The 123,080-nt window shown below is 39.9% G+C and overlaps 1 protein-coding gene across 1 annotated transcript; it reads right to left on the bottom strand.

The window, feature by feature from the left end:
• Positions 1-2,131: 2,131 nt before the first annotated feature.
• Positions 2,132-61,781, bottom strand: TGFBR2 (transforming growth factor beta receptor 2). Its single transcript, XM_027639346.1, has 7 exons — positions 61,470-61,781; positions 33,693-33,864; positions 31,817-32,007; positions 18,076-18,875; positions 16,569-16,710; positions 8,808-8,935; positions 2,132-4,469 (listed from the first exon to the last, which is right to left on the bottom strand). The coding sequence occupies exons 1-7, from the start codon at positions 61,561-61,563 to the stop codon at positions 4,290-4,292; spliced, it is 1,707 nt and encodes a 568-aa protein (XP_027495147.1). The 5' UTR covers positions 61,564-61,781; the 3' UTR covers positions 2,132-4,289.
• Between the last annotated feature and the right edge of the window lie 61,299 nt (positions 61,782-123,080).

The raw sequence follows: 123,080 nt of genomic DNA, 5'->3' as shown, positions 1-123,080 counted from the left end.
AAAGAAAAAGAAAAAGCAAGCAGGAGAGAGAGAAAGAGCTAAGGATCAGGAAATAAATTAATCAATGTTCCTCTGGAAGGAAAGAAAGCCCTTTGGCCCCAACACAGCTGGCTTTACAAGAGGACAATATTGCAGGTGCTCTACATGTGGCCCAGTTTGTTTCCAGGAGCATGCAGAATAACAGTGTCTTAATGCCTTTCTATTTCTTTTTTTTTTTCTCTCCTCAGCAGCTGGGTCATAATTTTTTTTTCTTTTACCATTCGTGTCTATTTCAGTAGAATAAGGGGGTGAATGTCCCATTGTGCTGGAAATTACATGAACCGGTAACACAGAGGCAGGCTGCACTGGGAAACTTCGCTATCCAGTATAGACCACTGCATGGTTCAGTAGTAAATCCAAGGACTGTCTTCTGCATTGCACAACTGAGTCTCCTTGCTGTGAACCCTGGTGATAAAATGCTGACTGACATGCTAATTAAGAGCTGCTTACAGTAGGATGTTGAATACAATATTTAGGATAAGAAAGGTAGGCAAAAGCCTTAATTGAAAAAAAATTGTTAGAAGTATATAGTGTACTTAATTTCAAGGATATTGTGTACTTCAAGTCTAAAAGATCTGTGGAGTTTGCCTGCTGCATTTTTAAAATTCATTTTATACTTGGTTTTGAAACACTTGCTGTGTTATGCCAAAAGGACTCAGACTTTCGGCCGGTGTAAACAGGACATCAGGGCTTGAATCTCTGCCAATACATGGCCAGCGGTGGGCACATGCTGGGGCCAACCACAATGATGCTGGGCTTGCCTAGACCTCAGCAAGGTGCTGTTGGAAACACAGAGGTGTGACTAGTGAGGCTTTGCATACCTGCAGGGAAACTGAGAGCTGTTTCGTACCTGACAGAGGGTAGCTAACTTGAAGAAAGAGCTGGTCACCTGCAACTGTCTGTGTGAGGGGCACCGAGTAAAGGCCTTCTTCACAAAGGCCCCATTTTGACAATTATAGATTAAATGTGGCCGCTGTGCTTTGCACCACACCTGACATTGGCTACGTGTTGCTCTGTTCAGAGCACCAGGTGCCCAGAGAGACTGTGAAATCATTAGCACTGAACATGCTCAAAATTCCACAAAGTCTTGAGTAACCTGATTCAAGCTTCATATTTTGGTTATGACCCTGGACCACAGGACCGGCAAGGACAGTAACTGAGCTGGATATCCCTGTCAGCCTCAGTTATTCTGTGATTTTGCTTGAACAAAGGCATGTGGGTGCCTGTTTAAGGCAGCTTCACTTGAAGGTTCAAAAGAAGGTATTCAGTGCAGCCAAGCATGAATGCTAGAGGAGGTTTTGGCACCAAAATACAATCTGTGAAAAAAATGGCGTTGTCCAGAGTATACCAGATGCACACTGGTGGACTGCACTCTATGTAAAGGCTTAGATTCAACCTAAGTCACACTCAAGGCAATTTGAAGAGGGCAGAGGGAGGTATCTTGCTCTTTGTTTACGTGGTGCTCGTGTTCAGCACGTCTTCCATGGGAGGGGTAATAGCTTAGAAGGGTAAAAGCTCTGAGTGGAGAGCAGAAGCTGTAAGGCACAAACACATTAATCATACACTGCTCAGTGACACAGATATAGTGGGCTGTCTTCTGGCTCATTTTAACATTAACATCAAAATGACTGAGGTCTAACTGCTGCCCTATCACAGAACCACAGAATTCATTGGGTTGTAAAAGACCTTTAAGATCATGGAGTCCAACTGTTAACCCAAAACTGCCAAGTCCACCACTAAACCATGTCCCTAAGTGCCACATCCACACTGAGAATTGAGCGATCTGCAAGTAGGAGAGCATCAGCTGTAAACACTTTTCTCCCTCCCCTCCTTTGAGACTAGTGAAGGGATAGCAGTGCAGGGGCTAAGGGGCAGCAAGATTGGGTATCTGCTACTGCTGTTCTGCTGAAGGGCAATATGGTCACTTGGAGAAGGAGTCATTAGCAAAGCAGGACATATGCACGTTGGACACACTTAAGCATGACATTCAGGCCACTGGTAGGAAGGAATAGACTTCAATCATTTTAGGATAGGGTTCATTTTAGGAAGAACCCTCTCCCTATTCTGGATGCTTCAGAGATGAAAGACAAGCTTGACTTGGTGTTATTTTATTTGCTCCAATAAACGTTTGATTTATACAAAACAAAACAAGACAGAAGAACCCCTCAAACAGTTTACAAATCAAGTTAAGTGTTTGAAACTTTTGATATACAAGAGTATATATTGCTCACATTCCTATTTCATACATGATGTACAGGTGAAATATTCCTTAAAAGAATAAAAATTTCCCTTTACATGTAGTGTTAAAAAACCCCATAAAAATGTCAGTATTGTCAGGAACTACCACATGCCATTCCTTGACTTTCGGTATGGATGGAGGAAGAGAAATGGGCCCTGACATTCCACCTGCCTGGATATGCCCCTACCTGCAGCCCCCACCTTTGCCTGTGGCCCTGTGAGTTTACAAGAACATTTCCCCCCTATAAAATTTGATATAGTATCCTCTGAATTCCACCGTAGATGTGGATATTTTGCCCTGCACTGCTTAAATACTTCTGAGTAGTTTTGTTAAAATGAAAAAAAAAAAAAGCAGTTACAAAACCATTTCAAATAAAATAAAATATTTTCCATCATAAATCTTAACTCCTATTTGAATACATGATTCCTATTGAGTTGCATGGCAACATGTTCTAGTGACATATTGATGTTTATCTGTCAAATGTATTTAAAAAAATCACACCAGATACATCTGTCCAGGACTGGTCTGTGCTGGCTGAATTTCTAACTTCCAAGGCCTGCTGACATCCCATGGGGAAAAGTGGATAAATTACTGCAAAACACCTAAAGACAAAATTTTTAGCACTTATTAAAAACATTGCTGTCATTTATATAGGCCCAATGTGATGTCAACTGCCTTAAACATTTTGGGGAACTGAAAGAATGTAAGCAATGTTTCTTTCTTGGTTTTTGGTTGTGGTTTGGTTTTTTTCTTTTCTTCTTCTGTGAATTGCTGACTTGCTGAGACAGCCCTAAATGCTGTGGGCAGGATATGCCATTAACCTATTGCTACAGAGCTTTCCCTCACCTCCAAGGTCTTTTTGCAAAAATAAAGGCACCAGCTGTTGTCTCTTACTTTGGGAAGTATGGAACACAGTCAGACTGTGGTGTATCAAGCAATTAGACATGCTGTACAGGGAAAAAAGAAGTTTGATCTTACAGCAACACAACCAAGGTAAAAGTAAGGGAAAAAAAATAGTACTGCCCACACTCAGAATGCACAGCAAATATAAAACATCTGCTTGGATTGTTGCTGGCTCTTGCGTTCTGTATGGTTTGGGCATGGGGATGGGAGGAGGGGAAAACTCATCCTGCTCATATTTTGCAACCTGCTTGCGAACAGCATGAATTCAAAGCAAAACAAAAAAAACCACAACATTAACGACCTCTGTATCAAAACACACATGTGGGAAACCTCCTCACACTCCTGTTCTGGGACACTGTGAGGACATTGGGGTTAAGGTGAGAGAAAATAGGCATCCTAGAACTTTCCACAATGTGCTGCAGACAGGACCATGTAGGTACAATTGCAAAGTCAAATTGGACTGTCTGCTGTGAGACTGCTCCTGCAATTGTGAACTGCAGGGCCCCAGCCAGGTGATCACAGCACATGCTTTGAAAGTCATCTTTTTATTGCATGTTATTCCTATCTTTTTGGCAGAGCGCTTAGTGCACAATTGCTGGTGTGGTGCTACACCAGTCTCCCCAGGCTCCTTCCCTAAGGGGAGGGATTTCTAATGCACTGGTCATTTCCTGGAAGCACTTTTTTCTTTCAGAGCATGAATGTTTATAGACATATAGATAGATATATATATATACATACACACACATTACTATATATATATGTATATATATATATATATATAAAAATAGCAATTTCGTAGTTATATACAGGCATTAATAAAGTGCATAATGTTATTGGCTATTTTCAAATCTCATTTCCTGAGGAAGTGCTAATATACATAGCTCCTCCTATGACATGATGCTGGCTGCCAATGCTAGGGTAGGACAGCTACTCCCCAGCTTTTAATTCACAGAATACATCTCCCTGTCCAGAGTTGCAGCCTAAAGGGAGTAGTGACAGCCTCAGTCCTCCAGGAAGCAAGTCAAGGCACTGATCAAGACTTCTTCCTTTGCCAAGGCGAACACGTCTAGGAGTGACTTCCCTCCATTTTTGAGCTCTCAGGTACATACTACTTTGCAGTGGTCACAGAGCCATCTTCAGGGATCTTCTCCTCCGAACAGCTCCTTCCCGAGAGCCTGTCGTGGTGCTTGAGCTCGCTGAAGCGCTCTGCAACGCACTGTGCTGTCAGCCGGGCCTCGGGGTCATGGTCCCAGCACTCAATAAGAGTTTCACACACCATCTGGATGCCCTGCAGGGAGCACAGAGAGAACAGCCATGATGGGGCCAGTCACCACTAAAACCCACGTGTGAGAGCTGCTTTAGTGCCTTCAGAAGTTCAGGGGGTTACTCATGTGTGTCCTGGACGTTCTTTATGGTCTCTGCTGTGTCTGTCATGGGGGTATTGTTTTCTTTTTTTTTCCAAACAGAAACCCTACTACAATATTTTCAGCACTTTAGTTGGCACTGTCATTTCTGGGCATGTGTTCTGATACATTATAACAAGAACAATGATGCTTTGGACTAGTGCTATAGAATCAAGTAGGGGGTTTTCTTAATAAATATGATCAAAATTCTTCGATAACATGACTTACTGCTTAACCCATGCCTTTGAGTGCCTGAATTCTGTTTGGGTTTTTCATACAAAATTCTGATTGCCAGCAATATCAGACCATACATCAGCTTTTTAGGAATTCCTTGTGGACTATCTAAATCTGTGTGCAAATATGGGCCACAGTCCCAGAAACACTTAAACACGTCACTCACGGTTATAACTATTTAACCTTCATTTCAATTCTGATTCACATGTTTACAGGAGCAAAAAACCAGTTGCATCTCTGTAATGCATTTTATAAACATGAGGTATTTGTCAGGAAACTGTGTGTTTTGTTTTATGACACTAAAAGCCCATTAAGTAGGATTTATCTTAAACTTCTCATTTAAAAAACCCCAAAACATTTCACAACACTGCATTAATTGCATAATTTACCTAATTGGTGATGTTGACTGATGTCAATGTTAATAGCAGAATGTTATTGTCTGTATACAAATAACATTAGTTTTATGCTGTCATTGAAACTACTAGCAGTAAATTAAATTAAATATTAAACATTAACTTGAAATCAATAGTGCAGCAAATCTCATTAGGGGAGGGGTGGGGGTAATTGTAATATGCAAAGCCATTCCAGAATTTTATCACGATGAATAATGAGTTCATTACAAAAACAAGACTGTAGAGGAAGGAAATGAATATGGAAGAGCTACTACAGTAAGAGCAACTTCTGTGGAGTTCAAAGCAGATCCTCAGCTGCTGCAAACTGTCACAGCCCTGAGGAAACTGATGCATCACTGCACTTTAGATAGCACAATGTGAAACACTGATGGGATTCAGGCAAAGGGAATTAAATCCACCTTCATTAAATGTCCTCTGCATGTGTTATCAGGCATCCACTCCCTGCATTCAGCTCTTAGCTGAACTCCTTTGGAGCCAGCTGTACCCACCTTGGTGACACACAAGCATAGGCTGATGTGATGCCTTGTACTGGGGGCAGACTAAGGTCTATCTTTTATACAGGGAAGAAATCTGTGAAGTCGAATGCAGGATACCTATGTCCAAATCCATGATCTTTTTACTAGTTATATAAACCCCGAGGTGGTGAAATTCACAGTGTATTTTAGCGCTCTCCTCCAGTACCTTGAGCTGCAGCCCTCCACACACACAGCCTTGTTGCCATGAGAGCAGCAACGAGCCTGCCCTATGCCTGAGCACCATGGGATCCTGAGCCCAGTGTTTCTCTAGCTGAGTGCCCTGGGTATGCTGGTACACGTGAGCCTGCCATTACAGCTGGTTGTGCATGCAGTGAGCTCCTGGACACTTCTCTCCAAGGCCTAGCCAGCAAAGCAGTATTGCCTGGCTGTACTGCTGCGAAGTGCAATGCCCTGCAGTGCCTGCAGGAGTAGCCCTGTCCCCAGTCTAGACAAGTCTCTGAGCCACCTAACACTGCCCCAGGCCTGCTTTAGGTTCCAACGACTTTTAGGAGCCTTCCTCACCTTCTATTAGACGTGCATCATCAGACTCTTACCAAACACAGAACAGAAATATTTGCTGACCACTTCTGCCCTTGCACTAGCATATTCAATATCTCTCTTTTATATCCAGCAGCATATCAGTACTAAGTTAGATTTTTTTGCTTTTGAGAAAACTCTGATTTTCCTCAAGATTGCTGACCACAGATCTTCCTGTTGTTCTTCTGTTTCCTTAGCAGTTCTTTAACCCTCTTTACTTTCATTTTTTTCACAGGTGAGACCATGTCTTTTAAATATCCTTAGAAATATCTCACACTGTTCCTAATTTTAAGGATTTTCTAATATTTAACTTTTTTACTCCCAAATGAAAAGCTCAGTTAATTGCTTTGTTAATTGAGCTCTTCTAAAGTACTATATATGTATTATCAGTTTGGACTTTGTTTTGCCTTTATGGAAAAAAACCAACTGCAGTCAGCTCATGATCCCTTTTACTAGCTTATTGACAATTTTGATAAAATTTCTGCAAAAAGTTATTTTTTCTGAAGATGAACAAGAGTATAATCTCTCCTTCCCAGCTAAGCTGGTAATTTAGAAGATGGTTGTACCTATGGCTTCTAAAAATGTCAAGGGCTTTTAGTACTGGTAGTATCAGATATCCAGGTGTTCCTCAAAATATAGTTTACTCTGTCATTAAAATCCTCTCCTCAATAACCTTACTCTTCACAGCTGAGTACATAAGGAACAAGACCCTGGAGTCCAGGAAGGGGTCGCACTCTGCCATAGTCATCAGGTGGCAGGTGTTCATGGTTGGAAAGATAACTGATTTTGGCCACTCACTTGGCTTTTTTTAAGTAGATGTTAGACTATGATTTTAAGTTCCCAACCGGAATGAAGAAGGGAGTGTTACATGGCTCCTGATGGAAATACTAGATGATCTTGCTTGCCCGGGCTTTTATAAATGTTTGTAATACTTTTGTTTTGTCTGTAAAGAACACTCAGCATATTTTATCGACAAGTGGAATGACCAAGCATCATTTCCCTGATATGATTCACATTTTATCTCTACTGATAAAACTGGTGAGAGCAAAGGTGAAGAAATGCATGCCTTTGGCTTGTTTCCATTCCATTTCATCTACTGAGAAATCTACTATTGCCTGGTGCTTGTGAATGGAGAAGGCTGACAAAGTGCTTCATGATACACAAGGGAAATGGACTGCTAATGCATAACCTGAAATAAAAAATCAGACTGGCTTGCTGAAGACTAATTTCCTATTTTCTTAAACCTGTCAACAGTTGGAATGCAACTATGATTGGACTCCATGATAATGTTATCTCTGCAATAGGGCACTGTTCAAGTTGTTTTACTCCATTCCAGGCAGAGCATCCTGCTACAGACCCTTCAGCAAAGTTACCAGTGGTGAATGGAGAAGGGGGTCACGCTGCTCTTGGTGTTGAATAATGTTGAAACCAGTCTGACTCAAAGTCAAACATTCTGATAGTGAGATGAAGGTGTGGTAGACCTGGTAAAATACCCAATAAAGGAACAAACAAGTGATGCTACTAATAACTTATCTAAAGCTGCTGAGCTGACACAGCTGGCTTTGAAACACCTGACTGACAGTCAATCACTTTATAATATAAAAGCCCAGTACCACTTTTTAATGGCAGAGTCTTCTGACATACCCCTTCTTGGAGTGTATGTGGAGATACCTTCCCTTGAGTAGCCATTCGTCAAGGTTACTCCTCGAGGCTGAGTGGAAGACATTTGCCTACAGTTGTTGGTATGGGTGGGTGACATCAGTCTCTATTTAATTGTTTTTGATAGATATAATATAATTGCTTCAATGTAATTGCTTCAATATTGCTTCATAATGCTGCATACTATACTAGTACTTCTATTCTGTGTAATAAATAATTCTAGGATCTTTTTGTCTAGTCTTATCATAATAAATAGTTTACATTTATATAAATATACCTGGTTTGCAATCCTTGATCCTGTGGAACAAAGTTGTACAGTGGTTCAATTACACCTACATAATCCTTTAAACAATCCTGTTGACAAAATCTGGGGCTAAGATTGGATCCAGCCACACTTACACTCCTCTCTGAGGAGTTTGGAAAGCAAGGGGGTCCTTTCTGCTCCCCATGACTCAAGAGGAGGGCTTCTCTAATAAATTTTGTCTGAAGCTCCCATTCTGCCCACAACAGAGGCCCATGTATGAAGTTGTTCTCTTTGACCTTTTAGAGCCTACGCAGTGCGCTTTAAGGGTTTAATTATCCTGTGGCTCTCTGGATGCTGTATTTCAGGCTTCCAATGTTTCTCTTTTGATCACTTTTAGATTACACTGGTGGGCAGCAGGAATCCCAGGGCTTTGGGGTAGGCATGGTGCAGAGCACTGTGGTGTCTGAACCACGGCAGCACCTGTGTCACCATGTGACAGAGCTCTACCCCATGCAAAAGAGAGGTCCAGACTTTGGGCAGGACACTGAGTTAAGGCTCAGGCTTCAGACAGCAGCTAAATGTATAGTGCAGCTCCCAGTCACTCACATGTGGTGCTCTTACCTGATGGTTCAGCCAGGAGCTGGGGATCTCAGGTCGCCCTCTGTCTCTTAGGACGTTGTCCTTCATGCTTTCTACACAAGGGTGTTCTCGCACTTTGGAGCCGAATGGGGGCTCGTATTCTTTCACTTCTGACAAGAGAAAAAGAAAGCACAAGGGTATTCAGCTGGGCTGTGCTGCTGCCAAGAGTGAAGGGAGCTGGCTGTTCTCTGGAGGAGTAGGAGCTACTGATTAGCTGCTCAGTGCCACTGTTCTGCTTGACCAGCTCCAAACAAAGCAAAGCCAGTTGGCATTTTAAAAAATGTTTCAAATGTGTTTCTCTCACACTCCCCCTCCCTCCTCTTTTGTTTCCTAGCCAACAAAACAATTTTCATTTAAACCCTTTAGCACATAATCATATTAGCAACAGTTCAAGCAGAAGAGTAACCTATAATGGTTTGTGAGCCTTTCAATCTCTGCTGAAGTAAAACACACAGGATTTGTAAGGTGAGTTTTGCTTGAGCCAGGATTGCAAGAACTGGTCACCTTTAGGTTTCCTGGAGTCCACACACACTTACCAGGTGAAATATAAACGGAAATCTTTCTAGGTAATGATAGATGTGAATGTGCAGATTGCTAGGATGAAATAGTTGCTTGAAAAGGACAAAGATACAGTAAGGAGCAATGCTGGAAGCTGGCATACTACCCTTGTTTATTCCTGAGCCACATTCCTCTGTAAAAAGTAGTAGTCTGCTCTTATTTTAGACCTCTTTCCCAAAATGGGTCAGTTTTGGCTCATGATGCAGGGGCCACATCTTCCTGAAGGCGCTGATGCCATTCTAGTTTTTGTTTGCATGTTGCATATTTTCTTTGCTTTTCTTTGGAGAGAGAAAGGAAGAGGAGACATATGGGACCTTTGGAGAAAACTCAAGAAATCTCTGAGAGCGGAAATATTATAGTAGATGCTGACACAGTGTAGAAAATGCTGTGGTTTCTTTGGGAACAGATGGAGACTTTACTCCCAGGCCTAATGACTTGCTGGTATTAGATAAAGATTTATGAAGCTGGCCTGTTCTGCTGCCTCTTATTTCTTTCTAGGAATTAATTGAGGGTAAGAAAAACTGAAGTGTAATCTACAAAGCAGTCTGGAGAATGCAAGTGAGTGCCTAGATGATGTGTGAAGAGAGATGAACGAGTTGGGAGACACAGTACCGTTGCATAATGTTACAACCAAAGTTCAACTGTAGTGTCCAGTGTTGCTCACTCCTCTCAAGGTGTAAAAAGAAGCTCCGAGAAAGGTGGTAATGATTAAAGGCCCAGAAGAAATGGAAAGAACCTCTAAAGCTTGGCTTTGTTTACTTTGAAGAGAAAGGTAAGGATGGGATCATATAAAACACTACTGAAAATAACTAATGATCAGATAACACAGGTCAGATCCTTCTGTCATGTCCATGATAAAAGCAAGGTTGTACTGAAGATAACTAACTTCGGACTTTTCTCCAAATGCCTAGAGCCAAGTTACAATAACAAACATTTTGGAAAGGATATTAAACCTTGTGCTTCAAATGTTCCACGTTTAGACATTCAGCTGCAAATAACTGTGTATGCAGTGCAGCAGATCACTCCACAGATGCCTCCTGCAGAGCTCTCCTTCTTTCTCCCTAACTATCTGGTGCTGACCACTGTCCACACAATGCTCTGGAGAATGGTTGTAGTCTCCTATCTTCTCATACATAAATCACTTTCTTTAAGACTCAAGGGCCAAAGTCTGCTTTGCTTTCTTTCCTGCACAGGAAGGCATACCAGTTTCACCCACATTAATCTGAGTTTGAGATTACTCGGCCAAAGTAAATTTACAAGACTTTAGCCCTAGAAGTGAATTGGGAAGTTGCCATCTTGCTGGTCAGACCTGGGTTACTACGCAGTGGATGCACAACGATTACAGTGCAGATACCTCTACTTTCAGAGCTAACCAAAATATTAACGTTTGCTGGGAAAATTTAAATAGCATGACCTAGATGGCCATTCCCTACGCCATCTCCATCAGTCGTGGTTTAGTTGTAGTAGCGGTCATGGACACCAGCCAAGGCTCTGAGATCTTGCAATGTAAAAAGTCAGAGGATTCTGTATGTCCAACAGAGGGAAGCTGGTGCTGTGGTGCTGACTGGTGCCCTCTCATTGACTTAAATCTGAAGGTTCATGAGATGGTTCAAGTGGGGGAAGGGAAAGCCTTTCCTGGGAATTGACAGGTTCATAATACATTTTCCCTGCTTGAGAAATTGTTTATATATTATGAACATTCCTCTTCCAAATACAAAGATTGAATAGGTTTTTCACATTTGGGCTTTCTGTTTTGTTGTTGCTTTGTTTTTGTTTTTGGTAAATAAAGAGAAATTTAGGCCAGATGCCAATTTACTGTAATGATGTTCTACTAATACAGTTCTGCCCTCCTTCAGTTTGAAAAGCATGCAGTATCTTCTTGCTATTTATTACTTCTTCTTTCCCTTGGAAAGAAAAAAAAAGCCCACTGAATCCTCACACAGTAAGTCATCCTTATGTTGTGGAACCTCAGATGTCAGACACATTTTGCAGTAATAGCTTGGAGTTGTTCATGGATCATATTTACGTGCTACAGTAGATATAATAGATGTCAGTTTGAGGTAGGTTAAGATGTTTGGGCCTAGCTGCCTATGAGTGGCTGTATAGAGATGCTGATTCTATTTTTCATGTGTATGTTTCTTTTGATTGGTTTTAGATCAGCTGGGCACTAAAAATGGCAACTGGATGAAGTACTGTAAATACGTCAGGTACCATGAACTACAGCACCTTTAGCATTCAATAATGGCAGAGGTCCTTCAACCTTAACTTCCAGCATTTAATCTTTATGGTTGAGAGCTGCCATGCACTACTAACTGCTATATCTCTAGTTTCCTTTGACATTGGCCTGGCCAAAACTTTCAGAAAGGCTGGGACGGGATTTTTAGCCCCAGAGACATTACTGAAAATCTATCTGTTTTGCATGATGAACGTTTGGAAAGTTTGGCTCTCTCATGTGGTCTTTTTCTACTCCAAGCTTTCTGCAGTGAAATTCTCTTTCTTTGGGTCAGAAGAGCATACCCACAAACACTGTTGATGCTCCCTCATGTGATCTGTCTTACTGATTTCTAAGGGACAACTTCTCATGCTGGATGATGAAGAATCAAAGCAGGAGCGAGGTAAAAGGCCAGCAAAAATCAACTGTGAGGCACAGCCCACAGTAGTGAGCTTTTGTTCAGGAACTTCACATCCCTTTGAAATGCCCCTCCCTTTAGAGTTAAGAGGGGACAGCTACAGAAGGGATAAATTAGTCGATGGCAGAGCTACTGGTGACAGCTCATGCACACACACAGGTTGTGTCCTTCAGATAGTGTCTTTCTTCATATTAGAGTAATTTGGGTGTTGGATCTACTAGCTTGCACTAGTTGCACAAAGGGAAAATAATGCCTAAAGCAGAGGCTCAAAAACTGTTTCAAGGCCAAGTTTAAGGAGCTGTCAAATGCTTACTTCACAAATTTCTCTAGGTTTCCCTCTTGAGGTGAAGGATGTATTGGGATGGGTGAACTCATTGTCCTGTTTCCCTCCCACAGACATGTTTTAAGTGACTTCATATCTGATGATCAAAGACACAGGTACCCTTCTAAAGGTTTGGGAGTGCATGAGCTCTGCCACCAGTGTAGGGTTACAGGCTGCTTAGTGTGTTGAATCCTGAGGTGGGAAATTAGTGGAACACAGAGCACATCAGTGCTCGACACAGACTGTAGTAACCTTATCTACTGCTACATGGGCTTGTTGAAGGATAGCACTTGCTACCTTACACATAGTACTGTGCTGACACTTTGAGAATTTCTAGGACATAGGTGACTGTCATGAGGTGAGGCTGTACTGTGTGGATCTACAACTAGGGTTATATGCCACCAGAAGCCAGGGCAGTGCAGATATGCTCTAACTGGGCTCCACTTCACAGAAGGAGAAATTTAAATCAGACCCCAGCTGCAGCGACCTCAGGGCCCACTGTGCAGGCACAGCCCTACTGTACTGGCTATCTAATTGCTCCCTGCTGCCAGAAATGTCACCTCTCCACATTGATATGATGAAAGCTAAACATTTCATGAGGTACAGGGTGCACAAGTGTTTAGATGCCAAACTGTGGCTCTTGGTTGACTCTCACTGAATAAGCATAATATTAATCCTGGTTTTATTCACATGAAACACAGCTCTGGTAAAGCAAGGCTGCCATTTCAAAAAAAGCCCTGCTACTATACTGAAGCCAGCCAGCACTCCAGGCAGTACAGTATTGCACAAGCAACATCACCATTTTCTAAAGGGTTTCTCTTCTCCCTCTTCACCAAACCTGTGTATCCAGAAGTTCCCTTTCCTCTCTTTCTCCCTTGCCACCCCCAACAGTCCCTCACCCATAGCAGTTGAGATACAAACCAGATGGTTTTCTTTTCTTTCTAGGAGGCTGTCAGAGAAATTACACTTGTCTCAGTCACCAAAGCTGTGTCACTCTGAAAGCAAGTGGTTGAGATGAAAATTATATTTCTTGCAACGTGCAGCATCTGGTGCACAGCTGTTGTGCTGAATGAAATACCAAGTTAACAGCAGCGTGTAGCAATCGAAGTTCTCCCCAAAGCAGTATTTCTGAGTTTCTAAATATGCCTCTTAAATTATACTCTGGTGAAAAATCAGTCAAACTCGATCTTTGCCTGTCTCCCTTTCCCTTGTGCCCCATTTCTGCTTCTCCATATTTAGCACAACAAAGTAACAATGAACAGCATGGCCTTTCTCAAAAGCTGATCCCCACCTGCTTATTTACTACAGCAGCTTCACAGTATGGATTGTGCTGCTGGGTATTTTTGTTTAAATGTCTGCTGACTGAAAAGCCCTGGCATTGCTTGGAGACTGTGTTTGACAAAGCTGCTATAGTGAAAGGACTTGCTCCATCACCTCCTACACTCACTGAACACCTGCATGCTGACAAATGAATCCCAAGAGCTCCCTTTGTAAAAGAAATAAGTCACTGTACCTTTACCTGGCTGAATGGCAATTAGCCTCCCTTCCTTGCATGCTTCCCTCCCTAACTAAAGTTGCTAATGCTGCTGCCTCTGCTTAGACTGCCACTCTTGCCCTCTAAATTGCAGCCAAGCCTGCCCTGCAAAGATGGTGCCTAGGTCTTTTGGGCTCCTTTGAAAAGGCTGTCTGCAATCAGGTCAGCCTACTCCAGTGTGTATGTGAAGTCATTTCTCTCATAGCCCAATAGTTTAGGAATTAAAGAGGGGTGTGTGTGAGCAGAGGCAGCTCCTTGGGAAGGCTGCGAGGAGAGGAGGGAGTCTCATAAGTGACAGATGGGAGAGAGAAAGCAGAGGGGGAGCTGCAGTCATGAATCACTGTAAGGGTATTTCACCAGCTGGCTGCAAAGATAGCCAGGCTCCATGAACCAGGGGAAAATCTAAGAAGGAAATGAGAGTAATGGTGCAATGCTGTTGCAGCTCAGTAATAGTGACAAGTCAAGGGAGCTACACCCTGGGAGTTGTATGTAACTGCTCTAGACGGAGATGCTAAGCCCGAGTTCTACCCCCTACAGATCTGTCCAAGTACTCCTCCTGGGGTTTTGCTGGGGACCTCACTTCTGAAAAGACTACTGAAATAGGGAAAAAAAATTCAAGAAATTTAATTCTGGAGATGAGAATTACTGAGGGATGAAATGAATAGGGGAAAATCAGGATGTGGGTGAGGGTTAACTATCACCTTGAAAGCAAAGGGGATGCTGGGTTAGAGAAATCTTTACTTTTCCTGAAATAACTTCAGCTTTTCTTCCTAAGGTTAAAGTGGGTCAGTCTCTTCTAGCTAAACATGCTGGTGATTTTCCTTCCTTATGAAACTCCCTTTATATCCTCTTTTAGGCAGTTGCCTTCTGAGAACAGCAGCAATAAGGTTTGTTTTTGCCACAATCTCCATTTCACCATACTCAGCAAATATGAACAGGAAGGGACTCAGGTATCATCAAAGATAAAAGATTCACAGCGAACAGCTCATATTTATATTAATAAGGTGAGTTTCTAAATGCAAGAAACAGAGAGAGCTCAAGAGACAGAGCAAAGATTTTTTTTTTCTCAGGTTTTAAATCTCCTCAGCCACATTTACAAAGTGCTAATGAAAGGCTGAGGCTGTGCCAATGCTCTTAGAAACAGGCACGATCACGACTGTTAAATATGGATAGGTTTGCCTTGGAATATGTCAGACTGAGGTTCAGTTCCCGAAACACCACATGTTTTTTCACTGAAATGTTTGACTAGAAAAGATCTTTTTTTTCCCCATGCTTTTAGGCTAGCACTTTCTGCACACATACTCGCTTTGTAGCTTTCCTGGCAGGGTGCAAACAGGGGCAAATCTGTTGCCCACAATACAGCCCACCCAGCAAGACCAAACGTTGGTCAGGCATAGCGGGAGACTGAGATGGATGCATTCCTTCCTCCTGGCACATGGACATCGTGGTGCAGCCACACAGTCATTGTGCAGAGTGGCTTCAGAGACCTCCCTTGTGGTATCCCACAGATGTTGGTAGAGAAACAAGGAACAGCTATGCACTTCCCAACATCCCTTGGGATATTGGTTTCCCTCCTGTACACTATGTTCCTCACAACATACTGCTCTAGTGTTCAAGATTGTCCAGTCTCTGTCTATGGTAGCCCTTCAAGGTGGAACCGAGCAGAGCCCGATGAAAAGGGAGTCTTTGTGGTTTTGGAAGATCGCTAACAAATCTAATAAGAGTTGCATATCTTCTATAATATCCACATTAGTTTTATCTTTAACAGCCCCACTCCTTAGACTGCCTGTGTGAGCTCTGGATTGTGCAGCAATTTTTTAGAATGAATGTTAGACAATTCCAGCAGGCTGAAGAATTTTATATGTAACAGTCTTATTTTAGTTCCTGAAGTAAGGTGAAAATCTTCGAACATAACATATGTAATGCAGATATCTCAACAGCAACTCTTCTGATTTCTAGTACATACAACACTGGGAATTCTAGGGCAGCTTTAGGCAAAGGAGAAATTGAGATTTTGTTTTAGTGAACAAACTCTGAATATGAACAAGCATAGCAGCTTTTCCTGAAGCTGTTCTGATAGTCAGTTCCAATAATTTTTATTTTGTTACTACACTTAATACAGCAAACATCCCTTGATTTCTCATATGGGTGATCTCTTGTGACATCACAAAGCAGCAGCTGGTGATTTTGGGAAAGCAGGGAAGTTTCTATATCACTATGATGGCTCTTACTGAAATTATCAATTAGTAATTGTAACACTTAACTGGCCCTTACTACATTTGAGAATTAACATTCGATGAAAGTAAATGTGAGGCAGTTATCGCTTCTTGGTTTAAATATTTCCTATTGACTTATGTTTCAAATAATTTTGGATGAGATTAACTAGACTGAATCAATCCATGACTACTCAGGATGTCAGAGGAAAACCAGACTTTAATAATCCTTAAAAGTGATTTACCTAATAGCAGATTTATCTTTACAGCAATTGAGGAGTAATTTTCTTGTGTGCTCAGGTGCTTGGCCTTCAAGCCTGCTCATGCACATGTACATCTCATGCTGCTGAAGGATTGTTTATTTGCAGCATCCAGATACACTAGAAAAACTGGTGAGATTTAAAAAGAATCACCCTCTGCCAGACAACCACAAGAGCATGTCTGTCTCAACATACTTTTAGAGATAAGAAAACAGATGGCACTTACCTCCGACAGCATTACAGCGAGATGTCATTTCCCAGAGGACCAAAGCCATGGAGTACACATCTGTTTGCTTGAAGGACTCCATGTTTTCCAGGTTCATCCTGGACTCCAAAACCTCAGGGGCCATATACCTTGCTGTGCCAACCTACAGAAGAAGAGATCAAGGAGAGCTTATGAGCTGAAATTGTAGTTCATGTTTTGGATTCTGCTGTGATTTAACTTCAGCTTTCAGGAAAATGGTGCCATTTGACATGTATCCAAAAATTCAGGCCGTAGTTGGCACAGGCCATATTTTCTGCTGCCAGGGGAATCTGGCATTGTCCTGACTACCAACTTACTTGCACCTCTCTTGGTAAGGAAAAACAGAAAGTAGCCCTTTTTAGTTCCTTAATCAAATAATTTTGACACTGACAAGTTTTCTCACTCTTTGGCTATATACAGATAAACTCTGCCCTTAGGGGCTGAAGCAATTGCTGCAGACCAAGTGTCTTTCAGATGAGCAATAAACATTTTGTTTTGCACTGCGTATTATAGTGTTAGCTGTTTCTTTTCATGGTAGGCTTAAAAGGAAAGTATATGCAGGCCTGGGAGAAGAAACACACAGATACTGAATGCAGAAGCTTGTTTCGATTTGAATCGAAACCAGACTGAAGAGTTGCCCCTGAAAATGTTATAAACCAAAATATTAGTTCAATATGAGGCAAAAGTCAGTGTAAATGAACAGGCTTTTATGTGACTTATGTATAAAAATATGAATACAAAAATACACATATAAATACATGTATACTTAAATAATAAGGAATGAATTAAGTTAACAAATGGTCTGAATTTATACTATAGAAGTTTTCATTAGAAGAGAGAATATTTAGAGATATACTTGAAATATGTAGTCTTGTAAGCATTCATAAACATCCCCCTGGTATCCCTGTGAGTATTATCCATGCTATTCAGTTGAAAAAACACAACAGGGCAACTATTTTCATTTGACATTCTTACATTTGCTTGCATGTAGAGAATGCACCATAATCTTAAAGAGGTTTTTTTTTTATACTTTTAAAACTATTATCTATTGCTACTTATCTGCTTAGACCTTTTGAGGATAGAAGACTGACTTCACATATACTGGGGTACACCAAGGGTGGGTCTATTCACAAAAAAGTATAATGCCATCACACATGAAAACTGTGTCAAAACCTCACAACGTGAAGCAGATCCTGAGTGTGTGTGTGTACGTGCACTGCAGCAGTACCATGAACAGTTACTAACAAGTTCACATGTGCTCACTGTAAGTGAGAGGATGGCTGCATCATATGCATATGCAGCTCTCTAATCATAACAAAACCTACAATGCACTTCTCTCAGTGTTGCTTTAATGTTTAGAGCCTCTTTGTTTATAAACCTGTTCGCATTAATTTTTAATGATTTTAAATAAAAGCTGCCATAGCATCTTATGGTTTTTTTCATCTTTTCAGCCCGGGAACCCTTCCACCCGTTCAAACTTCTAACTTACCTGCCCACTGTTAGCCAGGTCATCCACAGACAGAGAAGGGTCCAGCCTCAGGGATAACCCAAAGTCACAGAGACAGCAGGTTAAATCATTTTTCACCAGGATGTTGGAACTCTTTAGGTCTCTGTGTACAATAGGGGTTTTGGGACGACCACAGGGTGTGTGATCACTATGCAGATGGGCAATCCCTCGGGCCAAGGACCCACCCAGTTTCCAGAGGTCCTCCCAGCTGATAATGTGCCGTGTGAGATATTCCTGCAAGTTTCCTTTAGCATGGAAGGCAGTGATCAACCAATACTGTTTACCAAGATCTGTCTTACGCTCCTCTGCTGTCAAGAACTGGAGGATGTTCTCATGCTTGAGGTTTACATCTGAAAAAATGTCTTTCTCAGTTTTCCAGGAGGCATATTCTTCATAGGGGAAAATCTTGACTGCCACGGTTTCATACTGTTCTGATGTGTTTTGCTTCAATTTGGCTTTATACACTTCAGCAAACCTGCCTTTACCAACAACAATGTCCAACTCAATGGGCAGCAACTCTGTGTTGTGGTTGATGTTGTTGGCACAGGTAGAGCTGATGTCTGAGCGGTCATCATCTAACATAATGGCACAAACATCACTGCAGTCCTTATGTTTCCTGGGCTTAACATTTTTTTCCCATGCCTTGTTGAGTTTCCTCTTCTTATGAGTGCGGTAGGCATAAAAGATAACAATGACAGCAACAGAAATCACCAGTAATGGGACAAGACTTATGATTGTGACTTTGGAAATTTCGTCTTTCTCCTGTGGCTTTTGAGGGTCGTCTGTAAAGAACATAAGAAATACATTAAATTATACCATAGGTTTATATATAGAGGTGGCTGACAATAATTATAATTTTTATCCAGAATGCAATATATTATCTTCTCCACTAACAGTAAGTAATAAAAATTATTACTGCCTTCTTGCTTCAAAATGTTATTTTGTATATAGGCCTCTGCTTATCAGGACTTCCCTGTCTGCTTATTTTATAAAAAGCCAGAACTGAATGAGAAAGAACCTAATGTAATTTAGTAACTTTGTTCTTCTCTCAGGCTTTAATGCATTATGGATGAAACCTCTTCTTTCCTGAATACAATAGACAAAGTTTCTTGCACTTACTCTGTCAACGTGTTCCTGAAAGATCTGCTCATTTAACCAGTCATTATTAGAATACACTAATTTTTCCAAGATAAATAAATAGAAAACACAATCTGTGAACTCCCACTTTCCCAGTTATCACTCCAGATCTAGTACATTTTAACATATTTTAGTAGTAAAGTTATCTTCAGGAAGCCTGTTCACACAAAACTTGCCAATATATATGGCAATATTCAGGCACAATATGTATGCCTGCATACTTATCTGAAAAGAAAAAGCTCATTCTCATACTTTGATGTATGTGAAAGACTGTGGCTAGAACAAATTCAAACACCTGCATATAAACAGGTATGTCCAGAACTGTCACCCCACCCCATGTACTTTTGCATGGATTTATGTATCTGAACACTTCCTCTGTTTGTCACTTGTTGACTGTACACTTGCTGTCCTGCTGTAAAGCAGTAGCTGGTTCACTCCAAATTCCATGCCTGGTGCAGTGCACACACTAACACATTCTGGGGTATAACATATAGGAAAGAGAAGAACAACAGGGACCTATTCTAGAATAGGGAGATATTCCAGGAAAAGTATGGATCATTATCCTAGAGATGGGAACTGCCCTGTCACCTCTAAAATTTACCTTCTAGTTCAGTATTTCTTAGGGAAGATAAACAGTTTAAAAGGGAACAGTTTTATTCCAAAAATAGATTAAAAGTGGGTCAGAGTTTATCTGAACCTGATTTGATCGAACACATGGAAATGTCTCAGTCTATTTCTTCCTTTTGAGTGGGATAAAATGTACTATATTGTCTTTGCATGAGGGAGAAGATTGATTGGAAGAAGTCCTGGGAGTCAAACCTGAATGGACTAAAACAACTGAAGCTGCAACTGCAGTAGAGCAAGTGGCTTTTGTTGGCAGCACGATGCTCTAGTGGATACACACAGCCATGTCACTGACTCAGGTTCTGTGCATCAGGCCAAATAAGTCAATATGAAAAGGAAAAGTTCAATAAGCTCTGAAGGGAAGCTGTCACTAACTACATCAGCCACAGGCCTCTATTTCCCCTACTCGGTGCCTCTCAAAACGAAGGTAAGCAATGCTAAAAGGGATGGGAGAAAAGAGTTTACAATTAGAACAAGGGGTACCTCTGACCCTCCAATTTCACTTGTAATCACTTTTCTGTTTAAACCCAGTTGGCAAGCAGCAGGAAACATGAGCTATTCAAAGGCAGGTGACAGGACATCTGAAGAGTGTATTCTTTTTTTATTTGGAAAAAAGCTGAATCCTGAACCAGGATGTGCTTCCTCTGTTTAAAAGGTTCTCCAACCAGATGTAGATCGAATAATTAAATCCTAACCTCTCTCATAGGATTCCAGGGAAGAGGAAGTGCCTTTCTAGCACTGGCATTCCCTAGCACAGGTCAATGGCATGCACTAGCAGCATCTACAAATAAAGAATATATTTCCTCCATTTAAGCAAAAGATTATTTTAAGTCAATCTCTCCTTCCAGATCTATACAAACCACAAATCCTTGTTCTCCAGTGATTTCTCTTGGCAACAAGATGTTAGTAAATGTAAAAATTCTTAAATTTAAAATTAAAAAAAACCTCCCACACCTAAAAGTTCATCACAAGTTATAGGCACCACTTCTGCTTTTCAACTTGTTACAGAGCGGAAAAAAACCCTCAGTTTTTTTATGGCCCTTACAGGAGGAATATATTTAGAAAGTCCAGTGTCACTGTCAGTAAACAGAAGATTTGCGTTGCTTATTCCCATGTGCATTCTTTGCTTTCAGAAAATCTGCTTTATAAATAACTTGGAAAACACCTCGGTGGAGTAGTACAGACTGCTTTGTGGGACAGCAGTTTTGGAGTTTTGGCTGCAAGTAGGCCACAACTGAATGACACAACTGATCTGTAACAATGAGAGAAAATGATTTTATTGAACATTCAGGGTTCTATTTTGTTGGGTTTGGTTTGTTTTTGGTTTTTATTGGCCACAGAAAAACATTCTTGAAGTTTGGGCTCTGCCCTTGGAACAGAGTAATATGTCATCTATATCATGTGGTATACTCTTTTACAGAGATGAACATATCTTTTTAGGGCCTTTTAAGCCATTTTTCTTTGCCACAGGGCTGCAATATGTAGACCAGATATTTGAAATACAAATGTCTTTCTAAATGAGTGAAAACCCCCCCAAGACGTATTAGTTCTCTTTCAGATTTCTCCCCATGAGTCCAAGCAGTTGGAGGTAGCTGGAAGCATTTTCAGATTTGAGAAATAACTCACCCAAAGCCCTCACTCCTTGATTGTTCTGGCTACCTGCATGAGGATTTCTGATTGTTCCTATAAGGCCCTAGAGCAGGGTGTGTTATTTTGGCCTACATCTGAGAACTCTCCAGCAGACTTCACAGCCTCTTCAGCTATTTCTCTTTTTGCACAAGAGAAAGCTCTGCTTGTGGTGCAGGGGGATTTCTGGGTGGAAGGGAAAAAATGTTGATGCTGCAAATTTACTTGAAAAAGAATGAGAAAAAAATTTAATCAAAGCAGAAGCTGAGCAGTTTGGCCACTTCCCCTGAGCACTGTATCATGCTGCACCCCTGCTGCAAAGTGACACATCCGCTTTGGCACGGTCCCTTAGAGGAAGCAGGGGGTGAAAAGCATACAGCCACACATCCCCACCTAAAGCAGCAGGGATGAAGGCTCTGCTAATTTTCTGCATTTAAGACACCAGGCAAGTCCCACTCAAGGTTTGGGAAGTGCAAGAACGAGCACCCATCAGGGTGTCAGGACTGACAAGGCTGAAGTCTGAGCTTAGGAAGGGATTGAGCTTCCTGATAGCAGAATTAAAGGAGGTAGCAGGAGCAAAGAGCTGGTGGCACTGAGGTGTGGCCTGAGCAAGACACTTCTGGAACTGCCTTTGATTTTGACTGATGATATGAGAAGAATCAAATCAGCCATTCCAGTGCAAGCTAAGGATGGGATACTTCTCTGTTGAATCTGTGTACAAAATCAGGACAGGATCAAAATTCAGAGCATAGCTGTATGTTTTCATAGTGGCTAGCCAACATTTTCTGGCTTGACTACAGGAATCTAAGAATAAATACGTTCATTTGCTTATAAATAAATACACATGACTCAAACTCCATAATTTAAAAAATGGGTGTGCAGCTTCCTCTTTCTGAGCATAGAGTGAGCAAAACCCAGCTGCACAGGCAGGCAAGGAAATGGTTAAATGAAGAAGCCTTTCATGTTTTGCAAACATGCTCCTAAATAACTTTCCCCACCCAGAACTATTATTTAGTCAGATCAGTCCTTTCTTAAGCTTCAAAAGAGCCTATTAATATAGCATAACAATAGAGAAGTTGAGCTAAAAGAAAGCTTCCTGTATGCAGTTTAAACTAAGCAGGAGCCATCTGCACAACCCTTAATGTTACCTAAGCCTCGAGGGAACAGAACTCAAGTGCCAAGGAAAATGAAAACACTGTACAGCTCCTATTCAGTCATGAAGCTTCAAAGCACAAGAGCCTGCAAATTCTTTAGGTTGGATTAGGTGCCTTTGATTGAGCTTTAGTGTCACTGAACTTTGGAAACAAGAAATAAAACAATGGCAATGAAATGAGGACACACACTTGAATGCGCAGGGCAGCAGAATGCCCTGCCAGTACTGACAGAACTACTTCCTTGCTGTCTGCTGCTTTTCTGAGTTCTAAAGTTGCTTTTTATTGAACTGCTAGTGAAAGCCACAGAGCAGGGCAAGAATATATTTCATATTAGCAGAATTCAGGTTATACATATCGATAGTGATGTATTGCAAGCTTTTCCAGTGTCTTAAAAATCCCCAGAAGCACAAAGTCACAAAACTTGGTTCCAGACTCAGGACTGTGATCTAGTTATTTCGCAAGCTCCCAAGACACAAAGCAGCCCTTTGAGCTGACTGGAGGACAACTCCATTTTGTAGCAATTCTGAGGTTTCAAAGTTTGGTTTGAATTCCACACTAGAATAAAAACTAACACTTTTTGAATGTTTTTGCTTAAACAGAATTTCTGTTCAAATGTTGCAGTTTGGCAAGAGGTGTATGTGAGTGCTGAATCCCCTCCAGTGAGAGAACTGCTATGGACTACGGGAGCTTCAAGTTCAAGACCTGCTCTTTTTGGTTCAGGAGAGAGCTTTGCATCTCTGCGTACTCTGAATTAGAAAAAAATGTGAGTTTGAACCTTACGTGTGTACTGATTTCTGAGCAAGGCACAAAGCAATAAAATATGGAAAAGCCTGCCCATCCCTTTAGTGCTTCTGGATGAAAGCTAGTTCCACAAAATGCCTCATTTTCAGTGAAATGAAATTTCCTCTGAGCAGCTGTTTAGGGTAACTTAATTTATCTCTATTGAAGAATCCTTAAGTGAAAATGAAATTCTGTAGCTGTATCTCCTGTACCTTCCTGATTTTGGTCTTTTTAGAATTAAAATTGCTTGTAAATCTTCAGCAAAGCATTTTTTGACGGAAAGCGTTGATTTTTAAAAGAGAAACTCTGCTTCTGACATTCCTATACTTTTCCCTGAAACCCTTATCTTGATGAAGAAAGTGGTCTGAAAGTTGATCTAACTTTTAAAAACTTCTGCTAGTTTTACAGGCATCATTTTGGAGGTTTTGTGAATGGGGATGGGGAGTTTTATAGGGGGTTGGGAGGGTGTTTCCTTAGGAAAATTGTTGATCCTGACTTAAAATACTTGACAATAATCAAACTCAAATGCTGCACCTCAAACTAACCTGTAATTCTTCATCTTGATAGTTTCTTGGAAATATTTTAATTTTCTATACTTGCTGGAGCTGAAGATATTGTTTTTTAATTTAACAGGAAATCAGTTCCACCCCTCACTCAGCTCTATGCTGAACCAACTGATGGCAGAAGACAGAGATTACTAAATTTGAAAATTACTAAATTGGGGTTCTGTCTTGCTATCCAATGGAATATAAACCCTGACATTTCTTGTAGTCTTTCTTGAAAGTTAAATTCCTTCAGCAAATTCCTGAATTTTAAAAGAGCTTTTTTTGGATTAAGTAAACCAAGTCTGTCAAGGCCAGTAACTTGTGCTTGAGCTGTATATCTTCATTTTTTAGTCTAAAAGGAATATTACCAGGTTATCCAAAACAGTATCTTGTCTCCTGGAGAGGCACTACCTCCGGTAATTGATAGGTCTGCATGGCCTGCTACAGAATCATAGAATTGTTTAGATTGGAAAAGACCTCTAAGATCATTGAGTCCAAGTGTTAAACCAGCACTGCCAAGTCCATCACTAAACCACGTCCCTAACTGCCACATCTGCACATCTTTGAATATCTCCAGATATGGTCACTCAACCACTTCCACAAGCAACCTGTTCAAATGTTTAACAACCCTTTTGGCAAGAATTTTTCCCAACTATCCAATCTAAACCTCCACTGCTGCAACTTGTTCTATTCCTTCTTAACTGGGAGAAGAGGCTGATCCCCACCTCACTACAACCTCCTTTCAGATAGTTGTAGAGAGCGATAAGGTCACCCCTGAGCCTCCTTTTCCCCAGGATAAACTACCCCAGTTTCCTCAGCTACTCTTCATCACACCTGTGCTCCACACCCTTCACCAGCTCCTCGCCCTTCTCTGGACACACTGCAGCACCTCAATGTCTTTCTTGTCATGAAATAACAGAAAACAGGACTCAAAGTGCAGCCTCACCAGTGCTGAGCACAGAGGGACAATCCTTTCCCCCAGGCAGCTCTCCAGCCACTCATCCCCAAGCTTGTAGCACTGCATGGGGCTGCTGTGATCCAAGTGCAGGACCTGGCACTTCACTTTGTTGAACATCATACAATTGGCCTCAGCCTGTTCAGATCCCCCTGTAGAGTCTTCCTACCCTCCAGCAGTTCAACACTCCCACCCAACTTGGTGTCATCTGCAGACTGGCTGAGGGTGCACTCAATCCCCTTGTCCAGGTCATTGATAGAGATATTAAACAGGACTGTCCCCAATACTGAGCGCTGGGGAACACAACTTGTGACTGGCCACCAGCTGGATGTAACTCCATTCACCCACACATTTTGGGCTAGACCATCCAGACAGTTTTCTACCCAGCAAAGAGTCCACTTGTCCAAATCATGAGCAGCTAGTTTCTCCAGCAGAAATCATGTGAAAAATTTTCTAGAGTCTAGGTAGACAATATGTATAGCCTTTCCCCCAAAGACAGTAGAAGCAGCAAGGTAAAGCAATCTCTAGAGCCTGTTTCTAAAGCTATCTTTCTAAAATACTGTCATCCACATGGTTCAGAATTTTTGCCCTAAGGATGTTTACTCAAAGGTATGGGAACTCTTCACTTGATCTTTTGGGTATTTGGCCACCTGAATGTTGCTCTGCAGTCAATAAATGGCTGGCAAACCAGACCCAGCTCTCAGAGCACTTAATGCATATCCTTGCCCGGTGCCACCACTAACCTCTTTTCCTGAGAAGTAGTAAAGCAAAAGCATGAGCAGTTTTGGAGACCTGTAGAGCACTCACTGCTGCTCTCCCCTGCAGGTCAGCAGTTTTGCCCTCAGCACGTGACTACCCAGGGTATCAGGACACAAGACTTCTCTGTAATACCCAGGGAAAATCCCCAGTTACATGACCCAGTCATATGTGTTACATGTTGGAAGAATCATGCATATACATCTGTCACCTGATGGGAATGGCTGCATCTTAGTCACAGGGGTGGGAGGCAGGCAACTTGATTGCCTCTGGGTGTCTTACTTCAGCGAAAAGGCTGGGCAGCAATGATGTAATGGATATTTCATCTATTGTAAGCAGAAGTTCGTTTTTCAACTGATTGCCAAGCATGCTATTCAGCACCCAGGAGGTTTAAGAAACTCTTAAGCTCTAAGACAGAACAAATAGTTTGTTGCTGTTTTTATTCCCTCACTGCTGGCTAGAAAGTGTAATTCCTTGATTTGCTGGCACAGCACTCCTTTGCTTAAAATCTCCTACCCCCAGATGCATTCCCTTCTTATCTCTCCCATTCTAACAGATCATTTCACTGTGTCTACATGGCATCTCTCACACATTTTGACTTTTGTAGCTGAGCTTTCCTACTCAGTGATATGAGAGCTGACATATTCTAAATTTACATGATGTGACTGTTTTTCTGTGATACATGGCTAAGTTATACAGCTTGGGTGTCTGCTGCTGTTTGCTGTTGGTTTTCTGGAACAAATCAATCTCTCCAGTTTCAATATGTTCCAACAGATGCCACACATTAACCACTATTTTTATTCTCAGCCTGAGTTTCACCCCTCCAACCTTTCCCAAAATATTATGTTGCCAGTGTTAGTTACAGTTTGTTTCTGTCTGTAATTATTAAAGTCTCTTCCATGACAACCTGATAAAAGGTTGGCCACATTCCCACACTTATTAAGCTCTCAAGTGATGCAAATTGTAACAAATATGCCAACCAGACTGGAAGAGTGCTGCCTAGTTTGTTTTTATACAAATTTGTAACCAAGCTGGAATGGTTATTTTCCTAGGAAGCAAACAATATAAATAATACAGAGCAAACCAAAATTTTGGCTTCTTTAGCCTCTTTCCATTTTATTTCCTTTCTATCCCACTAAGTGATTCAGACATTCAGCATTAGACAGCCTCTCCTTTGGTTACACACAGCTGCAGGCACTGGGTGGGACTCTTGTGCCTGCAAATACCTAAGAGGAAACATAGAGAACAAAGCCAATATACAAGCAGTGAGAGGCTGTGTGACACGTTATGTAATGCTACTGACCTCTTTTATGGGGCAGCTGGAAGACAGTTACCTTCTGAACATGTTAGTTGGATAACAGAAAAAGAGATTAATGAAAGCCTTTGTTAAAATCCACTTGGAAGCAGTCCAGCTGTAATCATCTCCCTTCTGTTTTTCCTTGAGCACCGGACAACTCATCACATAAGTATTTACGGTCTCATGACTGTGCACAGATCTTAAGTCTGCTCTTAAGTTTGAGATCCTTCTATGTAGTCAAGTAAAATCACTAACACTTTGACTCTAGTAAGGAGAGGAAGAGGAGAGAAAGAAAGGAAAAGACAGGGGTAACATGTTAGAGACAAGTGAGAGATATCAAGTTAAGGAAACTCTAAAACATCATCCATATCTCCTGTGATCTGGGCACAGGACAAGGCATTGCACAGGCATGCTTGCAGTGCTTCAGGCATCAGAACAATACTAGCTCTCCCAGGTAACAACCATACACAGTGAGCAATCACAGCACTTGACACACTGCAAATCCATAGACTGTAATTCGTTCGGGCAAATGACTCACCCACAATTGATTAATCAAATACTTACATCTCTTACACTCTCAATTAGCCAACGTTGTGAAACCATGATAAATGTGAAGATTGTTAGCAGCACAACGCTCTCCCTTCCTTGGCACACTTCCCCAGTTAGCTTCATTATTCTCATAAACTCTTGTTGACCTGCCGTTCATGTCTATCACTGAAGTTTTGATACTACAAGGCAACTATCTGGATGATTCAGAATTTGTACACATTGTTGCTGCTACAGATTTCTCCCATATTTGGGTGAGGTGGGAATGCCCAAAATAATGACCTCATCTTGCAGGACATGAGCAATAAACATAGTCTACCTGAACAATCCCACAGACACCTTGGTTTCAAGCTGCATGAAGATCTGCATACCATGGCAAGACAGGTGATGATAAAATATTACCGCCATGTAAGTTATTAGAATGAAACAACTGTAAACCAAATAGAGCTGTGTTAAAATCCTGTTTCCAGATTTTGAGTTCTCTGCATTGTTGCTTGGATTTGAATTTGATGCCCAGGATAACAACTACATATATACTGACAACAGTACTTAAAGCATTTGTTTTCCTGTTTGCACTCTCCAGTGCTGGGTCACCCTTTTGCACATCACTGAATGAAAGTGCCTGAATGAGCTGCATAAAAGGAAGAAGTTGCATGGCATAGCAGGTAGGTCACGCACTTTGTAGCCAAGGAAATGAGATTCCTGCATATTACTAAGATTGCCTAGTCATCTCTGCCTGTGGAAAATGGGTGAGATGTGGGACTGGAAAGGGCCCTGTCCTGCTTGGTCCTTTTGGGTAAACAAGCCTTGACCTCAGTCAAGGAACTCAGGATTGTTAATAAAAACCAACTTTGTTAGACAGTTGTGCTTGCACTGGCTGATGAATAGAGGCTGGAAGATGGTGTGGCAAAGGGGAGGCTGAGGAACAGAGCTTCCCAAACATCAAAGGAGGACTGAGACTGTGCAAACAACTACAGATAGACCTGGTTCAGCACAGTAGATCAAAGCATCAGAAGGTAAAGCAAGATGTAGAAGATCCACTAGACACAACCAGACATCAGGAAGGAAAAAACCCTGGTAGTCTAGCGCTCATTTTTTCCATGACAGTAGGGCCAGGCCTCTGTCTGCTGCCTAGTCAACCTCTAGCCACCCAGGGCCTTTTCACCCTGATTTTAGTTAATCTTTTCCAGTGGTTTTGCTCCCTGGCTTTGCCTTCGGGTAACACTGACATTAAACTTTTGAATAAATAATAATTACAACACACTGGCATTGAGTTTTGCTGTGAGAAGCATTTTTCCACCACAGGGCTGTAAGCTGCTTGCCAGTGATTCACAATTTTGTTTGGCAAAAAGGGGATGTATTAACAAACAAATACACAGTAGTCAGATTTACAATGGTTACCTGTCTCCTTTATATTATTTCTCCAAGAACTATAGAACATTTTTTGGAGTGATTCTGCACATAGTATTTTCGATGAGGTGCCTGTGGCCTGAACCACCAGGGATCTGAATCGAGGTCAGCTCCCTGATACAGCACAACTACAGGCATGTTTAGGTGCATATCGGACCGCGTCTTTCTTATTTTGCAGACTGGCCATTTAAATGAAAGTCCATACAACAAACAGGCATTTGGTTTGGATGTAACTATTTCAAACATTTCTAAAGCCACACTTGGGTGAGTCACAACACCTCCCAGTACCCAAAACCTTTAGGTGTTTGTGTCTAAAAATGGAGTCATGAGATTTGCCCTTCACATTCAAGACTGATATGAGCCAACAGTGTTATAAACCAATTCTTCCATAAGCAATAACAGCCCAGCTGTGAATCACTAAAACATAGTGACTAACCTCAGGTGGAAATTAGAACTCGTTGCCTTACCCATAATTTTCTTTCTTACCTCACAAAAACCAGAAACAAATTAAATCAGGTCTGTCTCAAGTGTGTATGCAGGAAGAAGAGGTAGAAAACTAATCATTTATAGCAACAGCTTGAAAGGCTGTGATTAACAGGTGAAAAATTACAATCTTTTTTATCATCTCAATTTCTGCTAATAAATGAGTAAAATCACTGTTTGATCAGGCTTTTTTAGAGTAGCTTTTGTCTGCTCTCTAAAACTAAAGAATATGCAAAACCACTGCAAAAAATTCTTGCTCTGGTGGACAAGAAATGTAGAGTAAAAAAAAAAAAAAAGGCAAGAACAATGTATGGAATAGATTTGGATGACAGTCATTCCAAAGGCAAAATTATTACAGGCTATTATCTAGTTGTCTGGAGGAGCCATGGACCAGCTGGCTGTGATGTTCTGCTCAAAGTTAAACACAGACAGGAAACCGCATGTCTGATACTGTAAAAATCGTTTGTCTTCCTGCCATGGCTAACCAGGCAAGCAACCCAATGGGGCTGTTTTCATTTAAAAGAAACACTAATCCACAACAATAAAAAAAGGAATGACAAAGCCTCAATTCTCCCCCCTTCTGACTGGAGTTAATGCCTGTGTTTGTGAATGAACTGGAAATGTTACGAAGTGAAGTTTTACATTATTTTAATTTTTGTCTGTAGTTATTCACTTAATACATACGAATGCAGCACATGGTTTTCATGAGTCACCTAGAGTGCTTACAGCACATGACCTAGAAGGAAAAGCTCCACTCAGAGGAGTGAAAGGAATTAGGGTAAAAAGACTGGGTTTAAATTTATACTACTCCTTTTAGGCTACTCTGGAAATGTGAGTGGGGCTGCAGAGTTGCTGGGAATTAAGGCACTTGGTGTTGAATTTCTAGAACAGTTTTCATAAACATACACACTGAAGACACACATTTATCACGGTGATTGCCTTCAGCTATACAGCTCCAGGAGAAACAGCTATAAGATGACTAATTCATAACAAATTAGCCAAAATCCACAAGGGTGTGGTTCATGCTGTACAAAAACACTAGACAGCTAACACAGAGTAAGATCTATTCACTGGGAGCACATTCTCTTAAAAAAAATCATGGCAATCTGTTAGAATTAGGTCCTGGATCTACCCCCTGTGCTCACATCAATACCAGTATATACTCCAAACTCTTTAAAGCTCACGCATGTAAGGGCTGGTCACACAACCACAGATCAGCAATCAGGTTGTCTGGTTTCAAATCAGGCTTGGGGAGGGAATAAGGAGGGAATAAGGGAATATGGGACCAGATATGGATAGACTGGGCCAAGGGAAAAAAAGACTTGCTAGCTTTCTCTTGGCTAATTTGTTGTGGTTTTGTGACCTAAACTAGTTTGCCTTCTTGGAGGACTGGGAAGTGAGAGCTAGAAGTCACTCACACAGTTGTCCACCTCAGTGCAGTCACACACCATGTTTTCCAGGAGTAGAAAAAGTGTCCCAACCCTCTGTTATCTCAGGTAACGAGGATCTAATTATATCCTGTTCTGAGGAACTTACAGGCAATGAGGATGCGTTCTGTGTACTGCAACCCTTTAGAAGTGGGTGCACACAAATTTCTCCACAGAAGGCCTCAAAATTGCCTGCAAGAGACCTGACTTTGTCTCAGTAAAAGCATCACTATGGGATCCAGCAGGTAGGAGAAAATAAAGCAAGGTGTGTGCGTGCGGACCCATGCACATCCGTGTGTGCAGCATGAGGTCCACCAGCCCCGTACACACCTGCACTGCCTTTACTATATTTGCAGTGGGCTGAAGTAGAATGGGGACAGGTTGTGATTTGGTCTATAGTCTGATTTCCCTGGTTTAACTGAACCCACATATACTTCCTTTTGCTATAGTAAGAGCGAGGTAACATATCCCCCTGAGAAGGAACCTTCTAGCTACTTCATGCCCACCACAGAACAAGGGCAGATGGTCAGTTACAACAGAGAATCTGACTTAAATTTCACATTCTATCAAGTTATCAGTAGCATTTATATATGCAGATGACACACTATGGCAATACAGCCTTTTAGAAGAGGCAAGACCTTAAATACAGCATTTGCCTCTAGTTTAGGTATTATAATGTTATTAGTATATGTTGCATTTTGGTCTGTCAACAGAACAAATGTAAACGTCTTGCTTTCCTCTTTAATCAGCTTCAAGTGCAATGTCTTGGGCTGACTATCAGACTTATTTCAAAACGAGGACAGCCCGGCAGAAAGAAATATCCTCTGAACACACAAAAGGAAGGTTGAGATTTTGAAGATTCAAAAGAGACCAAAATAGCTCCTGCCACTAGAAGTTTTCCTCCACAAAATGCAAGTCCAAAGTACATTGGTATTACACAGTTGCAAGGAATGTAGGAATGCAAGGTAAATTATTAAACCTACCTGATGTAAAAATGAGTATATCATTGCATTCTTCACTTGTACAGGAACACATGAACATCAATCCTCCATCTTCCTTCTTTTCCCTCATCAAACACTTCTTTGAGTTGTAGTCATCCAAAACGTGACCATAAAGTGTTTTTTGGGGATCATGGCAAATTGTTTCTAAGGTCACATTTTCATCATTCTGTCTCCTGAAAATGAAAAGGAGAAAATTGAAATCAAAGAAGGAATATTTTACAAAGGGGGCAGATAGGACTGCACCTGCCCAAAATTTGCCTCTTTTGAAAACATAAATAGCATTTAAAGAGTATCATGTATTCTTTTCTGTCTTTCCTGAATGGGGCAGATTTGGCTATGTCTGGACTCCTACATTTGTACAATGGCACAGCTATTCCTGTATCATATTACCACAAAACTCGGAAGAGTGCCTTTGGAAATTTCATCCAGAATTATTCAAGTTAGTGTTCAATGAACTGCTGTGAACTTTGGAACATACTTTTGGTTTTTGTGGTCACTGAGCAGACAGTAAAAATCTGTGTGAAATTATGATAAAAAGAGAATTATTTCCTCAAAATCTGAGGAATTTCTATTGAGTTGGCCTTTTATTTATTTTTTAAGCCTACTATCAGCACAATTTCTGCACTGCACTGAAGGAGTTATCTTTATGTTTTAAAAAAACCTAAACAAATAGAAAAGAAACCCCACCTCAATACCAATAATAAAACTGATGCAAGCTAGAGTTGCCTCACTATCAGCTGACAATCTGAAACATATTCCTGTATTCTGTCCTGGTCCATAGATATCATTTCATTGACAAAAGACTGAAAGGCAAAGAATCCTTTAAATACAGTTCTCAACTCATTTGCCTTTTGAATAAATGACCACGAAAACCCCGGAACATATCTTAAATTGCACTACAGTCCCTTTTTATGGCAATACTACACACTGATCACTTATTAAAGAAGCACAGGACAAATATAGAACAGCACACTGGAACTGCAAATCAAATGTCTACTTCCAATTACGCTGAACATCTCTTCAAGTCAATGGACACAACTAATCCCTCAATAAGTGAATTAATTATGTCTCTGGGTAAGGGCTTCTAATTATTCTCCTAAATCAGCAGCAATGCTGCAAACACACAGTTCTGTTCCTTTTGTCCAGTTATGAATTCATTAAGAGTGTTTCTTGTTTTCCTTGGCAGGACTGGATTCCCATTTATGGAAGGGCAGAACCTCAGTTTTTAGACTGGAACACAAGTTTAGAGTCAAGAAATCCTAAACAACTCATTTTCATAAACTCTTGATTTCTTTGAATCAAGACATAGGCTGTATAAAAGGCATCATGCCTACATCAAATACACAGAATTTTGTAACTAAATACACAGAATTTTGTTTAACATCAAGAGAAAGTATTTCTACCTGGCAATTTACACGGCAATAAGCCTCCTGTTCCACCTACATAAGAACCTCCTCCTATCTACATAATTTAGTTCACTTTGAAATCTATGAGAGAATTGTCTTTCTTCAGCAAATGTCACCACAATACTCTCTTGAGTCTCAAATCTGCTTCTACTCTGAGTGCTGTGGGTGGATGCAGCTTACTGGTTTGAGCAAAACCATGCCTCTTTTCCAATAACAGCATAAGCTGCAACAGAACTGTTTTAGAAGAAAAAAGTCCCCAGAACATTTCATATCAAAATTGTTAACCTCAAACAACTCTCAGTATGCTGACCACAGATATGAGTGGGAAAGGAGAGAGCAAAGCCTGGTGAGGGAACAGGAACATTCTGAATATCAGAGCAATTAAGGAAAGTACTAAGTAATGGTGAATTAGGGTGTGCTCCCATCCCCACCTGTACGACGAAATAACTTACCATATAGCAACACAGACTTCACTCGTTTTCTCACAGATAGAAGTGATGTTGCAGTTGCTCTTGCACTGATGTTGATTTGAGCAGGTTGTTACTTTAATGTCACAAAATTTGCATAGGTTTGGCATTTTCAATCCACTTTCCTTATTTCTGTCTACAGGTGACATAAATTCCGCTTAAGAAAAAAAAAAAAAAGAGAAGGAAACTCAATAACAGTAAATTATCAGGTTGCATTATTGCTTATTAAAAAGATAAGGTTTTCAGCAGCAGCTAACATTTCCTCCCACCTTAAATTAGAAAATTTTTGATCTTTCACAGCTACCAATTTTCTTTACAACAAGGTAAGTGCCACAGTGTCAAGACCAGGTTAATTAAAGTGAATTTGAAAAGCGAAATAAGCTTCTATTGACTTCAGAGGGAGTAAAAGTTGCTTTGTAATTTGCAGAATCAACTTTTTCCAAGACCAGTTTGCACTGAAATAGTTCTGTGCTGGCATTATTCACAGGCAGCATATCTCCATGTATAAAATTGGTAAATTTTATATAATTTGGCACTGTGTGCCAAAGTAACTGTGGATATCTTAGTGAGAATGCACATTAGATGTGTGATGAATTTTGCAAGTTTGTCTTTACTAACCTAAGGCATAACATAGGTGTCATCCCTGGTCTGAGTACTGTTCACACAGAAAAACACAGAACTGGAACTGCCTTTTCAGCTTAAGGTAGATGGTCGCAGGTGAAACTCAAGCCAGATATGCAACAGGGCATCTCTGCCTCTCATATAATCTACTACACGAGTCCTACTGGGCTAACTCAAGGGGACTTGAACTCAGACTAACTTGCAATGACAGCCTGTCTTGTAGAAGTCTACTTTGACCCAACAGCTACATTTCTGCACCCAGGCATTGAATAATTACTTGTTTACTGATTCTGAGTCTTAGTACTCACCATGTGCTTCAGTGTGGCAGCAGTAAGGAAGGAGGTATTTTTTGTACCACTGTATGAATTCCAGGAAATGTACTTTTAGCTCAAAACCATTTTGAAAAGCCAGTGTGACTATAAGGAAGAGAAAATGCTGACACAAACTTCTTTCTAAAGCTAAAATGAACATGCAACTATCTGAAGTGGAGCAGACAATCAACAACAGTTTCAGTCTGACTCATTTTTTAATATAATTTGAAAAGTAGGTTGGATGACTTTAGGAGATACTGGGCTTCATACAGCACAGGCCTTCTCTTGTAGCCACCTGCGTGTTAAAACTATGTTCATACTGCTTTCTGTGGCCAAATGTTGCTAGTCAACCAGTAACAGGCAACCGGGGATTTGTAATTTCCCCCTCTCTCCTCAATTAGCTGAGAAATCATTTTTTTCCTTCTAGAACTTCACTCTTTACTACCATTAGAATATTTTATTACAGGAAATAAATATACTTGATTTTTCCAGAATGAAATAAAAAGGCCTCTTGCTAACATTTTCAATGGATTTCTGAGCCATTGTGAGGGACTGAAAGAAAAGTTTTCCCCCTCCATCCAATCACACATCTTTCTCATCACTAGCATGCTCTGGTACTGATCTAAAGTCTCTGCCATTGGAATCAATGGCAAAACTCCCAATTATTTTAATGGTATAGAAGAAGGTCCTATGCAGAAGGGATGGTTAGGGTGAGCTCACTGGGTGTGGCAGTGCACTTTCCCCCGCCCCCCAACTCTGTTTTTGGCTTAAGCAATAGCTAACAGCAGTGGCTGTGATGGCTGCACCTGGCTTAAGCTGGACTCTCAGAAGACAGATAATAACACAATAGCTAAGGGCCATAAAACTTACTCAACAGCAGAGGGCTAGTTGAGCATGCGCCAACCAAAATACAGCTGGTATGCAAGTATTATTGCAACTATTATTGTAAGTCAATCATCTTACTCCATAAATAGGGAACAGCCTAGGGTCTGCTGAGCTCTCCTGTGTGGCAGTGGGCTGAACACCAGGATCTCCCCTTGAATAGGGAAGCCCCTCAAGGTTACTCTCTGAGGTTGAGGGAATCCTTATTGCATTAAATACTCGGTAAGTGAATTGGGAATAAGCACACTGAAACTTTGAAATCTTAGCTAAGTGAGATAAAGTATTGCTTGTGCACATATAATCCTTTAGACATAAACCACTGACGAAGCCTGGAACTAGGTGTCTGGATTCAGCCGCACATAGAAACCTCTCAGAAAGGGGTTTAAAATACAAGGAGGTCCTTTATGAACCTCATGACTCAACTGGAGGGTCTCTCTGACAGTTTTGTCTCACCTTGCCCTCTGTGCAGTAAATAATCAAGTGTACTTTGCCATCGAAGTTTGTTAAAGCACTGTCACATTTACTATCAAACCTTGTTAAAACTCTGGTTTATGTCAATAAACATTGCTACCTCTTACAAGGGAGGTGTGTCACTCCATTCATGACACTGGGAGCACTCAGATGGGTGGAGAATGCTGGTACTATATTATGGTCTCACAGAATTTTAAGCCCCAGGTAAACATTTCTTGTTCTTAATTATATGTGTTGCAACAACTCTCAGAAGCTATGCAGAGGAACAAAGCCTCACTGAAGTAGGTGTGGTAGGATCTCAAAAGGTCTTGAATCTAGCGCTCTATGAAATATGTGTTAACATAATCATCATTATGGCAAACTGGTCATCTCTTCTGGATGGTACCTCTTATTCAGCACAAGCTGAAGAGAAACTAATAGCTGTATCAAAGTTATCTAGGCTACAGTAATGATTGAAACAACCTGATAGTGAAGGACTATCCCTCTGCCCAGAAGAAACAAATCTATGGTCCTAAAAGCCTGGATGAACAATACAGAGCAAAATTGAGGGAGAGATGAAGTGACTCACCCAAATTTACACAGAAAACCTGTGGCAGGATGCCAAGTATCTCACTACTGGCATAGGGGAATGCCATCTGCTGCTCAAACTGCAAAGACTTTTGCTGCATTTACACTGCTTTCAGCTCTGAGCTCACATGGTTCTGTACTTCACTGGGCAGCTGTGTCGTGATGGATGCCTCTGCCACAACCATGACTCAGTTCTCTCTAGTGCCTGCAGCACTGGAGCCGAAAGTCACATGAAGGTGGGTCCTTAGGTGAATTGGTTCAAGTACATCGTATTTGTTGAGAGGCAGGGCTTGTCACTATGCTGTTTCTGGCTATGCCAAGACTCACCCACTGGAACAAATGGATGAAAAGATGTTTGTACCTCTTCCAAGGAGGAAAAAAAAAAGCCCCCCAGAAATCAGCAATTTACTGTGAGGTCACAAACCTCTCAAACCTTAAGTTTGTACCTTAGTGTGGTAGGCCTTAATTTAATCACTAGCAACAGTAGCAAAACCTGGGCACTTAGGGCAAAGTAATTTCTGATCAGGTTAAATTACTGGCAAAAGTTAATGAGGTTCTGGGACTTCCAGAACTGACTACACCCATATTTTCCCCCCAGAATTCTTGTAACAGAGGCTGACAGTTCAGTGCCTCTCTATTCATGCCTCTGGGCAGTTCAATGTAATGGATAAACTGCCCAAGTGGACGAACTTTATTCCATGCTTCAATATTTGATTTAAAGTGAGACTGCAGTTTACTTTTCCTAATATTAACATAATGCTCTAACAGGTGTTGGTGTGTTTTTCATTACCACAGCTTGGCCATACCCACTGTGATAACCCATCTAGTTCTAAACTAAAGTTGAGTTTGACTTTTTCTATCTGATGCTGAAACCAAACACTGCAAAGGGCCTGAGAAGAAATCTGGAGTCAGATGTGAACCTCAATATCGCTCTTCTGATCACAGTCTGGCACTAGAGTGAGGATTTAGAAATCCTGAAAACTTGGTCTCCTTCCAAGTCACATGAACTCACCCCTATCTCCAATCAACAAAATCCTGCCTGGAGAATGACAAGTTGGTAGAGTTCCTCCCTAGGAAAGTGTATTTACTCATTCCTCCAGGGGCCCACAAGCAAGGAGTGGCTCACTACCAGCAGTGCTGCTCTTCTTCTTGTAGTCACTTAAATGTTCATTTCTCAAAATATTTGACTATCCTGCTGCTCACTTCATACCCCATGAGCAAACTCCTCAAGATTTTCTCCTCTTAAGACAACCAAAGTCACTCAAACACCACGGACAGTAGCAACCTCTGATTTTGCATTAAAAAAATAGTGGATATAACGGAAAAGCCAACACAGAAATCACTGATTTGCACATGTGAAGGAAGCCATCCTACAATGTGTGCTTGTCTCCAAAAATTTGAATTTGCCATCTACTCTCTAATGTTAGTTTTCTTATTTTGACATCTACAGGAAGCTTAATTCCAGCTTTCCTTGCTTCTTTGTCCATGGAGAGGGCTTCAAATAAAGACTGCAGTTTCTTGGCTATGAGGCTTTCAGCTAACCAGTTCTGCATAGATCAGTCACCATGGTTAAAATGCATGGAACATGCAAACCAACATGTGGGTTTGATATTATGGAAGAGACACTAGAACGGACACATAAGAAATATCTACTCCATGGACTGTGGTGGAGCCAGACTTGCAGGACAACAATTCTGCTCTATGGTTCACATCTTTATTTATGATTTCTCAGGACATTATAACAGTACACCTCACCCAAAGTCTATTGACTGTCTTGAAGTTGTTTGCTTTGCCTCTGTTGTTTGTGGATATGTAACTTTCATTGAGGCTTAAGGAAATAGTTTACTTTCCTATTATATTTTAGTATCATTACAGAATTCTCACAAGCTAACAACATTTAAATAAAGCCCAAACCCAGATACTGTCTTTTTGGGAATATCTATACTGGAAAACTTTTTCTGTCTTAGGATGCATTTCAGAAACAGCAGCCAATGTCTCTTACTCCTATCTTGTAAAATGCTGTCATCCCACTTCTATTCTCTCATCCAGTGCCTCTGGCACATGTATACTTATAAAATAATATTACTGAGCAGACAGATCCCATCTCTTAAAAAAAATTAAAAGAAAATTGCTGAGAGAGATATTGGGATGGGAACTCAGCTAACTAAGCAGCCGTGAAATAATTCCACCTGATGGTAGAGACTTGAATTTAAGACTTCACTACATCATGGAAATCTGCAAGGAGGACAATGCCTTTGTCAGAGAGTCTTGAAGCAGATTGCCCTTGTTCTCCCAAAGACCACAGCTCCATGACATCATAATCTCAGTGACTGAAAAGCAAGTAGCAGCTATGAAGAAAATCCAAACTGTATTACCTTCTCATCCAACAGAAAGACATCATGTTTTGCCAGGAACAGTACTAAGCACAGCATGATTTACATTTTGACTACCATCCCCAGTACACAATCTATAACCTCAATAAACTTTGACAGTGATGGAGACACACGAAAGTGGAGAGGTGATGGTTCAAAAGTACATTCTTTGCCTTAAAAATATTGATGAATTAATTGAAGGAGTGAAGGAGTCAAGGAAAATGTATGATCCGAGCTTTGCTTTTAAGACCTGGATATATCCTGATGGCTATTCTTAATTATACTGATTACGTACAGTGCTGTAATACACGGAAGAAAAGACGGAACCATGATCAATCTTGAAGACAAAAAAAATTATGAGTTACAAAATCATAAGACTAGCCAGACAGATTATGGAAATAAAGGAAGGGGAAAAAAACAACAAAAAAGCCCCGAGCAATCAAAAAACAACTGCTGGGTTCTCCTTTACTTGCTGTTGCTGTCTGTACTCTAAGAGTGCTTTTTGAGACATCTTTTGAAACTTTGGCCATAAACAGAAGGGTTGGAATTACTGTCTAACTAAAAAAATGAAAAGATAAAAAGAAAAATAAATCACTGGAATCCACGAGGTTGATCTTCAAGAAATATGTCAGCTATTGTATTACTCATCATACAATCACAGGAGCTGGCAACACTGCAGATCACCTAGTAACTCCCATCATAACACCTTTGGGGTAACCCTATGAAATATGTGTTTTCAATTTTTCAGTTACAGCTGCAAGTTCTAAGCTTAATGCCATCTGAGTTGAAATGTAGTGTCACTGGTACATACTCCCATACTTGCTATGTGAGTATGGGCTCACTTAGTTCATACTGTCTTTGACACTGCTTTGGACTGCAGTCCCTTGTCTCAACTATGAGTTACCCCAGCAGGATTACCATGGATACAGGACTTTCATGATTTTGTGACTGTTTCTATTAAGATTAACAGCAGTGATTATCAACAGTGCTGAAACAGCCTCTGTAAAGCCAAAGAGCTATCTTTTACGTACAACTAAAATACATCAGAGGAAAACAGGTTCCATGAATGTTTAACCCATCAGACATTTAATTATCTCTGTGGCAGTACTCCAGAAAACCACATTCCTACAGATTGTTTTACAGAATTTTTCAGCCTCAATTTTAGTTACAGATCAGTGATAACCAGGGAGCACAACAGTTGCCTCAGCCAGTACTTACAGATGTGCCTTTAAGTGTACCAGTTGAACTTTTGTTTGCAAAGCGGGACCTTCGTGTTGCTTTCGTGCATGATCAGACCACATTGGGGCTGATAAAAATAATTTCCTTTTTGTAAACACATTTCTTTGCAAAGTACTTGGAGGAGATGCATGTCATTGCTTCTCCCTGTCACACAATGGCTTTTGCCCATCATATGAAAAAAACGCAAGTAACACCTATGAAATGACAAGAGTACAACTGTGAATGCAACGAGATGCACGTACAGCCCTGAAACCCATCCTATCACAAAGCAGCCCCTATGAGTTGAGTGGAAAGAATGATTTGGCAGGGCCCACAGGCTTTTTTCATGTTTGTGTGAGCTGCGACATACTTTGCAGCCATGACTGAGAAGTCTGCTAGGAAAGAAGAGGGTAGACTAGGTAACCCCTTTCTGACCAGCTAGACTCAGCCAGCAGCAGTTTGGCCACCCCCAGCTGAAGGAAGGCCAAAGCAAAATAACTGGTTCACAGCAGGAAGACCACTGATGGACTGCACTGAATTTGGGAAACCACCATTTCCCACCTACCAGCAGATAAGGCACAGGGGAAGCTATGTGCAGAGGGAGAAGACACAAGGAAAAGGAGCAGGAGTTGGAAAACTTCATTTAACTTGCAGTGGAAGTGCCTGACTTTTAACAGCAAGTGGAACTGGCAAAACTTTGCTTTAGGGATTGCTGCAGGCACTGACACAGAAACAGAATCAAATTTGGCAGGAGCTGGGGGGAGGGACACGTCCAGAGAAAACAGAGAGGGAACAGCATACTAAGCTGGAGATCTTGAAGATAAAAATAATTTTTGTATTTAAATAATTGAAATAACACTATTTTTATCTGCTGTTTCCAAAATGAGCTATCATTAGCAGTTTTAATCATGGGCTGGGCTCTTCTCTCTGGTACAGGGCACAGCAGTGATCTGCCTCAAACACGCCTAAGAACAGAGCTTGCTGCCAGGACTCCTGACTGACAGTAGTCCAGGTCAGAGGAGACTCTAGTTCAGTACTTACAATAGAAGTGTGACCACATTCTGAAAACAGGGAATAAAAATAACATTACTGTGATACCTCAAATAATGAGATGGATTTTTACCTGTGGATTTTTAACTTGCAGCTCTCTTCCACATTTTCTGGCCACTATTTAGCACTCTATGGTAGGTGGAACAAAAGAATACTGTCTCTGGGCAAAGAGGCTGAAAAAAATCTAAATGATGGCTTCCCATAGGGCTCTTAAATGGCCATTTCATCTTCCCTGACTTTAACCCGCAGCCTCCCTAACACAGCTGGTAAACAGCACACAGCACTGCAGAATCGTAAGTGATATAACATGAAGATCAATTTATTCAACTATGACTACAGGGTCTAGTGGTTTTTTTTCCTGCATAATGCATTAAATTGGAAATTTAGTGGAAGTTGTGTTTACTGTTTAACCCCTCCTGTGTCTTCAGATATACAGTGAATATTGAGTACACCAATGCTCCTCTGATTCTCAAGATAAGCAAAACTAGCTTTCCTACTTTATTGGAATAAGCATGATTCATGGCTCGGAACTGACATTAGCATAACTAATTCTGACCTGTACAATGAAAAGCATATCTTGCATCTTCATCTCATTTTGTATTCTCATCTGCTCAATGAAAGCTGCCATTACTTCACTTGAAACAGAGCTGAAAGAGCATAAACACTTCAGCTTTATACAAACATTATTTTTACAACTTACAGGGTCTGAAAAGAGACAGCAGTGATTCAAGCATTATACGATTATTTCTGTGGCACTTTTTCATGACAAATGAGTCTCTGTGAAAAAACCCCCAACATTTAAAACATACATAAGTAGGAACAATTCTGACTTCGAAAAACATAAATGTGTCTCCACTCTCTGCTACAGAACCTCAACAATACAAACCCATGCAATTGCATCTTCTAAGCAGTTTGAATGGAGTTTCTGAGCCCATTGTGCCTCTTCCTTCTGCCAGTTAAGAAAGTATGTTTATAGTAACACGCTTCTCTCCACTCCTGCTCCCTCAAAAGTCACACCACCATTAACCTATTTCAAAATATGATAGGGCTCTTCATTCTTCATAATAGCGATGGGGAAGGTGAATCATTTGTCCTGATGGAGGTATATATTCCCTCCAACAGCTTAATTTATATTTCTTCCCTTTATCTCTCTTACTACAAGAGTAATAAGGAACATCCACCTTAAAGAGTCATTTGACCCTATTTTCAAGGGTCTATTTATTAAACTCCCAGTTTCCAACACGGAAATTCAGGAGTCCACCCAGTACAGGTGGGACAGAGCTTTAGAACATTTTCTAATAACATTATGGTTAAGCTATTTCTATAAGCTGTTAACTATTCCATAGAGATACATCCTGGCACTTCAGTTTATCTGCAAGACTACTGAATGCGCTCAATGTCAAACTCAAAAATTCAAGAGGTCATAAAAAAATTAATCATATTCTTAACGTATCAGTGGTGCTTATCCAAAGGCATTCCTTTCTTACTTACTAGCAGTCCTAAATGTCTGTCTTGTGATATCTGCTTAATGCAAATGCAATCTTGTCTGCCTTTTTAGGTGCACTCTTAGCGGAGAGGCTACAGGTGGTAGGAAAGCAGAGAAGTTTTGAAGTCTCAGGGCATCTTCTGCTAAACCTCTGGGCAGCAGAACACATTACGATCTATGGTAGAGGTAAAAAGGCTGATTTCAAAAGTCTTAGGAGCTTCCTGCTACACTGTATTGCCAAACCCTCCTGTCCTTCCCACGGGGAATTGCAGTTGTGGTACTTGTAATGGACAGAGTAGGTGGACACATGGGTACAGTTCCCATTTTTCCCTTACACAGAAGGCTGTTGTGCTGGCTCATCATCTGCAACACCACAGCACGCTGTGCAGATGGAGCCTGGCCCTCAGCTCCCACAGACCACTGCACAACCAAAGACACACAGAAATCAAAAATAGTAACATGCTTGGCCAAACACTCACAAATGACACTCTTATGGGGCTTTACTCATATTTAGTATACGGTCTCATCCTGCTTAACTTTCCAAACAGCTTCAAGTAACTAAGTGCTAGCCTGGTATACACACACGAGTTTAATGCACTAAATTAAAGGGGTGAAGGTTTTAAAGTTTTACATGTGGATCCTTCAAATCCTTTTAAAGCTGATTTACCTTGATACAGGTTGCATTAGGAACAAGTCTAGTCAGTCTCAAAGTTGAGAATTACAGCACACAAATTTGTAGTGGTTTACTCAATTACTTTTAAATCAACTATAAGCTGAAGAGGTCTGAATTCTGTATGTGAAAAAAAGCTTTCATACTATCTACCTGCAGCATTTTCAACAATAATAAGGAAGGCTGGAGAGACAGAAAAAAATCATTGCTTCCAAATGCAAAATGGAAATTATTTGAAGACTGTTCTCTACACTGGCAGCATGCAGCAACTCAGGTGGCAAAAAGCCAAATCTTTCTCCTGAAAATACAGTTAACTCCTACTAAAGTTAACCCTTGCTACAGTTAAACTCTTGCCAAATGTATGTCCTTCATTGTATTCAAAAGAGCAGGCTATGGTAACTAAAACATAGAGAAAACTCTGTAAATAATATCTAGAAGCAGCTGCTGTGCATTAAAAAGAGTTATTAAAGACCAGTAGATGTTTATTAATACTGTTTGTTCACTGAGGAGACTGGTAAACACTAGCAAACCCTCCCTGGTCTCAGAGAAACCTCCAGGAAAGGTTATGAAATATGTTAGTTTAGGGGCATAATTTTGCTTGCTTTTTAAAGTAGTGAAAATGAAGCACAGACATTAAGACTGACAAATCACACAAAACAGGAAATTTAAAGTTATGCCTGACTCCCCCAGGTTCCCTTTGATACAGCTAGGTTACTTGGTGAATCAGAAAAAGTATCACTCTTGTATTTCCCATTTTATGCTTTTAATTTTAATTTTTATTTGCTTTACAAATATCCCCTTAAAACTACCAACACACACTTTCCTCGCAGGTTTGGAAGCCAGAAGATCATACCCATCCTCCCTTCTGAAAGGCTCCTGCCACATGTAGCTTTCCAGAGCCCTCAGTAGATCCCTCCTTTGTGGATGCCACAGCAGAGCCCCCCTCACACTCACACACCTTTTCTGATATCTTAAAGTTGTTCCTTTTTGATGCAAGGAAACATATATTTTGAGAACAACAATTGTCTGCCTCATGGAGAAGTCTTCAGACCATTTTAAGAAAAATTACTAATTTGTTTCTTAAGCAGTGTGAACACAAAAGATCTTCCCTTTTCTCTTTCTGTCTGGTGAGGCCATAGAGAAATACTTGCACAAACAGTTCCAGTTTGCAAAAAACAGCAGTCATACTCCCCTGCTCATTATTTGTTCACATCCCTCATTGCATTTTCTCTTCCCTCACAGAGGAATTAGACTGCACCTTACCACACCTCCCTCCCCCTCCAAAGGCCAACTTGACCCAGAAGAGTTCTCCAGTCTAGACGTCTATCTGACAACACAAACACAATGAAGAATGTGGTATGAGGAGTGGCAACCCACAGCTAGGGTAATGAAAAACTGCATATTTCAGCAGCAGTAGCACTGCTGAAGGCACAGAAAAGTCTCAGAGGATCCATGGCTGCAGTTACTTCTGGGGCAAGATTGTGCTGCCCAGCGCACCAGGGACATGGGGGAACCTGTTGTTAGCTGCTATCTCCAATCCTACAGTCTAGTTTCAAATGTTACTTGCCCTGAGACAGGAGATGTCACAGCCCTTCCAAGAGAGGAAACGGGGGCTCTGTAGTTAGTCTGTTCTGCCAGGCATCATCACTGCAAGGGCAGATGGGACTTGCTTAGGACTCATCCGCACGGGTTATACTTTGGGCAGCACTCCAAGGATCGATGTTTCTCCCCAGAAATATTTGCAGAAGCCCCTCAGGCCTCCTAGCTGTTTAAATCCACTTGGAAACTAGATTGCAGGTTATTTTGACTTCAAAGTATAGAAAAAGGACTTCTGGTGTCTCAAGTCATAGACACCTGAGACATCTGAGAAGACAGGTACTACTCTCTGTGGCTGTTTCTTCAGCTGTACAGAGAACGAGGAGATGCTTCCTCTTCACAGGATGCTGCAAGAGTCAGAAAGAGTCTTGATTTTAGAACCTAATTTTTTCAGGAGGAAAATTTTAGAATATAATTTTTTTTTAGAATATAATTTTTTCAAGAGGAAAGACATAGAATGGACAAGGAGTACTGTGAAGCACCTCTGTCTGATGTGAAACATCTGATTTTGTTGCAGTTCTGTACTGTGAACACAAAAAACAAAATTCAACCAGTCACCCCAATTCTGCATTGGGGGAAAAATCTGACGAACATTTACCTGACACTACCACTACTCTCAGGAAATGCTCTGCAAAACCACACAAAAATTTTGTCTTTTGCTCTGAAACTTTTGCTGAACTGCAACTTGTATCTCTGTTTTCAAAGAGTCTGATTCTGCAATTTCTTTTCTGAAAACTGGAAAAAAAATCCTGTGGACCAAAGAACAAAACTTTAGTCAAACAGAGCCAAACCTAAATAATAGACTTGGAATTAAAAAAAACCAAACACACAAGGCAAAAATAAATCAAAAGCAGTCTTAAAATATAACACAGTAATTGGAATGGGCTGCATCTGTTCAAATATCGGCTTAAATGTCACATTGACAGGTAGGAAATACTTCATGATTATGAAGCATAAGGGGCGCAAACGGTATAAGTAAGACATAATAAGATTTTAGGTACAATGGCATGGTTTGGAGCATATAAATTCCAGGACTGCTGTTCAGTGTTTTAATTTTACCTAGGCAGAGGAATTCGAACTGAGGTTCCCCACTCTTTTTCCATGCACAACTCCATACTGAACCTCTGTATTGGCCCTTCACAAGTATACCTTTTGTGTCAACTGCTGGAGCATGTTCAAATCATGAGTTAGGGGGTGCTTTGTGCCTCAAACCAGAACCCACATTCTTTCAGCATGATTTCAGCAACCTACACAGCCAGGGCTGGAAGTGACTGAGCAAACTGGCTTCAGCCACAGCTCTTAAGGCCACCATAAGCAAGGATGAGGTCTGCATGGCAAGAGTCTTTATCCCGTACAACAAAAAACTGTATGTGTGTACACCGGTGCAACTGAACCAAACCAGAATTTCCGTGGCATTTTATAACACACCAGTAAGTACGCGGAGAAGCTGTGTGCACACAAAGACTCACAGCTGCCCAATCAAAATAAGCATTTAAATGGATTAACCAGACAACTGTGCTTTCAAACTTGCAATCGTTACACAGTTACATGATTCAGAGGGATTTATAAATATTTGTTTTTCAAGATAAAAGGAGGATACTGGCAGGATTTTTTAAAGTGAATTCACTGCCACTATCTGTCCCTTCCAGCTATAAACAAACAAATAAGGAAACAAAACAAAAACAAGGATGTTATGCATGCAAAATTTTTAGTCACAATTTAAGATTTGGGGATTTTGGTTTAAGCTTAATATAAAAAGACAACTAACTAATGTAAGGAGCATAAAAGACCTAAATTCATTTAGCTTTTTGAAGACGTCCAAACTTGAGGAATATTTGAGAGATCTGGATTTAAGTTAAGGTACATCCTCTGACCAGAGGATGTTCCAACTATGGTACTAGTTTACAAAATAATCTAGAGATTCTGGTAAAACAGAATCCCATGCAATTTCTTTCTCTAGACCTGAATATAATCCACCCTTCTTAGTCTTTCAAAGTAAAAAGTCTCATTTAACAAGTCCACATCCTTAACATATACAGAGGCTCCTCTGTCAGTCACTGATGGGCAAACATGTTTATGTGGAAGCTCTGTTCAGAGCTCCTTTTTACTGTGAGAAGCCATTTTCCTCCAAGAAAACAATGTTTATGAACCATTCTGTCCCCACACAGCAAGTTTTGAATGACAGATTCAGGAAAACAGTATTAAAAAGAAATTACTCTTTCATAATCCATCAGCTCAGTTAAAATAGTAAACCAGAGGAAAGTTAAACTCGAATGTAATCCCTTAGGAGTAGAATCACTTTGAACAGATTTAAGGAAAAATACACATCCTTCTCAAATTCAGTAACTTGGATGGTTATATTTGTCTCTGTCAAGTTACATGCAAAGAAGTAGAATAAGAGAATTTAATACCCTGGGGATATGTTATCTTGATAGATGTATCTAACTTCCACAACTATTAATGGGACTTGTATACTGAGTATTGAGAAAAGAGCCTGTGCATAAAAACACACACTTCTAATGATATTCAACCCCAGGAAAGCTTTCTTTTGCTGACTTCTGTTGCAGAAATCCTACTGCTGTGGCTTGCTGCTAGTGAGTTATCAGATTTCTTGGTAAAGAAGTATCTCTCCCAACAAAGCAACATCCCCTTTATCTGCCAAATTTGCTAACATATCCCCACGGGTATTAGCTGTTCCTTTTAAAGCATTTGCAAATGACTCCCTCCAGTTACCTTTGAGACTGTGAATCACTAGCTGGCAATACCATCCTGCTAAAATAAGGGAACAAATAATCAGCTCCTTCATTTCTACTTGAGGTCGAAATTTTACTGGGCTTAAGGTGAAATAAAAGCCATGGGTGAAACCTGCCCATTCTGAAATAAGTAGCTATTTCATATAATATATATATATATATATATATAATAATTTTACCCCTAAATCCGTCTCTTGATAGTTCACTGAAAGGTCCTTATCTTTGCCATTATTTCTAAATCACATGCAAACAATCAATTCGCTATACTATAAAACTGAGTATTTTAAAGACAATTGCTTCTATCTGTGTGCATGGTCCAGCAGGTAAGCCCCCACATTAAAAAATTAACCTGGACACTAAAAAACTTGCATGTAGGAATATAACAGTTCTCACTCCATACAAAAATGCATTACTCACTGCTTGCAGCAGCCAGCCCCCAGCAGGGCTGGCATTACAATCTAAGGTGAGGACATTCCCACATCAGGTGCTGCTCAGCAGGAAGGGACTTGCCAGTCTAAAATGTTTAGTCTACCTGCCTGAAGATGTGTGAGAGACTGCAGGCTCTTACACTTTGTTTATGATGAGGCAAAATAAAATTGTAAATTTGAAATGTACACATGGAGTTGGTTTTCTAGGGTTTTCCCCTCCCAGTTGCTTTAGATACATGGGTAATGTAAACATGGGTAGAGACCTTTCCCAAATCTTCGTTCCCGAAGCCCAGCCATGATGCTTTAGATACAGTTGTTATTACTGTAAATCCCCTATTTCAGTTGTCAAGCTGTATCTTTAGTCATTCTTAAGACCATAATCTTTCACCACGACTTCAAGACAGCATATATACTTAAAAGCTTGTTTAGAAAAACTAATTTAAGTGTCTACAAAACAATTCCTTCTACTGAAAAGAAAGCTGGGAAGAGACAAGACCGAAACAGAAGAGCAAGGGTATCAAGCAGCAGCTCAGAACCTACCACTGCCTCTCAATTTTCATCCAAATATCTCAAACTTCATCCAATTACTTCAACCATTTTTTTTTCTAACAACTGAGAACTATGAAAAGCAAAATATGATGACACTTCATAAACTTTTAAATGGTGAAGTTCATTTCTGGCACAACATAATGTTCCTCATTCTGCTACTGCAGGATAGAAGATGTTTACTGTCACATATACTAGTTAAATTTAATAGGATAAGACCTTCAACAGATGCTAATCTGTGATTTCTGAGTGTTGCCATGTCAAATTATACTCGCTGATGTTTAACAGTTTAGAGTCATTGAATGTTTCTGGATTTTGGTCATAGCACATCATCATCCTTCATCTGGAGGGCACTTATTCAACTCTAGAAATCAGCGATAGTCTGCAGGATGTCTAAAGCCTTCTACAATATGCCTTGATCATTTTAATCAAATGCAAAGTGGATTAGTAATTATGTCATGAAAAAACTACTTCAACAACTGTCATTGCGGAGGCTGTGCATAACATGGTCATAGCAGCTGAACCACTCAGCATCCCTTTAAATACCAAGAGCCAGTTGCATGTTTTGTTATGGTTTCTGGTGTAACTGTTCAGTGACATGGGCAGCTCATTCTCTAAAGCTGTCACTTTGGTATTTTTCACAAATACTGAACTCATGTAGAACACAGCATGTTTCTAAAAGTGTTCTCATAAAAGAAAACAGAAGCTTTCCAATCACAGTAGTAGCTTAGGCTATACCAGAGGAAAGTGTTCCGTAGGAATAGAGACATTTTTTTGATTCCTTGGATGTAAAATTTTATAACTCATGCATATTTGAAATATCTCTGTACAGCATTAGTTAGCAGAGCAGCTTAACTGTTTATTATTTCTGGAGATGCTAGTCTTAATTCTGAGAGGGATGTGAGTGATACCATCCTGGTGGTGGTAACCTGCTGTATCACGTACTCATAGGTCACAGGACCTCTGTGACTCTATGGATGATATTCCCAGTCTGGCCTTCTGCAAGTGAAGCTATTCCATTCAGTCAGTTTTGCAAAGCCCTAACTTACCTGGATATACGTTTAACAAGCAAAACCCTGTCTTGATTTAGAGATTCACATTGGAAAGTCCATCACGTCCCTTGGCAGGGCTCTAATAACAAAAGTACCCTATTTGTTAAAAATGCACACTTTGTTTCTGGAGTGGTTTCATTCACCTATAGTTTTCATTTGTTGGAAAGGATCTTGTTCACCTTTCGTAATATCCTCCCCCAGAGAGTCTAACGTATCAAGTTAGCACAGCTTAACACGTTGTTTTTCGTCAACTAACAGCAGTAAACTTCCATGTGAGCTCCCCTACCCACAGCTTAGCATATTGGCAGAGCAGATTTAGCTAGGTTGCATTACTTTACCCTTTCCTTGGGGCAAAGGCTCCCAGTTACTGGTGTTTGTTATTTGTGGTACCTTATTAAGGCATGGTAAAGTGCCTGCATATCTGACCAAAACTGTACCCAGGCACAGAATAGCAGCTGTAGTGACTATTCCTAATTCTTTTGTTCTTCATATGCTGAAAACCACAACAATCCATCATTTTGAAAAGGCAGGCAATCCTTAACATTAAACTGTTATCTGAAAATGCTAAAAAGACAGCATGGTTCCCTAAACAAAGAGGACCTCCTCCTTCCCTACCATCTGCAGAGCTAAGGACAATAGATCCCTGGTAAAAGCAAACTACATCTCAGTTTCAAAAGCACAAAATGGAAACTTAAATCAAAACCCACCTTTTGAAGGGAGAAGTAGTGATTCTATGGGTAGTCTAACTACTTATGTTAAGCAACAGCTTGGAAAAGCAGGTGTCAGTGTTTTCTATTTCTAGGAATGTGGTAATGATAGTGGTAAATGTGCCTTGTCATTAACTTTCAAGGGTAAGATATTTCAAATAATTAGTGGTTTGCTTCTAGCATTTGTTACCCACCTTCACCCATGAGAAGGCCACATATTTCTGACTTCAAACCACCAGTAGGTATGTACCTGATAATCATACTACAAGTCACCAGAACAAAAAATCCTAGTTAGGGAATGTACGAATTCATTGAACCATGAATAATACATATGTGGACAACCGAGGAAAGAGTTAGGCCTTAAATGATCAAACAGTGGCAAGTTATGAAAGCTTCCTTGCACCTCACCAAGATCATAGCACACAGCCTCTTAACCTGAGAAAAACAGGGAAGAAAAAAAGTGCTAATGTCTTATTGAACTTGACAGGGTGTTTGAGGCTGATGAAAATTTCTGGATGCATTGAGGGCTTTAATCCAGAATTTCTATTGAGAAAGAACAGTGGTTATGACTCTGTTTGAACCTCAATTTCCAAATCACAATAGACAAGTATTGAAACAATCTCTGTTCATTAGCCACAAGTTTTATAACTGTCTATAAAAACTGTAAGTAACACATCATTGCATTATTTTTTGCCATCTTAAGCAGCACTAGTTGAAACTGTGAAAATACTAATATAAATAACTGTAGTGAAGTTTAATGGTGGCATCCAAAATACAATGGATGAAACTGTTTGGGTCTCCAGAGAGTAAGAGGTTTCTCATTTCCTAGCTCACTGCTTTAACCATAGGCCAAGATGCAAAAGCTGTAGTTATAAGTGACCAACAAATCTTGTCTCTTCCTCCCATGCAAAAGAAGGAGCCTCTAATCACCTCCAGTCTGTATAGGAGGAGCTTTCATGTCTAATACAGATTCTTTGAAAAATTGCATATTTTTAAACAATTCAACGGGATATGCCCAAGTTCTCATTCTGAATCCCAATTCAGGAATATTGGTGATTTAATTTGAATAATTTTTATTTTCCTTTATACACATTAAAGGCAGGGAACATATACCTACAAGAAGCCCTAGGCTTCTTCTTGCACTAATATTCATGATATCACTGTGGCTTCAGGGAAGAGTGGGAACAGCAAAGCCCTCAGCCAGGCAGAAACCTCAAGGTAAAGGTATCAAATATGGGAAGTAAGGAGTGTGTGAACATGAAGTTGATGGAGAAAGAAAAACGAAAATAAAGAAACACATTTTGGTTGTATTTTCTTTTCCAGAGTAGTTTATCAATCTCTTCCTGCTTAATGTTTTCTTATATCTATCACCCAGAGCAAAGATAGAGCAGATATGGCTTTAGTTACAATCAGACAATGTAGTATTCCTGTTTACGTGCAAACTTGAGCTATGATAGCTTTGAAAGCCTGATGGTCTGGCACTGTACATACCAGATGAAAATACTACAAACACAATAAAAGGATCAGCTTCCCAGATTTTTGACTTAAGGCATCCCTTTGTGGTAAAGCTGGGTGAGGAAATGGAAGAATAGACTGAGGGGAAGAAGGAAAATTCAATAGCCCAGAAGCATGTATCAGTGACCTAGTTACTTTGTGAAAGCTTAAATAAAGAGGCTTACGAAGTCATGATTATTACATGGTCCCCTCTGATCTTTTCATGGGGATGAGAAATGGTTGTTTTCAGTTTAGAAAGGAAAAAAAGATTCTGTATGTAAAGTCTCTCTTTGTTGTGCTATGAACTCCCTGGAGAGAATATCAGCCACCCTGCAGGGGCTGGAATAATGAATGAATCCATCAGGGAACAGGCTTTCTTCTCCTGTGACATGCTTTGGGGGACCACACACGCACATGTCAGCCTTTTCTCTGCAAAGTGCTGCCTCTAAAGTCCTGCCCTATCTTAACCAGCAAGGATCCTTCATTCCAGAACCCTTCACTGAAGGGGTTTAGCTACTCTCAGGCTGAGGAGTGACATGACCATGGGTCTCCCACTTTCAGGGCAAAAGCTCTAACCACTGTAGGAAAAGAAAGCAAGGCAACCATGAAAATTGGTAATGGGAGCTGTGGGGAGGTAGAAGGGACACAGCAGGGCAGCTGGCCAATTGCCACAGCACAGTCACTGCAGAATCATAGATTTCCTTGTACGCCAGAGACGAATAAGAAGAGTAATTGCTGCATGTTTTCAGGCAGAGCCAGTCGAAGGAAATAAAAGATCAACCACCACCACAGCTATTCTCTTGAAATCTTCATTGGTTCCTGACTGCAGATTGACAAATCTCTGCTGTTCAAAATCTCATTAAATTCTTCCCATTAGTGAAACACGAAAAGATTTACTTCTTCATTCCTGCGCTCTCTCTATACTCAAGAAGAATGGGACACCCTGAAATCACTACCCACTCATGTTACAGGAAACCTTAAGATAGCTCTGGAGCTGAGAGTGGAGCATCCAAAGTGGAGCCTGAGTTTGCACAATGGACTAACTGCATAGTGAGGAATATTTTAAGAGACTATACAGTTGGAGAAAAAAAATGGAAAGGGAAAAAGATTTAATTCCATCTATCCTATTTCCCCAAGCATGCACTTTAATGGACAGAAGTTATTCACACACACAACCATCCTGCAGCACTTGAAGGTACGCTAAGTCCTGATGTAACTATGACTTCAGATTTGCTCCAGCCACAGAGCTCCCAAACACTATGGAAGTTGGTCAGGACAGCCAAGTAACATTAAAACCAGAGGAGCAGCCGCAGTGGTAAGAAATTTCATCTCCCTTTGAGCACTAAGACCTTTCTGAAACTATTGCTGAAGCTGTGCTATCCAAACCGCTGCTGTACTGCAATTTCATATAACGAGTTGTCAGTAGTATCTAAGCTAGTAATTAGACTCAGGGATCAGACCAGATCCGTATCTCGAGACACACATGAATCCCAGACAGGTGCTTCTGCTTCCTTCCCTGGAAATAACCAGAAGTGATAAACCATTAGTAATAATCTGTGGTCTGCTTCAAAGTTCAGCCTCTTGTACAGCAACATTAAAGATGTGCTTATATTAGTTACTGAGATGAAATCTACAAAATTGCCACATTATCATCCAAAAGCCCCAGGCACCATCTAACCATGCCAACAGGTGACGTATACCCATGATAAACTTAATTCCATTCTGGGCGGCAGAATCCACAGCAGGATTAAAAACAGAGGGAGCTGGCTGACCTGTATCTCACACCTAAAATATTTAGACCCAGGAGAACTACAGATCAATACTGGGTAAATCTAACCGAACCCCTTTTCTTTTTAAGTCAATACAATGAATACCAGCTCACCTACGCCCCTTCTGGGTGAAACGTTAAACAAAATTAAAAACCACATCCACGTTCTGAGGAGGTGTTTGCCCCTTGGTCCTCATTTCCCATTCTCCACTTTTCTTCCTTATTAACTACACCAGCACTAGAAGCTTATCAGTGATGAGAGAGCTTCAGTTGAGGTAGTTGACAGCTTAGGAAATGTACAGAAGTGTTTTTAAAGGAAAGGCTTGGTCTCAGTGAGAACCTTACATATTTTTCTTTTTTGGGGACTACCTATCCCAAATCAATTCATCTGCATCCTCCAAAATTCTCCTCCTGTGACTCTTTCTGGGCAAAAATACTTAATGATACCTTACAAGAAGTTTAGAATCATCCTTTTTCCCTTGACTGTCTGAAATCTCCTATTCCTAATGTTCTGAGGACTTCAAAAAACTGCAGGCAAACTACTCTTTTGCTCCAAGAAAGAGAACCAGATCGCTCTGGCTCTTGCAAGACTGATACCACAAAAGCCCTCTCGAAGGAATTACAGCCTCATAACATACAGTTGCCTATTATTTATTCTGTGGCCAGATTCTCAGATGGTATAAATCAGGGCAGGTTCCTTGTCTTCAACAGGGTAAGCTGATTTATGCCAGCTGACAGTCTGGCCCTGCATGAGTTCCACTTGCACAATGCTATGTTTTAAAGAGACCTGTTAAAGTGCCCCAGGCACGTAAGAACCACGCTTGGGTCTTTACTTGGAAAATGTTGCTCTGAGGAGTAAAACTGTGAGACCTTCCCGCTGCCCTCTGAGTGTACTGTTCAAATTCACTTTTCTAACAGAAGGAAGTCTCAAAGCCCTGACAGAGCCACCACAGCCTTGGGAACAAAATATAGGTTTTCTAATGTCTCCTGCATAGACCATTTTTTTTAAATGAGCTTAAATGCTGCATTAAATGAAGCTCACAGGCAATGTTTTGGAGGAACTGATCAGCTGCACAGAGGGCAGAGGTGATCTTTCAAAACTTGTATTAATGGTCCCTATAAACAAGCTATAAAAAATGCGGTGTGACTTTCAAATCACTGGCTGAACTTATGGCTTTGGCTACTTGATAAATCTTTCCTTTTTGCCTTAAAACCTTGGAGAAGAGCAACAGCTTGTTTGAGGGTGTGGGCTGTGGGGTACAAACGGAGGATAGTAGGAAACAGAAGACAGCTTTCTAATGCCTCTGGTTTCAGATTGCCAGATTCAAAGGCACAATGTTAATCCCAGGTGTCACTGTAGTGATGTACCTGCTGGGTTGTAAGCTAAAGGATGCTTTAGAGGAAGCAGACTCTTCTATCTGTTCCTGAAATCTACTAATTTCAGTCAAATTTTTGAAAAAATACCACTTTGGGTGAGTGGAGAACCGGAATCCTGGAATCAGACTGCGAGGACTGTTAGTAATCAAAACTGTGGTTCCTTTGCATGACAGAAATTTCTGAATACAGCTTTTTATTATGATATGAAACAAAGACTAGAAGACACCAATCATTCAGAGCACTGCCATTCCCACCCAACAAGGAGAAAATGAACACATGGCTACAGGTCAGCTTTAAAAACGCTGTCAGGAAAATGTTTTTCCTGCCCCACAAAGTGCTTCAACATTTCATACATTTTCATATTCACAACCAGAGTGAAACCAAAATCATTTGAAGTGGTGGGTGTGGGGATGTCTGTGCATGCATGCACAGCAGGAGAGTGAAAGCCCTCCAACATCCTGGGGAGAGTGGGTAGGGGGAGCTCCAGTTTCAACTGTGAATTCTGTGAGTCAGACCACGCACTTGAGCCTGCCTTTCTTCCATTGACCAGTGATTATTCTAATTATTGATTAATGATTATTGCTCTTTTTCTCTCTATCTTTCTATATCAGAAATTCCGCTGTGGACTATGGAAGAAAAAAAAAAAGAAAAAGAAAAAAAAGAAAAGGTTTCCTGATGAAAGTTTAATGGAAACTGGTACATTTCCACAAATTGTTTCAGTTTTGACAAATCAGCATTTTCCCATGAAAAACAGTGTCAAAAACTCTCAACCAACTCTAATTCTAACCAGATTAACTCAGGGATGAATGCCAGCAGGAAGTTCTTTCTAAATACCAGTTGTTTGAGCAAAGGAAAACTCCTCCTTCCCCAGACAATCTTCCCAGAGGTGAAAAGGCTTAAAAACCCATATGAAAAAAAGATGGGTAGTTCCAGCTGTAACAATTACAATGGCATTCACAGCAAGAGAAAGAGCAAGGAAATGGCATATTAAAAAAAATACACACAAACATGGATGAACCAACAACTAGTATTTCCCCTGACACTGCCAATGTTACTGTTTCTTAAAATCTAAAACAGTTGCTAAACTTTGCAGCAATGCAAACTAATGGACATTAATCCGTATGAACTGCAGGGCAGACCTCTTAATACATGCTTTAATCTAAATTCTGCTTAAATCCCTAGAAGCTGATGGACACACACAAAGGATGGCATGTGATATAAATGGTGGTACTCAACCAATGCCAGTGCTGCTGCTGTGTCATTAGGTCATATGAAGACATAATACGAAAAACAACTGTTGAAGACTCAGATGGGTCACTGAGAACCCAATTCTGCAAATATTTAGTATTGACTCATTGCTTACAGTGGCATACAGATCAGTAGCTTTTGCCTTAACTATAATGCTCTGTCCCAGTGTGTGTGCCCACTCCTTTGCTGTAAAATCCCCTGTAGTAAGAAGTTTCTCCACTGTTACTTAATATAACACTTATCACTTCTACCTGCCAGTGAAGTTAAACTTCAAAAGGACTTTGTTTGTCAAAACCAAAGCATACTCTTTATGATTCATTTTAGTCTATTTTAACCTTCCAGAATTAGATTTCATAAAAAAGCGCAAGTATTTTGTCATCACCTTTTATTTTATTCTTAAGAGTTTAAAAAACAGTCCTCATTATCCTGTAGGGAAAAAAAAAAAAAAAAGAAACAGAAACCCTTCTAACACCAAGAAGGTTTAAGGCTAAAGACCCAGTAAGTAAACCAAAATCTCAGCACTAAGTCTCTTTGACTAGGACTCAGCCAACTTTTTCTTTTTTTTTTATCAGGGCTGGCTCTCCACTACATCATGGTGGAAATCCCTTGTACTCTCCAACATCTGCACAGACTGGTTGACCTCTTAGTCAATTTTACTGAGTTTGCAACGCTCTGGCAACACAGACTATCTAATCTCCCTGGGATGTGCCTACCTGGATATTTCCCCCAAGTCAAAGGGCTCCTATGTGGCAAAGGAGGTGATGCACTACTGGTCTCCCATCTGCCTCACAACATCCTTTCATTCCTCAAGCTCACCAGGTGTCAGAAGGGCTGTGGGAACCATGTGTAGATCAGGAATGTAACAGCTCACCTGCCTCCTGCTGATCCCAGGAACACAAAGGTGGCTGGTAGCCTTGCCTTTCACTGTACCACCAACTCTCGACTGTGGCCACGTCAGCCACTGTGGAGATTGCATGGATCACTTTCAGATCAAAATCTGTCACTGCACTTGTGATAATATTTCATACCTAGCTGATACAAGTGCACCCTGCTACGCAAAATCCAAGAGTAACAGGTTAGCCCCCATTAGTTGGTTTTGCTCATTCTGGCTATACTGAAAGTAAGACACAGTTCTTCTAAGAAGTGACAGAGAATGCTAGAAAAGGACATACAGCCCATACATATGTTATTGACAAAAAAGTTCCTATGCTACAAATGCAAGAAATATCACCGTAAAAATATCCTGCAGAGGAAATATAAGCATCAGAAACTCCAAAAACTGGTGCTACAGGAATACTATGCTTTTTTCCTTCCCCTTAAAAGAGCAACTCCTGCCTAAAAGCTTTTGAAGAAAACAAGCCCACAAAGCAACCCCACAAACTAAACCATCAGGAATTTTTCTTCTGGTAAGAACCTGACACCATATTTGCTCCTAAATTCTGAGTTAACCTTGTCACAGTGACAACTTTTATCGGGGACCATTGCAGGACTCTGAAACTAACAATTCATCCCAGAAAGGAGCATTTAACTTTGAAGCAATGTTGTTTGGCTAAATGTAGGTTATCTAAAAGTAAGTGTTCACAAAATGTAAGTGAAAAAATATTACGAATATGAAAAAATCTGAATTATCCCATTACCCTTTTTTCTGAAATTACTTCTGAAACTGTTTCAGGAAACCTGTTATAACTCTGTGTAACTCTACTAATGCTAATGGAAATATATTCATTTGCAGCAGCTTAAGATCCAGCTCATCATTTTTTAATAGAAACCATTCCTATATGGAATTCACCACCTGAATATTACAGAAGCATGTTAATGCCAAGGACCTAAAAATAGCAATTAAATAAAAATGTTTTTCAAAGTCTTAGGTATAAAAGCCTTAAAATTCAAGGATATCCATAAATAGAAGAAAATTAAATGATATCTCTGATCTATTCCTACTTATCTCCTGAAATACCTGAAAAATTGCCAGTTTTAATGGGGGGCAGGAATGCATTTTAGACTCAATCATGTTATAAACATGTTCTATCATGTTATGAGATGTTTTTTCTCCTACTTCCCTCTTGCAAATAACTGAAACTTTAAATTTGATTTTCACACTATAAAATTAACTAAATATGATATAGCTTTAAAAAAATGAAAGAGACACTAAGGTAAGTAGAGTTTGGCTGAATGGAAAAATTAAGTTCCTGATGTTCAGAGATGAACAATTATTACACAGATGATTCCAAGAAACAAATTTCTGCTTATGATAATCTAAATATAAATTACAGATTGATATTCACTTGAACACAGCAGCATCAATTTCTTATGTGGGCAACTGCTGGTTTGCACTGCCATTTATTGATTAAATGCTCAATATACCATTCACAGTCATTCAAAAAAATCACACCTTTACTCTATGGAAAAACCCCTTAATTTTTTGTTTGTAGTACAGGACATGAGAGCATCTTTTTCAAAGCAGATTATTCCTATTAAGCCTGTTCATGAACTTGTGGGTTTGTCCAGAGTCTTTATGGGAATGTGACATTCCTGCTTAATATTTTTCTGTGAAGAACATTAAAATGAAATTTTGGCTGGGACCTATCTAACAAAAGTCAGCTGGTCAGTAGGCTTACCAGAGAATTGAGCTCTTCTGAGACTGATATCTCTCCTTTTTCAACCTCACTGAACTACGAAGTAAGTAGCTCTTTTTTTTTTTGTCTGTTTTGTTTTCCCCAAAACATTTGGCAGCTACAGTTTTCATTTCAATGTCAAATGACTACCAACCAAACCTCATGCTTTATGTCCCACAGAACTGCTGTTTTCTGACCAATGCTGCCTGTCATAATCACAATAGAATCCTATGGTGATTATTAGAACAACTTTTGGAGCTATAGGATAGATTATTTGACAACAGGTCTACTCAGTTTTGGTTATTGTACGGCACAAATGAAGATCAGTATGAAAAATTCTGAATTGGAGCCAGTCTACATACTTTTTCCTCACAGGACCTATGACAAGAAAGAAGAACAACCTTTTAAGCTATGTCCGCTTTTAAAAATCTACCTATAGTTTGAGACTGTCTGTAACTGGTTGATTGGGGGGAAAAAAAAGTACAATAATAAATAACACAAGATTAACAAAAGTGGAGTATATTCATTTAAAGTTTTTTTGCAATGGGAATCTGCAAAAATTTGGGTCTGGGGTAAAATAAAAGTAATCGCTAGTTGAAGCTGCACACCTCAAATTAAAAAAAAAATAATTTTTGGCCTTGGGACACCACAGTATCTTATTCTTACACTGTTTTTTTCTTCTGCCCTAAGCTTTGATTCAAAGGAATTGACTGACAAACAGATTTTCCTCCAAAGTATCTTTATTAACACCTTGGTGGAGAGGACACAGGGTTAACTCCACAAATATACCTCTGCTTTTTCACATTTTGGGTGGGCTTATATAGCAATTCTTTCATAGATGTCATACGCTCTTACATTTTTGTGGTTAGTAGCTGATAAACTAAATGGTTAAGCACACATTACAATACCATTTATTTTACTTAAGTGTAAGACATATTTTTTGGCTTTCTTGTTAACACTTGTCTACGTGCCTAAAAGGAACAGTTAGTTACCTATCTGTTCCTCCAAGCTTGCTTATGTATTTTTTAAGCAACAGTTAGTTAACTATCTGTCTCTCTTACAAGAGTGGTTCCCTATTCGCAGCTAGCAGTTTTGAATATTCAGTTTTCTAATTTGCTAAGTCACACTAAACCAGACCTGCTTATGCTTATCACAGTTACAATATAAAGTTGACAATTCTTCGTCTCAGCTTCCATGAATAACTTTGCAGGTATGTAAAACCTGTTGACTTTGACAGGATTATCAATGAAGCATGAAGTTATTCATAACTGCACATAGCTAATGGCAGCAGTTATACAAGGGTTACCCGCTTTATGTTATTATGTTTCAGCCACAATTTTGAGATCAGTATGTACCATGAATGGACCAAAAGGGAGAATCAGAGGGCACAGAGCAAAATTGGTAGCAGCCCAGTTGTCTGTGTATCTTACCTGAAGACTAAAACCAGATGTGATATCACAAGATATCTCAGAAATCTACTTAATTCTTCAAAGGTGTTTCAGATGCAGTTTTGCTGCAATCTGCTGTTCTCTCTTTAGGTTCACCATTGTGCTGCAACATGATTTAGGGCCTAACCTTGCTGTTACAGATGTTAGTTCACAGATGAGGGTAACTACTACTAGGACAGAGAAGGAAAGCTCCTCAGGGCAGGGATCTTGTTTTTACAGCAGAATTTTAAGCTCTTAGTACATTATAAATTATGATATGAAGAATACTGCAAGCCACAACCTCAAAAACCTATCTAAGGATGCCTTGGTAAAAGCAGAGTAAGGAATGTAAAGTGTCATTAAGAGTGAGTCAACATGCGCAGTCAGTGCTACAGGAATGACTGCTACTCAGTCCAACTGCTCACAGTCACGGGCTAAACTCCGCTGTTGGCAGAAACTCACACGAAAACCAAGCTTTTGGTAACCAACTGCAGATCCACGAGGAGCGGGCTCTCTGGCCACGCACAGGCCCTCGGCTTGGAGAGCCGGCACGCAGCGGCTCAAGCCATGTCCACCCGAGGCACCTTCCAGCCCTGTCCCCGTGGCTGTGCAGGGAGAGCTGCTCCGAAGGGTTCAGGAGACGCGGGCCGCGGGTCCCGCCGCCTGCGGGCACACGGTGCGGGCCGGCACCAGGTGCGGGAGCTGCCGCAGCAGCTGCAGGCAGGGCCGGGCGGTCGTTCCCCCGGCGACAGCAGGCAGCTCCCGAGATGCCCTCTCCGGGCTCCTCGGCCCGAACAGACTCTGCTGATTTCCTGCCAAATCCGCTCTTTTCGCCCCCCTCTTCCCTCCATGGACGGACTTCATCTTTGGCCGCGAAACCCCGAGATTCTGAGTCCTTTCTTCCCCGCTTACTTTCCCTCAGGGCCATCAACAAACACGCTCCCGAAATGTTTCCAGCCTCAAAACTTAGCAACCGTGTCCCCCGCCTCCCGCGGCGGACTCCTGTCGCTTGTCCCTCGCCTCCTGCCCCCCTCCCGCCCCGCTCCGCTGCTGCCTCCAGCCCCAGCAGCTGTCAAAGGCAGCCCGGGCCGGCGTGCACTTACCCCGGAGCACAGCGGGGACCGAACTGCCCATGAGGACCCAGAGGGAAAGGCGCAGCAGCAGCCGCCGCAGGCTCCTCGGCAGCCGGGGAGTCATCGCGGAGCCGGATCGGCACGGCCGGCGAGCCGCGGGCGGGGCGCGGGGGCGGCGAGGAGGCCGCGGCGGCGGTGGCGGGGCCGGCGGGGAGCGGGGCTGCGCGGCTCCGCTGCTCGGGACCGCGGGTGACTCACTGAAAACTTCACTTCGGCGCTGCAGGGGAAACAGGAAATCTTAAACTTCGCAAACAGCTGGGCAGGACTTTCTTACTCTTACAGTAGTTCCTTCTCCCCCTTCCCACAGTCACCCCCTCCCCTGCGCTCGCCCTTTTTCTTTTTTTTTTTTTTTTTTTTTTTTTTTCATTTAACATGAAACCTCACCCAGTTTGGTGTCAATCATCTGCTAGAGGCCAGCCCCTCTCAGGTCTGGCTCTCCCACCAGAAGCGCGTCGGGGCCAGCCCCGACGTGCAGCCCGGATCCCTGCGCCTGCTTCCCGCTGAGGCGGGGACCGGCCACAGCAACCCGCCCGCGCTGCCGGGCCCCGGAGCTGCACCGGGGCTGGGGGCAAGGCTCAAGGTCGAGAGGAAACGGCCAACTCGGAGGGCTCCTTCTCCCTACCAGTTGAAAGAAGACCCAGTCATATCATTTGGGACACGGGGACTTTCCAGAGCTCCTGCTGGCATCCGTATCCCTGATCTTAACGATGCTGCTGCAGCCGGTTTCCCCCTCTGCGGAACTGGAATCGGAAAGAAGGACGTAATCCCCAGATGAACTAAAGCAGGGAGCAGGGGAGGTTGAAGTCAGGGTAATAAGTAGGAAACCTTCACACAGACTAGCTGGGCACTCAGCTTGCAGATGTTGAAGCTGGCTGGAGCAACTTGTCAGCTGCTTCTTATTTTGCACTTACCCCCAAATGGGCTGGATGTGCAATACTTGGTCTCAAATGCTGTGTATGTGACACAGATTAAGTTCTTCTCCAACCCTCCCCAAAGCAGTTTTTACCAGAGATTTTGCCTTCTCCAGGAACAAAAAATTGCATCTATGATTCAGGAGTAGGACCACACTGATGATACCAGCTTTGTATAGCCCAGTCAGAGATTGTAAGAACCATTAGACTTTCAATCTGAATAAGCCTTGAGCTTTCTACCAGTATAAATCCAGCCATTGCATAGCCAGCAGTTGTCTTGAGACTCATTTTTGCCTCACAGTCTCCCTTCCTCTCTGAGTTAAATGGCTGGGTATTGATGGAAGGGCGAACTGATGCACATGGGGATAATTTGAAGGTGTTCCTTGGAACTGAGGTGGTTCACTTTTGTCTCAGCTACAGCACTAGAGATACAGACCTGGGTATTTCAGAAAATGGCCTAAGGCTTCAGGGGAATATATGTAATCATGCTCTGACTGTCCCAGATCAACTCTGCTTGAATTTGGAGATGTTTGCATAAAGAATTTAATTGGCCTATAACAGATGTAAAAAAAAAATGTGATTTTATGTAAATTGAGTTTTAAAAACTCCCTAAATGCATATTTTCACCATGCCATCTCAGTTGATGGTGTAAAGTCTCATAAAACTCTCCAAGAGCATTTTCCTCTCCCTCACCCTCTTAAAATACAATCAAGATTCACTCAAGCACAGTCTCTACCTTCCAGAGGTAAGAAAAATTTTGGACTCCCTTTGAGCACAGACTGGAGTGTTCTTATCAGTTCCTGTGCACTAGCTCTGTGCTTGACTGTGTTTTCAGTATCCACTTAAACAAAAGCCTTTCTCAACCCCTGTTAGTATACAAGGAGTGCTGTACATTGCTGTCTCCTTGTAGCTGTCAAGCTACAGGTGCCAAAGAGCTGCTGTTCACTTAGAAAGTTGGCTGTGTATGCTGAAATTTCCTATTAGTTTTTAGTGATCAACTTCCAACATGAAAAAGAAATTTAAAAGCCAATAAATACAGATTTAATGCTACTATTCAAACCTGTCACAATCCAGGCGTGACTTGGCAAGCTGGCCTTTGCCTCACTTGCATCTCTCTCCCTCTCATGAGTTCCGTGGCTCTTCTCCCGCATGGGCACATTCTAACCAGTCTCTCTCATCTAGAGTCTGGCACTAGGAGAGGCGCTTGCAGGAGATGGAGGCCTTGGGAAGGGCTGTACTCAGGTCTCCAACAGTCTCACACCCTTGAGTGCAGCATGGCATCACAGCTCCTCTCTCTCACATGAGGTAAAATGGCACCTGTTACCCAGTAAGTGAGGAGTCTATGACAAATGGACTTCAGAAGTCTGATATTTCAATGTAAACATTGCTTTTATTTTCACAAATACGTCATGCAGTGAGGATTGTGCTACAGCTGCACTTTGAACGTTCAGAGAACCCATGAGAGTGCTAGGTGCTACTAGAAAGTTTTTGGGTGGAAGGAAGGTAGATATCCTCAGTGGAGGAGTACTGACTTTGTCACCTATAGCCTGCATGGAAGTTGAAGTAACCCTGATTTGGTTCACAGATTTGTCCCAGACAAGCTTATTAGTAAAATCTTGTGTTCTACCTTTGAATATTATAAGTCTCCCTATTAGGGCCCAAATGCAGCTTAATCAGGATTTCCTGGACAACCAAAATATATAAAATAAGACTAAGGTGGTCATTTCTTTCCATTTCCTTCTTCATAGTTCCCAGTTCCCTATTTGCAGATAGAAGTTTATTACTTACTTCTAGATTGAAACTCTGAGCATTCAACCTCAATTGAATACCTGACTGAGGCAGAGAAACAGCCCCCTTTGAAGAGGAGCAGATTAAAGACCTAAATAATCAACTCCAGCCTGACAGGATAAGAAAGGGGCAGCTAATTTCAGTTCCTCACTCAGAAAGGCAAAATATTGAAACACAGAATATTATAAATTCTTTCTTAGCCTTAGAAGGTTATACCCAGAACACTGCTGTTCCCTGCAGCCCTTTGTTCACAAAACTAACATTTGCCTACTAATTTTCAAATTGAGGGTACTTGGCATGGAGTAGTGGCCTTTCAGCATTCTTGATAAAAGCTATGCCTGTCATGTGTATCATTCCTCTTTGGACTACTGTGAAACTGTTTTGCCTTGTATCACTGTTTGCATCGTATTTCTCTCTTAATTTAGGTTATCATAGAGTGCAGAATTATAGCTACACTTAAATGCAGTTTTCTTCTTTTGCATAATCACTGGTTTTAACTTGTTAATAATGACTTGCACCATTATGAGAACAAAAGCACCCTCAAGCAAGGGCATTTCAAAAGGTTGCATTTGTTGTAAAATATTTTGAAAAACTCATAAAAAGTGTTTGGACTTAACACAGCATTATGCTTATCTCACAGATATAATCAAATTAAAACATCTGTTGTGTGTAATCATCTGTCAGAAGCAGGAAATCAGCTCGTTATCAACTCCTGCATACATCAGAGGCAACAAGAATAATGTTATCTTCAAGATTTATCTTAGTAAATCTTTCTGTACAAACCTCCTGAGTGACACTTAGCAAAATAAAAGTTTGAAATATTATTCTAATTAGCACTAGACTCTCAGGGCACTGCTCTTCACATGATCTCTGACTTTTAGCTAGGATGCAAATCAGCCATTTTTAAGCTTCACCAAATTGAATTGTTCTGTGTTTACTGTGTATGTAAAAATACCCTCCAACAGTGAAAGCAGAAATACATTGGTGCCGGAGGAGATATCCTTCCGCAGTGCTTCTGGCAGGAAGGACCGCTAATCTCACCACACAACCTTTTAAAGGAAAACTTCCATTCTATTTTTTTAAAAGGAAAGGACATTTGGAGACTTTATACTGTCTTCTTCAGCTTCTTGTACTTCTCACAATGGGTATCTGAGCTGGGGGGAAGCCTTGCACATCTCCGTAAATGTGTTGTATCTTTTGTCTTGAATCTTTTACGTGTACAAAGAACTAGTAAAATTAAGTCTAGATGATGTGGCATTTTTAAAAGACATGGAAGCAAATTATTAGATATACTATGAAGATAATTTAAATTACTCAAAAATATGGTTACCCATGGAACCTGTCTCCATTACTACGTAATTTGTAGTATTCATTATCATCAAAGCTTGTTTTTATAGGCTCTTCATTGGAAAGAATTTGAACATTGCGTGCCAAGCCTCAGAAAATATCTGAAACTATCAAAGAACTTCAGTAGTATAACAGAGGCCCTTCTGTTTCATTTTTCCCACAGGAACAGAAGGGAGTTGTGAATCTATGATAGAGTATATCCCTAGATCTAATCTGAAAGAATCTCAATACTTCAACCACAAAGCCCCAGAACTGAGGAAAGTATCCTCCCACCCCACCAAGCAGAAGATCATGTCTGTGTTATTCAGGAATGCAGTACACTGATGATGTTAAACTGGCTCATTTGACCGGATCTTTAAACAAATTTATTTGTAATACCACAGCTGTTCCTCTCAGAAAGGAAATGCATGGTTCTATAATTTTTATCTGCAAGGCAACTTTATGGTCTGTGGTCACAGGAGGTGGCTACTGTGCTTTAGAGGTCAGAAGCAAGCAGTTCAGGAGGATCCAGAATGCCTTGGGAGCTGGATGTTGTTCCAACAGTGCTGACCCTGTAAGAAATGAGCTAACTGTGGTTTCCAAATAACTTAGCTGATAAAATTCACTTTTGTTATTTTCCTCCTCTCTGACTAAGACCTTCATCAAACTAGCCTGTGAGCCCCCTTTTTGGTTTGTACACACACAGTCTCTCACTTCTTCCAATTGGTGTAACATCTCAGTTGGAAGAGTGTAACATCTCAGTTGGAAGACTGTAACATCTCAGTTGGAAGATGCTTCCCATGCAATCCTACCAGCCCTGAATGTTGGGAAGCCATTTCCCTTCACAACTCAGGCCAGACTTGCTACCATCAGTAGTTTCAATTCCTGGCTGTAGCAGTCTAATACAGAGCAGTGCAAATTACATGCTCCTCACCTGAAACTCTCAGGTGTGAAGGATTCCTACTCCATTCCATAAGTGTGGACAAACCATGGGGGCATTAAAGACCTCTGCAAGGATCAGGGAGAGATTGTTAATTCACAGCTTCAGTGATATTCACTGCTCCTTGCATCACTAGAACAGTATAGGGACTATTAGAGAAAAAACTTTAGTGCAATTTGCACCCATTTTGTTACCTTTTTTTCCAATATTTAAGTGTTAAAAATTGTCCTTCACTGAGAATTAGATGCTTTGAAGCTAATAAAAGATGCAAGATTGACTCCACTGTCTATGAAGAAAGAACACATGCATTTTCTACCAATTTGGCAATTCTGGAGTGTCAATTTCCCTAGTTCTATGCCCGGATACTGACTTCAGTGAGGGAACAAATGCACATTGCTGGTTCAAAGTTGGTTTTTCCTCCCATAGAAAGATGTATAACATTTCTTGCTCAACTTTGCCCTGTCTGTAAGAATATTTTTATGTATCTGCTGACCTATGGCTGGAGAAAGTGATTTGGTAATTCTCCTGCTTATCACAAATTGAGGTACAATTGAGAATGATGAAGGATGAGAGTGTGAGTGAATATTTTGGTGTCTCTTCACACGCTTTGAAGTATAGATAAAGGCACATCTTGTCCAGTGCTACTATAGTTTGGTCTCTGAATCATGCAGCAATTGGAACCCTCCTGTCCTGTAGGATGTCTGCCCATCTAATATTAAAAGAATGCTTAGAAATTGAGGAATGTGTAGACTTTATGGTGAGGTAAACACGACAGCCAGGCAGCAGGGTGGGATGTACAGAGGAGTGTAGTGGTGCTCCTTAGAGAGTGAGAAGATCGTGTTGAAGTCAGACCAAATTTTGTGAAGAGCTTTTATAGCACTTGCTATTTGACGCATGTATTTGCTTTCCTTAAGTATTAGCTTGGTTTTCATCTTTTCTTTCTTTGATGATATTTACTGTGTTTCAAAAATAAGAAAAGAACAAAAAATCAACTTCAGTAATCTCCATCACAAATGAAAAATAATGTACAGCTGTCTGCATGACATTACTCTTTTATGATTTAAATGTTTTTCCTTTAAAGGGCATGCTGTTCTGAATTAGCGTGTCTTTCTTTTCTTCATTTTGTTTCCTTTTTTTGCCTCTATTCTTTGTTTTCCTTTCTCTTATTTCCCCTATTCTCTATTACATCTTTTTTTCTTTTCTTTCGGTTTATTTGTTATGAGTGTTTTAATCTGTCCCCATTGACTTTTCCTCTGGGTGTCAATTGCAGACTGCCACTAAAAAATTAATTTTTTAACATCTTTGCTATTAGTGCTATTTCAAACTATGGTAATGTTAGGCTTAACAAGCTGCTTCTTCAGAAGTGTGTTTGGGTGTGCACATTAACGGTGACTGTTAGTTTCACAGCTAGCAACCACTACACTCAGTTAATTTATCAGTGGTAAAACTTTTGTGTCTTGTATAGTGCCTTTGAGTCAAAGCCCTGAATAAAGGGCACAGTGAAATGGGAGTGGCATAACATACTTCACAGCTCATTTATTTGCCCTGTTAACAACAATGAAGTGTCCCAGCTCAGGCTGGTCTCCATTCCTTTACTGCCCAACAATTTCTAGGTATTCTCAGATGTGGCAATAAGCTGATATGTAGAGCCCTGGAAAAATACCGTAGCACTGAGGTTCCACCTTTTCTAAGAGTGCAATCACTGATGTGTGGGTGGTGCCGGCAGGGTATAGCTGAACTGGAGTTGGTGTTGCACAGTGGGTTTGATCTCCTGTTCAGAACCTGTTTCCACTCCTCTCTGACCTGCTTATGAAACTTAGTGGCATATTGGGGAGCACAGATCCTATTTTCACTGTAAAAATGTGCTTGATTTGCAGCAAGAACACAAACTGACCCATGAGAGTGGTGAATGTCTGCTAGTGCTGTCCCACAGTTTGCCCATCTGTGAACTCTTCCATCCTTTATGGGGACTGGATCATTTTCTCAGATGAATGCTGCGCTGTGATCCACTCTCAGACTTGCTTGGCACATTATGCTGGAAGATTCAGAGGGGACAAAGGTAGATTAGGCTGATTTATGCACCAAGATCCAGATTACCAGAGCCTATGCTGACTGCAGTGAAGACCGACTTTCCATGTAACTAAATGGGAAGCTAAAACACCAGCAGACTTTTACCATAATCCAGGCTTGTAGCAGGATGTTTCAGTCTCAGAGCATCTCCTTTCTGTCCTGCCTTCCCTTCTGCCATCAGTGCATTATCTCACCTACTCCTTTACTCCTTTAAGTTCCTGAGTCCTTGTTCACAGTCTCCCTGCAACTATTTCTAACCTTCTCTGAGTTCCTGCCAGCTGCCACAGCCTGCTCAGCCCACTCAGCACAACGTGTGGCTCATTGGACAGCAGCCCCCAGGGCTGGCAGGGTTTGACATACTTTCTTTGTGTTGTTGTGCCCTTCAAAGATATGCTGGGGTACATGTCCCAGCCCATCTCTGTGCCTCTTGTGGAAGACTTTACTTGTTATTTCCTGTAAAGTTTCTTAAATCCAATAAAGATTCAAGGAAAAAAGTAATCTGAAACACCTATTAGGTCATTGTTTAATTTCTTTCCTTACATAACTGCAGTGGGCAAAAGGATTTAAAAGGCAAACATGATTTTTAGCACTTTTATACTGTGATAAAAGTTTGCTGCTACCATAGTCATATATTGTCAATATTCATTGACAAGAGGCTTTTCATCACGGACTTTTTACCTAGAAAATTGTGGCGTAAGTGCTGTCTTGGACTCTCTAAGAACTGGGATATCTAGCTGCTGCTTATTGATCAGTTTTGATATTGTTCATCCTCTTGGGTGTTGGTGAGAACAATAAGAATCTGTCAAAGAATGAATTTACACAGACAGTTCAAATATTGTTCCTTCTCTATCCCACACCAAGGCAGATATGGCTGTCAGCCCAATCATTTAGAACACAGGCTCCAAAAAACTTCAGTCACACAGAACATCTTCTGAAAGTCACAATTCCTTCCATGTGCCGTGACAAATGGTGTCAGCTGTAAGAGTATTGCATGATTTTAGAGCATAGAGCCAAGCTTTGCTGCCTTCCTCTTTTCTGCTCACTTTACACCCACGTCAAGGCAAAGGAAGATATGCCTTTGAAGGGGTTTTGTTGGTGACAAGAAGGCAGGCAGGTCGTGGAGGTGATGAAGGGAGCAACATACTATTTTGCCTTTTCTACATAGATGTGTAGACCTCTCTCTTACTGAACTGCAAGTCAAATAAACATAACTCATAATCTTCCACTGGAGTAATCACTAGAGAAACATAAGTCTTTTTTTGCAAAAAACTTTTATGTTTTGCAGTGGAATAAATGACTTAAGGTACAAATTATCACAGTTGCATTATTCATGACACCAGCCTATTCTCTTCAGCTTTAAAAGTTTTCTAAGAATTACAGAAAACCCAATGATTCTTATAGATGAAGAGATACACCACTCCCTGTGAAGTGCTCAAAGATTCTCAGCTGGAATGTATCGTGTTGGAAAAGATGCTTAGGAAGTACAGGCAAATTTCTTTTCTCACAGTGAACATTACAACCTAAAAAAAAAAAAAAATGTTGCTTTCCTTACAGCACTTACAAGACTTTTAAACAAGAAGGTATATTTATTCTTATTTCTGTTGTTTATTTTTGTGTGTGGCACATGAAGGGGACTCATACCTCTGCGGATGTATTTTCTCCTGTGCAATATGGAAGTAATAATTACTACCCCACAGTGTGGATAAGATTTATCTGTTAGGGCATATAAGCCAGACTTCACTTCCCAGGTGTAAAACACCATAAATGATATATGTACTTTATAACTCTAGTATGTTTTCTTCTACACTGCCTTTCAGGTGCAAACTCCCTTCTCTTTACAGTCTTTGTGTTGATGGCTCTTAACCAGACATCTGCAGTATCAAATGCAATTCATCTAAGGCATGCTAACATTACCACTTACTGCATGTAGCTCAGTACCAATCATAGACTGGCAACGTGAGCTTCCAGGTGTGAAAGAAGTGGTGACAACTGAGAACTGCAGGTGCTGATTGAGTGTGTAAGTCAATATGCGATAAGCAGGAACCAGTGTGAACTTTGGTTTCAAAGCCTAACAAGTATTTTGCAAAGGTTGCATTTGCAGCCCTAGACAGGAATTAGAGGTTGTTTTGCAGCACCCACAGAATAACCTTCTGCTGTTGCTCTACAAAGGATGCACACTAGTTTCAGCTTTTGCAAACCAGTTTACCACAGAGACTGCTTTGTGGGCTCCCCGCTGCCTTGCTGGTGCTACTGTACACAGGCAGCTAGGCTGCTCAGAGCACACAGCTGGTAGGGGGCTTGCTGCCTCCTTCCCCAGCAGGCAGCCATTTCTGGCCTTCATCTACACCATTAGGAGATGGGCCCCAAGTTGTAAAGTCTGAATCTGGATCCAAACACAGTCTTCTTCTGTGTTATCTTCTTCACAGGAGATCTTATCCTAGGTTTGGGTTTCCTCCTTTCAAATCAAAGACCAGCTGCAAAAATTGTCTTTCAGCAAAAACTTCCTCAAAGCTTTGGTGTCTGGGGTTGCAGTTTTGGTTTAGATCCATTTCTAGCTATTTTTGAAAATTCTGCATGTAGAAATTTAAGACCAGACGTTTTTCTCACTGAAGTCAGTAGGGTCTTACTTTCTTGACATTGATTTAAAAAAGGTACTTAGATTTGTAGAAATCTCCATTTTGTGATCTCAGTTATTGTATTAGACTCATGACCATCTCTATTTAGTATTAACTCAGGATACATGTCCAAAAGAAAGTCCTTGTTTAGCTTGACCTCATACATTCTAATAGTTGCTTTTGGGGTGATGGGTTGTCTCCTCCAGAAATTTAGTGCCGAGATGAGAGCAGATCACCAAGCCGTCACAAGGCAATGATTTTTATGTTTCTGCCATTGTGTAAAACTCAAGTTGGACCCAGGAAGATGAGAGCTGCTGGTGCACTGAATGGCTCAGAACACCTGTTGTCCAAAGGAAAGGACAGCACTGCAAGCAGAGTACAGCACTTCCCAGGCTCACACAGGAGTTTTTAGAAGAGTTTTTGCTCTTAGCTCTATGTTGGAAAGAGTTTTTGCAAACATCTTGCTCTAGGAAAAAGAGTCTTCCTAAAGCGTATGTTATTAGTTATCTTTGTTTGTTTGTTTGTAACGAAATTAAAATTGAATGGGTTCTGCTCACTGAGCAGCACAGAAACAGCAGTTGGCTTGAAACAAAATGAGCTCAACTTGAAAAAACCCTCAGCTTCTGATACATGTTAGGCAATTTCCTGGTAAAAGTGTGATAAAGATTATTTGTATAAACAGTTGCTTCTCCAGCCATGTAGAAAGAAATGCTATTAACAGCAGGGGGTGGCTGTGGTCACAGTTAAGCAGTTCTCTGTGACCTTAGGTTACTAGCCTAGCACTCCTCCACAACGCTGCAGGTTGCTCCTGGGCTGTTGTCAGCCTCTGAAACACATCAGCGGTCTTTGTTCTGTCTCTGTGTGAAACTTCATTGTGTTGGATGAAGGAAGTCTTCATACATCTGAATTTCATTTCAGAGGCCCGATAATGACAGCTGTTTTTTAAGTGCTTAGAAAAGCAGCCAGAGCAAAAAGACTCTATCAGATGTTAGAGATCAGAACAGAGCCCTAGGAAAATTTGCAGTTGCAGCAGCACCTGTCATGTCAAACTACTATGCTGTTAGGCTATGTAGAGAAGGAAAGAAGAATAAATTCCTGTTGTTACTTATGGTCACATCTCAGTTCTGTTCCTGCTCTTATCAGATGAGTGTAGGCAAGAGATTAAGATTTCAATATACAAAAAAATGGTTGTGCAAGGAACAAGCTACTAAGTGTCCATGTTGCTGGAAAATTAGACCCTTAGAATGCTTTCATATTTTTGAAAGGGACAGGAAGCATTTTTTATGGGATCAGCTTCACAGTGTTGTGAAGCTTCACAGCTTCACAGTGTTGTGAAGCTCACATAACTGTGGGATGCTTCTCGGCACTGGAACTTGGGCAGAGAAGTACCTGCATAAAGTGTTACCAAGGTCACATTTTAAACTCTTTCCACATGTCAGCTTTTCTATAAACAGAAATTCCCTAGCACTGTGCCATAGTGAAATGCTTTGGGGTTTTTTTTTTCCAGATAACAGCTTCATTATAATGTCTGCATAAATGATGTAAATATTTATCACGGTACATGAGGACCTGTGTGACTCTCTTTGACATTCAAGGGACTAGTATATTTACTGTCTAGATGAATCAGTCCTTCCTTTAATAAGGGAATAATTGAATTTCATAGAAAACCGTGATGGTGAATTGTTACCTCAAGAGAAACAACAGCACACCCCTTCCAAAGCCATTAGAATAGGCCTCTGGACAACCTCTGCAGAACAACCCACCAGCACCACATGGCAGAGGGAGAGGTGAGCCCCATTTGAGTCAGTGAATCTTGTCCTTCAGTTGTACATTGACTTTTCCTGGACAGTTAGTGTCTCCACCTTTTTCTACAGGAAAAAGATTACTCAAGCTGATGGCAATGCTTCTGTATGAATATGCATACGATTAATGGGAAGATCTTTTCCTACCTTAAAATAGAAAGGAAAAAAAAAGATTCTGAAGTTGTGTGAGCTGCTGGATATTTGGACACAAGCTGATATTTAGCTCATTTTCTTTCACAAGCCACACCTTGTCCAGCCTTTTACATAGTATGACTTCTCCTTCTTGTACAGTACTTTCCAAATGTGCTTGAAGACTCTTAGTATGTATCATTTCTTTCAGTAAATAAGTTCAGGCAAAAAAATCTACAGTGGAATTGTTTTAATTAAATAGTTGTTGAAGAGATTGCCAAGGGAATTGAGAGAAAAAGTGCCACCCTTTTTAACTGGGTGGAAAGATGTTCTTGGAGAGTTATGTGCTGGGAATTCATTTGTATCATAATATATTGGCCCTGTACAATATTTTGTTTGATTGCTGTGGCAGCAAACTTAGCTACAATGGTTTCACAGAGAGATTAAAGCAAGGTAAGCAGTTTTTACTGTGGAAAATTACTAAAAAATACCTTACTAGTGACAATAAGCAACTCTTCAGGGAGTACCAGTTTACACACAGATTAGCAGGGTTAGCAAGAGTTTTTGCAACAGTGCCACCTGGCCTTCCTTTGGAGGAGGAAAGTGCTGCACATGTCTTGTTCAGGTGGAGCACTGCACCTCTGAGCTGTAGCCAAGAATAAAATATAGGCAGTAAAATTCAAAGATGTCCAACCTTCTTCCTTGAACAAACAATGACATTCTCTGAGGTTCTTGAGTTGTAATCAGAATCAATTAAATTAAATCGGTAAGAGAGAGATCTGTGGATTTCTTTACCTTTGCTAATGTTGATCTACCTTGGACAATCAGGATTCAGTGTGAATCATCTGGAAAGGATGAAGGCATTAGTACTCCTTTAGCTCACCTAATAAGGTACTGCTTTTAATACTTCAGCAAAATAGTAAACCTTTTCCTGGGAACTATAACTATTTTACTGCTATTTACTCTGAATGCTTTTATAATTTCCAATGTAACTGTTCCTAAACTGCTTAAGTCTTACTGGATAGGAAGAACTCGTGCTGGAAGAATAAGCAATTCATGTTGCTCAGTTGATCAGGAATGTTGTTTTTCTTCAGTGTGAGCTATAGTCATCGGATCCATGTATTCATTTTTGTGACACCCCTGAGAAATTACTCTGTGTTTCTGCTCCACAAAGGAAGGAAAACAGGGAAGCAGCAAATATAGCAGCTTTCCCTGAACTGAGGAAGTTGCACAAGAAACATTCTTTATGATTTCCCTAAGAGGATCTGTTGGATAAACCAGTTTAGTTCCTTATTCCCCAGGAGTTCTCCTTATTCATGACATTAGAAAGGACTAAGATTTGGTGAAGAATTTTTAGAAAATCTAAAGATATACTCATTGTCTAAGCTTTGAAAGGGAACAGCATCGCATTCCCTCAGCACGCTCCCTTAAAATATTTTTTAAATACTTAGAGTTTTCACAAGTGTTTATCTTGCTGGTTTTACTGCCACTCCTCTTCCTCCTGTACACCCCATTTTGCCCCTGAAATGATCAAATGAAAGAATAATTAGAAAAACACTAAAGTTTAATTTCAGACTGCCCTGATAAATCTTCTCCAGATTAGAGTAACAATAATAAAAAAAGAATATAATCTTCAAAATAATGCAAATTTCTCATTAAAGAAAACATGCAATTTATTTTTTTCATTAACTTTTTGGGCTTTAGAAGCACTGGCAATAACTGTGGTGACTGTGATTACTATCCTGTTACAGAGAACACAGTAGCTTTTGTGGCAGGGTTCAAAAACTGATCAGAACAGCTGGTGATGGAAAGAATGACGTAGGTAACTGTAAAAAAGTTGCCACATTAGCTTGTTTTTCTTGTTGAAGTTTTCCACATACAATAAAAATTATCTTATGTAGATGAAAATTACAGCCAGTGATAGATTTGAAGAACTTAGAAACCCTTGGAACTGCCCTATATTTCCACCTGCGGAGACTAAGGAGAGTGGCATTTCCTTGTTCTCCTCAGCTTTCTCATCAGTTATTAGTGTTAACTGTTTCAAAAACACACAAATGAGATAAGGACATTTTTGTACAATAGCTATTGCACAAAAACAAATGTAAGTACCATGAAAGTACATCTATAACCCTTTTGGATGACAAAAGGGTTGTAGTCTTACAAGGCTGGATGAATGGCGAGGGACAGAATGACATACCCATGTTCATACATTAGCTGTATTGCAGCAAGGTCCTATGTCTCTACAGAAGGCTGGTGATGGGGGAGAGTTTTCTTTACTAAGTAAAATGTAAAATTAAAATGGATTATTTGAGTTAAACCAATGCTGTGTCTCCATGGACACTGTTAGACAGCTTTACTCCTAGCGTGTGTTACCATAGACCAACTAAGGTGGGAAGTCACCTTCACAAGTAGGAGATGGCTATCTAGAATAAGACTGAGATGTGTCCATTAATTATGTTCAGCTGGAAAAAATACCAGGAAAAAAAATCATATGTAATAAAAGACCAGAAACTTAAAGACATGCCTCCAAAATGACATACTTTCTTTTAAAAATTGGAAGGATGACAGATCATTGGGAAAAAACATGGTCCAGATGGTGGTAGACTCTGTATTTCTTGATGTCTTCAGATTGAGGAAATGTGTTGCGACTAAATACAAGTTACTGGACTGCTTCAGAATTAAAAAAAAAATTGATCAGACTAAATTAATTAATAGTCTTTTCTGGCCATAAATTCCAGGAATCTTTGAAACAAAATAGTAGGAAAAGTGTGGGCAGAAGCTCTATCTGTCTAGCTCCAGCTGCTTCTTTTCATTGGCTGTGGGTTCATGAAAGAAAAATGCTCTAATCCATGGCTACTAGGAGAGTGAGAATCTGTAGCTTTCTTTTTTGTCTTTCTCTCTGAGCTTCTCTGCCATTTACACCAGGCTCTTTCTACATGTATAAATTTGTATTTCTTGTGGAAATTCCTCCATGAGTGGCAGGAAGGAAGAGCCATGGCTTCAGCTTCATGGGGTCTGTGTTGGGGAAAACATCCCTGCCTTCAGTCTGACAGAAATGTAGAAATTTATGCTGAAGTATTTGAGTAGATGTTATTAATTAACCTCATACCAAATGCCTTGTCCAAACTCTGTGGGCTACCCACTCTCCCCAGCAATAAACACTATGAATGGCTCCTACAAGCAACACCTGTGTTGGATGTGCCTGCCTGTCTACCTACCCAGCTTTCCTACAAGAATGTCAGTTTGGAATTATCGTTTCTCTTATTCTTGCAATTGTGCCATACATGAGGTAGAGCAAACCATTAATTTCTTTATGGAATCACAGAATAGCCCAGGCTAGAAGTGACCTCAAAAGATCATCTAGCCCAACTCACTGAAAGCACAGAACCAAAAGTCAGGCTCTATTCCCAAAACACTGACAGTCATAATAAATACCTATTTTCTACCAGCCTTTATTTCTTCTAATTTGTGAACTAGTTGCATTCATCAGGTGTAGAGTTTAGGCAGTGAGGTTGTCCCAAAGCATAGCAAGACGTGTATGTCTCTTAGCCAGCAATGAATGTAGCTAGAACAGTGATGGAAAGAGAAATTGGAGGAGAGCTTTATAGACACACAACTGCCCTCTTGCTATACGAACAACCAATGCAACAACTCCTGATTAGTGTGAGTGAGCTTTTAATCTTCTTTCCCATAGAAATCTGTGTTAGCCACAGATTTACAGCTGGCTTTGTGTCATATGAGTTTCAGTCAGGTCTGTATCTCGGTTTAATTTGAAGCAGTTCCCTAATTCCCAACTAGTGCTTCACAACTTAGGCTCAAGTACATCTCCAAAATCTGAGTCTGGTCCATACAGTCTGGTAAAACATTTGGCCATTGACCTCTTAGATCTACGAGATATTCTAAAATAAAAAGGTTGTAGGCAAGCCAGTTTGCCTATGAATTTTTCTTGTGATAGGGGTGATTAATATTTTGAAAACCAAAGGCATTTTTGCTATGCAGTTTACTTATGCTTGCATGCATTTTGGCCTCAGTGTAGTAACAATCTGCGTATCCTCGTTTCCATCTAAGATTTCTCTGTCAACCCTTACTGTCCTGCTTTTCCAAAAAAAAATTTGCATTTTGATAGAGTATTCCTTCCACTTTAGTTTACTTTTATTCACATTCTTTGCAATCGTATGAAAACCACTCTCTCTGCAGTGGTTTAACCTGTACTCCCTTGTATTTAGTCACTTGTCAAAATAAACCTAAATATTAAACTATTTCACTGTTTTAGAAGCAAATTCTAAATACTACATCCTTCCACTCTCCTGTGTTTTCATTCTAAATGAAACTGTTGCTTTACTTGATTAATTCCAATATTTTTGTTATCACATCAGAAATACAATATCCTAATGACCTCAAATTGAGTTTGAAGCAATGGAGAACTTCTCAATATTTAAGCAGAAACAAATTGTATTCCACAGATAGCTAAGTGAATAAGCCACATGAACTGACTTGTGTACTCAGAAGGTCTCACTCATGGAACATCAGAATTCAAATTGTTTTAAAACCCGGAGTACTTGAAAACCTTTATGGCCTCCCTTGAAATAAAAGTAACAGAAGTTGGAAAGAACCTGAAGATAAAAAAATGAGCTATTATGACTTAAATCCTAAACAGAACAAGGTCCTATCTGAATTTCTTCCACAGGACATCAAAAGCAATAATAAAGTCCTTGGTTGTCTCTGCATATGGCCTGTGGGATCAACAATCACTAATTTATGGTGTGTTCTTTTGGGGTTTGGTTTGTTCAGGGTTTATTTTGTTTGGTTGGTTTTTTTGGTGGGGGAAAGGAGGAAGGGATTATGGAATAAAAACAGCTGTTGAATTGTGTCATATGTGGAAATAAGCTCCTCCCCTCCCCCACCCAATCACATAGGGAAAACTTTAATATTTCATCAAGATATTTAGAATCCAACAGAGCATTCCACAGCAGGATTACCTTGGCAAGTGGTGCAGCTATCTCAAAGCAAAACCAGATTCATACTGCAAATGGTTCTCAAGCATTTTTTCTGACCCCCCTGATCTAAAGCACATCAGAGGTATGCAGCTGTCTCTGACGTTTCTTCAGTTACTTTGAAAATTATGGCTGAGGCTGTAAACAGGTACTGAGAGAAAGCGGAAGCCTGCTGAGGGACTTCAGTTCAGACATATGGTGCTCAAAGCACCTCACACTATGGAAAAAGTCAGCAGTTAACTTCTGGATCTATTCACAGATTTCAGATTCCACTCCTGTAACAGGAGTTCAGGGTGGAGGTGACAACTGCATGAATCACTGGGACGACCTGTCCATCTACAAGGAAATGACTGAGTTTCCTAGTGAACTGAAGGTGAGAGAAAGTATTTCTGGGAATTGCTGCAAATTTGATCATCCATGTCTAATGAGGAGTTGGCCAAAATTTTGATGAATAAGGACTATATATCTTTGAGGAAAGGTGGTGACAATGTTCTGGCCAACTCTTCAAAGTGTTTTGCCTTTCAGGCAGACAGACTTTGATCTTGCCTGGATTCAGTCTGAGCTGACTGTGTTTCATCTACGTAGTTCCTATAAGGCATTTTAGAATGGTATAAGTGATGGTGGTTGCATTGTTCAACAGTGAGTGTACAGGAAGACAAAGAAGACGAGGTAAGTTTGCGTGGATATGGCAACTGTGAGGTAACTTACATTAAGGCAGAATTCTCTTTAGGTATTTCAGTAATACCTTAGCAAAATGAGTAGCCTTGCCATGTAATCTGAAATTAGCAAAAGGAAACATCCCACATCTCCTGGTAGGAGCTCATCTGGCAAGACTGAACTGAATTGGGCTAATGGGGATCAACTGGCATATCCTCCTAGTGTAGACCTTTTGTATAATGCCTCATGACACAAGGTACATCAGAAGACTCCCTTTACTTTGGCATAGCTATGCCTAACCTCTGTTGCTGGTAGGTCATTAACATGCTGTGCTGGCTATATGAACAGTCCTATATGAATATGTATGCAAATCACTGCAGTATGACTTTGCCATTCAGAGGGGCTGAACATCTCAAATAAATGACCACATTTTAAAAAGCCCCAGAACTCATGCAGGGACTAGAAAGAAGTTTTCAAACTGAATAAACTAAAACCCACTTTGATGCCAGTGAGAGCAATAGGAATCTTGAACAATTTGTGACTGAGATAGCCCAAAGGAACTGAGCTCCAAGAACATATCTCTGCACAGGCTGCTAAATCTTTCCAGAATACATCCTTTATTGCTGCAGCCTCACCCTTTGGTATGGCAAAATCACCATGACGCACCTTTAGCTATTTATATATGATATTAATGAAACCAGTGGATTCTCAGATTGCAAATCTGAAACTGCCATCTGCTCAGTGTTCCTGCTTTCTGAGTGCTTGTGTGCTCTTCTTTGATTCTGCCTAACACATAATTCTTGCTGCAGTTGAAGTCTAGAGGGGTTTATTGTTAAGGGTGGCCATGGAGAAAGTACCTGCAGATGGTAAATTGAGCAACCATAGTGCAAAGATGCATCATAATAAATCAAAGAAGAAAATCAAGGTTTAAGAACAACAAAACATATGCTGGTCAATATTCCTCTGCGTTATACTATTGGCAAGAGGATGAAATACATGTGAAATATGTAATGCTGTTATGTGAAATACATATAACAGCATTCAAGAGTGCTGAATAAATTCTTGCTTTGCTTTAGTTGAAGAATTAAAAACTGAAAATAATGTCCCTTTCGTGTGAGGAAAAATGCTCTGATTTGGAACAGTTCAAGAAAATCTGCTCAAACTTAAACTATTCACGAAGACAGAGAGCAAGTCACTGAAGAATTTGTCCCTAAAATCGCTATTCTGATTGCACTTGCCTTCTACATCATTTTCCCTTCCTGCAGTTCATCCATAGTCTTCAAACTTGCTGTGCCAGGATAATCAGAGTTTCCTTCTCAAGAAACTGCTTATTTCACAGTGCATGCAAGCAGTATGCTCTGTGAGACTAAGGAATATGCTGAAAAAAGCAAGCTGTCCATTCAGCTGAAAATGGTGGGCTGAAAGTTCGTCAGTGGCTGCTGTGCACTTGGAAGTTTCCCTTCTGTCTTTGCTTCACAACACAGCCTGAAATTACTGGATTCAAATGGGTGTCCATACTTTATGTATTGTTAAAGAACAGTTTAATACTTAAAGCGGAGACATTCAAACCCTAAGACAAAGAGCTCTATTTTTTTTTTTTTTATGGATAGATTTTTTCCCAATATCAGATAATATAAACTGTGAACTACAACTGTACTGTATCAGTAATTTTTTTACTTGTTGTTTAATACATATATAGGCAAGAAACAAAAGGAGATGGGCGGGATTGGACAGTTGATTGGGACTTTAAAACATCTGTTACATTTCCAGAATTCCTTTCCTGGTAAGACTTTGAAATGTCACAGCTGCTGCCCTTTTACTTGCATGATTATTTCTCCAGCTGTGTGGAAATGCTGCAAAACCATTTTGTGACCTGTCACAGAAAATATTTTGACTCAACAATCAATAACATAGGAGTTCCTGCTGAATGATATTATGTAACTCTGGTGTTAGAGTGGATAAAAATATTGTTGATTCTTAATCATTGTATTTGGAGCTGAGGTGTTTAGAATGCATTTTCCCAGCAAAGTTGCATTCTGTGTCCTTTTAAGGTTTAGAACTTGGTTCTTCATATCTCCTCTATGCTTTAAAGCCCAAGTTAAAGAAGGGGTTACCAGGCAGTTAAGGGGGAGACTTTATCCTTCACTGGAGGCTTTGTACTATGTGCAGGGATAAAATCCCTGCAAATCAGAAATAATTTTTTTGAGCAATAGACTTTAGAAGTGGTTACCCAATACCTGAGAAAATGAAGATGGACAAGAGGGAAAAGTAATCTAAGAGAGCTGTGAGGCTGGAAAATTCTGGGAAAGTGCTATAGGGAAGTTATTCCTATTGCTTTATAAATGTTTCCCCTGGTGGTTCTGTGTTCTTTTGCAAAATGTCTCAGTTATCAAACTCTGCAAAGAGACACAATTTTACCTTTTCTCAGACAGGGCTGACCTACTGCTGACTACCTGACAAACTGGGCAGATGCTCTGATAGCAAGTGGTTGCTGAGCTGCCAAGACCAGTGGTCTGCAGCAAAATGAGGGACAAAAGGAGGCTCACTTCACCTTTCTACTTTGCTGTGAGAGGTTGCTCAGAGCCCTATCCAACCTCACCTTGAACAATTCTAGGGATGGGACATCCACAGATTCTTGAGCAACCTGTTGCAGTGTCTCACCACTCTCACAAAAAAGAATTTCTTCCTAACATCTAATCGAAACTTACTGGTTTTCAGTTCAAAGCCATTCTCCCTTGTCCTGTCACAACACGCCCTTGTGAATAGTCTCTCTCCATCTTTCTTGTAGTGTTCCTCCGAGTACTGAAAGGTCACAGTTAGGTTACCCCAAAGCCTTCTCTTCTCCAGGCTGAACAAAACCGACCTCTTAACCCTTTCCTCAGAGGAGAGTTGCTTCATCCCTCTAAGCATCTTGGTGGCCCTGCTCTGGACTGCTCCAACAGGTTGATGTCCTTCCTGTGTTAGGGACCTCAGAGCTGGATGCAGCACTCCAGGTGGAGTCTCATCAGAGAGGAGATCAGACAGGGACAGAATCATCTTCCTTGACTTGCTGGCAATGCTGCTTTTCATGCAGCCCAGGATACAAGTGGTTTTCTGGGCTGCAAGTGCACACTGCCAGCTCAGGTCCAGTCTCTCATCCATCAGCACCTCCAAGTCCTCCTCAGCAGGGCTGCCTCTTGATCTGTTCATCTGTTCATCAACAGGCTGTGTTGATACGGGGGGTTGACCCAACCCTCATACTTTGCTCTTGGTCTCGTTAAACCTCATGAGATTCTCATGAGCTCTCTTCTTGTCCAGGTCCCTAACAGTAGGTTGTTATGTTAAAAAAAAGTGATCTCTACTTTCTTACGCTTCCTCTGTGTTAGCACAAGTTAAAAGAGCCAAGCCCCCAGACTCCCTAGCATAAATGTGTATCATAGGCCTTGACAATGCCCATGATTAATCCTTCGCAATTACATAAAAAAGAAAAAAAAAAAAAAAGAAAGAAACCTAGAAGGAAGCATGACTGCTTGTCTCCACAACCAGGGGTTTGTTTCTACCATCTTGTGATACTGTCCCACAAGACCAGACTATGACCTAAAAATGTCCCTTCTCTTCAGTCAATCTTCAAGGGAAAAGCTAATGGCTAGAATGATCAAGAGGGAATCCTGTCACACTCACAGTATTATACACCTGGCTATTTGTACATACCTGGCTAACAACATCATATACTTGGCATCGTTCATTATCTTAACTTATATCTCAAATTGTTGGCTATGTCTGAAAGCTGGAAACTTTTTTTTTGAGAGGAAATTAGCCAAAACTACTGCTGGTAACAACTGTCCACAGATTCTCTAGCCTGTCTTTACAAAGATGTTGAGTAGGAGATACAAAATTTGGCAAAAGAGCTGATTTTCACATAGATGCTTTCCCACTTCAGTTAAAAAATATCTTTGGGAAGCACCATTCGACCCACTCAGAAAACTCATGTTTTCTGGCTTTTTTTTCCCATAAGAAGGGGCTCTCAAGGGTCAGCTCTTTTGACTCCTTCCAGTAATACTTGTACACGTAAGAAAATCCCAGGATGACAGATTATAGACTACATTTGACATTGGATTAATTTCTTAGAAAAACATTGCATTTTCTGTAATTTTTTTCATAATCTGACACTTTAGGTCAAATATTTACCCTGAAAAGAAAAGAAAAAAGGCAGCCACATTCATGGAAGACTTACATTGAGTTCATCGGGGTTTTGCAAAATATTAGTGAGTGCAGAATTCAGCTATTGCCACCATTTTCAACACCCTATTTATTTGAAACAGTGTTGAGCTTCACAATTACTCTCTAGGCTCTGTATGGAGTTAGGGTTTAGAACAATAAAAAAGGTATCAGAATCTGAAGTTGCTTTGCACTTGTTCAGTCTTTCAGATTTGCACTCAAAACTCCTGACTGGGCTGCATATTCACAGGAACTCGTGTGGGAAACATAAAATGAAACAGGGTTATCAGAGACTAGGAAGGGAAAATCACAAACTGAGAAATAAGGATTTAGTGCTACAAGTTGGATATAATCCTGAATGCATTTCCTTCTGTCAAGCTTCCTATGAAAAGTATAGTTAGATAAACCAGGATGTAGATTCAAGTATGGGTGATAATTTGTCTGTCTTGAATATCCTTGTGATAAACATGGTTTATCAAGGGATAAACCTTGATGTGATAGAGTGACTTATTCATTTTTCTAGAACTCTTTCAGTATTGGAACTTGATACTGTGAAAAAATTTTCAAGGGGAACAACAGCTGGAGCTTCCCAGGAAATATATATGCCAGAGAGGAGACATTTGACAGGCTGTTTGGTGCCTGCAGACTGTGTATTTCTCACAGAGAACAAGGTTTGCCAGAAAAGAGGAAGAGGGTCTAAAGGGAAACAATTCAGTTACCTAAACATGACTTTGTCATGCCAAGTGACACAGGCCCTATGAAAGATTTCAAGGAAGACAACTGAAGGCCTTAAAGAATACCCTAAGGCACTGAAATGTCTCTGGGCACCTGTTTACATGAGTGAATCCCACCCCCACAACCAAATGAAGTGGTGGAAGGGTTCTGGTGAGCAGAGGGGTGTCTGAGATGAAAGGACAAGCCCTTGAGGAGACAGAGCATATCCATGACATTCTCTTTTAGAAAACCCATGGGCTTAAACAGCTTATTATAGAAAAGGAAAGACAAGCTAAAAGTGGAGATGAAAAGTGGAAAAAAGAGAAGAACTTTGTTAAGAATATGGGCAAGATAACACAGGGCAAAAACAGGCACTAGAGAAATGTGCTGGAAAGGGGATATGAAGAGTGAGAAGCAAAGAAGGAGGGTAATTCTAATTTGGAGAAACATCCAACAGCTTCAAAATATGTAAAGTAATACACCCTGCTCCATAAAAGTAATTTCAGGTACTTTTTAAACTATTTCCTTTGAAAATGGTAAATCACTAGTTTCTGAAGCAATGCAGAAGATGCTTTCTTAAAACTTTGCCCAATTCTTCCATAAAATTTCAGAAACACTCAATTTTTCTTTTTCACTTCCATACCACAGCTAGCATGTTCCCATACAATTAAATTAAAAGGATATAAACCTGACAGTCTCTAGGACGAAGGAAGAAACCACACAAGACGGAAATGGACAAAAAATTTACAGGTTTTCATTTTTTCCCCTAAACAAGGAAAATTGCAGTGCTGTAATTAAGGCAGAAAGATTACTAGGTGCCTCTAATTACATTTTGATTTCTACTATTTTTATGGCTCATTTTTCCTTGGAAAGCTATTACTCACTGGAATGAGCCTGAACAGCTGTGAGCCTTTCTTGGTGATATGGGTTAGGAAATACTGTCATTTGAACTGATTGAGTGTGCACATTCCACTTGTCTTTATCTCATTAAATTGTAACACAGAATACACTGTACACACTGAAAAACACATGGATCACATGCGTACTTGCAGGAGACAAGCACTTGATAACCAGAGACACTAGGTTTGCCTAAAGGCCCCTGGGATTAATTCCCACATTGCACAATACATATCAGTTTAACAGACTTCATAAAACTATGATTAAAATTTCAGCTCCATATTAAGGTATGTGACATATTTTCAACTGTTTTAAAAATGAAAGAGAGAGCAAAGAATATTTTCTTAGAAGAAAACGTAGGAAACAATTTACTTTCCAAAACAAATATTTTGCTCGGTGCTCCATGTCAGAAGGCAACAACCTACCTGAAAAGGTTGCATCTGGATGTAGTTTTCTTCCCCTAAAATAGAGATTAAAACCTACCTAGTAAAACCACACCAGAATCCAGGACATGTTGCACCTCCAAGAGAGAATCTTTTACTGAAGGCATTTCTATCCTTAATGAGACAATGGTTTCCAGTGAAGTTTAAATTTAAACAGAAGCAGGGAGGTGTTGCCTGTTACAGATCTCTCTTTTATGATGTTGCACCTACCTCTAGACCACATAGCATGAAAAAGTACCTGTGTGCCATCTTTGGCTTTCCTACCTTTCTTGCTGATCCCTGTTGTGGACTTTTGCAGCTCTTAGATCTATTCTTGGTAAATGTAATGACTGAAAATAAAGTTTTACTATGCATTGTATATTTCCTAAATGAGTAACAAAATGACAAACTCCTGTTACACCCCATATCCCTTATGGCATTCGATGCTTAGTTTGCTGAAGTGATAGGGACTAGTCAAATATTAACAATTTTTAGAACCTTTGCAAATGCCAAAGCTGTTTTGCCTCAGGTCAGAAATTATACAAAAACATTTTATTAATGAAAAAAATACTTTAAAAGCGTGATTGAGTGCCACACATATATGGGCATCAGGTTTTCTCTAGTGAACTGCACTGAAAACCTCAGAGTCTCATTTAGTAATGTCCCGCCTGCCTCTCTTAGCCTGGGTCAGTTGCCATGGCATTTGCACAGCTCTTTAAAAAGAACCCAAAGCCAACTACATCTGAGCCAGCTCACTGCCTGATCTAACAAAAACACTGTTGCCTAAAATTGGATGCTCCTACTAGATTTTATCTGAAACATACCAGTTTAATCCAGACAATAACAATATTAAGAAAAGACAATGCACACAACAGTTATGAGCAATAAAATAATTCATTTTGCTGCTTGACAAAGAAGTAGAAGGTGCCTCTGTGTCATAACACCGGGTGTCAGAGAAGCTAGTAACTAAGGACAAAATAATACACTAATGGTCAAATGAGCACCTAGTACCCAGAGTAAAAGGACTTGACAGGGTTTTCTTTTCTCTTGGGCAAAGATTAAAACTTCGGTTTTGTCTTTGCTTTGATGTTTCCAAAAATACACAGATAGGAAACACAGGTTTGCTGGGAAGGAAGGGGGTGACACAGACAGTGGTCACACAATTTTTGCTGATGTGGTACATTTACCTCCAGCAAAGTCATGCAGAGGTGCTTGTTCAGGAGATGACCATGCTCACCTCTAAAGGGACATCTGGGGTCTCTCTATTATCTGTTCGCTTCTCAGCATGTATGGAATCTCATTCAATGCCCAGGTTTATTACAAATTTTGTGAGGGCAGGAAAAACAGCATGAGAAACAGAGGCCAAAAATTTTTTTTCTCATCTCTGATCAGCCCCTGTCAAACTCCTTTTCCTGCCAGTAAAGGCAAAAGAGTGTAGTGCTCCAGTGTGTAATAGTGGGAGTCAGAATTCATAAACACATGAAGAAATTCCTGCTAAAATTTTAGGAGATACTAAAGATTTTGACCACCACATTTCATGCAAAATATTGGACATCTTGTATGTCAGCACAACACACTATTTCTTCCTTTCACTGTTAAACCTTTTTTGCAGTATGTGAAAGAGAAGGGGAGTTTTGTCTTGTAAATTGTCTTTTTGTTTGTTTGTTTTACAGTATCATGAAGGTTTGTTTGGGGTTTTTTGTTTGGTTTTGTTTTTGTTTGTTTTTGTACATGAACAAATGCATATTTCTTCAGTCATTTGCAACTGCTACAAAAATAATAAAAAGTGTACGTGTTTACTACATGGAAGTAGTAGGGAGTGTCTTGGGTCACTTGCCCATGTTCCAGACTCCAGTTTTAAAAAGCAGGGACTGGGCATGTCCTGCTGCTAATTCTGATTTTCTTACCATTTGTGTCTAGAGAGGTAGAAGTGAGTGAGTGACTGAGTCTGGTAATGGACTTTCTTTTGCTCCCCAAACACTTGAAACCTCAGAAAATGCTCCTAACCTTACAGCCAGGGCTCAAGAGGGGAAAGCGTCTCAGATACAATCTAACAGTTTCCTAATCTAGGACAAAAATATGCACATCAGGTGAACCAAGCACCGCCCATTAGGCTCTGTGACACCCAAGCCTTCTGTATGCCTGTTAATGGAAAAAGCACACATGCAGACACGTGCGGGTTCCTTTGGAACATTCTGCCTACTGGAAGAGGAGAAATCTGCCTTTCACATGAAGTCATTTTGCCAGTGTTTTGAATAGTATTTTCCGCATGTTTTTTCTATGAGATCAGCAGTCATACCCTACTGTTCCACATTATCAGCCTTTTTTTTTTCCACTCTGTGTTTTACATTAGCAAATCAGCCAGCTCTGAGATCATATTACGTAAGTTTCTTGTTTTATTTTTTCAATTTCTGTGTTTCTCTAATTAATAGGAAGTGGCTCTCCATTATGGCCTAGAGATGACGAATGGCTTCCTTTCCTCATTTGTGCACAGTTCAGATGTGAACCCATTGTTCCTTGAGCTGCTCTTTTCAAGTGCTGCCAGCCCCAGGGTTGTTGTGCTTCACAGGGCAAGAACCACTCCAGGGGCAGGACAACCATGTCCCGAATACATTTGTCCCTCACCAGCCAGAGGCCCTTGTGGCAAAGGAGTGCCTGCATAATACAAACTTGCACACAATAAACTCTGACCTCTAATTTTGGCCCTCCTCTAAGGAGGATTCATCTCACTTAGCATTAACCTACTAAAAGAGTCTGAGCTATTAAGCTAGTTACTGAGGCTTCCTCTGTAATCAGTGGGGAGAAGTATTCAACTCATCTGAGGTGGATGAGGTTTTTCAGGAAGTTCCTGCTTGCCACTGGCTACAGAACATACTGAGGCTGCTACCAAATTAAATTTTTGCTTTCCAGATGACTGAAGTGATATGATATGGATTCCATCTTACATGTTTTTCTGCATCAGTTGAAGCTTTACCTGTGTACAGAAATTTCTTCTTTATGTTGTAGTCTAAGACATTTAACACTACCTCTGTTTTCTATTTTGAAGCTGTTGTATGGCTTTCCTTTCTTCTCTCTCTCTCCCTCGCTCTCTCTCTCCCTTTCTCTATCTCCCTCTCTCTCTCTCTTCTTCTCTCTCCCTCATTAATAGAACCAGGAAATAATTTGCAACAAATCTAGCACTTGAATCAAATGAAAATTTTGGAAACAAATAGCAAGCACCTTCAATTTTCCTCCAATTCATATGCTTTTCAAAGTTCAGTGACTGCATCTTTTGCAGACGGTTGAGTGAGTATTGAATATTGAAATATTGAAAACTCTTAGACTGTGGGCTATACTGGTTTGGGTACATTGACCACAGAGTAATTTTTCCTGTTCTGTGGCATAATAACAACTAATGCAGTAACTAATTTGACTCTGCTTGGCACTGCTTTAAAAGCATGGTGATGGTCTGTTACAATGACTCAGTTGTATGACAACAATTTTCAATTGGGATGGAATTATTTCAGGTGCTGAAACATGATTATCTTGTCTAAAAATTAGGTTTTATGAGTTGAAAATTTATTTTCTGCAGATGAACCCTAATATGTACTTAAAATTCATAGTTTCTAAGAAAGCATTAGTAAATTTATTTACTGCAATATTCCTGAAAAAAATATGTAAAGCAGAAGGATATATTGGAAATACATTTGCTAGTTTTATTCAGCATGTTCAAAGCTGAGAATTAACACAGAAATAATAACTGGTTGGGAAAAAAAAAGAAACATTGAATAGTTATTGCCTTATAATAATTACATTTCTTCTCAAAGAAAACATTGACAATCATTTAAATGTCTGGCATTTAAGATGTTACGAGGGAGTGGTCATTTCAAGTCTAGCACTTCTTGCTTGTATATAGAAGTTTGAAGATAATTTCAGATTTTGACTTGGGAAACAAATGCTTGGGTCCTGCCAGTTCTTTTCAAAAAAGGGCTGGAATAGTTAGAACTAGGTAATGTCACAGAAAAGAACACATACATAGCAACTGTTTAAATGACATGTCATGTTGACAAAGCTTAGGAGACAACAGCCTGTAAGAAATCAGTCTGTGTTATACACATGGTCTTCCATTAGTGTCTTCACTGAGAATCCTTTCCTGAGAGTCCTGGCCACAGCACCCTTCCAAAGAATCTCGAATCTCTTTTGCCTTCCTAGCCTTGTCCTCATGTCTTGATAGAAAGTGCATTGCCTTCCAATAGGCAGTTCTAATGCGTTACTTTGCTGTTCTTCCTATGCTTCAATTTTGTTATTCCATATTGCTGTCTTGCATGGGCTGGGGCTTCAAAGTCTGCCTTCTTGCAATGGAACAGATTAATCAGCCAGCTTTTAGTGCTTTCTATTTTCTACAGGAAAATATCCACTGAATTATTGTTATGCACCTTGCATTCAACAGAGGAAAACATGGGGATTTCTTTGCAGTCAGACCAGTTGATTTAATACTGAATCCTTGTTTGCAATTTGGCAGTCTTTCGTATAAACTCCCACAAATTTGAGAAGTGACTGTTCAAAGAAGATGACAGGCACTAGCATGCTTGGCAAAAAAAGCCCCCGCACTGAAAACTCAGCACATTCTTCCCTGTTTTCTTTGTCATGTTCTCTGGAAGAAGCATGTTGTAACCATACTCACAGAAATTCCATTTTGGTTGCAAGACCTTTGCCCACGCTAGAGAAACTATGCCAGCATTGCAGTGAAGTTACATCCAGAACTGTAAGGAAAGTAAAATATTGAGGAGAACTCCTCTTTCAAAAAATATCTTTAAGAGTGATAGTCAGTGTCCTCTAAGTTTTAGAAAAGCTCTGACAATTTCTGTTGCAGTTTCCAAAGCTTTGTCTCCAAGGGCCTGTTTGACTGATGCAAATCTGTGAGGTTACATATGTTTAAATATTTTCCTTAAAAAAGCCACACCAATAATACACTCTTCTCAACAGGAGCACTTACCCTCTAAAAGTAATAGCTTTCAGCAAACCCCAGAAATGAAAGGCTAGTTGTTTGAAAATATTTACCCATTCCAAATTAGTAGGGAACCAAAAATTCCTTATTCCCTTGAACAGACGGGTCCCTCAGCATGACAATTACTCAGATGCAACAGATCCAACTTCGGTTAGTAGTCCAGAGATTTACAGGATTAATAAAGTAATTCTGAGGTTTTTAGGTCACTAGACTATACCAGGCCTACTTTGGTAGTGACTAAAAAGTATTATCATCACTGAAATTGATTGTGTTCACATTGAGGTCCATGGTGGGTTTATGCAATTTGCATGGACTAATTTTTTTTTTTTATTGGAAAATGGTGATGGTCTTAATCCATTATCTGGAGAAGGTAGACAGCTACAACATAAAGAAATCCAGTCAAACAAGAAATATGATCCTAGGTCAGAATGAAAAAGCCCAGTCATCAGGAGCATATGAGATCTGTGGCAAGGCAAATGAATATTCTCTAGGTTTGTCAGTCTAGTATCTTTCAAAACAGTAACAAAAGTAAAAAACAAAAAGGAAAGGGAGACTGGGAACATTTCTATCCTTATATTGTAAGCTTTGCACAACACCTGGAAATGCTTGGGATTCCAAGAATGTCTCAGAATATAGCTTGCTTTTTTTTTTTTTTTTTTTTTTTTACAAGCAGTACTAGTATTATTCACTCTATTTTTATTCTGAGCAGCATAGACTGGCAAGTAAGATAAACATTTCTGGACATATTCACTCACATTTTGCTTCACTCAGATTTAAAGCATTTCTATTTATTTTCTTGGATTACTCTCTTCCCTGGGGACAGAGCCAGTGTCAGAGTAAATGTCACCCTCTGAAAATATTAAATGATTGATAACTAGGTTATGTCTACAAAGCAAGAGAAAAGGACATTTAGCTAATGTGACTTTAATGCCCCAATACTACTCAAGTATCTATGTGCACCACTGAGAAGTAGTTTTATAAGTCAGACACCAAAACTAGGAATAGAATACCTGATTCCCCTGGGTCAACTGCACAATTTCTTTGTTTCATTTTAATTTGTTTCATTTTCAAAAGAGTTACTACACAAAGTAATAGACACAATCTATTAAGGACTTACTAGAAAGAAGGTACTGTAGCCTCTCGCCTTTAAGAGAGTATTTAAGCGTCTTATCTGAGCTGGGCTTCCCTGAAGTAATCACTTGTGCTTTGTTTTAGACAGTTTTTCTTATAAAGTCTACTGAAAACTTTTGTTTGCTGCAATGCTCATAATGGCACAGTGCAACAAGAGCAGGGCTGCTAAGACCTACCATGCCACCCTATGGTGTTTGGTTGTGTCCTCGTGCTCTCCTGCTCATTCACCCTTTACACCTGGGAAAGAGTTTGTCTGATACCAGGCTGCCTGTGTTAGTGTTGTGTTTGCACAGTGCTCTCCCTTCCACTTGTACAATAAAGACAAGGAAAATTAATGGAAATGGTCACATACAAAATATTCACAAGAGAGCTTTGAAGTTACTTTTGAAGACAGGTGGAGTCACAACTCACTGGAGAAGCCAAGCCCCTAGAAAAGAGACTATCTCTAGCTCAGGCCAAGGTGAATTTTGAGTGGGAAACAGGACAGGCTCAGTGAAACGGGAAGGTTGGCAGTTACAGACGACAAAGGAAGGTCCTTGCCAGTCCATATATTTTGTAGCCAGGCCAGCTGGATTTGATGGCAGCCTGCTCCAAGAATCTGAAAATTCTGTGCCAGATAATTTCAATAGAGATATGAAGATTTTTACAAAATGAAACAGAAAAAAAATCACCACCCACTCTGTTTGTCTTCCTGCAGTATTTACCATACAATATTATTGTTTGCAGCTCACAGAGTACTACAGGTTTCTGTGTCTATGCCAGCTTCCAGAACTTATGAATGAGAGAGATGAAGGTGTTGATAGCTCACTATATAGCCATGGGGCAGGTGAGCACGGGGATGAGTAAGTTTTGTGAGTATGGAGGCAATATGGATTTGTGTCGTGCACAGAAACAGCTCAAGTGAAATGAGTGGCAGTATGGATGCTTGCACTTTCTTCAATGGTGAAAGGTTCTGAAGTGATTGGAGCAGGTCACATCTGAAACTTCTGCATTAGGTTGTCTACATGTCCAGGAAAAATGCAAGCGGTTTGGTTTGACACAGTTCTGTTTTGTTTTGTTGTTTTTTCTTTTCTTTATAACTAAGAGCTAGAACTGGATTTGATATGAAAGCCCTCACTTTGGAAAAGAGTTTTGTGCTGTAGAGCACCCTCCATAGCCTGTTCCAAGGCTGCATGAGTGCAGGTCACCTGCAGCTGCATCTCTGGTATTAGACTAAGAAGCAATCAAAAATGCTGTGACTATGTCTTTGAACAGGTCTTATTTCAGCATAGGATTAAAGTTTAAATTTCAAAACAGCATATCCCTCAGTTAATGTTTTGTTTAGCCTTTGATGTCTGTTTACTGTTCTACATACCTGTTTCTATTTTAGGTCAGAGAGCTATGTAGGTAAGAGTATACATATCTGAGAGACTGTTTCTGAAGGGATAATACAGAGGGTAGTTTTACGTCCAGGACACATACTGAGAAGTGGACAAGCTGCCAGAAGGATTATAAAATCAGTCATGTGTTTTTCAAATCTAAAGGACAGGTTTCAATTAAGAAAAGCTAGGTTCAGCTGTAACAAAAATCAGTGCCAGTTAGACAAGGCTTCTCTGATCCCTCTCTTGCCTCATTCACCCCTCCCATTTTGTTCTTTTGGCTAGCTGTGAAATGAACATACGCTTTGAACTCACACAAACCCTTGCAGGATGACAGTCTTTTGAAAAGAGTTCTAAGGTGAAAGGTTTTTATATAGCTGAAAGACTAGATTGGTCCAAGAGGCATGTCAGAGACTGGCCCATCGCCAGGAAGATAACCTTCCAGTTGGTATTCTGTAACTCACTTGCATTAAACAGAAAGGAAGATGCTGTATTTTGCCATTGTATAGGTATAAGCTCCTAAAATGAATGCAGAGGGCAGCATCATCGCTGGTCTACTCTGGCCTCCAATCGGGAGGTCTGGAGACACACAATCCATAACGCTGCTGCTTCCTTTGAGAACACATGCAGGATCACTCTTGAGGAGAAAAGACCACGCACAAAGAATCATGTCTTGCCGATACAATCCAAGGAGCCTTTCCGCTGTACCTTTTGCAACTGGACTTGTCTATCTCACATTGGCTTCTTTAGCCACCAGCACGCTTGTAGCAAATGTGGGTAGAGCCCTTCCGAAATCTTCGTTCATGAAGCCTAGCCATGATAGGTATAAGCTCCTGAAATGAATGCACAGTGCAACATCTAAAACACTGTGCTGTCCCAACTGCGGTAAAAGGAAAACACTTCTTTCCCTGTTGCTATGTACTTTGGCAGATATCCCACCCAAAGAATTGTGCTCAAAGTACTCTGGAAACACCTGCCAGGAGACTACTTGGGAATGTTGTTTAAACAAGCGTACCTGCCAACTTTCCAACACTGTTGACTCTGCAGTACCAAAAACGCGTCCTATTTTAAAACAGACTTGATGGATAACAGGAACTGGGACATAAGGACAAAGCACAGAATGTGCTTAAAATTTTCTTGTAATTTTTGAAGCCACTCAAAGTAACTGTCTAACGTACAGATATTTCAATAGGTAGCAGTACACATGGTTGGATTTGAGACAGGAACAGATATGTAATAATGGTATGTGCTGATGTTGTGTGAGGAGAGGAAGGATATGTTTTTCCTACAGTAATTTACTCTAAAAGGGCTTCCACACTATTTTATTCTGATAAGACATCTTTTTAAGTGTGTGTGCAATATTTTGGTAGAGCTACAAAAATTTGCAAGGTAGAGCTTTCACATACAGTGTTTGTTCTCAGGAGAGGTCATGCAAACACAGAAGTATAAAGACAGTAAACTCCTGCCAGATTTGTCCACTGAAGGGAAGAGAAGGTGCAGAAAGATAAAAAAAAGTCCTTTTTTACACACACAGTCTTAGCATGCACACATACACTGGCATGGCCAGAGTTACCAGGCAGTGATGAAAACAGAGTCTGCTTCTTTAACATTAGTCAGTGCATGACATATGCCAGATCTTCTAATAGGAAAACCGAATTTCCTTCAATCCCCACCATGCACATACTTCTGTTTCCTCATAGAGTGTGTTTATTTCTAGATGTAGGTAGCTCAGTGGCCATTTAGTTCAATTCCCTCTGTTCTCTTTGAGGATTTCAGAGATCTGTTTGTGTCTTTGTTCTTGGCCCACTCCTAACATGTTCTTGTGCTGGAGAACTTGAATCCCATAGCAATTTTCTGCGTGTGAAGATCTGTGAGGTTCTTCCACCCCCCTTCACTAGTTCTAGTAATAGCTTTACTTCATAAATTTAATCTCTGCAGGAAATGTGAGCAAATACAGAAAATGACTCTCTAAAGGATCCTTTCAGGCACAAGGAGGAGGATCAGCCTCTCTGAATCAATCATCCACACTTCACCAGTTCAGTCATGCAATAACTCCAAGAAAGGCTGCATCAGAGTTTTGCTGACACATAGATGTGCCAAAATGCTAAAATCTAAAGCTGCAGTTAACCCTCAAGAACATGCAACCATTCAGTGAATGTCCATCCACATGGCAAATGGCAAGTACTTTCAGCTCAAAACTTTCCCAGTTTCACATTGACCCACAGCAGTGAGGAATACATCTGCCTCCTGTAATGCAGTATTTTATGAATTTTAAAACTCCACTCTAACCAGCTAAAATCAAGAAGCTGTCTGAAATGCTCTTTATGTCCAGACAAAAAGAAACTGTCTGCTGTGTCAGCACAAGTATATAACTCTATCCTGAAATATTTACAGCCTTACTGGGCTGCATTTTCCTCCATCTGAAGCCAAAGTAGTTTTGCCCGAAGACTACTGACTTTGTAGGTCTATTTATATCCAGTTTCTCTTGAATGTCAAAGGAAAGATTCTTGTTGACTTCAGTGGGAGCTGGATCAATGATCATATCATTGAAGTCAAATTCATGAGACAAAAGGCTCACAAAATTCAGCTGCAGCTATTCTGTCACTAATCAATAGGTAACATTTTTTGCCCATCTTTCCACTGCAAAGGCACCTATGACATCAGAACAGTCTCAGCTGTTATTCAACAGTTTAGAAAATATTTACAAATATTAGACATTTTTTCTTCATGCAAACTGGTCTGGCCCCCATTTTACCTGCAGAACAGACATAGATACGCTAACAAATAGAGGAGGCTGAGTACTGTAAAATCCATCTCTCCATGGAAAAGATAAAATGCAGAGCTCTAAGCTTGGCTTGGGGACACTTAGCATTTTTTTTTTTTTGCAAGCGTCCATCTTTCGCATGCAGTATACTGTCAAGAACAGAGTTTATATCCCCAGGCAAGCAGCAGACCCATGAAAATGCAAAAGTCTGTCATATCCCTGATCAACCACTGAAATCCATAGATGTGTGACAGGGACAAGTAAAGCCAATAGAATGCATGTGTATGCTTTGGTTTTTTTTTTTTATTCTGTGTAGTAGGATTGATTTAGCTTTACATCTAGTTCCCCTTTCCTAATGTGGTGTATGTGATTCCCTCCACTGCTATTACAATCTGATAGCTTAGTACATCTTAGCCTACAGTGGTTTTTGTTTGTTAATTTATTTCTCTACAGGAACACTACAGCATTTGCTTTATTTTCTGGTTTCCACTACACCAGAAATTCTTTTCTTCTTTTGAACAATACAGAAACCAAAACCAAAATTTTGTCTATTAAAAATATTTTTTTGAGGAATAGTGCTCTAAGGTATTTATTTTTAAAAGCCTTTATGATATTTAAAAATATTTAGTTTAGTGCACAGAAAATATATGCAGCACTTTGATATTCCTGCAAGGTTCAGATCTCTGACTTTGTGGGAGGAAATTTCGTTTTAGTTATTATAAGGTCTTTTATCCATTGTCTAATTCTTGTTTCCTGTATTTTTAAGCACAGGAGACTGAAGAATTAAGCTGATTAAAATCAAAAAAATGTTATTTTAAAAAGCTAAACATAATTTCTGAGATGAACTGTCCTATACATAACATTCTTAAGCAGCACTGACATTTAAATGCTTTCTATTATAAGGTATTGTGATTATAGACTCTGAAAGATGCTTGAGATACTTGCCTCAGGTTTATCTTCTACGTGCAATGAAATCTTTTAGGCAAAATGAAAACAGATACTAAATTATTTCAGCAAATATGAGTGAGAGGTGGAAGCTGTATTCTGTGCTGTTTGTGGTGGTGTATTATGCTCATCAAGAACTTGAACAGCTCTTGTGTGTCCCATATTAAGTCTTGGATTTAAAGTTCTCTTTTCTACGTCTGAACATACAGAGTAGCATTCATATGTAAAGTCCTTTCCCTAAAATTGGTGTCTTTTTTTTCCCAGAGGAACAATATTTTGCAAGCAGTTGCTGAATGCAGCTGTAATCTTGATAATTCAGTCAGGAAAACTTTAGTCTTTCACACAGTAACACACAGAATTTTCTGATTAGGATCTTGAAGAAACAGGATTATGAAAACTAAAGATTTCTAACCAAAAAGCCTTTCTAACCTTACCGCAGATTTGAGGAGACCAGATTAAGCATTAGGAAAAGTTTCTTCCCATTATTTTTGGTTTGACAGTTACGTTCCACCATAAATGCTTTAATTTTCCTTCTCTCTTCCTTCTCACCCTCTCTAGTACTTAAGATGGAGCTACAAAGACCTAGTCACTTCACTCAAGCAGCAACTGGACCCTAGTTGCTTTTAGAATTGACTGTACTTGACAATAGCCACAAACTGAAGGCCTTAAATGTTGGTTGTGCTTGGCAACTTTGAAACCCTAATAATAGGAAAAAACAGATTCAGCTAGGAATTGCAGAGCAAGTTGCTGGAACTTCACCAAAAATAGTGTCAGACCTGTCTGTGCTGGGAAACTGTCACTGCAAGAGACTGTAGAGTCCTTTGTGGTAAATGGGTCAGAGAAGGGTTGCTGGCAGTCTAGTGAGAACCGCTAGCTTTATGACAACTTGCTCAGCATGGCAAGAGGGAATGAATATGGAGAGGAGCATGAAGAAGTGTGACATATTGCTAATGCATAGGCTTTCCTAATCCTAAAAGGAAACTCTGTTGGAGTTGCTCCAAGGTATACTATTGTTTAGTGCCTAATGTTCACTCAATGGCATTTGACAAATCTTTGAAGGACGGGAAAAATCTGCACTGGACTGCACTGGACTTCATATCTCCATATGAGATAAAGAATTAAAATGAGTAGCTGTAAGAACCATCTATCTTGATCTTATGCCATTTGGGGACTTCTGGATATTATACATAATTTTGACTGGACAGCTCGAGTCAATTCCAGCCCCCTCAGTAATAAAAAAGAAAAAGAGCAGTGGAAGAGAACCTGCTAGTGTATTTATTAGCTATAACAATAATCATAAAGTGGTATGCAATGAGATGGTGGTATGCAAAAAAAATGGTGTGCCCATAGAAGTACAGTCATAAACAGCAGGGAACTGTATGTACACAGCAAAAGGAACTCTTTACTCCACTATTACTGACCTAGGGTTTTTTTATTGAGGCCAAGAAGCAAAGGAGCGAAGCATCAGGCCCAAACCAAAGCAGACATGTAAGAAGTATTCTGGGACAAGAGCAATACCTCCAACCAGCCAAATCGGGTGAAAAGACCCCATATGTGAAGGGACCCGCTCTCCCTCCCCCCTCCATGTGCTGTGCTTCTGCCCATCACCTGCCCCTGCTGCTGGTTGTGATCATGGCAGTGCGGCTGTGGCATCACTACATGGCAGGAGAAAAGAGAGGAAAAGGGAGAAGAGGAACCTGCAGCTGTACCTGCACCAGAGGTCCTGTGAGTCCAGGACTCTCCAGATGGCGTCCGGATAGGGCACTCCCATCTCTCTGATTGTGGCATACAGCCCAGGTGACATTTTGGTGACTTTTTATACGTCTGAGTAGTGTTAAAGGCTTTTGTTGAAGTCACAACAGTTAGTTCTTCTTTTGAAAAGTGCTAATCACATTCTTCTCCAGCAACTAGCTTCAACAACATTGACAATCATCTTTTCATTTATGGTCACTAACCTGCTTTCGCAAAGTCACTTTACTTAGCAACCTGCTGTTTTGTAATGGTGTTTGTTCCATTTTGATACAGGTGCAGATGCAAAATTTAACAGTTCTACTAATTCACAGATTTTACGTCTTTGGCACTTTTGCTATTTGCTACACTTTGACAGGCAATGTTATCACAGTTTACTGGGCATAAAATACCAGTCTTGAAAAAATTCTGCTCTTTTTTTTTTGCCTTTTTTTTTTTTAATGAAGATACTAATGAATGTGGAAAATGTCTCAAGTTAATTGGTTCCTCTCAGAGGGACTGGAATGGGAAAAGGAAATGGCAAGGGAAATAGTTATAAAAATAAACCATTCTTGTGCTCTAAATTTCCTGATCCCCTGGAGCTTTTCATAAGCTGAAGTAAAGGAAAAACCTCACAGCTGGTGAATTTTTGCATTTTAGATGCATATGAATAGGAATATTTATGCTTTAAAATACCAACATAATTTTAAACCACCATTTTCTAATTGCAGCTGATATATGCTTCATGTGTTTCTTGGCAGTTTCATTTGGAAAAGACGCAGGGACCTCAAAAGGTGTAGGGTTTCACTAGGAAAAAAAAAGTAGCACAGACTTCTGTATATATTGAGGAGCTTGCCAAGGCTATGGGAAATTAGAGGAACAGATAGGCCAGCCTCCTTTCCCCAAGCTCCATCTCTATGAACTAAACCCAGGAACATTTTCTGCCTGGGACAGGACTACTTTATTGAAGAAAGTCTTATGTGCCTAGGTAAAAAAGAACAGTATGTGCTTAGGCTAAGCCAATTGCCCAAACTCATTTTCCATAAACAAGGCTCTGCTACAGAGACATAGCTGTTTTTAATCCTGTCGAGATGACTTCATTTGCTAAGCACTCCAGAGCTTGCCATAGACCATGTGATTCACCCAGCTCCATTCACTCTGGAAAGTGGCTCTCCCTTCGACTCTGAAGTAGCAAAAAAGTCATTTTATCAAAGTAGTAGAATTAATACTTGTCCCACTGGATCATGAATACCCTACAAGGTACATCTCTCTTTCAGGAAAAGTCTTTCCAAACCATTGTATTTCTTTGATTTTTGTCCTTTTTCTTTTGTTTCAAAATAACCTCAAGCCACTTCTAACATGGATTCACAGTTATTTAACAATTCCAGCTACTGGACACCATGGTGAAGATTTTAATCCTGAATATAAAAGAAATCCATGTTTTGATTTCTTATCAATGTTATGTTTTAGTTGCATATTATATAACTGCTCCATGCAGCAAATAAATTTTAATTAACATTCATACATTTCTTCTTTCCTCTCCCACTACATGGAAGAGGTTTCCCTGACCATGACAGGTGGGTTGGAACTAGATGTTCTTTGAGGTCCCTTCCAACCCAAACTGTTTTATGATTCTATGATTCCATGTCCAGTAGCAAAGCAGAATAAGCTGGATTTTGAGTCCCTCTGTGCCTTATGTGGTAACTCTATGTGAGCCAGTTCTAGCATGCAGACAACTGAGAGGTTACAACTGACTTGAGGACAGTGCAGGTTTTGACCCTGAAGGTGAGGCTTTCAAAGCTGCCAACAAATGTGAGGTACAACATGATTTTCTCAGGCTGAACTTCTGTCCACCATATCCTTGAGCTAGAAAAGCAGGCCAGGGAGCAACAATCCCTAGAGTCTAGCTAAAAGATCCTGGCTTGTTGTGTGGGAAATGCCTCCATTATGAATAACGCTTGCTACATGGAACAATCTGTTCTCGAAATACAAAATGGATGTGCTGATTGTAAACTGGGGATCTGGTTTAGTTTTATTTTTACTGAATTAAGGAGCATTTGACTTCATGATTATGAATAGGGATGGGGCAAATCTCTAGAACTCTTCAAAAGTGGGCTCCAGGAGTAATCAGTGGGCAGAGACTATTAGTGTGGAAAAAAATCTGACCTGGATCATAGTTGATGTGGACCTCAGCAAAATCTTCAAAGCCTGAATTTGTCGTTGCTGTATAACAGTGTGCAGTGCAGGGGGCCCAGATCTGGAACAGAACAAAGTAGATCAGAAATATCCATCATGATGCTGCACCAAACACTGCTTTGGATGACTTGACGGCATTTTGTTAATATAAATTAATTCATGTTCACAGTTTAGACCAAGAAGCCTTGAACAAGTTTCCTGTTAGTCCTAATCCATTGTCAGATTCTTTTAACAGATCAGGAAACCAAAACAGATACCATGCCTTAAATCTGGAAAACCTGTGATCTCTTTCAAGCAGGAGGTACCGAAACCCAGCCTGAAACAGTTTGCTATTCTCACACTTGGACCACAAGTTCCTGGAACTGAAAAACATTTTCTAATTAAAATTTTGTCATGAATGACGCATTATCCTTAAGAAATCTAGTTTCAGTAGTTTAGGTTTTCTTTGACCAAAAAGAAAAGAAAAAACAAACAAACAAAAAAAACCCCAGTAGAATATTGAAAACCACCGTGTAAGAGCTGACTGGACTGTCTGGGTTTGGAGGCCAAAGGAAGGATGAAGATGGCAAGCAAATACAGGCATTGGTTACTAGAAATAATTGAAGAGAAACAAGGTCCAGTATGTAAGGTGCTTTACAAAATACCGAGATACGGTCAGCCAGTGCTAAGGAGGTCTTGTATCATAATGTATATTCGTGTTACTTCTTCAGAGATGTAAAGGAATTTTCTTATGAGGTATGGTATGCCGTAGCTTACCCCAAAGTTTTGTTGTTTCTCCTGTTGGCTTTGTATTATACAGCTTTCAGAATGGTTTTCAGTTTTGTATGATCCCAAATATTGTAAGCTCTGTTGGCTTTTGTTTGTTTGTTTATTGCTGCTCAGATGAACTGACCAAAATTCTGGGGCAGTGTCTCTTGCAGAGAGATCAGTATCTCATTTCTGCATTGCCTCCTTTTGTAGACTTGGCTTTTATTCCACTTGCTAATCTCAGTGAGATTGCCTGTAAATCATTCCCATCAGGACTGTTTTTCTCATTTTCTTCTTTTGTTTCTAGAGTATTTTGCTGGCTGCCCTCCTCTAAGGAACAATTCACACAGCCAGGCCAAAGAGCTTCTTCAAGAGGAACTTATTTAAATGCCTCCAAAAAATTGAAAGGAAGATAAAAAAATATCGAAACTTGAAAGTGTTGTACTCAACCCAGAAATAAGTAAAGGGAATGAGAAGTGTAGAAGCCTCAAGAACTAAGCAGCACCACCACAGGTTCCTACTCAATCTCACAGAACAACAACCCTAATGCCCTCGAACAGGCTGGCAGGCAAGGAAGTACTTAGTTATTCAGCTGCCAACTCTCCTTCAGTGTCACAATAGCCTACTTACTTTCTTTTCAGATTTTACAATGCAGATATCAGTCCTTTTAGATGAAAAGCACCATGTTCTCTAACACACTAGAATTACACGCGTATACATATATGTATACATATGTATGCATGTACTGCGTATACTTTTGATGACAAATGCCGACACCAAAATTATTAGAAACAGCTACAGATTGGAAAGAAAGATATATTCCATACTAAAATATGAATTATATACTAAATCTATTTCGTATTGCATAACTTCTCAGAAGAGTTCCCCACCCACAGTGTTAAAGGCTGAGTGTATTCTGTGCAGAAAGATGGTTTTTAATCAGATTTTGCAGGGGAAAAAAAAAAGCCAATAAAATCTGTTTGTCTTTTTCACGCCTCAAAAAAATGAAATCTCTTAAAAAATTTTAATAACAGATAGAAAAATAAAAGACCAGATTTTTGAAGCTAATAAAAAGTAGTTACTATTCCCAGTTAACCCTGCACTGCAGTGACAAGAAATATCAGACTTGCTTAGGCATTTTGAAACTCCCAGCTAAAAATGCTACAAACAAAATATGAACTACAACCAAGTCATCATCACAAAAGGATATTAAGAAGAGAGGAAAGAGAATTAGATTATTTTTTAATACTTAAACCATTTTTTAGCAGCTTAATTGGAGATACTGAGTTGGACCTTGAAGGACTTGCAATAAAAACTCTAATGGTTTGTCCCCCAGTTAACACTTCCAAATGTGTTGTCCAAAATCCAGATTTTAAGAACTTGGTCTACATTATAGATCATCTTTTTTTCTCCTATCAAGCTGATCTTACTAATAGAATAAGAAAAAGAAAGCAACAGTCACTCTTTAAGCTAATGATATGTCTTTACGATAAAGATGGAAAGAGAAAGACCTACATCTTGATTAAAATTCACCTGTCACTGGAGTTGTCTCTCTGCAACTTTTTTGATTCTACCATAAATCAGTCCAGTTAAAATATCACAGTATACATCTTATTCCTTTCTAGTGCCATGACATTTTGACTTTTGAAAGAATAATGTCAACTCCTGTCAGCTTGGTTTGCATGGTAATATCTTTTTTCCTGTTTGGTCTGTGTTTCTCACTTTCCCAGTGAGTGTCTTACTGACGGAAACTCTTGTACTTTTGTCTTTTACCCTAATATTTCCTGTAAGTTTCTTTTTTGAATGACAGTTGATGTTGCAAAATAAATGAGAAAAGGATATACAGTAAATACCATATTTCAGTTAAAATCATGTTTCTGGGAAGAAACATTCCATATGAAAAGTGAAACTGTCCCAGTCCCATAGTTGGACTGAATATTGATGAGACACAAAGCTTTCAGCAATTGCTGGGTAAAACAAGGTATGGTTCCTTGAAATTTTCCTAGAAAACTAGAATGGACAGCATTGTAAATGAGAGGACACACATGCTCCCCCCTTACCTTTCCAGTTTGCTTCATTGAAAGTTAATCTGTGTCCATAACACAAGGCTTTTATCAAGAGGACTGAACAGAGACAGGGTGGGGATCCTGTTATGGCAGGGTGTGGCTTTTCTGTAGTTGTAAAGACTCATCCCTCCATTGTATTAACAGGAAAAGAAAATCAATCTTATGAGCATGTCCTCATCCTAACCCAGTTGCTGCATACAGAGATAAGAATGAAATTCAAATTCCCCACCTACCCTAGGCTTCATCTAATTAACTATAAACCTCTAGATCTGCCACCTAGTCTAATCCTGAGATATTACTTGTAGGTTGGTAAGAGAATTCTCAAGGAAGCAAGATCTTTATAAAGTCATGGATAAATCTGGATCAAAGTATTATAACAGATTTTGAAACAGGTAACTGAAGTAGGTAATAGTAGAAATCATTTTAGCTCCTAGACACTATTGAAGGTCAATAAGTTAAAAAAAAAATCAGCCCCCTGCAGTAAGTTTTAGTCTAAATCTGAATAATCCTTACTAGAAACATGGAAAGCCGTATCATCTTCAAATCTGCTCCTCCTGATCAGCTTTGACACTGGATTCATGCACAGACCTTTCTGTTCCAGAGTTTTTCTTGGCTTCCTGCTATAGATGCAGTGGAAGAACCTTGAGAGCTGCACAGCAGAGGACAGGGAGCAAGGATCATACCCTGGGACTAAGATGCAAGGGGGTATTAAATATGCAGCCCAGGTTCACCCTCTGGTAAAGGGAGATGTCCAGTGAATAAAGCAGATGTACAAGAGCTTTGGAGGAATGAAGCACCTCCTCAGCCCTAGCCCTCTAAGATAAGTTTTCAATTTTTTACTTCTAAAAAGAATAAAAATTGACAAGGTGATCCCTGTTTGTCCATAGACTATATCTTCAAAGTGCCTCATTCCTGCTCCACCAGATTTCTTCCTCCTCAAGTGTCACTCCAATGGGAGGAATCACATCCTATTTGCCAGCCAGGGCAAGGAGGACAAGAGGACTCCTCTACTGGTGACAGGGCTTTCTGCTGTGCCCCCACAGCATGAGCTAGGCTGAAGGGTTGGCACACACCAAGAGCCTGGTGTGGCTCAGCAGCTACAACACCAGGCTACATCCCTGCAGAGCGCTGCTCAGATTTGAAAAGGCAACTTGATTTCTGGACTTCATGTGGCTTGGCCCACAGAAAACCTGTCATGGGGGCCCAAACTGCACACACTTACAAAGAAGCAGAAACAAGATAAATACAGAAAGACCAGTATGATTCTTATTCTACAGAAGCTGCAAGAATACAGTTCTCCTGGACTATTCATACAGACATTACAGAACAGGATTAAGAGAATTCCTTACTGACAAATTAGGCTGTCTTTAGGCTTGTGATTTTAGGGTGCTAAAAGAAGTTTCAATAAAAAAGTAAGTTTTAAAGTGTTCTTAGCTTATCCATAATATTTAAAAAGTTATTAGAGATTTTATTTTTTTTACAGACAAGGAAACTAAAGAGAGTGATGCAGGTATTTTCCTTAAAATGGTGGAAGAATTATGAGGAAATAGCTTATATAAAACAGGTAATGGTACATGTATCATCAGAGCTATGGATTAATGCAGATAGATATGACCATTTTGGACAGGATATTTTGGGGAAAAAAGTTGTATCCATATTTTCTTTTTTTTATTAGTAAAATTATGCCTTTTTCATATGGTTCCTCTTCTTTTCCTTTTCCAAAATGAATGATTTTGATCAAAATATGCTTTTCCAATGAAAAAAATTCTTTTGGTCAAAAGACATCTTTGCTTCTGTTGAGAAAAAGTTTTGCAAACACCTGCAGAATAGCTTCAGTCAAGAAGTTGGTTTCATTCTTATAGTTAATACTACCTCGTTATTTCCCCTTACATATAGTGAGTACAACCATTAACACTGTGTTATGCTATATGAAAGATATATATACCATTTCATAAAGCAGCATTCCTTATCAAAACCTTACTACTCAGAATATTAGCAATTAAGGCAAGAGAAGCTAGAAGCAGCCAGGTAACTGCTATCGAGGCAGAGAACAAAGCTGGGAGGACTTCTTTTCCTGATGTACAGTGCAGATGGAGGACAGGCAATGTGCTTGGCAGAAATGAAGTGGCTGCATTTTTTAAAGTGTGGGAGGAAGCTTGTGTGAAGGTACACAGCCATAAGGGGAATGAGAAGATGGAGGGAGTTGTTCTAGGGAACAAATATGCCTGAAAGCTTTTAGCAGCACTGCCTGACTTGCAAACTCAGCAGCCCACTGGTTAGTCCATCTATAGTGCATCTAACAGCACTGGTGTATACATTAGTGACAGCCCATGGAATACATTCCCTTTTTTGCTCTGCTGTCGTGTTAAGTTACCGGATAGACATGTTTGCATAAAAAGATTAAAAGACAGCATTGAAAACATGCAGTATTTACCAGTAACTGTCAGCTTTCTATCTCCTACAGCCATTTTGCTTCCTGACATGTAGATGTATTTACATAATTTTCAAAATGCGTATTATTAAGCTGACTGTTATGGTACCTCTGGAGTGGTTACCGTCTATTATGTAAACATATCACTGCTACAATTTATAACACTCCTGTTATTTACCCAACAGAATGTGTAACTGTTCCAAGTGAGCCATTACTGTCTGCCATGTAAAGTAAATTCATCTTCAGCCGCTTTTGCAAGCATGAGTTATAATGACGCTTAACATTTCAACAGTACCATACATGTTGGAAGACCTCAGCAACCCTTATAAACATTAATGAATGAATTTAGAATTAAAGGAAGTCCCGTGTGGCAAGAATTAGAACTAACCCAATAATTCACAACGAGGCTTAATCACAACCACCAACTTCAGTGTGGTTACTTATGTGTCGGAAGCTTCATACGTGTCCAAGTTCCCAGGTGACTATGAATCTACAGGGTCCATGGCATTCATTTTTCATCTCTTTCTGTTTGCAGAACACGATCAGCTTACAATCTTAACACAGGAGGTCTCTCTGCAAACCAGTCTTAATTCTGTAAGACATTTGGTTTGAATTTCATGCACACGCACTCCCTCCAGCCACACAGTGAGTTCATTCTTTTCAGGTTCCTTGTATTTTGTGCTAACTCTTCCCAGAAGAGTGCTTCACCCGTTAGTCACCCCACTGCATGGTGTTCTTAGAAGTGCTGGAGGGAGGCAGATGGTAAAGTTAAGCAGAGCTTTTCCCAGCTGGGCAGCAAGGACACAGCTCTGCAATCAGACATTTCTGCTTGCTGAGGGTTTGGATTCTTGAAAGTTGTTAGCAGGGAGAAGAGCTGCAGATGTCCTGACCAGAATGTTAAAAACCAACACGTGTCCAATGCAGAACATGCTAGGCAATGGTAAACAAAAGTCACCTCCAGTTACTGACTGTTTTTCATTTGAAATAAAAGTTTTTGAAATACTAAGATACGTCATGAACAAATGGTATTGCTCTGAATGTATTTTCTCATGACAGCTCATCAGAGAATAAGGGAAATGGAAATAAAATTTCATATTAACTTCACTATAAACATACATTAAAAAAGTTAGATTGTCCTCTTAATTGCACTGGACGTTGGAACAATAAAAGCAATGGATTTACAGCAGCACAAATAATAAGAAAAATTCTGTCTTTTTATTTAAATTAACTAAAAAGTCCAAAAGTCTCAATAAATTTTTCTAATAATTACAGTCCCTATGATAAATAGTAATAAATTCATTTAAAAGAACCTATGAGAGATATAATTTTTTTAAAGATACTGTTGATGGATATCTATTCATTCTCCTGTAACTGTGGGTTGAGGTGGTATGACCTATACATGACAGCATTTCTCCATGAGAGAAGGCCACATGAAGTGAGTCAAGTCTTTGTACTTTAAGAAATAGTATAAGTACTTAAGCTCTAAAAACTAACCGGGTTGATAATTATGAGTTATATTGGATTATATTATGTTCTGCCAATCTGTTTCTAAACTGCATCAAAAGCATGCAAATATTCTCTAGACCACATAGACTGCACAACTACTCTAAGCAGCAGACACTGTACAAGCTTCTTCTGATCACCGACACGTTTTAGAACTGAAACTTGGGACCAAAGAGGTTTTCAGAAGCAAATTACTACACAAGTTGTGCACAGGTATCAGATGATTTATCGTGTTTCTACAGATGCCAGATCACTGAAAGTCTATATGAACAACATTTCCGACTCATATGCAATTGTGCCTTCTTAGATGGTATGTGGAAGCCAGATTGCATGTGTGCAATGCATCCAGAAAACACTGGTTGGAGAATTGATAGATGTGCTGAAACTGAGTGTCTTGCAACAACTTGCCATTCTTTGGGCTGGCAAACCAACTGCAGGGTAAAGCAATGTGTGGCAGGAAAACAACTCACAGGAAGGTTACAGCTAACCTCCCCTCCAACTTTATCCCCCCTGCCTACAGCTTCCCATTCACCCTGCAATGATATAGAAGAATGCAACATCTGGAAAATTGCTGGAAGTGACTCCCATAACATTTACTGAACTTTGTTCTTGTCTGGCAGCTGTTTGACCTTGCTGCACCTCCATTTAAATCCATGAAATAAAAATAATTTTGATTAACGCTTATGTAACTACAAGAGCATCATTTCCATATCATTTCCGTAGCTTCTCACAGCTGATACTTAATTTTCTGTGGTGACTGAGCAAAGACTTCCATAGAAGTAGGACTCCTTTCTTTATAGGCTGAATTCTGGGTTCCATGAAGCTGATGACAAAATGCTCACTGCTTCTGAATTTTTTTTCTGGCTTTTCAAGGATATCTAAGCAATTTAGAATGGACAAGACAAGTGTACAATCTTACAGTACAGAGTAATGTTGACATGACAGATATACACTCAAAAAATAGAGAACTTTAAATATCCCTTCTTCTGTAGATTTAAGTCAGATCCTTCAATATTTTATGGATGTGGTTTATATTAAAGAGTTTGAGAACAATCCCTAAGTAGCGAGTTGAACACTTTATCACTCAAAAATGTAATACAAAAATGAGTTAAAAAACACAAGATATGGAAGATCTGAGAAAAAAATTAATGGTCGTGCTCTCTTAGCTCCTAATGATAAATGATGTCTCACATGGAGATTGAAAATCACTTGCCTTTTGCTTATGATGAGTTTTTCCATTTTATATTACTGAAATAGAAGAAGAGGACTTAAAATATTTCTAATTACAGGGACATTCTGATCTGGAACATATATCTAATTTCTTTATGTTCCTTTTATTGGTTTTCTGAGAGATATGTTAAGTGCCAATTTGAAATTCAGCAGATGTGGATGGATTCCAATGCTTTCCACACAGTTGAGGTTTGTATACAGCTGGGCCCTGTATATTAGTAAACACAGTTATCTGAAACCTAAATGTATAGGTCCTTTGTACTATCTTGTTGAATACAGCAAAAGATGTAAAAAAGGTTTACATTTGATCTTTCAGCATGAAAGGTACAGTGGGACTAGATGAAGGAACCTCCCCTATTAGTACAGGTTGTGGGTGGGAATGACCCTATTACAGCTCTTCTCTCAGCTCTCTCTGAAATGACAGTCCTCTAAAATGGGAACAAAAGACACAGGTATAGTAGGGAATGCAAAATCTGTATTTTCTTTCTCATGGCCCATTAACAAAACATACTTTAGAGAGGTCTCAATTTACAGTGGGAGCCAGGTAGACCTAAGAGCATAAAAATACAGGAAAATCAAAGGGTTGGTTTAAAAATCTCTCTCTTTGACACTAACTGCATTGACTGAAATCAAAGAACACAGTTTATGGCACTGCCAGTGAAGATTTTGAAATTAGAAATTCTGAAATTTTTTGTTAGCTTTTTCTGAGCAGCAGTTTAATTAGAATAACTTCCAAGGGTCTATTCCAAATTAGTTTTTTTCTATGCTCCTGTGTTGATTATATAACACTAGATCTACCAGTGAAAAGAACCAAGTGACTTCAGATTTTCAGAGCTTTTCATCCTTTTTTTTATTTTGGAACAAAATATATTTGTTCCAATATATATGAACACAATATATTTGGAGCAAGGGGGAGGTAAAGTTCGAATGAGAAGATATAGATTAGAATGACTTTCAAATGACCATCTTCCAGAAAACTGACCTCTTACATGTGTTTCCATCATAGTGGAGAGATTTACAGAGTCTGTTTTCCTTCCTCTTGAAATTGTAAAACTTCACACTTATTACTCAGGCATCTCAGAGTGGTTCCTTCCCATTTCATTCTTTCCCAAATGCCTTTCAGTTCTCAGAGCAGTTTAACTGCTTCTTTTAGCCTTGTAGTTTTGCAGCCTTGCTTCCCAGCACCATTCTGCTCTTCAGAAATAGGTTGCATTTCTGGATGAAGAAATTTCAAGGACATGTCACATGCACTGTGCTTTCCACACCCACTTTTGGACACCATGAGATTTGCCTCTTGACTACATGTAGTTGGCTTTTGATATCCTCCTGGGAGGTCTATAGTTGGCTTTATTTCCATCCAAATCCAGGCATTTAAGTGAGGATCCAGAATTAGGAGGATATTTACCACCTGTATTAGGTCGATGGCCTTCTGGAAGTCCATAACCACGTCCAGAGACAGAACCTTACTTAGGTGCAATGTGTCAGCCAGTAAAGAAGCTGCAAGTTTAGGTTTGATTATCAATTTGAAGGAAATGTAACGGAGCTAATAATTCCATGTGACTACTCAGAGGCTTACAGTTAAGTTTATTTGTGTGGTTTATGGGATCAGAGTGCTTGAAATTTAAAAGGACTAGTACTGAGCATCTCAGGGGGTAGCATTTCTCTTTCTTTTCTGTTGCTGCACAGCTACTGAGAGTAACAAAACTAATGTTTATTTACCAGAATTTGGATTTCTTATTCCTAATAGTCATGTTGTACCAGTATAAGGTGCAATTGTTTGTACTGAACCATGTACACATTAGCCTATCAGCCTTGCTCATTTAAACACACTGCTGATTTTTTCTGCTAAAACATTTGCTTTATCAGTATATATTAAATCAATGCGCTTTGGATGTGCTGCTTGTAGTCTTGGCTTGAAAGCATAGACTGAGCTTCGATCAGTTCCATTTCTTTTCACATCAAATTAACGAGGGTGAATAGAGGGACATGAGGTAATCACTAAATATGAGATTTGGCCCAAAACTCATAAATGGTCCAGGCACTCCATCCAGTTGCAGAGAATGTCTCTATGACAGTTTTTTTTTCTGTCTGAATGGAGATGCTTGTAAGAAGAAGTAGCTTCCTAGCAAATCTAAGCAAAGGCCGAAGTCTGATGACTTCATATTTGTAGAAGTGACTTCAGGTAAATTTACTGTTAAAAGCCTCAGTTTAATTATTGCAGTTACTGACTTTTCTGAGTAAAAGGGAAATAAAATGACAGACTAGAATAACCATTTTTTTTTTCTGGGGGGGGGAAACACCTACTTCAAAATATCTAGATTAAGGAGTACCTAGAAATTACTGTTGTGGGTTTTGAGGCTCCTGGAAAGTGGTTAGATGCCTGTGAGATGCAGGGCAGGCTCTACTTACGTACTGAAATGAGTCACTCTGCAGTTCTTATAAAGGATGAAGGAAAGGATCTCCTGATGGAATCTGCAAAACTGCATCTTTTTCCAATAAATGTTGCTACTGTGTATTTACTGGAAATGTTTTTGCAGGGTCCCATGGCTAGGTGGCAATGAGATCCTCTTCAGAAAGAGCACCCCAAACAGGAACTCTGCATAAGGGATCTCCACACAATTTGAAGAGCCACTGTTCCCCAGCTCACTTTAGGGTAAGGCCACACCATGGTAAATACTTTTGCAAACTTAAAGACCCCCCTCAAAGTGGACTGTTCTCATCATATTTTATGGGTCTTGAGAACGAAGGTTATCTCATAACATTTTCTTATAAACTAGAACAATAAATAAGGGATTGGTCCTACAAAGTACAAGCCACTTTTTGTCCCACTAGTTCCATCAACATGGAGGATCCTCTTGAGGCTTAATTACAACTGTAAATTGCTCCAACCGTATTGCATTTACCACTAGGATTCCCAGGATTAAGCTATCCAAAACTCCTTGTGGAAAAAAGATCCCCACTTTCCCTTCTTTATCAAAGTCACCATAGACATGGCATTGTATAGCCAGTGAGTCTGGCTTTGCTTTACAGTACATCTCCTGGAACACCGCTCTAGTGTTGATTACTGCAGCTCTAGGGACCTTTGCAATATATGGATAAATGCTTTGCATTTTATTTCTGCCTAATGTAGAGAACTCTTTACAGATTGTACAATATAACTGGAGCTTTATATATATATATATATATTATTAGAAGGGAGTCATCATTTTGCAGGGATCCTGCCAACTGCCTCTGTATCCCCTTTTTTTCTCTTTAGTGCTTCTGAGAGAAACAGATCAAATAATAGGAAGAGGGGATGGGGGAAAATCTAGGGTTTCACTTTGGGAAATAGGGCTTATCTCACCTAGCTTTAGCTACCTTGAGGACTGTCAATCCAAGACAATTGCACAGGACTACTCATCCTCTCCTAAGAGAGATGGGTTGACTTAGTCTCAGGAGCTGCCTTGTCTCTGTTCCTCTGTCTCTGGAGAGAACTGAAGATAATTCATGTAGATTAAGGGGCTAGACTTAAGACAGCTGAGGTCAAGATGTAATTAATATGATCCACTAAGCCCACTTCTTGCATGAGAGAAAAAAAAAAAGTAAATTCCGGTGAGAAAATGACAGGCTCTGTTTTCCTTTTAATGAAGGATACAATTTCAAGCAGCTTTTTGTATCACTTTTTCTAATCCATGATTTAAATAATGAATTCTTGCTTCCTTGCTTACCTAGTAGATTTTGCTCTTATTTACAAACTGAAAAGTCGTATGCTTGGTCCTAATATTTTGTAAACATAAAGACATTATTATGCATGTGAATAAACATGAGAGAACCAGCCTTCAGGCTGGAAGGAAAATGAAGATCTGCAGGGCTGAAGGAGTATGGCCTGATGACTGAAACAAGGCAAAAGAGAAGACAATCTTAAAGATGCCAGCTGATAAATACTTTTGTGACCCTGTTAAGCAATCTTACTCACTCTGGAGTAAGATTTCTGCAAGTACAATCTAGAAAAAATGCCAACCAAAATTGTTGCATTTTGGGGAATTGTTTCTCATGTAGAACACTGAAAATTTAAAGGACCCCCTCCCCAGCTTTCTATTTTCTGTTTGTCTGGCATCTTTATAGAAAGGATTACAATATGACGGTAGTGGTGTTTTTGTAGCCGTTACCAATACTAGTTACTGTAAGTCTCTCTGATGCTTTTTCCTGAGACCACAAGAAAGGTTTGCATGCATGAAGTCTTGTCTCTGTTCTTCAAGTGTTTCAGCTGCAAATAATGGCCACTCCCTTCAAGTTTGTACTTATTTTCAAAGAGAGAATGTAGACACCTTTAGTGTCAAAGGTTACTGGAAAAGACCGGTATCAATGCTTCCCTGCAACAAAAACCTAGCAAGAACTGAATGTGTGTTTCAGTCTCACAAGCAAAGAGGCAAGAGCAGTGCTGGGGAACACAACAGCAAGCGTGGAATGTGAAGAGGACTTTGGGAATAACACCCAACACCTGCAGCCTCACCAGCAGACAAATATTCAGTGCTCTGCAAAAATGACTCATACTAATTTGGAAGTGTAGAGAAAAAGCTTTGGCAGCACAGTAAAAGAGGCAACTCTCCTTCCATGGAGCCAAAAGACTGTTCTTTAGAAAACAGCATATTCAATGTAATTTTAATCTCACCGGGATCATTTCCCAAGATCGAGAAAGGAAAGAATCTGTGGGCGATTGGCTAATCAACATCCCCTTGCTAACAAGTGCTATAGAAGGGGTATAGTGTCACTCACTGATAAACAGATTTGTTAAAAAGCTGTAACTATTCCAAGTCATTTATGGAGGGTAAAGGGTGGCAGAGGTTATTTTCTGCAATTTCTGAGAGAAATGGTATTTCTTAATAGCACTAACAGTAGAAAAATCCCAGAGAACAGCAAAACATATGGGCAAGGTTTGGCAGTACAGGTGATTGCATCCAAAACTCGTACCTCTTAGGATTTGCAGGCAAGTCTGCATCCTTATATTCACTACAGCTAGAGCTTATTGCATTCTTGGCTGTCAAAGTATTAGCACTCTGCTGTTCCCAGATAAAAATAAAATGACATCACAGAAAATGACCACTTCAGATTGACTCCAGCTACTCTATCCAGCTTCTATTGCTCCTAAAGCTGCAATGCTGTGGCATCTAGCAAGGATATTCCTGAGAACACCACATTAAAAGTTGACATTTCTTCTCCGTAGGAAATTCTAGACTGTTTTTTTCCCTTCTTTGGAATAAAAATATAGACATTTCGAGAGTTTCCTCATGAAAATGAGTAGTTCCCAAATATTTTGTTTCGAAATAGCTAAAATGATACTGAAAGAGGAGAGCGTGACAGACTCTTACTTAATGCCCAGCTCCTAGTGTAGCAACAGGGAGTCAAAGCCCCAGGAGTTCATGAGTGAGGCAGAAGATGGGGAGTACAGGAATCAGCATTCTGGCTCATTGGCAAAGGTGTCCAGAGAAGGGTTTTCACATAGAGCAGGCTTTTCAGTTGGCTTAAGTCCTGCTTTCTACGTGAGCAGACCATCAAAAACTAGAAAATGTTTCAACATTTCTTTCTCCCAAGTATGGAAGGAAGACTGCTCTGGGCAGAATGAAATGCTGGAGTTTGAGAATTTGTGGTGGGTTTTGTTTTTTTTAAGCTTTAAATTTAGGTCAATTTAAGAAAGAAATGTGTTGACTCTTTTTTTTCACTCAAAGTGTTTGTAAATTACTTGTATGGATATAAACAGCTATTTCTCAAAAAAAAAAAAAGGCAAGTCTGTCTACAGGAAAGCCCTGAGTGAGGCTCCCAGTGTGAGCTCTCAGCTGCACACCAGTGGGCCAAACTCCAAGTGGACCAAAAGCTCCTTGGGCTTCTGGCCTCCAAATGCCTGTGAGAGATCCCGACAGCTACAAAAACCCATAGAAGTCCTGTAGTGCTGAAGAAGTGACTGTTGCTGGGGTCTACAACCTCCTGCCAGGAAAACAGCATGAAATGATGAAACCTCCTTACAGTTCTCTGTCAGTTTGCTAAACTGACAGGGTTCCACAAATCATTCCAGATGTGGTGAGTCACCAATTTCTGACAAAGGAAAAAAAAAAAAAGAAGGATGGTTTGACTGGAGAATATCCAACCCATTCTATTCTTGGGATGGTTAGAAATTCTGTCGTACTAGACTTCCTCTTGTTCTTTGACCTACAACAAAACACGTCCATAGCTGATAGAGCCCAGAGCAGCATGCTCCAGTCAGTTAGGCCTCCAAGCACATTTCCCACAAGTCTCTCATTTCAAAGAGTACCACTAGTTTCAAGATAAAAACACCTTCAGCGCTGCCACACAAATGTGCTATCCTTTTCACTGTGACTGCCAAAAATCTTTGCTCTCAGAAACAGCGCTAAAGAGCAGAGATAACAGAAAAAACAGTTTATATTGAGAATTCTTCCAAGTGCAGTTTACTTTTCAGAATGACTGATTTTTTTTAAACATCCCTAAATTTGCTCCGCAATTGAATTTTGGCAGATGGAGAGGCATGCATTAGAGACTCACTGTAAACAGGAAGAAAGTTAACAATCCCTTGACGATCAGGTATGTCCTGAAATGTGAGTTTGACTAGCCTAGCTGCGAGCTACGCTGTTTTCTACACTTGTTAGTAAGGTACCTACCCTCCTGTGACTTGTTAAATGTTGTGCTTATCTGTCCATTCAGTTCCAAATAACATGCTCAAGCAAGCATGGCAGTGAGACGGCAGTTTCAGAGACATTAAGGTCCTAGTAGTTCCATGAAGGCTGGGTAGAGTCGGGCTGTCAGTGTGTCCCCACGAGGGAAAAATGTGCAGTGTTTATTGGATACCAGAAAGTCTGCAATATCAAAAGCCTCACTAAATTACTCCACTGTTGGTAAGACTTAAGCGAAACCTCACATCTTAGGTCATGCAGTCAATGATGAAAGGAATTAATAGGAAAGTAAGTTTCCTTCTCTTTAATGCTTGCAGAAAAATGGGATTTTTCTAATAGAGGAAAGCAAGGCAATGTTATTAGGAGATGTAATTTTGATTAACTTTTAGCAAGTGAAAACAGTGAAAACAGCTTGCAAAGGCAAGAACTTGGTTATCTTTTAACAACTCTATCAGTCAGTCTAAAAAGATATGTAACACCTCCATACAGAGAGTGCTTCATCAGTCATTACATTGGCATAGCTTCCAGTGGATTTGAAGGAAGATTTGTAAAAACAGGAGATCGCAGAATAACTGTAGGATTTTGTGCAAACAGCAAAATTGTCACCCCTGTTGACTCTGGTTTTGGTAAACTAGGAAATCATAAGAAAAATGAACATTTTTGTCATTTTATGAGAGATCACTGTCATAAAGTCCCCTTCATATTTTAGGTGAAGTGACGGACATACTCATGCCTTGTACAAAGGAGAAGTAACCAAATGTGGAACCTCTTGCAGCAAGCAAAAAGAGGCCCAGAGCAGATATTGAAAATACTATTATTTAAATAATTTTATCTAATTTGGAGAGTAGAATGTTTGAATTGCTAAATGTTAAGAAAGAACGCAAACCATGCCAGGATCCTTAAGTGAATCATTGACACACAGCGTAAAATCTGCAAGGACTCAGTAGCAGTGTAAATTTGCATTTCCGTAGTCATCCCTGCTGAGATGATCTCAGATGAAACAGTGGGATCCACATAAGTAATTTAGTGCAGGAACTATTCAAGCCTGTTCTACTGAAATGTATAGTATATTTAATTAGTTTTATGCATCCTTATTTGCCAAATGCTGATGTTCCTTAAAAAAAAAGTTCTAACCAATTTAGTTTCATTCCTGCCAGGAAATTAGTATGAAATAACAACCGGCTCTTTAAGAAGTATTATCTTGACTATTCTGATGTGTTTAGCAGGATGATGCAGTGCAGCAGATGCTGTTAGGATGAAAGCAGAGAAAAGAAAGTAACAAAATGGGGACTCTAACCTTATGTTCTTGTTTAAATCCTTCCTGGTTTAGTAGAATGTTTAAACACCTGCCTTGCTGACTCAAGGGCCACTGTGTATCTAATACTTGCTTGCACAACTCTCTTTTATAATGTCTAAGTGCCTCTGAAATATTCACTTCACAAGACACATGTAAGTGAAATATTCATGCTGTCATGGGGAAATGAAGTGTATGTTTCTCACTGTTGTCGTTTCCACCCATGTCTGGGCCCTTTGCCTTAGCCAAGGTGTCCACAGTAGCCCATGTTGTCACTGATTTTGCCTGCCCACACCCAGCACCAGTCACTCAATTCCACACTGCACATCACTTAATGCAAACCCTGGCTCCACAGCTGTCTCATGCACCTCCATTCGTCTTTTGTCAAAGGCATTTCTAGCTCCTGGTTCTAGCACAATACTTGTCACCCTGTGCTCATCATGGCAGTTTCCTGTCTCGAACCTCAATATAAATCACATTCAGTTTAAATGCTGGTTTTAAACTCTAGATGAAACCACCCCATATCCCTGTAGATGACCAATATCAGTCATGAACTCTCCTATCTCACATGGCATAGCTTCAGGAACATTGATATAAATATCACGCCTCTCCTTCAGGTCCCTTGTGGTCCCTCTTTGGGTTGAGACATCTTAGAAACACTTTAAAGCTTCTCTAAGCACGATTCTCTCTATGCTGTTGCAGGAGGTCAGGTGTCCAGATGATGCTTTCTGGAATGGCAGTGGATGACCAGACTGGTTGGAGGACCACACCAGAGGACCTTCCTGCTCAATAGAATGATCTTGTTCAAACGCTATATAGTGGCTAATTTTGTCCAGAAAGAGACCTAGTTACCCCGTTCCAGCTAAAATCTTAGGATTAATCTAGCAAGCAGACAGCACTGTGTACAGTCAGGAAGATGAGATGCTGAAACATAGCCAGGTGTCAATCCCACTAACAAGCACAGTGGAATTATATGAGATTGAACAGGTGACACAAAGGATCCCATACAAGTAATTTTATGCATTTTGCTTCATACTTGAGTTATCTGGTTCCCCAGACTGAATGTTGCCATATTTCGAGGTGGTTCTCTCTGGGTAAGGAGAGAGCCAACCCAACTAAGCCTGGTAAGTCTGTACAAGCCAGACACTACCTGACTGACTTTTATTTGCATGTGACAATAAAGGATTTGTGGCAGGTGACCAGAGATAGGTTCATGGCAAAGCTGCTCATTAAATTAAAATTTTAGTCTAACCACTGGATTATCTTTTGACCCAGAGAAGGGGCTTAAAACTTTATTAGTTTTGCCACCAGTGTCTAGGTGGCAAATGGAAAAAGTGGTTATCTATATACACAGAGCAAAGGTAGAAAATACGAACAGCATTGACATTTTAAGCCTTTCTGTGAAATTATTCAATACTAAATATATCTTTTACATACCATATCAGAAAGGAGAATTATGATCAAAATGTCATTTTTAATTGTATTTTCTACTCTTGACTTGGTAACATTTAGAGGAAACTCCAACTCTTTTCCCCTAAGAAAAAGAATGGAGTCTTCCCAGGCATAAAACATAAAATAAATTATTTACAGCTCCAGGAGAGAGATTTCTTTTTAATTAGAGGTATAATTAGTGAATCCTTAGTGTCTGGTTTTACAAATGGTAGTGTTTTGTAAAGTCTTAGAAAACTGATTTTTGCATGATGATTTTAATGGTGGCCACATAAACCTGAGCAAAAATGAGCTATTTTACAGGACAGACAGAAAAGTAGGAGGAAAACATATACAAACTTTGCCATTACTTCATTTATGGTTTGGTACATATGGTCCCACATGGTGCACAAATCAAAAGCTGTTTAAGATACTACTTCTATCAACGCACATGTAAACCACAGACAGCATGAACAGGAAGAGATGTATATGACGTGTGGCAGACAGTGTGAACAGAAGGTGAATTCCAGAAAAACCTTTTAAAGGAAATGTGCCACTTTCTGCCACTCAAGTATGTTTTTTGACTCTAGAAAACTTATAGTTGATGTAATTTTATCAGATTTTTTATTTTTAGTAACCTGAAAACCAGAATCCCTAATTTCAGTGCTAATTTTACTATAACTGAACAGAATTAGACATAAAAAGTGAAATATTTTTATCTTCTGACATAAGGACAAGCTGCAGCTCTTTCAAAAATACTAAAAGGTTCACATCTCTGAACAAGTGCAATGGTGTAAGAGATTGAGAACTCAAAAAGGGAAGCAACCATCAGCTGCATTTCGACTGCTTATATGAGCAAGGGATTCTGCTGTGTTCATCTGCATTTTGGACTTCTTGATTAAGAAAATTTTAGGGCAGAACTGCCAGCATAGTACAGTGTGCACATATTATCTGGTGCTATCAGACAATATTTTAGGGGGCAAATATAGGGAAGGGAGCTATGGTCATGGTTTATGCTCCTAAATACATCAGAAGTTAGGAACTTCTGCAAATATACTTAATAATAATTTATAATGCGCAAAGCAATCAAACAGTTTCCTTTACCACTGAGACTGTGAGGGAATTGCAGTCTTGTAAAGATTTTCATATTGACACCTATGTGATTCTTTTTGGATTTGCTCAAAAGCCTGAACTGAGAACAACACCAAGTTTAATGACACTGTCTTCCCTGATTTGACAGTGACATAAAATCTGGGCCAATGTAGCGCTTTAAATTTCAAATTTTAACATTTTCATGAAGAGGGAATAAGCCAACACATCAGGGAAAAAGCAGTTTGTAAAACAACAAAAGTAGTCTTTGAGGCAGAACAGTGACTATTATTCCATTCCTGGAGGTGTTCAAGGTCAGGCTGGACAGGCCTTTGAGCAACTTGATCTATCAGAAATTGTCCCTGGCCATGGCAGGGGATTTGGAACTAGATGATCCTTAAGGTCCTTTCCTACCCAAATTGTTCATTGACTTTATGATTCTATACATCTAAAGTTAACCATTTCGAGACACAACTATCTACAACAAGCACAGAGCAGCTGTCTTTGTTTTATGCCACGCTAGACATCTAAAGAACAGATACAGCAAAGCAAGCATGGCCTGCGACAAAAACCAAAAAGATGAAAGTTTGCAGGAAAGAGAGGAAGCAGCAAATGGACAAGGATCTGATAGTTTAGACTCCTAAGGCTTCAGGATATGTTGAATTATGAATTTTTTCTAATCTACCAGACATGGACAGAGATTTGAAACAATCCTTCAAGTCAACAGTACTTCTGACATTCACTTCCAGAGGATAAGGAACTCAGAATCTCATCACATTAATTCTGTTTTACATTCAAACTTCTGTTTTGATGTCTTTGCTTTGCGTTTCTAGGTAAACTCTGTTTCAAATCCAGACAGTACAAGGTAGTGAAAATATACCTACACTAAGGTTTTATTTTTTTTAATTTCCAGATGGAGTTAACAGCCTAATCTACCTGTTCCAAACATGACAAAAAACAAAAGAGCTTTTATTTGTATCATTATCATTAATAGTGGCTTGGGAATCTGAAGAGATGGGCATCTATTTATAATTTTATGTGGTGTCAAATTCTGTCAAGGGAGTACTAATGCTTACTACTTTGCAGTTGCTAAAGTCCGTATTTTGCAAAAAGACTTTTTTTCTCTATCCTTTTAGCAGCCAAAACATTCATTGGTAAAATTACCATATATACGACTGTAAATGCAAAATCAAAATCTAATTCATAAATTCCTTCAAGGTAGGTAAATATTTCTTTGATTACACTGAAAAGGTAGTGAGTTATGCAAGTTGAGTGATTTTCCTTAAAGGTATATCTCTAGAACTGTAGGATTCTTGTATTTTGTTCATTTCTCTGACATGCTGTTCTTCAAATCAGAATTCATTGAGAATTTACAATAGGTCATGTGTGGACAATAGGAAAATTTGAGGGAGAAGTTTTTTATTTTCTTTCTTGATTCTTTTCTGTCTCAACTCAAAAACTGAGTGGCTTTTATAGCTCTCTGATAAGGAAGACCAAGCAATTGCTTGATGGCTATGAAAAAAAGCAAATAAAGGTTTCAACATTAATTGAAATTGAATTTTCTCAAGTAATCTTGTCTTCAATGAGTCAATTTGCTTTAAAATATATGTGCAGTTGCCTCTTTCTTCCCCTCCCCATCTCAGTCTATTCCTGGACTTACAGATCTTTTTGATTCTATGTGATGGGTAGAGAAAAGAATACATAGATGCATTATTGTCATCTTCATAATTTTGTACTTTGACAACATCTCCTACTTTCTCCTTCTCTCCTCTACAAAAGTGACTGAGAACTCACTTGATTATGACCAACATGACAATGTCGTGTTCAGAATCTTCTTGGGTGAAAGCTAATTTTCTCCCTGAGCTCAACACTGAGTCCACCTTATGTTGCTGCTTACTGCAGAGCTGAGGTAACTACTCAGTTTTGGTAAATCGAAGTAAACCAGTTCTGAAAAACTAAATAGATATTTTCTATTGAAACACTGGTTTGCTAGATTCTTCCAGCTAACCTTACCATCTCAACATCACAAGATGAAACTTTCTGAAGTTGGTCTATATAAATTTCAACACTCTCATTTACTTCCCCTATTCTAGCAATAAGAGCATCTAAAAAGCTTTCTTCCTATAATGTAGCCAATAATTAGAGACTGCTCTTTCCCCTAAGGTATCTTTGTGTTGTCCCTCCCCCGTGGTCACAAAAATGTAGCTTTGAGTACCTGACCATTCACTTGTCTCTTTTGTCTGACAATCTTACCTGTTCCAACATCCCTTTTTAAGATATTTGTCTTTTGCTGTCCATCTTATTCCATTTAGAAACAGTGGTATGTGTCAAATATTTATCTCAGTAAGTTGTGCTTTGGATACTTTATAACTGAATTAGTTTCAATTTTTCAATGCTTACAGAGTCTTATCTCTGATAGCTAGACCATATTTGAACATGTTAAGCGCTTGGTTATTTCCACTGACAAGATCAATTTGGTACCAAATTAGAAACTGCCTAACTTTCAGTAGATTGAACAAAATGAGTGTTAAAGAGACAGAGCTTCTGTTTGTTGAACTCAAAGTGAAAAAAATTCTAAAGTCTGAGTAACATTCCTGAGCTCATTCATATTCAGATTACTATCAAACATCATGGGTCAGATTTTGAATTTTTTAACAATGTTAGAGAAGCTTACTAGCCTCTTGGAGAATTTTCAATAATGTGAGGTTGATGCTAAATATGAATGTGAAACCTCAAGCCACTCCCTTAGAAGAGTAGCATGGGGGTGAGCCCAAAGAAGCTGCATAACTTCAGACATTCTAGGTGTCAGAGTTGTTTCTAAACACTGAGTCAAAAATAGCAAAAATTACCCAGTGGGCTGCTCTAAATTCCAGTGTTGGGAACATTATCAGTAGACTAGGCAAGGAATTTGGTGTGTTCCAAATCAGAACATCCAAAAAAAAAACCAAACCAAAACCAAAAGAAAAATCAAGAAGTGAATTTTTAATTAAGCAGGAATGTTTAAATGGGAAGGAGGATGGAGAGGGAAGGAGAGAGGGGAGAGAAATCTGTATTTTGAGGAGCATGGTTCTTTCTTAAAAACTTTTATTAAAACATTTCTTCTTCTAGAAAAATGAACTCTACCTTTCTTTTTTCAAGAATGTTCTGGATGAGAAACTCCGATACAAGTCAACCTTTATGAAAAAAAAGGATTCTGACCAGCTGTACATATGAGTATAGTTCTGTTCCCAAAAGGTCAAGTGTGATAAGCATCTTAGAGTGATTTTTAGCTGATGGACATCCTTTATCTTTCAGCACAATTAAGCAAGCACAACTGAATTTTTATCAATATGACTTGGCTAAATGTTTCTGGAGCAATGGTGTAAAGATGTGCCCACATCCTCAAGAGCCTGAGTTTTAACACAACGTATGTGAGTGTGGGCTATAGCTGATGCAAACGGCATGACTGTTCTTGCTGAGGGATTTCTGCAAAGTACTTTTTCTCATGCATTCTGACTTCACCCTGAATTATTCTTTGGTAAGAGGCCTCTTTCAGAGGTGCTGAGAATCCTCAGTTCCTCTGAGAGTTAGTGAGCTAGCAAGTTTTTTGCACAGCACTATGAGATGCTAACGTTTTGAGTGCTGCTTCAAACCATACCTATCTCAGCTGACTATTTTCTGCTCTAATTTGGGAATTAGCTGGAGCACAACATTCACATCAGTCCTATCTTGACATCAACAGTTACTTACGTTTCCCCATTATTCCACTTTTACCAGCTGGTCTATTATATTATATTATAGCATGTCACAAGGGACTGTCTCAATTACATGAGGTTATGCTACGTATGAGAGTATAATGTAAAACTGGGTTTGGGAGAATGGGGCTTTCTCACAGTTCTGGGTAAGAAAATGGTAGTTTTACAAGAATGGGTGTTGAACAGTAAATTAGAAACCTAGAGATCTCCTGATTTCTAAATTACTGCTACATGAATGAGTTATGTTACCAGAAATATATACCAAGCAAATATGCAGTTAAACTGCTTGAGCAAGTCAAGGACTCTCTCCGTTTATCTATCCAGAGGCACTCTGGAAGCTTAGGCTTGATGTTTGAAGTTGAAAAAAAAATAATCCTCAAAAGCACTTCAAATACTCTATTGTATAAAGTACAGTGAAAATAAGTCTACTTCTAAATGAAAGCATCCTGATAGGGTGGGCAAAGAAGTGCTCAATTTCTCTATTGACTTCCAATCACTGAAAAGGCTGTCAAATTCTCTAGGCAGACAAATCCTGAGCCAGGATAAAATTACTGTGCTGAAATGTTTCCCTTAAACTTTATAGGGGCATATGACAAAAGAAATACTCCAACAAATCTGATTTAATTGATACCAGATGGGAGTTAGCTCCAAAAATCACTGTTTTCATTCTATTTTACGAATCATGAAGCTGTATTCACATTTTGTGAAGGTGTGTTTCACGCAGTAGTACCTTTATGGTCATGGACATTATAAAACAATATACATTTGGTAGGAGAAAACAGCACCTGCCTCTTCTATGAACATGGGTGCAGAAGAAAATGGTACA

The sequence above is a fragment of the Corapipo altera genome, unplaced genomic scaffold, assembly GCF_003945725.1.
Source record: "Corapipo altera isolate COAL_440 unplaced genomic scaffold, ASM394572v1 44, whole genome shotgun sequence".
NCBI lineage: Eukaryota > Metazoa > Chordata > Aves > Passeriformes > Pipridae > Corapipo > Corapipo altera.
The sequence above is the reverse complement of the archived record's forward strand: the minus strand, read 5'-3'. Positions and strand labels throughout refer to the sequence as shown.

Coding starts and splice junctions, on each gene's coding strand:
- TGFBR2 (XM_027639346.1), bottom strand. CDS start 61,563: ATGACTCCCCGGCTGCCGAGGAGCCTGCGGCGGCTGCTGCTGCGCCTT. Junction 33,865..61,469: donor GGTCCCCGCTGTGCTCCGGG/GTAAGTGCACGC, acceptor TTTTTTCTTAAG/CGGAATTTATGTCACCTGTA. Junction 16,711..18,075: donor ACCTGGCTAACAGTGGGCAG/GTAAGTTAGAAG, acceptor CTTCTTCTGTAG/GTTGGCACAGCAAGGTATAT.